Raw genomic sequence first — 121,896 nt, forward strand, 5'->3', positions numbered from 1 at the left:
AACTAGTTGATTAATCTGTGGTTTAAATCAACTAAAGGTTCGCAGTCCCTGTGCTAAGGATAATTGACAAAGGGCCAATTCTAGGGCTTGATGTGTGTTAGATTTTAGAATAAATCCAGACAGAGGGGCCTAATCTACACCAAGCAGTATGAAAATGGTATATACCCTGTTTCTTCGATTCTAAGATGCACTTTTTCCCCCATATAAACATCTCTAAAAATAGGGTGCGTCTTAGAATCAAGGGTGTGTCTTAGGGTTTTTTTTTCCTGTTGGTGGTACTGAATGCGTCTTACTATCGATGGCATCTTACAATCTAAGAAATACAGTAAAAGGCAGGAGCTACACCAAGCAGGATATAGCAGTATGAAAGCAGTACATGGTCTGTGTCCATGGGCTCCAACAGTTGTCAGTGCACTTCAATACCGCTATAAAGCAGTAGTGTGGCTCCTGCCTCTTATATATTGTTTTCATACCGCTTTCATAGTGCTATATCCTGCTTGGCGTAAGTGTCTTTGTGTTAGATTTTAGGATAAAAGCGTTGTACAGACAGGAGGAGTGTATATGTATGTATATGTATATGTTTGTCCCATTCATTCTGATACGTGCTTAACCACCACCTATGTGATTTTCCATGATGGGTAACCAAAAAGGACTTTCATCAGAGGCTGGATATGGAACAGGTGGAGGAGATACTGCCAAAACAAATGGGCCGCTTTGCTCTGGGTACACGCAGAGCAGGAAAGGGGAGGAAAGGGAAGGGGTCAGGGGATCACCGTGTCCTGCAGAACAGGCCCAAGTTCTGCAGCAAAGGCTCAGGTAGAGCAGGGGGAGGAAACTTTTTGGCTGCACACGCTCAGTTACTGATTACCTGGGATAGCTGGTCTATGGCACCACTCTGAGCTGGATTGTGGGGGTGGGAGGGGAAGCAAGATCAGACTAGGGGTGGGCAAAGAAACAGCTGCCTCTTTCCATCCCAGTCCAACGTGGAAAAGCATCAATGCAGCCAAGCTCATAGTCAAAGAGACAGGGCAAAACATCCCTCCCAGAGTTGGAGGAATAGGACTTTAGTGGCCTTCCCCCATCCCATGTGCTAAATCTCAACTTTTGAGTGTTCTTCATTGCAACAGGGAATGACATGTTTGTCTAGCTGAGCACAGTATGCGGCAGCCAGCTGGCACCTAGGACTGCAGTACATAAAGCACTAGTTGGTACCTTTTTTTTTAATGTTACTTTCATTTATTCCAACATTTATATGCCTCCTCTCTATGCAAATAATCAAGGCAATTAACATAGATCCAGACACACTATAAAGTAGCAATAAAAGGCTTCTTCACACAAGCGAAATAAGGCATGCTTGTGACTGGTCAGTCACAGAAGTTTGTGGGTCTTTTCAATGATGTTGGCAATCTCTTGCACCTCTCCTGCACCTTTCACCAATAATTCTGTTTGTTGCGTTTTAAAACACCTGAGATATCTGGATTCTGCTGAAATATCTCAGGATTCCCTACTGCATAGAGGGGAAGCTGTGCTACAAATCACCCACTAGAGGGCACTGTTCTATTCAGGACTATGAGCAGCAAGAGGAGGGGAAGTTTTCTATTATAGACTACATGGTCACCCCTCTCCAGCTGTATAACGCAGCCCATTATGATTGCACAAGAGAAGCAGGAAGTAAAGTCCCAGTAAGGAAACACGATTTCCCCTTAAGCACGAAGCCCTAAAACAGTGGCACAGAACCCCAAGGGCCCAAATCTGAATCTCCTGGAGTCCCAATACAGTCCTCCAGGGTTCCCCAAATGGCCATGTCCCCTTTCCCCTGACCTTGGTGCGGGGTTTTTTTTTTGTTGTTGTTGTTTTTTTGGCTTGTGTGCATCTTTCCCCCATCTTAAAAGTTTGGAAAGCCTCTCCTTAGTTACTTAGGGTGACCATATTTGGGAAACCAAAAAGGAGGACACCTAGTGTGTGTGTGGGGAAGCAGCTTTCTGAGTCCTGCAGAAAGTACGTTATTCCCCCGCCACCTTAAAGAACCCGATTGGAGTGGAGGCGGGAAAAGGATTTCATTCTGCACCACCACCATCCGCTCCAATTGGGGCCTTTTCTATAATGTCCATGAATGACCCACTTTCCCCTTTAAGACCTCAATTGGAGCTCGGGGTGGGGGAATGACGTGCCTCAAGAAAGCATGTCATTCCCTCCTGCCATGCTAATGGCAGCCTTAAAGGGGAAGGTGTGTCATTCCAGGACATTATTGAAAATTATAGAAAATCCCCCCTGACACCATGGAAAGAACAAAAACCAGGACAAATCCGGGGAAATCCTGACAGTTGGTCACCCTATAGTTACTGGCAATAAGACCTTCCAGTTAAGATATGCTGCCACTGGCTGCCTGTTAGCTACCGAGCCACATACAAGGTTATTCTGTTATCCTACAAAGCCCTAAACAGCTTGGGACCAGCATACCTAGCAGACCACCTTCCCTTATATACACACAGGTGACAACTATAATCCTCAGAGGAAGCCCTACTGGCCATTCTAAGATGAACGGAATGCCGCTGTGAAGAACCTCAGCAGCAGAGCCTTCTCTGTGGCGGCACCCACCTTCTGGAAAACCCTCCCTCGTGCAGTTTGGGAGGCGGAAAACGTAAGACCTATGCCTCCTGTATACATACTTTTTCACACAGGCCTTCCCTGGTTTTTAACTTAGCTGGCTTTTATATTGCTTTTTGAAACTTCAAATGTATCTATACTTGTTTTATGGTTTTTAATTGTGCACTGCCCAGAGAGCTTCAGCTGATGGGCAGTATAGAAATGTAATAAATAAATAAATATTTACTGTTGGTCCCACTCCTTTTTCATCTAGCCCCACCTGGTTTTTCCTTTGGCCACGCCCACCCCTGGAAGGCATTCCCTGATTGCTTCTCCAGAATGGAATTCTGTCCTTGGACTGAAAGGGGTTCAAGGTTTGATCCAAAGCAACCAGGTTCAGATTTCAGAAACAATATGTCTCTGGCTATTGTTTAAACAGCAACACTAGAGGACCTATTTTGATTTGAGGACTGGCTACCTTAAGAGGTGATACTCAGCCATTCACCCTGAGGGCCCAGTCAACCACACGTGATGGTTCACCTGTCCATTCCAATCACATAGAAAGGGAATCATAGAATAGTAGAGTTGGAAGGGGCCTCTAAGGCCATCAAGTCCAACCCCTACCCACCCCGCTAAGTGCAGGAATCCACCTTAAAGCATCCCTGACAGATAGCTGTCCAGCTGCCTCTTGAATGCCTCTAGTGTGGGAGAGCCCACAACCTCCCTAGGTCATTGGTTCCATTGTCGTACTGCTCTAACAGTCAGGAAGTTTTTCCTGATGTCCAGCCGGAATCTGGCTTCCTTTAACTTGAGCCCGTTATTCCGTGTCCTGCACTCTGGGAGGATCGAGAAGAGATCCTGTCCTCCTCTGTGTGACAAACTTTCAAGTATTTGAAGAGTGCTATCATGTCTCCCCTCAATCTCCTCTTCTCCAGGCTAAACATGCCCAGTTGTTTCAGTGAGATGGGTTGGGTAGGAGGGTCCTACATTAATAGTAAAAAGAGCAAGGAAGAGAGGGGAACTGGATCCTTTCTCCAATGCCAGTTCCAGATTTGGGGGAGCCCATGGGCAAGAAGCTGTCAGTGAGATCCCTTCTGAGTGGTCCTCCTCCATCTTGACACCCGTCCGTCTCCCTTTACCTCTCCAGCTTTACCTGCTGCAGTTGGTTTCTCCATATCGCAGCTTCATTGCCAGATGTGAGTCAGGAATGGGGCAGGAGAGTGCAAACAGCTGCAGCAACAGATCGATGGGTGATAAATGCAGAAAGGGGAAAGTGGTTCATACACCCCTCTCCCATGTGTTCCTTTTCAAGGTCGTTTCCACCATCCCCAAGACGTATATGTGAATGCGACAGAACATATGTACCTGCCCGGACCCTAAGGTCATCCTCAGGGGTCCTTCTCCGCGAGCCCCTGCCAAAGGAAGTGAGGCAGGTGGCTACCAGGAGGAGGGCCTTCTCCGCTGTGGCACCCCGGCTGTGGAATGAGCTCCCTAAGGAGGTTCGCTTGGCACCTACATTATATGCCTTTAGATGCCAGGTGAAGACCTTTTTATTCTCCCAGCATTTTAACAGTCTATAAATAATTTTTAACTTGGTGTTTTAAATTTATAATTTTGCATTGCTGCTGTTTTTATCTGCTTGAGCTTTTATATTGTATTTTATATTATGGTTTTATACTGTTGTGTTATACTTTGAATGGTTTTAATTTTTGTGAACCGGCCAGAGAGCTCCGTCTATTGGGCAGTATAGAAATGTAATAAATAAATAAATAAATAAATAAATAAATAAATAAATAAACATGTAGAAAAGAAACGATATGGTCTTCATATTTAGCGTTCTTTTCCATCAGAACCATTTGGCCCTTTTCAGCAGTCAGCTTGATCGGTGGTAGAATTTTGTTTTGCATTTCCTTCGGGTCAGTTTCATAGAAATGACATAAGGAGTTTATCAGTTCCCGAACTGGCACTGACAGCAGCACATAAAAGATAAGCTTTGCAAGAGCAGAGGTGCTCAATCAAAGCAGGTTGGCAACTCCACAGGAAGGGCTTGCATTGAACTGAGCAATGGCTGAAGGGCTAGCAACACTGGCTCCGCTGAGTGACCCCAGGGACTCATTTCATCAATTGACACCCTGGGCTGCCAACTGCCTATCCTCATATTGACCCTTCTTGTAACGAGCATCAAGTAATTCTACCTTTGCTTAGGAAGAAATGCATTTTGGAGCTTGTCAAGGTTTTCAGATGCCCCATAGAGGACGATTCTTGTCACACGCTGCCCTTCTGGGATCATGTTTCTGGTGTGTGTTTTTTCTCTTCCCAACAAAGCTTGATTCTTGCCTTGTTCCCTTGGCAGCTAGTGGCTCTCTCTACAGTCTCTTTCCAGCTCATTTTCCAGCCTCTTTTTCTGGTTCACACACGCAGTTGTTTTTCTCGTGCCTTTAAAGCTACGAACGCAGGAAGCCGTCTTACACTTGGTCCCCCTAGACATTATTGCTGACAGTGGCCGGGTTCAGAAAAGAGCAAAGGTGCTTCTTTTTCCTGCTTCCACACCCACCATTTCCCAAATTACCTGCCCTGCAGAGTGGATTGCCTTGTTGTCCGAACCTGGTGTGGTGCGCAGCGTGGGTGGCTTCCACACCACACCACACCCCTTACAACAAACTATGGTTTGTGGGGTGCTCTGGAAGCCACTCCTGCAGCGCACCTCACTGGGTTCAGACAACGCAGCAACGCACTCCGCAGCATGGGTAATGAGCAAAATGGTGGGCATGTGAGCTGCACACACAGATGGGGGAAAGAAGCCATATTGATTTCTTTTGTTTGTTGATCATTTGAACTCAGCTGATGACCGGCAGCGGCTCTCTAGGGTTTCAGAGAGGAATTTTTCCAGCCGTACCTGGACATGCTGGGGATTGAACCGGCAGCTTTCTGCATGCAAAGCACGTGCTCTGCCACTGCTTCCACTTTCTTTCTCAGATTACGACGGGCGCCATTACACAGGCAGCCACATGGTTTGAACTGAATACTTCCTCTCTCTGCATGCTCCATTCACTTTAATGAGATAGTGTCATCTAGTGGTGTAATTATAGAGCAACCCCAAGTTTACACACTGGGAGATCCCACTATTTCCCAGATATTACCATATTATCTGTTGTTGTTTTTAAAAAGTAAGATTACTAGAGGATGGTGCAGGAGATGTCCTTGACACTAACAATGTGGTGTAATGGACCCTCAAACTTCCATGAGGGACCAATCACGAGCTTGCACTAAATTGCTAGTTTAGAGAAGCTCATAAGCAGGCACAAGTACAGCAGCATCCTCCCAACCATGTTCCCCAGCAACTGGTTTATATAGGGTTACTGCCTCTGCTACTGGAAGTAGCCCGTTAGCCATCAAGTCTAACAGCCCTTGATAGCCTTCTCCTCCTGGAATTTATCCAGCCCCCTTTCAAAGCCATCCAAACTGGTGGCCATCACTCCATCTTGTGGTAGCAAATTCCATAGTGCGTGTGCAGAAGCCCTTCCTTTTATCTGTCCTGAATCTCCCACCAATCAATTTCATGGGATGTCCCCATTGGATTCTAGTATTTTGAGAGGAGAAAAAATGTCTCCCTATCCACTCTCTCCCCACCATGTCCTGCTTGTGGGTCCCTGGCTGACAGCTGGTTGGCCACTGCCTGAACAGAGTGCTGGACTAGATGGACCCTCAGTCTGAACCAGCAGGGCCCTTCTTATGTTCTTAAACACACATTTGTCCTATGCTCAGGATTGTGTTGATAGAAACATGTCAGGTGGCATGTGCGTGCATGGTGCGTGTGTGTGTTTTAACTTGAATAGATACAATTGGCTCCCGTGTCTGAGTAATAGTCTCCTGGGGCTGAGCCTTGGATGAGACCTGCCCCATGTCGGGTGTGGTTGGTCACAATGGGAGAGGGTGGCCCTGTAGCATAATGATGGATAGGCACATGGTGACCTCTCTGAGCCAGACCTTCAGATGCACAGCCCCAGCCCAGTATGATGCTGTTTCTGCCAGTGGGCGGTAAGTCAACTATAGCTCAGTGGATTTGGTGGCGGAAGACGTGATAGTCTGGACTTTAAATGTGGGCCATGAGGTGGGAAGAAAGAAAGATGTAATAACATGGATGCCTAGTACTGTGGCTTACTGTTGTTAAAGATGCTCAGGTTGCACCTGAACAGGCTCTATGACAGCCTTCCTCAACCTGGGGCGCTCCAGATGTGTTGGACTGCATCTCCCAGAATGCCCCAGCTGGGGCATTCTGGGAGTTGTAGTCCAACACATCTGGAGCGCCCCAGGTTGAGGAAGGCTGCTCTATGACAAGGGTGCGGAAACTCAGGCCCATAGAATGTAAGCCTATGCGGCAGGGTCTCGCTATTTACTGTTTTACTCTGTACAGCACCATGTACATTGATGGTGCTATATAAATAAATAATAATAATAATAATAATAATAATAACTACCAATCATTTGGTGATTTTCCAGGTTTTGCACTTCCCTCCCCCTCCCCATTCTAAAAGGCTGAAATGACCCTCCCAAAGCTTATTTACGGGAGGTTTGCGCTTTAAGCTAAAATAGGCTGGTATTTTTAGGATTTGGGCTCCATTCCTTTTGCCTTTAGTCCCGCCCCTTTTTGCCTTTGGCCCCACCCACCACTGGAATGCGGCTCCCAAGAGGTGCTCTAAAATTGAATCCGGCCCTTGCGCTGAAAGGATCTCGCCGCCCCTGCTCTAGGGCAGCGTTATCTCCCAACATGCGTGGTAAGGCATGCGCTTGTTTACAGCACAATTCATGGCATGCGCGTGCAGGTTCAGTGAGAGCCCAACAGGTCCAGCCAGCATGGATTGACCATGTGCCCAAAAACATGACCCAGAATCTTTTGCAATGCAAAAGATGGATTCCTGGAGAGAAGTGTTGATTTCTGGACAGACACAATGACCCCGGATATAGAAAGCTTGGAAACCTTTTGGCTTAGAGATGTGGGACTATTTAATTCCTTATAATTCTGAGGGTCAAATTCTCCCATTTTAGCTAACAGATGCAGCCTCAGAGGTCCAAGATATTCATCACCAGTCATCATATTTGCCACAGAGAAGCCACATCATCAAGTTTCTCCTTTCTAAGGGCAGGACCTCAGCCCCGCTAGAAAATGGTTGGTTCGGTATTTCGAAAACATTGACGGGACTGGGCCCTATAAAGCACGAGTCACTGCAAGGCCAGCCCAACCATTAGGAAGACTGAGGCAGAGACCTTAGGCGGCAGATACCGGGGGTTATAGAGTGGCAACAAGGGTGTCAGAGGACAAAGGTGTGCCCCCCAAAACAGGCTGCATTCTGAATTACCAAAAAAAAACACCCCACACCCAAAAAACCCAACCCTGCAGAATGCCACCAAAATTTGGTAGCAAACCACTCCATAGCATGCCATTTTTGGTCATCAAAAAACCTGCTGGTTTAAAAGACCAGAAGATAAACCTTTCTCACCTTGGTCCAAACTCTACAAAGCCAGGAAATTGGAAGCTAAGGCTGATACCTTATCTGACGTGCCCCGTGAACAGTCATGATGTTGTGCAATGTGACAAATTATGCTTGCTTACAACTGACCCTCCATTCACCCATGCATTTTCCTGGATCTTTCAGCCCCAAATCCAGACTGGGTGTGGGTGTGTGCCTGCGACGAGCAGTAGAGTTCTGCTCTTACCATGGTTAGGGCCGTGAACCCTATTGCAGAACATCATTAGTGAAGATTGTTAAACCATGGTTATGTAGCAACCATGGTTAGGGAGAATGCCCTGCACATGACACACTAAGCCACAATGGTTAACAGCCATCGTGGCTTAGCGTGTCATCTGAACAGGGTCTAAATGTCCCTGAAATAATATTTTAAATGCTGAGGGTAGTATAAATTTCCTCACCCCTTTCCAAGTTCTATTGTTTTAATAGCATTGTAGGCCATCTTGGGAATATAAATCTTTTCAATTAAAAACAAAACTAAATATTGGGGGTGGGGCAGAGGGAAGCCATACATCTACTTCGGATACTAGAAATACAAGGTTCTGCCAGGAAATTTAGCTAAGCATGGTTTTTCTTCCCAATTAGTTTCAACTGTACAGAAGTCACATGAACATCACCAGTGACACCTCCGGCTCCAGCCCGGGCAGTGCCACAGGGAGCCCCAAGAACATCCTGTACTCAGCCAGCAGTTTACCTCACACCTTGGACGACTTGCTGGCTAGCTTGTCAGTCCCAGACAAAGTTGCCCGCAAGCCCCCACTCAACCGGCCTCGCCGCAGCAGCAGCCCGAGCGTCCTGGTGGACCTAGACATGAGTGACGGGGAGACGAGTCTCTCGGACAGTGGCTCCGAGTCGCCTGTGTGTGTGGAACTGCCACCACAGCCCTTCATTTACGAGCACACCGTCAGCAGCACCACCGCTCAGGTGAGGCCTACCGCTAGCAGAGGGGCCGCGTCCACACCATTAGGTTACTGTGGCTCAGGGTAGGCCTCACCTTGAGCCAACCCTACTCCAACCACCTCTATGACATAGATGAGGCGGCAACATCTGCGCAAAGCTGTTGCCACCATGTTGGGCAACAGTGAAATTGTGAAAGCAGGTCCCATGATGCAGGTTGGGAATCCGAGGCAGATCTCGGGTCTGGATCAGTTGTAGACTACTGCCTGTCAGGTATAATGGAATGATGCCCCCGACGAGGCTCGCCTGGCACCAACATTGTTATCTTTTCGGCGCCAGGTTAAGACCTTTCTCTTCTCCCAGGCATTTAACAGCGTTGAACAACATATGCTGAGTTTGTTTGTTTTTAACGGACCCCAAAATAGCTGTTTTTATAAGGATACTGTTGTTTTTATGCTTTTTATGTTTTTAAACTTTGTATATTTGTTTTTAATGTTTACTGTTTTTAACTTTGTAAACCACCCAGAGAGCTTTGGCTATGGGGCAGTATATAAATAAATAAATAAGTCTTCAACAAGGCTACAGGCCTTGTTGACTGTAGGTAGATTTATTAGGAATAGTTTTGGAATATCTGTGCACGCAGCTCTGTGTCAGAAGTTCCTACGGGAGTAGCTTGCTCACTCCCTGACTTGGCATTGAAGCTATTAGAGTTCTCTGGGTGGGAACTTCTGACAGACATTCCAAAAACTATTCCTAATAAATCTACCTACAATCAACAAGGCCACCAGCCTTGTTGAAGACTTATACTTGACACTGTCATAGATGACTCTGAGGCTTGCTCTCCGTTAGTGTACCTCCCTCCCCTGCGTCCAACTTTGGCAGTGTTCTTCCTTCCTCCCCACAACAGTAAGGACCCTTTTACACCAGTTCTCCTGAGGCTGCAATTCTGTTGGATAGGCAGACCAAGAGATTCCCCACTGGCTTTCTGCATGGTGCTGGTTCTCTCTCCTCTATAGGTTTCCTGGACTGGCCCACGCAGTGGTGAGCTGATTTCCTTCTATGAGCTGCAGCTTCAGGAGGCCCGGCTAGCTGGTCAAGGCAAGAACATCCACTGGTTTTGCTCACAGACGGAAGAGCACTTGGAGAACCTAAGCCCTGACACCATGTACTTGATCCGCGTGCGAGCTCTGAACGTGGCAGGTTCTGGGAAGTGGAGTGCCCCCTATAAGGTGAGCACCAGTGCTGGCCCTACTATGAGGCAAAATGAGACAAGTGCCTCGGGCATCAGTCTTTTGTGCATCAGGAAAAGGCAGCCAATGTTTAGTGATTAATGCCTTGTTTTTATCATATTTTTGCTGCCAGGGAGAGGGAGAGATGCTTGTGAGAGTTATTATCTTAAGAGCCGAAGTAACTTGGTTGGCCCAGTAGCATGACTTTGGTGATGTGGGGGGGGGGACCTTTTGCTGCCTCTGTCTTAGCCCAGCTCTGGTGAGTGGAGTCCTGGGTGTGGCTGTGCACACACAGCATAGAACTGGGCCTCTGTGAATGACCAAAGGCACACTCATTCCAGAAGTATCATTTACAGCCAAATTCTGTGATGCTCACCTTGGCAGGAGACCAGAGCTGTGGATAAATGCAAAAGGACACAGCAGGGCTGAAGCGAAACATAGCCAAAACTGAACGTTTTTCCAGACTCCCACTTCAATATATTTCAGCCTCTAGAACAGAACAAGTACATGCATGTGAAATACGCATGTACTTTAAGTGCCTATTTTCATGTACCTAGGAAATTATTATTATTATTATTATTATTATTATTATTATTATTATTATTAAATTACAGTTATACCCAACCTTTTTCATCTTGAGAGGAACGCAAGGAGGCTGACTCGATTGTCCTCCTGTCCATTTTACCTCACAACAACCCTCAGCTTCACGGATGAGTGGGAACTAGAACGTGATCTCCCAAGTCCTAGTCCAATACTCTAACCACTACACCACAGTGACCCTCATCTTCAGGTTTATATCATGCTTACACCCATCATAACAGCTTACACTTATATCATGCCTTTTCTTCCCAGGAGCTCATTGCAGCAATAGTGGTTCTCACCCGTCTGCCCATAGTTTATCCTCACAACAACCCAATGAGGATAAACATGTTAAGCTGAAACGTAGTGGCTCTTCACACAAGCGAAATAAGGCACATTCGTGACTGGCCACTCACAAAGTTCGCAGGTCCTTTTGACAACGACATCACCCTCCCACAGGCCTCTCGCACTTCCCCTGGTAATCCTGTTTTAAAAAATAAATATAAAAATCTGGACATCCCATTTCTTCTGAAATGTTGTGGGATTTCCTATCATGTGCAGCCGAAGTTGTGCTACAAAGCACCCACTAGAGGGCACTGTCCCATTCAAGGCTATGAGCACTGAGAGGAGGGGAAGTTTTCAATTATAGACCACATGGTCACCCCTCTCCACCCATGTGATGGGGCCCACTACAATTGTGCAAGGGAAGCAGGAAGCAAAGTCCCAGTAAGAAAACGTGGTTTCCCCTTCATCTAAAGAAGTGGTGAGCTTCATGTCTGAGTCAGGGTTTGAATCCAAGTCCCCACACACACACATAGTCCTAGTCCAATGTTCTAACCCAGAGGTGGGGAACCTCTTTCAGTCTGAAGACTGAATTCAGTTTCAGGGAAGCGTCAGAGTGATGGACGGGGCTGAGGCAAAAGGACTGAGGCCAAAAACAGAAAACTATCCAGCATAATGTGGTTTAAATCTCTTACTGCCAGTGTCAATGCCTAAGGAGAGGCATTTTCAAGCTTTTAGAAAGGGGTGGGGGGAACTGCACGAAAGCCAGCAGGAAACCATCAAAAGATCGGTGGTTGTGGAGAAAGGAGCATGGCCCTCTGGGGATCCCCATAGTGCCGGACTGGGACCCTAGCAGATCCAGATTTGGCCCCAGGGCCTGACGTTCACTATCCCTGTTCTACCTGTTGCCCCTCACAATCTCTCTGGGAACATCAGCTTTGCCAGCTGCACGTCGATGCAACTTTTGCTTCCAACCCTTCCAGATTTGCAATGGAAAATGCCTGCGTAAAAATGCAGAGTGCCCCCGCACCTGATCAGGTCTCTAATCAGTGCTGCTTTGCCCACTGTTACCACCCCGTTACAAACCCTTGCCTTTTGTCTTTGCAGTTTGGTACAATGCCTCCGGTTCCAGGCCTGCCCCTGGATCCATCTCCCGTCACTATCACCGTGCGACGACACAGGAAGCCCCAGAAGAAAACTATCTTTATTCCTGGCCCTTAAGAGGACGTGCAGTACAGCAATAAAGGACAGCAACTCCTGGATCTCTTACTGTTCTCAGACGCCTCGAACTCCCATTTGGTGCCTACTTGGCAAATCTCCTGCATGCAAAGTTCACTTCCAGCTGGGCAAAAAGATCAAAACACCACATATATATGTCACACAGGACAAACACATAGAATCATAGAGTAGCAGAGTTGGAAGGGGCCTACAAGGCCATCGAGTCCAACCCCTGCTCAATGCAGGAATCCACCCTAAAGCATCCCTGACAGATGGCTGTCCAGCTGCCTCTTGAAGGCCTCTAGTGTGGGAGAGCCCACAACCTCCCTAGGCAACTGATTCCATTGTCGTACTGCTCTAACAGTCAGGAAGTTTTTCCTGATGACCAGCTGGAATCTGGCTTCCTTTAACTTGAGCCCGTTATTCCGTGTCCTGCACTCTGGGAGAATCGAGAAGAGATCCTGGCCCTCCTCTGTGTGACAACCTTTTAAGTATTTGAAGAGTGCTATCATGTCTCCCCGCAATCTTCTCTTCTCCAGGCTAAACATGCCCACATACGTGTCTACGACAAGCCCCTGCCTCGAGGAGCTTAGGATGCAATCTTATTGAGTGTGCCCTCACTGCTCAGAAGTGAGGCTTCCAAGAATCCTGTGCCCTGCCAGGCTGAAGCCAACAAGGCAGAAGGAGCAGCGGAGGCAATGATCACCTCCCCATTTTCTATCTTTGGTGATTTTCATTAGACAGGTTTTTGGGCCCATTGAGTGAGGGCACTTCAGAGGGGAGGAGACTGGAGGATATCTCATATCCTGGCCTCTCCAGTCTCCTCCATTCCCCGCCCACTGGAACGCCCCCCTTTCCTCCTCCTCCTCTAATGTCATTTTTCTGACCTCGGAGGGCAGCTGGCATGGTTCGTTTTACACCGGCTGTGTGGGGGAAGGAGAAGGGGTCAGATCTCTGACTCCCCCTTCCAAGGTCAGAGCACTGTCTCTGACCCCAGAGGTTTTTTTCCGAGCAATCGTATGGTCTTTGGGATGTTCTCCCAGGAACCATGGGATGGTTCTCTCGGAGTTTAAATTTTAACAGAGGAGAGACAGCAAAAGGGGGGGGGAGAGCAAGGTTAATAGCTACAGATACTTGAATAAATGAGAGCAAATTTTAACTGCTGTTTTGTTTTTTGTTTTTTTGGAGGCTAGGATTATGAGTTTGCCCTGCCTTGATTAATACAAATGGGTCTATCCCTCTGGTTTTGCTTGAACTGTGCATCCCGGATTAGAATCTGGGATTTGACCAAAGGAATGTTAATATTCTTTTAATGGCCCTGAATGGTCCTGTGAATGAGCCATCAGCCTACAGGGTTTGGGGCCTGAGACCAATAGTTGGCGGATGTGTGAGAGAAAGAGTTTGGCAGCTTGGAAACTGGAGAAATACACACGTGCACACAGAGGGACAGAGGTTGTGTTCATATCAGAGCTCTTTAGCGCTGCTGAGGCATTGCTTTCCCACAATTAGCAGAAAGTGGAATTAAAACAGGTTCCACACAGCACTTAATTTAGTGCTATATTAACCAGCAATGCCCTTCTCCACGGCCAAGATCCTTCTAGAATGTCTGTTCCTAAAGAAGTTCCATTCAACAAAAGTCCTTTCTGATGCTGATTTCAAGTTCAGCCCATTTAATTGCTTCTTTGGTTGGATGGGGGAAGGGTGTGTATGTGTGTGAATCGGTGCTGAATTGCCCCTTAATTGCCCCTTATTTTTAGTCAGCTTTTGCTGTCCCCACCCCCCACTGGGAGAGAGAATAAAAATTACTAACTATAATAATGGTGGAGTCTTTCTCTTCGCCAGTGAGATCACACAAAACTGGGACTACTAACTCTTTCAATGGATTCTTACACGAAGAAGACATCAAGAGCTCCTCACTTTTTTTTCTGACCTCCAGGGGCAGAAAGTTCCACAGAGAAGGGGCCACTACACTAAAGGCTCTTCTCCTGGTGGATTTCAATCGGTCCACGTGGAACCACCAGGAGCATGCCCTCCGACGACCTCAGTGATTGGGCAAGTTGGTAAGGGAGAAGGCGTTCCCTTCAAGGAACTCAGGGTGGCGTGCACTCCTGCCCACCACACAAACATGTCTTTGTCCTCACAACAGCCCTCTAAGGTGGGTTGTTCTGAGAAATAGAGACTGGGGCAAGTTCACCCAATGCGCCTCGTGGCTCTACAGAAACCTGAATACTGGCCTCCTCAGTCAATGCCTGACATTTTATCCACTATATGCCAGCTCATATTTTAAACTTATTTTAAATATCACTCGTTATGACTCTGTATTGTTAGGGCCCACAGCCAAAGCAAATACAAACTAACTGAACTTGTAACAGACCACATTCCTTTTTTTACCTCTCCTGCTACTTCAGCTCAACTCCCATCTTCTCCCTTTGACTGGGTCAGGTTTCAGTTTGCACCTCCTTTCCTTTGGCACTGAGCAAGAATAGGACGAGTTGGTGCCCAGCCAACCTCCCCCAGTCTGGGGCAAAATTGATTCTGCCCCCACCCACCCACCCACTTTGCACCTGAATAACCCTCTAAAAATACGACCCTCAGGGCAGGAAAAGAAAAAAAAAGATCAAGGTCAGACGGGGCAATTGATGCCTTTTCATATGGGCTGACTGAATCAAGAAGGGAAGCTGTTCCATCCTGTGAGGCTCTCCCTCGCAGACATGAGGAATTTGAAGAATTCAGATTAAAAGGGAATCAACCCCACCTCTGGTAATTAGAGAAGGGAGGGGAGATTTTCATGCAGCCCTATCTTACAAGTTTACTCAAAAGTTGAAGCTGACCCAAAGGCAGATTCCATGCCAGTTCCTAGCGTTGAGTCCTTCCGGTCCTTGTAAAGTAATTTTGGTGCTTGCAAAAAAAGTCGAAAACCTCCCCTTCCCGGTAATTAACTTGCGCTGTTAATCTTATCAGGATTTTCGATATGCAAGCCTCCAATGAAATTTCAATTGCGCCAGAAAATGAGTCTTGTGCAGGAAAACTTCCCAGTCCCGCTTGATTGTTCCCCCCATGGGAGATCTGTCTGTCTCCCATCCTGCTGATCTTAATGGTGCTGTGGTAGTCCCGAGGGAAGGACCACAGCTCTGGGTTAGAGCACATCCTTTGCAAGAAGGCCCCAGATTCAAGCCAACGAGGGCAAAGAAAATGCCTTTCTGAAACCCTAGAGATCTGCTCCTAGCCAGGCTGTTGCTAGATGAGGGTTTAGCCCAAGCTGATGCCCGGGCTCACCCCTGTGCATCCAGATGACGCACAGGGGATCCCGGGGTCAGCCCGGGCTAAACCCTCCCTTGACCCAGGATAACCGGCACTGGTTGTGGCCCGGTATTTCCGCAGCCCCGAGCTGAGCCCAGGGCTGCGGAAGGTCTAGCCAGTTGCACGGCTTTTCCCAGCTATGCGGCTTACTCGCAAGTAGCTGGGAGAAGCCGCGCTGTGCCCATCGGGCCGGGGGGGGGGAATCGCGGGGGGTGGGAGATGGGGGCCGGGAGAGAAAGAGCGGACCCGCCGGGAGAGATGGGGGGGGAGAGCGGAGCCAGGGTGGAGAGAGCGTGGCTGGAGGGGGGGAGGAGGGGCATCAGACATGGTGGGTGGGTGATTGGGCGGGCATGGCGGGGGGGGCAATTGGGCAGGGGGGGCATCGGACATGGTGGATGGGGGGGAAGGAGAACGGGCCCAGGGCAGGGAGATCACGGATGGGGGAGGAGATTTTTTTTTTTTAACCCACTTACTTTTCCTGGATCCTGCACTGCTGCCGCCGCCGCTTTAAAAGAAAAAAAATGGCGGCTGCAACGGCTCTCCTCCAGAGCTCGTCGCGTCTCGCGTTTGAATAAGGGCGAGATCTCACATTATTCATAACGCAAAGTCTCCCCTCCTCTCCCCCGGATTTTCCACCAGGTCTAGTAAGGCCCTCAGTCACCCTGTCAGACAGCACGCTAAGCCATGGTGATTAAGCATTTTGAGCTAAATGTTATGGCTTAGCATATCATGTGAACCATTCCTAACCATGGTGGCTACATAACCATGGTTTAAACATGCTCACCTGCCATTTGCTGCAAAAGGTTTAGCTAGGGTGACCATATGAAAAGGAGGACGGGGCTCGTGTATCTTTAACAGTTGTATTCAAAAGGGAATTTCAGCAGGTATCATTTGTATGTCTGCAGCACCTGATGAAATTCAATCTTCATCACAACAGTTAAAGCTGCAGGAGCTACACTAGAGTGACCAGATACAAAAGAAGGCAGGGCTCCTGGAGCTTTAACTGATGTGTGATGAAGAGGGAATTTCACCAGGTGCTGCAGGCATCCAAATGACACCTGCTGAAATTCCCTTTTGAATAAAATTGTTAAAGATACTGGAGCCCTGTCCTCCTTTTCATATGATCACCCCAGGTTAGCGGCCTAACCATGGCTTAATGTGTTGCCTGAACAGGCCCAGTGTCAACAGTACTGAGCTAGATGAATCAAGGCGCCTGCCTGTGTTCTACTACACTGGAGTGCACAACCTCTTCAGTTATTAAGGGTGCAACCCTATGCATGTTTCAACAGAAAAAAAGCCCTACAATGCCCCATGTTGGGCATTGCATCTGGGATAATCTAAGATGGCAGCTGGCTAGCACAGAGTGGAGGAAGCCAAGCACTGACTGGGTTCCCAATCCGAAGCGCTCCTGCCCACTGGGGAAACCTGGCAGGAGAGTGAGGGTTAGCTGCAGTGCGTGTTGCGCTCTGCACGTGCATTTTAGATTACCACACACACACACAAATGTTTGACGTTGGGTTGGACAATACATTTGGGGGTAATCTAAGACAATTGTTAGCTTTTCCGCACCAGGTTAAGGCCTTTCTCTTCTCCCAGGCATTTAACAGCATATAACAACATATACGGAGTGTTGTTTTTAACGGACCCCAGAATAGCTGTTTTTATAAGGATACTGTTGTTTTTATGCTTTTTATGTTTTTTAACTTTGCATATTTGTTTTTAATGTTTACTGTTTTTAACTTTTGGAAACTGCCCACAGAGCTTCAGCTATGGGGCAGTACATCAATGTAATTAATAAGAGCCAGTGTGGTGTAGTGGCTAAAGTGTTGGACTGGGAGTCGGGAGATCTGGGTTCTAGTCCCCACTTGGCCATGGAAACCCACTGGGTGACTTTGGGCCAGTCACAGACTCTCAGCCCAGTCTACCTCACAGGGTTGTTGTTGTGAGGATAAAATGGAGAGGAAGTTTATGTACGCCGCCTTGGGTTCCTTGGAAGAAAAAAGGCAGGATATAAATGCAATAATTATTAAAATAATAATAATAATAATAATAATAATAATAATAATAATAATAATAGAAGATTGGGCAGACTTTCAATCCTAGAAGACCCTGCTAGCATGACCAATGGAAAGGAATGCCAGGAGTTGAAATCCAAAACATCTGGACTACTTTTGGGGCACTCCTGAATTAAAGTGCCAGCCAGCACAGAACCAACCACTGGGTCGGCTCCCGTTCAGAACTGCTACTGTCCATGGGATGGGCACAGTTGAGTCTGGGCCCTTTTAAGCCCATAGACCCTCGGCAGCCACCCAGTCAAGCAGATTAGCGATCCAAGACCTGCTCCTCATCCTAACCTTGTGGCTGAGTAGGGTCTATATAAAACCTTCAGGTATTCCAGGGTCAATTCCCACATTCTTGCAGTCACTAGACCACTGCCCATGGGAAGAGTGAATGTTTACTGGGCCATTGTATGGCACAATAACAAGGGAATATTGTACTGGATTCTTTGGTTTTCTAAAACCTGCTGTTTGCAGCTCCTCTTTCCTATGACTCATCGGTGCGATTTGATGTGTTGCCACGGGATGGTGCCAGGAAACTTTATTCTGCTGTGGCACAAAATGTAAGAGCATCAATGCCACCTCGAGGCCATATTGACCCAAGAATCCTCTATTCTTGGCAATTCACAACCTCTTGAACTGAACTGCCTCACAGGGTTGTTGTGAAAATCAATTAAGGTAAGCTGATGCTAAATCACCCTGAGCATCTCAGATGAAGACTGGGATAGAAATTTGAAAGAGAAACAATATTACTCAAGTATATAAATGAAATATAATCCCAGGCATTTAATGGTATAAGATGGAACAACTATACCTGCTGTTTTTGGACAGTTTTTATTATACTGTTCTTCCTTACTTCCAAAACTCTTAGCTGCCAGGGGGATTCTGGGAGTTGTAGTCCAACACGTCTGGTGGACACCAGGTTGGGGAAGGCTGCCATATGCTATCTTGCCCCTGCTAGAGCTGTCCTTCTGCTGCTTTTGCACATCGGCACATCCCGTTTCCCACAGGAATGACAGACGCCAACCAGGACAGGTGAAATTCAATCGTCTTTTATTTATCAACAAACCCTATTCTATTGTGATGGCAGCTGGTCCCTCAGACCAGCCCCGGGGTCTGAGGAGAGGGGAGGGCACAGTTTTCTCCAAAGAGCCAAAATGGCCTGATAGGCGGCGCTGGATTGAGGGAAATTTTGTGGAAGGGGGAGGCATGAAGGCCTTGTAGCAGGAACTCGTTTGTACCAAATGCAAAGGCCAAGATGGGACGCAAATTCGACAAGACGCAGTGAAGGGCACGACAGGAACAAACATCAGGGACACCGTGGAGAAACATCTGAATCCAAGGGCCTCCCTCCAATCCGATTTCTGTTCTGTGGAGTCTCCCATCCGCGTGAGGTCTTGAACAAATCCTCCGTCTGGGTGACAGCCTTGAGGGAAATCCTGTCAGAAAACGACGTTGCTGACGCCTGCTGGAATAGGCCTTAAAGAGCATCACCATTCATGTCCATATCCATACCAGATATTTCGCCCATCACCGGTGTTCCCTTAGTAGAACAATAGTGTCAGCCACCTTAAGGTCCCTTGTGTGAGTCAGGCCTTGAGGACAGGCAGGTTGTGGCCAACTTGAACACAACTGCGGCCATTCTGGGAACTCAGAAGTCAAGATAGAGAGGCCCAGGACATGAAATGAACGGGAGAAGGGTAGGGCAGGTAATTCCAACCGCAGGGGCCTCCTCTCCTCAGACCCGTAGAAAGTGCTGGTAGCGAAGTAACCGAAAGAACTCGAAGCGCAGGAAATGTGCAAAGAATCAGAAAGCAGAAGTGCAAGTGCCCGTAAAGGAAAGAGGCCTTCGGCCGGCTCGGGGCCGCGGCGGGGGAGGGCCCCAAGCGTTGCGGTACGTGAGCAAGCAGCCATGCCGCTTTCCCATCATGCATCGCAGCAGGGGCAGCTCTCGCTCGTCAGAAGGTGAAAGAATGTGTCTAAAAGAGCAAGGTGCCTGCCAGGGAACGAACCACCCTTTCCCCTTAGAAACACACACACTCGTCTGTCCCTGGGCAGCTGGGTCGGATACAGAGCTCTGTTAGTAAAAATAGCATGCTTTGTTAAGGAGAACGGCCGTGCAGTGGAGTGCGGGGTGCGAGGAGAGGGCCTGCTTGGCTCCAGCTCAATTCTTCTTAGGGGCTGCTGCTGTCTCTGCTGAGTCACTCTGCCTCTCCTCCGTTCCTCGTCGAAGCCTCGTCCCTGGAACAATGTTAATGAACACGGCATTAGGTCACCACCAGCACTGCAGCCAGTGCATAATGATCATGTGAGATTAGGCCTGCTGACTCTTTCTGGCCTGAAGGGAGTTCTCCCGGGCCGGCGCCAGGGTCGTCGTCATTGGGCACCTGACGGGGCCCATGTCTAATTGAGGGGGCAGGTGCCAAAGCCTAGAGCCTCCTGGCCCTCTTGCTTTTCCTCTCGGTGAGATGGGTGAACTATTCCCACTGAATCAAATGCTGAAAAGCACCCAACAGCACAGAGTAAGAATGACCCCCAAGGACAACAGACAAACACAATGTAATATCATGTAAACACAAAAGTCACAAATCAGGAGTGAGAATTACCAATTATAAACAGAACTGAGACTGTTTTCCAGTGAAACTGTACTCATAGGATCATAGAATCATAGAATAGCAGAGTTGGAAGGGGCCTACAAGGCCATCGAGTCCAACCCCCTGCTCAATGCAGGAATCCACCCTAAAGCATCCCTGACAGATGGCTGTCCAGCTGCCTCTTGAATGCCGATAGTGTGGGAGAGCCCATGACCTCCCTAGGCAACTGGTTCCACTGTCGTACTGCTCTAACAGTCATAATAATAGTGAGTTTCTGAAGAAGCTATGGTGAAACAGAAGTAAATCCGGATTCCTGTAACCTTATCTCACTCTTTTGCAGTTTCAATTCAGCGTTTCGTTGCTATAATACATGCAACTGTTGTTAAATATATTAACTCTAAGTATTGTTGCAACCAGTACTTTGTTCTTACCTTGCTGTTTTCCAGTTCCAATTCAGCATTTCATTGTTACAAATATATGCAACTGCTGTTAAATGTCTCAATTCTGTTTATAAGTATTGGTGCAACTAGTAATTCTTACTTCTGATTTGTGAGTTTTGTGTTTACATTATATTATATTGGGCTAGTCAATTTATCCCGCTGTCCTTGGTGGTCATTCATACTCTGTGCAGTTGTGTGCTTTTCAGCATTTGATTCAGTTGGTTACTTGCAACTGCTAACTCTATTTATGTGTCTGAACTATTCCCATGTCTTCTGACTATCTTGTTTCTCTTACCTGAACAGGTGTGTTTGTGGCTCACGTAGCCAAGAGAAAAAATGGCGGCCATATGGAGAGACCCCAGTTCCGAACAGATTTATACATCCCTAGCTGAGTGTTTTGGCCTTCAAGAAGTATTACAATTTATGGCCAGTGGTGCTTGAAGCACCCCCTCAAGCCAGATAACACAAATTTGGGGGGGGGGGGGGAATCACGGTTCCCTACTATCACTTCTCCACTCCCACTGCTGTCCCACAATACTTCCTCTTTCTCCCTGGAGAAGAAAGAAGATGTAAACAACGACCATGTGGCCCATTCGAGGACGGTTTTTATCGCACCGCTTTTCCTGCACACAGCAGGAAATGGCGGCACGTTCCCTTTCCTAAAAAAAAAAAAGGTCAGATTAAAAGGGGTCCATTTTGTGACAGAAAGAAGCCAAGAAGGAGCGAGAGGCGTATGGGAGGTGGACGTCATCGTTTAAAGGACCCACGGAAAACCATTAGTGGGCAGTAGCGTGCGTGGGATAAAACGCTTGTCTGATGAACCCCAAAGTATTTATTTGTTGCTCAAACAGTATTAGAGAATACTGTTGCAATGATGAAACAAGCAAAACACATCATGATTCAATATAATTAGGATGATTAGAATAGAAAGAGTGGCATGCATATTTCTTATTAAAACTAAAGTTCTATTCCTCTCAACCAGCAAAGCAATCATCACTGAGATCCTATATGTTACCTCTCTGGAAGGTAGGGTTGGCAGAGTTTAGGTAATCAGGTTTTTGTTCTCCAAGGATCCTTCTGCTCTGCAAGCCAAGAACTTGCTATTTATAACATTCTACTCAACATTAGCTCCTGTCCCTTCTCTGAAATATACAGAGCTATGCAACTTCACTTAACCAGGAGCTTCAGAGCTAGTCATAGCTCCTTGCCCATAATGTCAGGACAGCCTCTGCCTAATGCAGCCAGGCTTACAGCTAACTTCAGAGGCATTGTTGTGAAGGTCCATCTCCTCATGAGATAAAGAGCATTTTACTTTTAAGAACCAAGCAACTCACCTGTGGCCAGCTCCCTTGTCCCAGATCCAAGAACACATTTTGTACTTAAAGCTAGCTATGCAGAGACAGCATATCACAGGCAGTATGCCTATGTACGCCAGTTGCTGGGGAATGTGGGTGGGAGGGTGCTGTTGTACTGCTTGTGGGTCCCTGGTTGGCCATTGTGTGAACAGAATGCTGGACTAGATGGACCCTTGGTCTGATCCAGCATGGATCATCTTATTCTTATGCTCTCTCTGGGCAGGTTCACAATAATTCAAGCCATAAAAATCTAACATGATAAAATACAATAGAAAAGTTTGCTAACATAGGGTGACCCTATGAAAAGGAGGACAGGGCTCCTGTATCTTTAACAGTTGCATGGAAAAGGAAATTTCAGCAGGTGTCCTTTGTATATATGGAGAACCTGGTGAAATTCCCTCTTCATCCCCACAGTTAAAGCTGCAGGAGCTATACTAGAGTGACCAGATTTAAAAGAGGGCAGGGCACCTGCAGCTTTAACTGTTGTGATGAAGGGGGAATTTCACCAGGTTCCCCATATATACAAATGACACTTGCTGAAATTCCCTTTTCAATACAACTGTTAAAGATACAGGAGCCTGGTCCTCCTTTCCATAGGGTCACCCTAGCTGACACCTGCCCCTTGTTCACCCACTTGCCTCCTGCTTCCCATCTAAATTTTGATTGGAAGAACCTTGAAGCAGGGGGCTTATCTTTTACTTATACTACTCTCTGCAATACACCATGCACAATGATAGGATGATGATGATGATGACAACAACAACAACAACAACAACAACAATAATAATAATAATAATAATAATACCTGTCAATCAGGAATACCTGCGCCCTCCAACAGCCCTGCACAGGCTATTCAGCTACCTGCACCCCTGTACAGTTTTCCTTGCTTTCTGATGTGATGGCCAAGTACTCGGAGCTGTAGGGACAAAGACAGAAATGGAAATGTGTGGGCTCTGACCAGCTTTTCCCACTTCCCCACGCACTAACCAGTCTAGAATCAGAACACGGCAGGTCCCACTACCCTAGCATGGTCCACTGATGATGATACCTGCCCCTGGGCCTCTCGTCAAAGTAATGCAAGTTTGCAGGGTGCTTTCACTTGGGGATGTCAGAGGAAACCATTTGGGGGGTGAAGCCTGTCGGGGTTTCACTGGTTCGGCCTCCCGGACTTCGCTCCGTTTCCCACTAACTGGCCGAACTCGGTCTGCAGCGCGTCCGACCAATTAGAGTATTTTCTGTGTTCTTTTCTTTTCCAAATTGCAGCTGAGTTTTGCACAATTTTGTGTAATTTCTGCAAATCATGCAGGATACAGCCACAATTTGTGCAAATTTCAGCCGTAATTTGCGCAAATAGAGATTCACGCAAATTGCGGCCGGCACCCCCAAGATGCGTGAAAAGTCCACAGGGTTTAGGGAAGACACACGGCTCAGCTTGCAAATGCAATCCGAGTTCACCACGCCACAGAACTCTGTTGAGCCCCCAAAGGACTGGATTTTCAACCTACCACACAACCCCACCAGAAGGGGGATCCACTACTGTAGGAAGCCACCCATCAGAGGACACTTTAGTGAGGGGGAGGTGTCCTCAAACTTGCAGCCACCACTGATCCCGGCTTTCTCGCTGCTCCTTTTCCTGGCTTCTCCACCCGAGTGAGCAGCCACAATGTCCCCACTCCTGTCCCAACCCACGCTTCTTACGCATTCTCTTGAGCTGCCGCCTCCGTCGCCGCAGCGATCTTCTTGTAGCAGTAGATCATCTCAGCCACCAGCCAGATGGTCAAGACAACGATGAGGACATACATCATGATTTCAGAGACGATGGACGCCATGTCCCGGTTAGCTGTAGAAGAGAGGACATGGATGGGGGCGTGCATAAAACACACACACCACGTACACGTGCGCACATCGCCAGCTGGGTTTGATCAGCCACAGTTTTTTTGCTAGGAAGACCTTAGATTTTGAACCATGCAAATATGGCATAGCTAATGTCATGGGGAAATGGGTATTAAATGGCCCACCGCCTGTGGCAAAGCATTTTGTAGTCCATGTTTCTGGAAAAATCCTCAAACCCTTGAGCTCTGGAAGGAGCTGCTAAGAGATCAGCATGTTTATTTGAAGGGGCAGGATCAGGAAGATGTAGCATTTTGGGGAGTTCAGGGTTGCTGACAATGCTTTGGGGATTGGTGCACTGCAGAGTCCTGTGTGCTTGCTTCTACAACCCTGCAATAAGAACATAAGAAGAGCCCTACTAGGTGTAGATGGACTAGATCAGTGGTCTTCAACTGGTCCAGACCCAAGACCCACCTCGGACTCCCAACCTGCAACATGGGACCCACTTTCACAATTGCCCAACATGGCGGCAACAACTTTGCTGCTACCCATCCAGACAGATCTTGTGACCCACTTTTCGGTCGCGACCCACCAGTTGAAGACCACTGGTCTAGACAGACCCTTGGTTTGATCCAGCATGGCTCTTCTTACAACCTTATTCACCAGTGAGGGAGGAAGCAGCAGCCAGGCACCTCTCCACCGTGCCTGGGTCCAGCTCCAGCTGGGAGCCCCCTCCCTCCTGCTATCAACTGTTTCTGCAGAGGCCACCAGTGAGGGAGGAAGCAGCAGCCAGGCACCTCTCCACCGTGCCTGGGTCCAGCTCCAGCTGAGAGCCCCCTCCCTCCTGCTACCAACTATCTCTGGAGAGGCCACCAGTGAGGGAGGAAGCAGCAGCCAGGCACCTCTCCACCGTGCCTGGGTCCAGCTCCAGCTGAGAGCCCCCTCCCTCCTACTGTCAACTGTCTCTGGAGAGGCCACCAGTGAGGGAGGAAGCAGCAGCCAGGCGCCTCTCCACCGTGCCTGGGTCCAGCTCCAGCTGAGAGCCCCCTCCCTCCTGCTATCAACTGTTTCTGCAGAGGCCACCAGTGAGGGAGGAAGCAGCAGCCAGGCACCTCTCCACCGTGCCTGGGTCCAGCTCCAGCTGAGAGCCCCCTCCCTCCTGCTACCAACTGTCTCTGCAGAGGCCACCAGTGAGGGAGGAAGCAGCAGCCAGGCACCTCTCCACCGTGACTGGGTCCAGCTCTAGCTGAGAGCCCCCTCCCTCCTGCTGTCAACTGTAACTGCTGAACTTTGCAAATAAGACTGTAGTGCCTGAATTTGCTTTCCTTTTCCCCCTCCTCCTCTTCCCTCCCAATCCCCTTTCCTTTTGTGTCATGTCTTTTAGATTGTAAGCCTGTGGGCAGGGACTGTCAAGAAATACTTTTGTAAGCCGCCGTGAGAGCCTTTTTTGGCTGAATGGCGGCATAAAAATCTTTAAATAAATAAATAAATAAATAGTGGGTCAAATGCTGCCTCTCTCTGGCCGTGTTCTTTTAAGCACCGTACAGGCAAAATACTTTTCAACTTTTCTCTTTTTTGCTTGTTTAGAAATATTTTTTAGAAAACACAGTTGTAAACAGCCCCAGTTGCAAATCAGTTGTGGGGAGGTTTCTGAGACACATCACCGGTACTCGGCAGTTGGCATAATCCACAGCTTTTGTTGCAAACCTGTAGAACATTTTTTCCCTTCCCAGAGTTTAGCCCTGGAGAGGAAAACATGCACTTGGACGGCAGATGTTGAAGGTACTCCAAACCAACTCCTCTGCTCTGTTATTTTTGCCTTTATCCTAAGGAGGCACTTAATGTTCCCCAAACTGGTCAGGCAGGGTGCTAAGGTTGCAAACCCATTCCTACTTACCTGGGAGTAAACCCCATTGAACTGAATGGGACCTACTTGTGAGCAGACATGTATAGGATTTCACGGTAAGTTCTGCCTATTTGAGGATTTAGAAGGATGTGTAAAACAAAGTAAGCTCTTAAGGATTTAGAAGGACATGTAAGACCAGGTAAGCTCTTTCTTAAGAAAGAAAAACTCTGTGTATCGCTTATTAGGAAGGAAAGGTCAACGTTCATATTTTATTGTTTATTTCCTAATACACTAGGAACCAAAATAGCCTCCAAATATAAATGTGTGCCCTGAATTGTCATCCCCACCAGGTACAATTGACTGGCACTGATTAATCAACTAAAGGTTTAGTTCAGCGGTTCTCAACCTGTGGGTCGGGACCCCTTTGGGGGGTCGAACGACCCTTTTACAAGGGTCGCCTAAGACCATTGGAAAACACATATTTCCGATGGTCTTAGGAAACTGTATTGACTGAACTATGTCATGTATCATCTTTTGTATTATTAAAGCTATTGTTATGTATTATTTTCATTAGCAAACCATCCCATGACAATGGATCGTGTAGAGAAGAACGAAAATAATTTTATGGTTGGGGGTCACCACAACATGAGGAACTGTATTAAAGGGTCGCGGCATTAGGAAGGTTGAGAACCACTGGTTTAGTTGATTAATCTACTGCTTGAATAGATGAATGCTTGGAGTCTTTCGCAAATAACACAAACTTGTGAGCTTGTTGAAGGCATCTTGTTGGCTACAGTGCGAAAGAGGATGCTGGAGGTGGACCTCTGGCCAGATCCAGCAGAAATCTTTTTACGTTTTAAGTTCACCACTGCTCTGCAACCCGCCAACATTCCCCATCCCAGCTCTTTCCCACCCCCACCCCTCCTTTGCTCCAGCCTTGCCCTTACCTTTGGCGACTACATCAAGGTGAATGCTCTTGTTGACCATGATGTTGTGATAGAACTCATTAGCAAAATGAAGCGTGCGGTTGACGCTACAGATGTAGTCGCCCTTGTGTTCATAGGTCACATTAGTAATGAAGATGGAAACGTCCTGCAAGTCCGCGATCTTCTTGGTGCCATTCCATACCACCCGGTCTTCGAAGCGAGGATCCATCACGTTGAGCTTTTCGTAGGCATCATAACGAAGGATCTAGAGGGAAGGTGGAGAGGGCCACATCCCAGGAGAAACATGTGGGTTTTTAAAAAAGCTTTTAAAGAAGTTTTGGAAAGTTGATCAGTTGAGGTGGTCCTGTATTGAGACAACGGGAGGCCACCATCTCAGGAAGCAGGATTTGAGGTGTGACTTGGGGCAGAGTGGGGGACAGCTTCATGGGGAAACAAGCCCAAGCCACTTTGAAAAGAACAGAGAGAGGGAACAGATCCGGTGATGAAGATTTGAGGCCTACAGAGGCAAAGTATAAGAGCCTGGCATTGGCAGGGGGTATCCCAGAAAGGAGTAGTTCCATTTCTCCAGTTAAGTTTTATTTCCCTAGTTAAGTTTCATTTCTCCAGTTAAGTTTAATTTCTTAAAGGTTGAAAGGGTACTTTCTGTTTTGGGGGAAGAGGGTATAAAAAGAAAGGAGAGAGACAAAGAGAGAGAGAGAAAGCAGGAAAAGGGCAGAAAAAGAGGAAAGAGCAGGAAGAAGCAGCCTGAAGAAGTCTAAGTGCAGCTAGAGTTAAGGAATTTGCATTTTTGCAACTATTATTTTCTTTTAATGCCTTTGTAACACTCAGTTCTATTGACTAAATACCTTTACTTATAATTTGGTTGATTTAATATTCTAGTAAACAGTTATGTTAAGCCTAAAGTATCTGGAATGTCAGCCTAAACCCCATGTTATTGAGGAGGAGAAGGAGAAGGAGAAGGGGAGGAAGGGAAGGGAAGGGAAGGGAAGGGAAGGGAAGGGAAGGGAAGGGAAGGGAAGGGAAGGGAAGGGAGGAAGGACTATTGAGATCCTTAAGGAGTTGCTCCTTAAAAAGATCCTTAAGGAGTTGCTCAGGGAGTCCAGGTCATAGAAGGAAGCCTGAGACCAGTCTATGATCCATGCAGTGGCCATCCTTGCACATCAGTCATTTCATAAGTCAGGACCCCCAGAGGGGAGGGACGACATACCTTAAGTGGGTCACACTAGTGACACCCTAACCACTTGCTTTGTTTGTTTTGTTCACCTTAAAAAAAACAGTAACTACAGAAGGAGAGCAAGAGAAGTATCAGATGCAGAGGAGAACCAGAGCTCTTGTGTCTCTGACATAGCATGTAGCAGAGGTGATTTCAGGAGGTGCATCTTTTCCCTACCTCTGCATGAGAAGCTGCACCAGCTGGAATTCCCTCTTCAATACTACTGTTAAAATCACAGGAGCTCTGCTGGCCTCCTTTGCATCTGGAAAGGAACAAAAGGAGAAAAAATGGACAGAGGTAGTGGAAGCTGGTGGCTCTGGGAATCCCTTCCAGGTTTCAGTCAGAATCAGCCAGAACTCCAAAGGAGCTATCTAAGGTGCTGAAACCCACCCCAGTGCAGATTCAGGACCTCGGATACCTCCTTTAGAGTTCTGGCTGGTTCTGACTGAAAACTGTAATGGATTCCCAGCCCCACTGAAATCAGAGCAGCCAGCCTCCACTGCACATGGGCATAAAACAGTATTCACAGAGCAGTTCTGTCCCTCTCTGCTCAGTAATAAGTTCAGTGGGGCTTACCCCCATGTAAGTAGGTATACAATTTCAGCCTTAAACTAGATCCCATTTTGCAGGTTGGGATTAAAGGCCTTCCTCTTGCCCTGACATCGTCTGCTTCTTCCTATTTTACTTTTCTCCATGCGGAGAAAGGGACTTGGAAAAAGTCTCTGTATGGAGAAAGGGACTTGGCAGGCACTCGGGAGAAGCGGCTTCCTGAAGGCTGGGTGAGTCATGCACCAACACTGCGCATCACTGGGCGTCCTGATTGGGATCCGGACAGCACTTGGAACAAGGCAGTCCTTCAAGCAGCGGCCAAGTTGCGGGTCGGCTTCACAGGCCACTCGTCATCCTGATTGGGTGGACAGGGAGTCGGCATGTAGCGTGTGAAGAGAGTCTGCCGGCATTTGGAAGATCTCCTTCAAGCACCAGCCAAGTCCCTTTCTCCGTGCACAGAGAAGCACGGAGAACATAAGAAGAGTTGTGTTCAATCAGACCAAAGGCCTATTTGGTCCAGTGCTCTGCCCCCATGGCGGCTAAATCGCTGCCTCTGGGAAGCCCACAAGCAGGTGCCGAGTGCAACAGTACCCCCCCGCTTGCGTTCCCTAGCCACTGCTGTCGAGAGGTTTACTGCCTCCGATGCCGGAGGTAATATATAGCCATCATGACTAGCCACCATTGATAGCTTTATCCTCCAAGGCTGCTGTAAGGATTTCAAACTAGATAATGCCTGGGAAGCTCTCTGAAAGCTTGTATGCCCCATAGAAATGTCACGTACAATGATAATTATGATAATTGTAATAGGATTGCACGTTAAATCCTTCTCAAGTCTACTGGCACAATTTATGTAAAGTCTAGTCTCTTCCGGCAGGCCTACCCAGATGAATTTTAAACCTAAGAATTTTAAGATGCTGTGATTGTTATTTTAATATTGTATTGGTTTTATATGCCCTTTTAACTAATTTTACGTATTATAGTGTGTTTGGTGTTGTTCCCCGCCTCGATCCAGAGGGAGAGGCGGGTAATAAATAAATTCATTATAATCATCACATTATTATTATTATTATTATTTAAGATTTATTTGCACCATAGCCTGCCGCCCGCCTCTCAACAAAGAGGGCTCCGTTCGCTTTGCCTTTTCCCACTCCTCTCTTGGAGACCTATCCATACAGGTGGCTGTAAAAGAGGTTAATCATTGATGCATTTAGTAAAAATAGTCCCAGGAACAGCTTTCTGGAACACAGAGTACCTGGAAACTGACACAGTCGGCAAGGCCGTTTTAAAGGAATGAAAGTAACGCAATTAATACAGGGAGAATGGGGGGTTTATTTTGTCCAGTGCATCAAAGCGTCTGCTTTAACCGTGGGAGCTGTAAGAAGAGCTCATGCTGTGTGGTGGTCTATTACATATACGGTTTCACTGTTTAGCCAATTTATTAATTTGTTCTAGGATGGACAACCAAGGGCCCCATGTGGCTCTCAGACTAATCTCATTTATTTATTGATTTGCAATATTTATATACCACTCCATATCTAAGCTAGATTCCGGAGCGGTGAACGTAGGAGTAAAACAGTAAAAAGATTTTTAAAAAGATTAAAACAGCATATTAAAATTCTTCAATTTAAAACAGAATACCAATAAAAATGGTGGCTGGTCAGTTGAGGAAGGCTTCCTGGAAAAGCGCTGTTTTCAGGAGGTGCCGGAAGTAGCACAGCGTTGGCGTCTGCCTGACCTCCAGGGGCAGGGAATTCCAAAGAGAAGGTGCCACCACACTAAAGGCCCTTCTGGTGGACTTCAATTCAGCCATAGGTCTATGTGGAAGCACCAGGCGCATGCCCTCTAATGACCAGGCAGGTTGGTAAGGGAGAAAGCACTGTCTCAGGTATCCTGGTCCCAAGTTGTTTAGGCGTAATCATGTGGCCCTTGGCCTAATTTCAAAAACCCTCTGCTAGCAATCATTTCGGACCCCTGGGAAGAGTGATCTGTCCTTGACCCAGCAATCTATCATGCAGGGAGAAAGGAGAGAAGGTGGAAGGGGATCACACACCACACACATACAGAGAAGGCAGTGGCAGAAAAAGAGAAAAGGGTGAGTCCCAGGGTTAATCTGCAGCCCCTGACAGATTGCCCTTGAGGGCACATGGCTCTCACACTGTCATGATTCCCAAGCCCTCCCGCTGGTATGAGACAATAAAGACGTCTGCTGCGTAATCTACAATGCTTTATTCATCAAATAAGCATGGCTTCACACCAGAAGGCAGTGTGAATGCTAGGAGCTATCCTCTAGGGTGACCATATGAAAAGGAGGACAGGGCTCCTGTATCTTTAATAGTTGCATAGAAGAGGGAATTTCAGCAGGTATCATTTGTATATATGGAGAATCTGGTGAAACTCCCTCTTCATCACAGCAGTTAAAGCTGCAGGAGCTATACTAGAGTGACCAGATTTAAAAGAGGGCAGGGCACCTGCAGCTTTAACTGCTGTGATGAAGAGGAAATTTCACCAGGTTCCCCATATATACAAATGATACCTGCTGAAATTCCCTTTTCTATGCAACTATTAAAGGTACAGGAGCCCTGTCCTCCTTTTCATATGGTCACCCTACTATCCTCCAAACCTAATTTGGCTAACAAAGCTAGGCGGATGCCTTCAACTATCGCAGGATTGTTACCTACAATCTAACAAGCACTTTAGCTCAGAGAGGGTCTTTCAAGAAGAGGTTCTTGCTAAAAGACCACCTCCCACCTCCTCTCAACTCCCACCCACCCACCCCGCTTGACCCTGCAGCGGACTCTGGGATCTGTCAACTCCAATGCTCACCCCCACTGACAGAGGCTGAGTTTTCAGGACTGGGGCAGGGGGGAATGATCTCTGAGCCATCTGCATTCTCCACAATAAGCTCATGGGAAGATACATCCTTGACTCCTGAAGAGTCTTGGAGAATCTCCTCCCCTGCTTCTTGTGTTGGCTGGTAAATTCGTGGTTTTTCTTCTTCTGAGACCGACTGCCAGCTCCCAAACCCCTTTCCCCACACTAAAGAGAACAAGCCTAATCCTAACAAGCACTCAGTTAGATGAAAACAATTCCCATGATCAACTGGGGAAGGGCAGCAGACTAAAAAAAATATCCCATCCCACAAAACCTATGTATATGTTTTGCCATAGCTCAGCCATGAGTTGTCTCTCCTTGCCCAAACAACATGACAATTCAAGAGAGCAGTGGGGAAGGAGGGCATAGTATGAATCCGAAGAGCACTAGGCACAGCACTGAAGGGGGGCAGACAATGCCACTCTCACCCATCCGATCTCCCCCACCCCACAAAAAGTTTTTTTTAGACTCTGCAGATGCTAACAACCAAACTGAAGCACAGGGTCTCCTCTCCTGAGGTTTCCTTCCAAGGCCCTGTTGCTGAAATGCTTAAAAGCCTGTTGCCACAAGGGCAGGGTAGTTAATACCCATTTCGCAGATCCAGGTAACCACTGTAGTAGAAGGGCCCACGCAATTGGCCAGGATGAACCTGTGAGGACTCCATGCGTCCCCATGCGTTACCGCTGGGACATATTGAGGGGATCCTGAGTTCCCACCATTTTTAAGATGGACGTGGCTTCTTAATGTTCTACAAGGCACACTTTTTATTCAGCACTGTCATTTTCCTCATGTTCAAACTGAATTGAGTGCTCAGTTAGAACTCATGCACCTACGACTTCTTTAATTAGGTGTCGACAGCTGTGGTGAGAGATAGATAGATAGATAGATAGATAGATAGATAGATAGACAGACAGAGGGTGTGCTGGTAGCAGGTTCTTAATCATAGAAACAGGGGGACATTCTAGCCATCCGGTGAGAAAGGTAAGGCCAATGTTTAGGCATTAGCGCTCCTGCAGAGGACTGGCTCCAGGGCTGTGAGCCAACTGCCACCATGCCCGTGGGTGCTCTGGCCATTACCATGGGCACCCCTGCATCCTATCAGAGTCTGCTTTTGACAGAAACCTGGGTGATTGGTGCTCTTTCCAGATGAATCCCACACTGGTCTTGCGTGGCCAAGATAGGCCAGGCACCCTCACCGCCTCACAGCCTCCCTGCCCCCTCCACACAACCGCTTGTCCCTCCTTCCCCACAGCACACACCTTGACAAACTCCTCCGTCCCTTCCTCCCTGAAGAACCACTCGGTGAAGGCCTCGGCCTCGGTCTCGCTGCGCTTCTTACACGAGATGCACCGGATCTTGAAGTGGTTGCCGGCCTCGGCCTCAGTTTCCGAATCCACCTCCACACAACCACCCTGGCACAATGTCACTGGAAGGCACAAAAGGGAGTAGAGAATAATATATTTATTTATTCATCTATTGCATTTGTATACCGCCCCATAGCCGAGGCTCTTTGGGCGGTTCACATAATTACACCAGAAAGGTGACAAAATCTCCATCCCTGGGTCCAACTTCCGCTCTGGCTGAGGGCAGCCATCTTTTTTCTTTCTTTCCCAAGCAGTCCAAGTACCAGACATCAGATGAGGCCCCTACCTTCTAGTTGCCACCATCCAACAACCTGTTCTCACTTTCCATCTGGCCCCATACCTAACCACCACCCAGAGGGAAAGGGGAGGGTCCTGCTTGTTGGCCACTGTGTGAACAGAGTGCTGGACTAGATGGACCCTTGGTCTGATCCAGCAGGGCTCTTCTGATGTTCTTAAGAGAGCAGAGAATCCAAGGAGCCATGATTGGTGACTGGTCTGATTGAAACCTGGAGTGGATTCACTGCCCCACTGGAATCAGAGCCACCGGCCTCCCTTGGAAGGGACAGACAGGAATCCTGGGAGCTGAGGTCCAAAACATCAGGAGAGGAAAGCGGGTCTACTCTGACTTGCAGCAGATCTCCACAGTCTTAAGCAGAGGCCTTTCCCACTGCTGGCCACCTGAGGGTTTTAATTGGAGGTGGACGCCATCCTCTGCCCCTCCGCTGGCCCACAATTCTGTGGGAAGCCTCGGGTTCCCCCTCTCATCTTCCCACAAGGTGTCAGCCGAGGCCAAGAAGTGCAGCACGGCTCAGTCCTCCAGCGCGAGGACCTGACTAATGCAGCCGCAAAGGGTGTTGCCAGCTCCCACCAGCGCCTCAAGCCTGCCACCACCCCGTCCTTGGAGCTTAGCCTATGATTGGCTGCAGGAGAGGGCCACAGGGCACCACTGCCTTCCCAGAATGCCTCGGGAGGGGTGGAAGAGTGCCCAGTGGGGCAGGATAACTTGGAGAAGGAATGAAGGCAGGAGGAGGGGCTGCTGCCACCCATTTATTATTATTATTATTAATAATAATAATATCCCGCCTTTTCCCCAGAACTGGGCCTCAAGGCGGCTTACAAGATTAAAACATGTACAATTAAAACATATAAACAAAAATTACAAAAGTTAAAGTAGAATTAAGCCTACAGTAAAATTAAAAACAAGTTAAAAAATTTTAAAACTGTAACAGGTTAAAGGGGGGGGGGGGAATCCAATACATTAACACAGATCCAGTATAGTTCCAAAAGCCTGCTGAAACAAAAAGTTTTTTGCCTGCCTCCGAAACTGTAGCGCAGAGGGAGCCAGCCTAGCCTTCATGGGAAGGGAGTTCCAGAGCCTTGGAGCAGCCACCGAGAAGGCCCTCTCCTGCGTACCAATCAGACGTGCCTAGGATGTTGGTGGGACTGAAAGGCCTCCCCAGAAGATCTCAGAGCATGGGCAGGCTCATATGGGAGAATACAGTCTTTCAGATTACCTGGACCCGAGCCGCAGAGGGCTGCTTAATAGGTGATAACCAGCACTTTGACTTGTGCCTGGAAACAGACCAGAAGTAGGGTGACCATATGAAAAGGAGGACAGGGCTCCTGTATCTTTAATAGTTGCATAGAAGAGGGAATTTCAGCAGGTGTCATTTGTATATATAGGGAACCTGGTGAAATTTCCTCTTCATCACAACAGTTAAAGCTGTAGGAGCTATACTAGAGTGACCAGATTTAAAAGAGGGCAGGGCACCTGCAGCTTTAACTGTTGTGATGAAGAGGAAATTTTGCCAGGTTCTCCATATATACAAATGACAGCTGCTGAAATTCCCTTTTCAATACAACTGCTAAAGATTCAGGAGCCCTGTCCTCCTTTTATTATATGGTCACCCTATCCCCCATGTTTCTACATGAAACTGCCAGGGGAAATCATCCAGGAAATTAGCTTGCAGTATTATGGATATGTGGATGTTTTTCACCTGGAAATCTCAAAGAGGCTGTGGACCTCCTGATTAGGTGCTTGGAGGTGGTTTGGGGATTGATGAGGGCAAACAAGCTGAACCTTAATCCAGACAGGATGGAAGTATTTTGGGTGGGAAAATCTGCTGATCTGGATAGAGGAATTCAACTGTCATTGGATGGGGTTGCACTCCCCTTGAAGGACCAAATCCATCCCTTCATTTTTATTTTATTTATTTATTTATTATATTTCTATACCGCCCCATAACCGAAGCTTTCTGGGCTGTTTACAGACACAACATTAAAAAAAATTATATACAAAATTCAAAACCATAAAAATATAAAACAGGCAGCATACAAAGAGACAACATACATCTAAAAACAACGTTGACCTGCCAGCCAGACCTAAAAATAGATCTGAGATCAATTAAAATCTCAGCATATGCTGCTAAATGCCTGGGAAAAGAGAAAAGTCTTGACCTGGCACCAAAAAGATAACAATGTTGATGCCAGGTGAGCCTTGTCAGGGAGATTGTTCCATAATTGGGGGCCACCACTGAAAAGGCCCTCTCCCTTGTTGCTATCTTCCGAGCTTCCCTCAGAGTAGGCAGCCAGAGGAGGACCTTAGATGTTGAGCGTAGTGTACGGGTAGGTTCATGTTGGGAGAGGCGTTCCATCAGGTATTGTGGTCACAAGCCTTGAGGGTCTTTTTGGACTGGTCGTTGACTCTGGAACAGGGAGCGGCAGTCGCCAAGTGTGCATTAACCTTCTTCGGTTGGTACAAGTCGCAGCCATCTCTAGAGAAAGCAGGCATGGCCTTAATTATGCTTGCCCTAGTTACATCCAGACTGGACTACTGCAACGTGCTTTGTGTGCGGCTGCCTTTGAAAATAGCTCAGAAACCAGCTGCTTTTATCATTTGTGATATTAAATTGTATTGTTTTGATATTGGCCGGCGAGACCACACTATGCCAGTCCTTTTACAACTTCATCGGCTGCCAGTCCAGGTCCGGGCCCAATTCAAAGTGCTGGTACTAACATTCAAAGCCCTAAATGGTTTGGGCCAGGTTATCTGAAGGAAGGCCTCCTCCCCTATGTACCTGCCCGGACCTTAAGATCATCCACAGGGGCCCTTCTCTGTGAGCTTCTGCCAAAGGAAGTTAGGCAGGTGGCTACTAGGAGGAGGGCTTTCTCCGCTGTGGCACCCCGGCTGTGGAATGAGCCCTTCAGGGAGGTGCGCCTGGCGCCTACACTGTACTCCTTTCATTGCCAGCTGAAGACCTTTTTATTCTCTCAGTATTTTAACAACTAATTTTAACTTATACTTAAATTTTACTGTTTTAATTCTGTATTTTAATCTTATATCAACTTCTGCTGCGTGGTTTTATCCTGGTTGTGCTTTTTATACTGTATTTTGTATTTGTGTTTTTAGATTGTTGGTTGTTTTATTATGTTCTTCATGGTTTTAATCTTCCTTCATGGTTTTAATTTTTGTTCTTCATGGTTTTAATTTTTGTGAACCGCCCAGAGAGCTTCGGCTATTGGGCGGTATAAAAATGTAGTAAATAAATAAATAAAAATTGCAAGCTGCCTTTGGAGGACTATGGTCTTGAAAAGCAGCTAAGAAATGTATGAATGAATGAATAAATAAATACAAATAAAGTGCACCCCTCTTGCTGAACCTACATGTGTTATTGCTTCATTACATCCAAAGAGATCAACACAGGAGTCATGATTCTTCCCTCCCCGTTTTATCCTCACAACAACCCTGCAAGGCAGATTAGACTGAGAGTGTGTGCCTGGTCCCAAGTCACCCAGTGAAATTCAGGGCTGAGGAGGGATTTGAATTCAAGACACCACAGTCCTAACCCAAGACCCTTAACCACGACACCACACCGGCTCTCTAAGCCATTCTTTCCCATCATTTTAACAGCATTAAATTAGGACATACATTATCTTGATGTCACCCTTAACATCAACCCTGTAAGGTAGACCAGATTTTTTTCAGGCATTTCCCCAGTCATAGCACAGTCTCTTTTTTTACTACTGTATCTCTCATTTCTGGGCATTTTTATCCCTTATTGTCCTGATTTCAACAGTTTTTGCCCCCCCCCTCCCTACTATCTTTTATTTGAGACCTACAGCCCTAGGGCTGACCCCCAAAATCTCCTCACCCTATGAGAGTCCTGCCTCTTACTTGAAAGCTGGGATAAAAGCCACGGAGTCAGAAGCCAACAGAGATCAATTAATGGGCCCTGCATCAGCGAGTGAGACTGAGCGCATGTGGGTGAGAGTGACGGAGTGGGTGGGAGTGTGCGTTTCTGACAGAGAGTTGTCAGCAGAGGAGGGAATGTGCGTGGCAGAAAAAAAATGTGTCAGCACACAAGTGGGAGGGATATCATGTCCCTGCGTCTCCTTCTTCACCCTGCACCATCTCCCATTTTGCATGCATCAGCAAGGACACCCTGCAGGGCTGAAGGACACAGGCACTGCTGAACTCAGCACACGTGCGCATAAGCAGCAATTCCAGAAGCATAACCCACTCTTTTGCAGAGTCTTCAGCACTCATCGAATCATCGAGTTGGAAGGGGCCCATAAGGCCATTGAGTCCAACCCTCTGCTTAATGCAGGAATCCACCTTAAAGCATCCCTGACAGATGGCTGCCCAGCTGCCTCTTGAAGGCCTCTAGCGTGGGAGAACCCACAACCTCCCTGGGTAACAGGTTCCACTGTCATACTGCTCTAACAGTCAGGAAGTTTTTCCTGACCAATTCCACACAAGGACTGCCCTGGCTAAGGACTAGCCTCTCACCTTGATGCCACAAACCCGAGGGCTTCAGGAAAGGCTGGTAGCCCCTTGCCGGGGGCGAGTCAGAACTTTCTGCAGGCAACCAGGCAGGGAAGTTTTGCGAAAGTTGGCTTTTTGAGGGGGTTCAAGTCCCTGCTGTCTCCCTGCATGGAGGATTCAGGCAAGATGTTTTCAGATGGCCCACCTCCTGTTCACAAGTGTCACTGCTGGCCGTTCCCCCTGTATCCAATCTGTACCACCACGGAGAAGGGGGTAGCAAGGCAAGTGGAGGACGCTGCTCTTTCGCCTCGCTCATGACTGCTAACATGTTCAGAAAGAGCAAGTGAAGAACCAAGGATGCACAGGAACACAGGTACCCAGAAATATAAGATGTTTCCTTCTACCAAGTCAGACTATTGTTCACTATAGCTCAATAGAATCTACACTAGGTGGGGAAGTTGTGACACTTTGTAGTTTTTGGCCTTCAACTCCCATCAACCCCAGCCAGCCGTGTCAATGGTGAGGGATGATGGGAGTTATAAGCCAGAACATCTGGAGGACCACAATTTGCCCACTGTTGATCTACACTGGTTCTCTAGCCGGCTGGATATACACCTTTCTGCAGGCAAACAATGTGTTCTACCCATCCCTTGAGTGGGCAGAGGATTCCCTGGTGGGGTGGAGGCTTCAGCAAGTGTCCAACCATGTCAATTCTTGATGCCAACCCTGGTTTGGGCTACCAAGGGGTGACTATGAGGCATGCATGAGCAGGCAAGCAAGGAACTTTTGTGGATTTATTTGCAGGACTTGTTTAGGAATCTGCACCACCACACTTGCAATGTGGGATCCATCACTTTCCGCAGACTCCTGAAAAGCATGCATTTTGGCCAAGCAAACAGGTTTCTAGTCCTCATAGCCTTAAAGAAAAACAAAGAAAACGTGCCAGATTTTTCTTGGCAATCAGAGAGGCTGTAACGAGAGTTTCTTTAGTAAGGCGTCCAAGCATGACCCTCATTGGCCCCTGTTACACCTCTTTCCACCCCAAACTGAAAATTTCTTATCCTCCAACCCTGATCCGTATCATAGACCAGTCTTCCATTGCACACAAGCAACCGGCAGATTCCAGGTTAAGCAAAGATTCCCTCAATTTGTGCAGACTGAAACAATTCAGACATGGGGAAAGCATGCTATGGGACACACACACTTTCCTGTGAATGCAGACACAACTTTCTAGAAAGGCAGGTGGCAGGACTCAATCCCTCCATAGAAGCTGTGCCCTCACTCCCAAAGGTCCTATCTCCTTAAGCTGGGCATTTGGAGATGGGCTTGTGCTCACGAAGCATTAGAACACACATGGACACTTCTCACTAACTGTCTGCAGCATCAGGTAACGACTCAAGACGTTTGAACGATCCCACCCCGATGCATCACCACGGACAGAGGTTTTGCATCACCCACAATGTCAACTCAAAGCACGACACTTCTCCCACGGAAGACATTTCACACATCTGGCAGGCAGGCGCCAAGTGCTGATTCATCAAGGGAAGAAAAAATCAAAAAAAGAACGGGCAGGCGCGAGCCACCCTGAAGATGCAAAGGAAACGCACTCTGCATATGTGTCAGAACACACTTCTTCATCGCTTGTGTCTGTGTCGAGGTTCTAACCCGGGCTTTGAAAACTGCTTAGTTAGGCTGAGATCCTAAATTAATCTCTACGGCCCTCACCCCAGCCCCAAATACTCATTTAGCTCCAACGGAATCACAGACCTGGGTTCGCACGATCGCAGGGTGGTTATCAAGAACCCAGGATCCATATGCTGGTGTGTTTAGCCCCGCCCCCTTTGCCTTCAGCCCCGCCCATTACTGGAAAGTGACCCCTGAGAGCGTCTCAGAAATGGAAACCGGACCTTGAGCTGAAAGAGGTTCCCCACCCCTGGACTAAGGAAAAGAGGCTCCCACAGAAAAGTGGTTTCTTCCACACAGCACCACTTGCCGCTCCCATTAACAGTGAATTCAGTCCATGAGTGCCGATGGGACTGTAGCCAAAACAAGGCCATCGAGAAGCAAGGAGGAGCTATCAGCATGCCCGGAGGAATGCCAAGGTCTGCAAAACACTGCTTCTGAAAGCAAACCAACCAACAGCACTCAATGAGGATGGAGCATATATTTAACGGCCACAGAATACCGATGGGGGGCAAAAGGAAAATGGAGTGAGGTTATGGAACCTGGCTGGCTGGAAGACTGAACAGCAGAACTGCAACATTTTGTATCTGTCCCACCTGTTTCATGATGTGCCTGTTCAGTCAACACACTAAACCATGATGATTTAGTGTTTTGAGCTAAACATTATGGCTTAGCGTGTTGCGTGAACCATGACTTTGTGTGTTGCATGAACCATGTGTGTTGCATTAAACCATGGTTTAAATGTGCTCACTAACCTCTTCCTGCAAAAGGGTTAGCGGCCTAACCGTGGCTTAGCGTGTTGTCTGAACAGGCCGATATTTATCACATCAGAAAGTCCTGCTGTGAGGAAGCATAAGGGATCATGGCCCATCTAAGCCCACCAGGAGAGCAGATGACACCAGAGGTTGATGATAGAAGCCCTCAACGGCTTCCAGCCATTAGCAAACACCCTGGCCTCTCTCATGGCTGAGCGGACACTGGCCATGTGGACTAACTTGTTAGAAGACTATTTTGGGATTTTTAAAAAAAAAATCTGGAAAAGGGAGAGACAGGTATATGGAGAATAAGGGACATTATAGAAGGACAACACGCTAAGCAGCACGATCTGATGCAGATTTACTCAGAGGTTATGTCCCAGTGGATTCACAGGAGCTGACTCTATAGTGCAGCCATGGCCATGCTAGGAGTGATGGAAGTTGCAATCCAACCAGTGGAGGCTGTTGGCTCCGACTGCAGCAGGGCTGTGAATCCAGTCAGGGTTTCAGTCCAAGCCAGCTGGAGCTCCAAAGGAGCTATCCAAGGTGCTGAAGGTGGTGTGGAGGTGGGGTTCAGCACCTTGGATAGCTCCATTCATGCTCTGGCTGGTTCTGGCAAGGGTGTCAAACCTCTTTCAGCCTGAGGGCTGAATTCAATTTTGGAGAAACTCCTAGGGCTGCATTCCGCTCATGCGTGGGGCTGAAGGCAAAATGGGCGAGGCCAAAATACCAGCATATTTGGGCTTCAGGCTCTTTCTGCCAGGAATTACACCTTGGTGGGGAGCATGATAACCTTTGAGAATGGGAACAAACCATGCAAATGCTTGCAAGCCTCCAAACAATTAACAGATGGAGGGAAGGGGTTGGGGCCAGGGGGAAAAGGGGGTGACCTCAGGGGAACCCCAGGGGTGCACAGATTTGGTAAGAGGTTCAACACCCCTAAGCTATGGAGTAGGACAAGGCAAAGGCCTTGGAATATAAATAAAAAGTGCCCGATGGAAGTTTGAACAACACCTTGCCGTCACTTAATTTAACATATCCGATTAGGGATGTTTAGTGAACAACTCCAGAACACCGACTTCTACGCCTCCAAACCTGAGAAGTTGCAAAGTTGGGAGGAGGGAATGGGCTGGGCCAGGCTCCAGCTGCTCCGGGAATGCAGGAGTCTTTGGGGTGGATACCATTTGTCAAGCTTGAGGGATTTCAAGAGACACGGTGTATCTTTCCCGAGAGCTGCTATTTGGCCCCGATCCCATAATCAGCTACGCAGCAGCACTCGAGGAAGAGCCCTGCAAATTTAATGATTAGAAATGGGATGACCATTAGTTTGAAGTAGCATCCACCAACAAGCAATCCCCGAAATGCACAGTGGCTACTATTAGTGTAAGTCAGAGGGAAGGCAACCAGGTACCCTCTCGATGCTTTGGACTACATCTCCCATAACCCCCGACCACCAGCCAAGTTGTCCGGGCCTTCTGGTAGTTGTAGTCCAAAACATTTAGAAAGGTCGGGGGTTATGGGAGATGTAGTCCAGGTTGCCCACCTTGTATAACTTTCTGTTGTTTTCAAATGAGAACATTTCCCCCCTGCAAATACATGCCCAGTTTCCTATATAAGGTCTAGAGCCCCATTATTTCAATATTTAATGAGTTGGAAAATGCTGTTGCTATTGGATGTTGCCCAGGCTGAAGGGCTTCAGCAGTGTAACGTTATATTGCTGTGTACGCTTACTTGGGAGTAAGTCCCACTGAACTTAGCAAGACTTGCATCAGAAGAAAGCAGCATGCCTGCCTTTAGTAGGTGGGCTTAGGTAAACTACCATCTCTCAAAACACAGTTGCTCATCTCATAAGAACATCAGAAGAGCCCCGCTGGATCAAGCTGAGGGTCCATCTAGACCAGCATTCTGTTCACACAGTGGCCAACCAGCTGTCAACCAAGGAGCCACAAACAGGTCACGGTGTAACAGCACCCTCCCACCCATGTTCCCCAGCTACTGGCATATATAGGTTTACTGCCTCTGATACTAGAGAGGTAGCACATAATCATCAGGACTAGTAGCCATTGATAGCCTTCTTCTCCAGGATATCCAACCCCATTTTAAAGCCATCCCAATTAGTGGCCATCATGACATCTTGTGGTAGCGAAATCCATCCGTTGTGTGAAGAAGTCCTTCCTTTTATCTGTCCTGAATTTCCCACCAATCAGCTTCATGGGATGATCCTGGGTACGAGTAGTTTGAGAAAGGGAGAAAAATGCCTCCCTGTCCACATTCTCCACACCATGCATGATCTTGTACACCTCCATCATGTCTCCCCTCAGCCTCCTTTTTTCCAAGCTAAACTATCCCAGCTGTTGTAATCTTCCCTCATAGGGGAGCTGCTTCTGCCCCTTGATCATTTTAGTTGCCCTTTTCTGCACTTTTTCCAGCTCTATAATATCCTTTTTTAGGTGTGGCGACCAGAACTATACATCAATCTGGGCATAATGATATCTGGGCTTATTTAACAGGGTGGCTGATAAGTACTCTGGAGGCTCTACATTATTATATCCTATATGCACTTAGGGATTCTGGAGAAATTCGAGACAGACTAAAATGAAGTTGGATTTCTAAGAATCCGGCCTGCTTCTGCAGGCCACACGGAGTCTGTGGACTTCAGGATTTATTTATTTGGAGTTTTCTGAAATTAAGCAAATTCATTCACAGGAAAATATGCACATTTATGCCTTGCTGGAAAAAATATGCAGGACAACGTATGAACATAAATTGTGTAAATTGTTGTGAACTTTCTTATTTGCATATTTTCCTGCATAACATGGGGGTGATGCATCCGTCCATGAAAGGGCGCCGGAACGAACGACACCGCACACTCCACAAAGTGCATGCAGGACGGATTTTACACAATCCGTACATCCGTATATATGCTACTAATAGTGAACTCATTCTCCAAGTGTGGATTGAATTGAATCTGGCACAGAAAGACCAGGCAGCGAGGCCCATGGTAGCCCTGCAGGGAGCAACCCCATCGGGCTCTCTGGCCTGATCCAGTTTAATGGCTGGTGCACTTTGCCACTGAGAACTTGTCTCTTTTCACCACATTTTCGTGAAGCCCTCATTCTGGACCCAAACAGGGTTATACGAAGTGCTACGGAAGACTCTCTGCACATTAGAGGTTAGCAGCTGAAGGCCCTGGGGTGAAATCCGGCTATCTGAAGAATGCCACCTGGCCCACCCATTGCCAAATTAAGGTCAAATGAGCAGGGGGAGTGGAATCCCTCACATACTAGAAATCACCACTGGTGGAGATGGCCACTAGCAGTATTTAGTGGCTGACCAAGGATGTACAACCACCAGACTCCCCAAAAGCATCCTATCCTACACTAGAGATAAATGGTTTCTTCAACACAGAAAGACGCGTCAGATTCACGTAATGAGCCAGAGAGGGCCATGCCCAGCGCAAACACATAGCTGCCCATCAAAAAGGGATCTCGTTTGTATGTAATCTGCAAAGACCTTGATGCAGTCCAAGCCAAGGTAATTGATTTATTTTATAATGGAATTGTTTTGGAATTAAGGATCAAAAATGCCTTTAAGAAAATCATTCCCAGGGCTTAACACAAGCCAGGGCAGAACCCTGGAACCGATTCAGAATGAAAGTAGAAAAGAGTGCCTCTGTGCATTTACAAAGTACACTCCATAATTACTGAGTAACTACAGCCAGCCCCCCACATCCCTGGGATGGAGAGTTTAGTGGATTTAGATTAGATAAGAGATATATTTCAGCACCAAGTAGCCACTGAGCATTTAAGGCCAGCCAAGGCAGGTGTGTGTGTGTATGCATGTAAGAGGCAGCATCCGTGTGTTAAGATCTCATTACTGCACATAGAAAATGAACAGGTCAGCAAGAAGAGCATTGCAGCCTTCCACAAATAGAGAGAGTACAATGACGTGGGGGCACTTTCACACAAGAAATCCTATCTCTGCGCCTCCTGACATGGTGCATTTGCACAGGGGTACAAGAAAAGCCCTGCTGAATTTTAAGACCCTGGACTTAATGGTTTCCCTGGAAGGGCTTTAAACGGACGCGTGTATTCCTTCCATTACAAAGCACAGAATCATTTACCTCTCCCCACCCACCCTACATTCCCTGCTTTACAAATGCTTCTACATTACTGATATTGTAATGTAGACGGTTTGCCAGCCTTAATAAAAAATGCATGCGTGGTTTTGCTTTTTAAACTCGGTCAAATCAGAGCCTTACCATGACTATAGGTACCCGACCTGAACATACCCGGACACTACAATCAACATCTGGAAGCCTCCTCTGAGGTGGCGACCAGGGAGAGGGCCTTCTCAGTGGTGGCCCCCTGACTATGGAAGGAGCTCCCCACTCAGGCTCACTTGGTGGCAACACTATCATCAAGTCAAGACTGTCCTTTCCTCCCAGGCATTTAAGGGCATATGAAGGGGCATTTGTTCTAGCCATCTAAACAGGTCTAGTATTCTATTGAAACTATTTTTAGTTGTCTACATTGTTTAAACTTTTGTATATTTATATTTTTATGCTGTATTTTATAACCTTATGAATTACTGTAAACCACTCAGAGAGATTCAGCTATCGGGCAGTATAGAAATAATAATAATAATAATAATAATAATAATAACAACAACAACAACAACAACAACAACAACAAAAACAGTAATAATAGAAAGGAAAGGAACCTCTCGTGCAAGCACTGAGTCATTACTGACTCTTGGAGGGACGCTAGCTTTCGCTGACGTTTTCTTGGCAGGCCTTATAGCGGGGTGGTTTGCCGTTGCCTTCCCTGGCCATGATTACCTTTCCCCCAGCTAACTGGGTACTCATTTTACCGACCTCGGGAGGATGGAAGGCTGAGTCGACCCGAGCCGGCTGCCTGAAACCAGCTTCCGCTGGGATCGAACTCAGGCCGTGGGGAGTTTCAGCTGCAGAAACTGCTGCTTTACTGCTCTGCGCCACACAAGGCTAAATGAATAATAATAATAATAATAATAATAATAATAATAATAATAATAATTAATAATAATAATAAATGAATGCCATTTATATGCCCCAACTACAAAATGTTTCCAAAAAATAAGACCAAAAAAAGGGTGTTTCAGGACCAGAGTCACCCCTAATAGGCCCTGGCATGTCCACCTTGGCCCAGGTGCTGATGCCCGTTTGCCACAGTCCTCAGATGCCACTCTTTGTGTGGTCATTTCGTTGCTCCCTGGGCTGCAGGACCCTAAACTAGGGTGACCATATGAAAAGGAGGACAGGTTTCCTGTATCTTTAGCAGTTGTATAGAAAAGGGAATTTCAGTCCTGCCCTCTTTTGTATTTGAACACTTTAGCATAGTTCCTGCAGCTCTATGGTCATCGTACCTAAACATCAGCTCAGGGTTCAGCCCTGGCTGCGATGCATATTTCAGACTGACGACAGAGTTTGCAAGTCAGGCTGCTGCCTTGACCTCTGAGAGCAAGATCACTCTATTTTGCTTTGCTTTGCTTTTCATGGTTTCAGTCTGTTCCAACAAGTAACTCTGCACTTCACTGTTCATGCATTAAAGCTCATTTACAGAGAATTTAAAAATGCTTTTAATCTGGACTTCTTTTGAACTTGCCTCGTGCTAGAGAGAGACTTCAGCATTCATTTCCCCCACGTTTTTCAAGCTGATTTCTGAAATAATGAATTTTAGGAATCTAACATCTAATGAAACACATTTTGAGATTCTGACAAGAGCCCAAACAATCAATACATAGACGTAGAACAAAAGGGGAGAGGCCATCCCCCTACATCACCCACCCATTCAACATTAGAGAGATGCTGTCAGTATGATGAAATATGTAAACCTTGCCAAAGTGCATGGGAAGGGGGAAAACAAGATTCCTTCAAGGCTTTCCAGAACATGAAGAATGTCCATAAGTTTTCTTCCATCCACAAAATGTCTGGTTGTTTGGAGGTAATTTTTACTTACTCCAGGCGAGTTACCATTTCAAAGACTGCCTCAACCAAAAAGATCTAAATGGTAACTCACCTGGGGTGAGTAAAAATCACTTCCAGACAACCAGACAGGAAAGCATTAGAAAAAATTAAAAGGAAGTTGGTACTTCTTCTCTTTTAGTCCATCCACAAATATTTTGCTATGAACCGGCAGGCAGGGTAGGAACATTTGGGAAAGGGAGTAAGCTGTTTGTTATGTTCCTATATGGTGTAGAAAATTGAGTGCTGGATTAGGACTGAGAAGTGCTAATGCTCAGTCATGAAGGGCCCTGAGTGAGTGACTTTACAGAGTTGTTGTGAGAATAAAATGAAGATGGAGGGGAGATTATGCATGCCAACCCTAAGCTCCATGGAGGAAGGGCAGGATAAAAATGAAATACATACATATGTATTATGATACATATTTGGATACATGTTTGGTTGGACTCATGTGGCGCAGAGCGGTAAAGCAGCAGTTTCTGCAGCCAAAACTCTCCCCATGGCCTGAGTTCGATCCCAGCGGAAGCTGGTTCTCAGGCAGCCGGCTCAGGTCGACTCAGCCTCCATCCTCCCGAGGTCGGTAAAATGAGTACCCAGCTAGCTGGAGGAAAGGTAATAACGGCCGGGGAAGGCAACGGCAAACCACCCCGCTATAAGGCCTGCTAAGAAAACGTCAGCGAAAGCTGGCGTCCCTCCAAGAGTCAGTAATGACTCAGTGCTTGCACGAGAGGTTCCTTTCCTTTCCCTTGCATCCATACATATTTGTTTGTATCCATACATATTTGGATACATGTTTGGATACATGTTTGGAATGGTCTGCCAAGGGTGGGTGGCCCAGGTGTTGCTAATCATTGAACTGGTTGTTGTTATGTGTAAACCCTGCACTATGGTTTAACTATGGGTTGTCAACTATGAACAACCCAGTACACATGGGTTCTCTTTCTGGGTTGTTCATGGTTAACAAGCCATACTTAAACCATACTGCAAGGTTCATATGTAATGACAACCCACAATTCAGCAACAAACCACAATTCAGCAACAGACCACAATTCAGCAACAAACCACACTCATGCACAAAACAGAACACTGTAATGCTAAGGGTTTGGCGTGGCCTTGCAATGGGTGGCGAATATGATTTTATTTCTATGGGCTTATAGTTCTTTTTAGTGAAGTGTTTTTTTAAAAAAAAGGTTCGTGCTGTGTCATGTTGTTTATTTGGGTTGTCCTGCTGGTGTAATAGTCTACATTTATTTGATACATTTAAAAAAAAAATAGTTTACACACCCACAACTTGGATTATTTTGTAAGTGGAAAAGCAGGGCAGAAGTGACTTGGTTGTGGGGTTTTTTTAATGTTATATTCCAGTCTTCTTTGCATGGCTGGTTTAGAATCTACCCATTTATTTTTTCATAATATTCCTGGATTGGCAGGAGGGGAGACTACGTAGTCAAGGACGGCTCCTGCTCCACAGGGTCTAATTATTTCGGAAAATCTCAGATGAATGAGAAAACCAACACACAAACACAGGTCGGCTCACAGCACTTGTTACCATACTCAGCAGACCAGGAAGATCTAAGGGCAATTTTTCCCCCTTGTGTACTTTATGAAGTAGGTGTGTCCCTCTCCAAGGAACCTGAGGGAGCTGATGCTGTCCCGGATGATAAGGGAGCGTTTCCAAGCGCCCTTCTTTTCCTCTTCCCCATACCAAATCTAAACCATGAAGGGCTTAATGAGCTGGAAGATCGACGCTCGGAAAGCATTCTTGGGGAGGGAGAACTCATCAGCCGAAGAGGTATCTGGCACAAGAGCAGAGACGGAAAAAGTAGCCCCAGAGGGGACATTCTTAGAGCCAGCTGAAGGAGAAAAGGGAAGATTGCAAACACAAGGCCCACGGAGGTAGGACTGCCTGCATTTGTCCCCCATCTTCCTTTAACCCTCTCCATTCCGCAGGTCCCTGCTATAGAGCGTTAGCAAGAGACACGTTCCTTCGCATTCCAATTCATCCATAGCAAATATTTCTCTCTGTTTTACTGCTTCCAATGTTAAGGTGGTCAAAAGACCCCCTACCAAAAAGACCCCCTTTCTGGGGGAAAAGTATACACCATGTACTCAAGGCTCTGCCACCAGACCCCTTCCTTCCCCATGTTCATTAATAAAGAGTCATCGGAATGCAGTTGGCCAGTTGCTCAAGGTTGCTCTGCACTTTTTACCACCACAGAGAATGCCCCTAATCTGCCTGGTCAAATGTAGCAGTTTCCAAAAACACAGCTTCTAAGGCTTGGATCCCGGATCCAAGTTGCCATCATCCCAGACACTTCGGCGCTTGCTCCTTGTTGTCACGAAATCCACCCCAATAGTCAGCAAAGTCAGCTTCGCCCGCCCTTGCATGGGGGGCTTATCTGGTACTGTAAGTTACATAAACAGGGCATCGTTGTCACAATTTTGTGTATTGTTAGCTGTTAGAAATAGTTTCATTAATGGAAAATGTAGAACTCTGCAATCAACAAGGGATGGGAGGAGGGATGAGCCATGAGCTCATCAGGAGGGACAGGGAATGTCATAAAAGATGTTGGTTGTGGATGATGGGGAGAGAAGCTCAGCTTCAATCCTTCGAGGGTGAGTTTCCTCCTACACGTGTAGTTCAATAAAGAAATGGTCACTGCCTCTGGACTTGTCTGGTTTTCCTGTTCCCTCCCTTCTGGTTGGGTTTTTTACCCTAACACCAACTTTCTAATCTGTTTCTTTCCCCAGCAGATTATGTGCAGCTTTGTCGTCTATATCAGCCTTTCCCCTACCTGGTGGCACCCTCCAGATGTGTCAGACTACAATGACTCCCATCATCCCCAACCAGACATTGAGAGTTGTACTCTGACACATCTGGAGGGTGCCGTGTAAGGGGGGAAATACATGTTTAATTGGACGCAAGTCCAACCGAGTTTAGTGGGACTTACTCCAGCCCCGTGTGAAAACATCTGGCCATATTTGAACTCTGAATTTATCAAGCCCACATTAAATTTCCATTTGCAGTCATTGCCCTTGTAAGCAAATGTAAGCATTGCATTTGCTTACAGTTCACTCCAGACTACTCTGAATTCATCCCCGCTGGGTTGGAATATATAGCGAGGTCCAGCGTAGCTGCTGTTATATCCCCAATCCAGCCTTCCTCAACTTGGGTCTCTCCACATATGTTGGGACTGCAATTCCCATCCTCCCCATCCAGCATGGCACGATGAGAGTTGCAGTCTATCACATCTGAAGGGTGCCGGTTTGGGGAAGGCTGCCCTAGTCCCTCCAGGATTGAAGAGAAACCCCTGAAACTGGATTTAGGGGGGGCCTGGAATGGGCTCCAGGGTCCCTAAAAAACGAAAGCGTCAAAAAGGATCCGGGTGGTGATGGCGGAATGGGCTCTGGGCAGATTGGGATCTATATGCAAACTCTGGGAGAGGAGAAAGAAAACCTGTAGCTGGATTTCAAACATCCCTGAATTATATACCCTGTCCATTAGAGAAACCCACAGAGTAGAATTGGGGGCTTTTTCTTAGGCTGGCTATCCAAAAGTCTCCAAGAAGCCCCTATCTTCCTTGTAGGGCACGGCCCAAAAGGACAACCTAAGCTGTGACTGTAGGGAAGGGAGGATCTTGTACAAGTCCCTAACATGAAGCCCGGGAAGCGGATTGCCCTGGGCTTAGGGTGTGCAGGCCCTGCAGGAGCCAAGAGAAGAGCTGGCCCCGGATGGCGGAGTAAGCTTGGCCTTCCCGCCCCCCCGCCCCATGGGCCATGCTCAATCACCTTCATCGCTGCCCGTGTTTGGTTGGGCTTCTGCAGCACGCCCCCCCCTCCTCCACCTGGGCCGCGCGCTCTATACCTTGACATCCGGCTCGCTCTTCCCCCCCCTCCCCTGCTCCCCCTGCTAGTTTGTCTAACTCACCCAGGGCAAAGCAGAGCAGGAGCGAGAGGGGTCGCGGGGCAGCCATGGCGGGGGGCGTCGGATCCAGGGTCTGGTGGGGGTGGGGGGCTGCTCCCGCCCTTCGGAGCGTCGTCCTGCAGTCAACAGACAGACGATCCTTGGGAGGAATCTTCCCGGGAGCGTATTTATAGCCCGGGGCTTAGCGGCCGCCCAAGAAAACCCAAGCGCGCCTTGGAATGTCCCCGCCGGATGCAGCTGGGGCCGCCTCGGACACTGGATCCCGCCCGACCCCGGAGCGGAGGGCAGCGGCAGGGGGCGCTCCGGCGCTCTTTGCCCCGACGGCTGCCCCTTTCGGCCCGCTGCTGCGACCGGACCCAGCCGGGGAGCGAGAGACCGCGAAGAAGCAGGAGAGGCGGCCGGCTGGAGGAGCCATAAAAGTTGGGGTGGGCCCGGAGCGTGTGGGGGGAAACGGGATCCCTTCCCCTCCTCTTCACCGAGCCAGGGCGAGACGGCTCCGCCTTGCGCCGCCACGGATCCCGCAAGCCTCGCTGGCTGGCGCTGGGCGTCCGGTGCAAACGCGGTCGATCTCCACCCAAAGCGCGCGGCTCTCCCGGCGTGCAGGAGCGGCGCGTCCTGCAGGACTCAAGGCGCCCCGGCGCGGGGCTCGAGGTGCCCACGGCCCTGCCCTTTAGCCAAAGCGGCCGTGGGTAGCCCCGCTGGCGCCAGCTGCATCCGAGGGCTTCCTAAATCCGGATCCTCTTCTGGATTCGCACCGTCCCCGTCTCTCTCTCTTTGCAGAGGGCAAATTCAACGCCGAGACACACGCCCCAAACCCCACCACCAACACCAATCTGGGCGCTCAACACAGCCCCGATTGGCAAAGCGTCTTCGCGGCGCGCGCGAGGAGGAGCTACGCGCCCCCAAGGGCAGGTGCCTGCCCGGGACTCGAGAGGGCCGGATCCATGGCTGGGGCACCGCACGAGGCGTCGGAAGCCCTGCGTCGCGCCGGGCTCGGGACCGAACGATCGCGATCTTCAGCCTCTTTTTTTTTTCCTTTTTTCCCGTTGCCGGGAGGAACCGAGCCGAGGAGAAAAGGGGATCGATTTTAGAAGCGTGTGAGAGCGCGAGCGTGCGGGGCGCGCGCGCGCGCCTGCTGCAGAGGAGAGGGGAGGGATCAGGGCCGGGGTTGGGAGGAGACGCTCTCCGGATGACCCTCCCTCTTACTCGCCCTTCCTTCCCCGACGGGGGCTGCGACGCGGCGATCCGGCCCCCGTTCCTTCTGCCTTAGCCTTCCCCGGCGGCGCGCACCGCTGCGGCAGAGCCTGGTCTGGCCGGGAAAGGCTTTGGGTTGCTGCTGCAGGAGAGGGCGGCTGCGAATGAATCGAAGCGTGCGCCACGCGGAAGGGGAGGGCGCAGCGAAACTTGATGCATTGCAGCAGCATCCAAAGCGGCGGCGGCGGCGGCACGGAGCCGCTGCCGGAGGGGTGGGGGAGCGACGCGCGGGACAAGCCAGGAAGGGCTGGGGGGGGGGCGCGAGGCGGACACGAGCGGCGCGCGCGCCCCGCCCTCCCCTTCTCCAAAATCGGGTGATCGACGCCGGTGGGGTAGGGAATAAGCAACGTGAGGAAGGCGGGGAGGAGGAGGAAGAGTGCAAGGAAGATGAGGCGCGGAGGAGGGATGCGTCACTCTCTGCAGTGGCTGCGGGAGCGGAGCTGATGAGCCCGGCGGCGCGTCCCGAGTCGTGGCCTCTCCCCCGCCCCCAGCGCTTATTCCCAGCTTTCGTCACGCCCACGTTGGTCGCCCGCCGCCTGCGCGCCTCGCTCCCGAACCGCAGAGCCGCCTCGAGTTTTCATGGGGGAGAGAGAGAGGAGGCCCATCAGGTGTTCAGAACGGGGCTGTTAGGAATTCTCGCCACGCGCCAGAATCCTCCCAGTTGTTTGTCGTGGGTGCTGAGCGGCACTTTGCCCGTGGTCAGGAGCACTCGCGGCGTTGGCGTTGAGGCCTCGTGTGTCAAAGTCCTGTAGCTGGGGTTAACCCGTACTGGCCCCGTTCAGAAGACACCTTAAACCAGGGCTTTAACCACAGTGGTTAAGCCAGAAAGTCAAGCGGTGTTCAGAAGACACCTTAAACCATGGTTTTAACCATGGTGAATAAAGCTGTGGTTTAAGGTGTCTTCTGAACACGGCCTGGCTTTCTGGCTTAACCACTGTGGTTAAAGCCCTGGTTTAAGGTGTCTTCTGAATGCAGCCACTGAGGGTAAACTCTTGGCATCTTCCCCCACCCATTATTATTATTATTGTTGTTGTTGTTTCTATACCATCCCACCGCTGAGGCTGAGGCAGTTTGCAAAGATTAAAAACATTAAAATACAATATACAATGTTTAAATACCATTTATGTAAAACAATAGACGTAAAGTCAACAAATATCTAAAAACAACCTTACATCATGTTTGTCGCTGATGCCCCTTCCCCAGCAATGACAGCCTTGGGGTAGTGATAAAAAATTTTGAAGTGGGGATGCTCATGGTTTTGAAGCCCCCATGACCCCGCACCCCACCCCCCAGGAGAGGCAAAAATTTTTTTGCAGTGCTTTATTTTTCCGCGGAAACTACCATTTTGTGCATTCAGTGATCACAATGAACGGATGCCAATTGCAAACAGAATATTAGGTAGTTTCAAAATTGTAATAAAAAAAAATTCAGCTTGTTATCCCTCGCAAGGATGTGAGAGAATAAATATTGATCATTGAAATACATATAGTGCAGGACACAGAATAACGGGCTCAAGTGACAGGAAGCCAGATTCCGGCTGGACATCAGGAAAAACTTCCTGACTGTTAGAGCAGTACAACAATGGAACCAGTTACCTAGGGAGGTTGTGGGCTCTCCCACACTAGAGGCCTTCAAGAGGCAGCTGGACAGCCATCTGTCAGGTAGGCTTTAAGGTGGATTCCTGCATTGAGCAGGGGGTTGGACTCAATGGCCTTCTAGGCCCCTTCCAACTCTACTATTCTATGATTCTCTATATTGTCCCAGTGTGCAATGTAGCTAGTAAGTAGTGACAGGAAATTGAAGCCGTAGTGGGGGAGATTTGAACTCTGTTGAAAGAGATGCGTGATTGTCAGCGTATCATGCACAGTTCTTTGGGTTGCTAAAACTAATTAGTGCAGCCTTCCCCAACCTGGTACCTCCGTCCTGCTGGCTGCAGGATGCTGGGAATTGTAGTCCAGATATCTGTAGGGCACCAGGCTTGGGAAGGCTGCAGAGTGCTGGACTGGACGGACCTTCGGTCTGATCCAGCATGGCGCTTTTTATGTTCTCATGCCAGGCACCGACAGTCGGAAGAGACAGTTTCAGACTGGAATCAGCCTTCCTCAATGCAGCGCCCTCCAAATGTTTTGGACTACAGCTTCCATCAGGCCCAGTCATCAGGGCTAACGGTCAATGATAATCTAGAGGGCACTAGATTGGGAAAGATATAATGGTCTGACCTGGTATCAGGTAGCTTCCAGTATTTAATGCAGGGTAACGAGTGGTGTGAATTTTAATCTGAACATGTGGGTATGAAACCTTCAGATAGCACTTACTCTGTACTAATGAGTGAAGTCTACAGAGGTGTTATGCTGTCTATTCCGCATAAACTCTCTCTTTCCTCTGTTTGTCCTCTGCCTCTCCTGACTGACTCTAATCCCCTGTCTCCCTGCCTCAGGGGATTCTCTGATTTCAGATCTAGGGTCCCTTAGTTTTAATTGGTTGGTGCGGTACGTTTCTGTTATGGTTATTTTCCACGTTTCTGTTGTGGTTATTTTCCCTTGTGTTTTTAACATATTGTTTAATTTGTTTTAGAATTGTATATTTATTCTATTTTATATGTATGATTTTATCTGTACACCGCCCTGAAATCCTTGTGCTATAAACAAAATAAATAAATAAACGATTTATCTTTTATGTTGCTTTAATTCAGATTTTGGTGTTGTTTTTAATCTGTAATTACCACTGAGCACCTTGTTTTGGCGGTCAGGCGGGATATAAATAAAACACATAACAATAACCAAATAGGAGAGGGCTAGCCGTGTTCTTCAGTCGCAGCCAAAACAACAGAGAGTCTTCTTAAAGAGGAACCAATTTATTCCGGTATAAACTTTCATGGATGCTGTCCACTTCATCAGATGCAACTAATGAATAAATATTTCCCTTATTTCAGGTTCCCAAAGCAAGCCGCCTGTCATTCAGTTTTGCAAAGTACACACACACACGCCTGCCTGGGAGTGCGAGGGCAGTTCTGTTTTTCCTCCCGTTCCGCTCTTGTGCGCTTCCGCTCTCCTTTGCCCCATCATGCTTTTGGTGCTCTATTTTGGCTCCATCCGCTTCTTCGGCATGGCTCCTTTGTCCTGTCACCTGGCTCAGAGAAGCCATAGTTGCTGCTGGGAAGGGTGGGAGGTCTTGCGTAAATGATGGTGAAGCCCACAGGGGAAGATGTCACCCTTTGTCAGAGCTGGACCTGGTTTCTGGGCGTTCTGAGGGCCATTGCTCAGCAGTAGCACACCTGTTTTGCATGCAGAAGGTCCCAGATTTAATACCTGCAGTTAAAAAAAGATCAGGTTGTTCCATCCCTCCAACTGTAGCAGCGCTCGGTTTTTTAGGATGGGCCTGAAAGTGGGAGCTGGTACTGGCAGCCCGTTTTGATTGCTGTGCTGTGCATAGAGAAAAGACCAGCCAGTTCTCTGCCAGCCTGCTCACTCGCCCACATGTCATAGAATCATAGAATAGTTGAATTGGAAGGGGCCTCTAAGGCCATCGAGTCCAACCCACTGCTCAATGCAGGAATCCACCCTAAAGCATCCCTGACAGATGGTTGTCCAGCTGCCTCTTGAAGGCCTCTAGTGTGGGAGCGTCCACAACCTCCCTAGGTAACTGATTCCACCGTCGCACTGCTCTAACAGTTAGGAAGTTTTTCCTGATGTCCAGCCGGAATCTGGCTTCCTTTAACTTGAGCCCGTTATTCCGTGTCCTGCACTCTGGGAGGATCGAGAAGAGATCCTGGCCCTCCTCTGTGTGACAACCTTTTAAGTATTTGAAGAGTGCTATCATGTCTCCCCTCAATCTTCTCTTTTCCAGGCTAAACATGCCCAGTTCTTTCAGTCTCTCTTCATAGGACTTTGTTTCTAGGCCTCTGATCATCCTGGTTGCCCTCTTCTGAACACGCTCCAGCTTGTCTGCGTCCTTCTTGAATTGTGGAGCCCAGAACTGGACACAATACTCTAGATGAGGCCTAACCAGGGCCGAATAGAGAGAAACCAGTTCCTCACGTGATTTGGAAGCTATACTTCTATTAATGCAGCCCAAAACAGCATTTGCCTTTCTTGCAGCCATATCGCACTGTTGGCTCATATTCAGCTTGTGATCTACAACAATTCCAAGATCTTTCTCGTTTGTAGTATTGCTACATTCCTGTTCGTTTGCGGCGATCAGGCAAATGCTTAAATACAAGGCTGGTGTATAAGCTCCCCAACATCTCCTCCAAAGGCTAAAATGGGGACAGCCGAAGGTCGATTGTTTATTCACTATTTATTGAAAATATTTTTATCTTGCTTTTCTGCCCCTCCCCCCCCCCCCAAAAGGCACCCAGAGCACTTGGAGAGCTCCTTCAGAGTTCTGACTGAAACTCGACACAGATTCTCTGCCCCACTGACATCGGACCCACCAGCCTCCACTGCAAATGCCTACATGCGCTGTGCCACACAGGTCACAACTGCCCAGGCGTTAAGATTCTCCTACTCACCCCACCTGCCACAGCAGCATATGTTACACATTTGTTTTTCAAATTGAGTGCCCCGCCCTGCAGCTCTGGTTTGAACTCTCCAGACAGCTCATGATAAAGAACCATTAAAAATAAAAAATCAAATGGCAGTGATGGCCTCTGGGCTAGTGTAGATGTCTTTGTGGAATTGGCGAGACAGAAGACCTCCCACATTACATTTTATCTTGTCCTGTATACTTGGAATCTCATCTTCAGTTTTCAGTTATTATTTTGGGACTACATTGAAAAAGGATGCCAGAAGAGTAATGTTATCTATTATCAGATGCTGACTCTAGTGACTTCATATAAATGTATTACATTTCTATACCACCCAGTATCTGAAGCACTCTGGAAAGGGGTACAGAACCTCAGGTTGAGGGGAGAAATTCCTGCCTTCCTGGGATCCAAATCTGGTCCTTGAGGGTTTCCCAGATGGCCCCTCCCCTTTCCCATGGTCCCACCCACGTCTCCCAAACACCCACCATTTAGTGGTTTACCAACTTTTCTGCACTTTCCCCCCATTCTAAAATATTGAAATGCCTCTTCTAAGGCTTTAGTTACTGGCAGTAACAGCCTTAAAGTACAATATGCTGGTATTTTTGATATTTTAGCTGCACCCACTATTTTGAATGTGGCCCCCACAAAACGTTCTGTGCTTTAAAGGGTCTACCTTTTTCCACTGCAAGGATCCATGGAAAAGCATCATCAGAGATTGTTTCAAATTGTCACTGTGATGCCTTGATTTAATGATGGTTTTATTGCTTTCTCTTAATCTTTGTTTCACTGCTCGTTTGGTCCCTCTGACGGGTTTCTGCTTACTGTGTTTTATAGCTCTAGCATTTTTAGTAACTGCATTTGCAAATGTGATTTGTTGCATCGTATATATTTTTGAGCGTGTTTGAATTTTTGCAAAGGACTTTGGCCGTAAGTAATAAATGTTTGACCGACCGACAATAAAACACGCAGAGCAACAGCTGATGAAAAGGAGAAAACAGCAAGCAGTCAATAAAAGCAGATAAAAATGAAAAAGGCCTGGGAAACTAAAAAGATCTTTGCCTGATACAGAAAAGATAAAAGACTCAGTGTTAGGTTGAGTCAAGAGGAGCACCACGAATAAAAAAGGCCTCTGGTGGGCATTTAGCCATCTTTACCTTAGACGGCAGGATCTCCTAGAGCAGCCTTCCTCAACCTGGGGCGCTCCAGATGTGTTGGACTACAACTCCCAGCTGGCTGGGGCATTCTGGGAGATGCAGTCCAACACATCTGGAGCGCCCCAGGTTGAGGAAGGCTGTCCTAGAGCAAATGTATAGATGCAAATTTAGAAATTATTATTAGAATTTCAGTATAAATTTAGCAATTCTCATCATAATGTGGAAGACTCTGACCAGTGACTTGTGTGCTTCCTTTTTTTTTTTTTTTGAGTCTGCTGTTCAAGTGCTGTTGATGGGCAACAGTTATTATTTTTAAACAGGAATCGGACAATCCTTCATATAGAGAACTGTCAAAGAGGACACAGGGCCACCGTATATCTGCGTCACAGCCTGAACAGTGAGATAACTTTGCCTGGCTCTCCTCTCCCTTCATTGCACCTTGTTTGAATCCGCCCCGTTGACTGCCTTGGCTCTGCTCTCAATTAGAGTGCAATCCCATGCATGTTTAGCCAGAAGAAGAATTCCTACAACTCCGAGCATTCCTTAGCCAGAATGGCTGGCTGAGGAATGCTAGGAGTTGTGGGTCTTTTTTTCCTGGCTAAACATGCATAGGGTGACCATATGAAAAGGAGGACAGGGCTCCTGTATCTTTAACCATTGCATAGAAAAGGGAGCCTTTTCTATGCAATGGTCAATTTCAGCAGGTGTCATTTGTATATATGGAGAACCTGGTGAAATTTAAAGCTGCAGGAGCTATACTGCAGTTAAAGCTGCAGGAGCTATACTAGAGTGACCAGATTTAAAAGAGGGCAGGGCACCTGCAGCTTTAACTGTTGTGATGAAGAAGAAATTTCACCAGGTTTAACTGTTGTGATGAAGAAGAAATTTCCCCTTCATCACAGCAGTTAAAGCTGCAGGAGCCCTGCCCTCTTTTGTATCTGATCACTCTAGTATAGCTCCTGCAGCTTTAACTGTTGTGATGAAGAGGACATTTCACCAGGTGCTGCATGCACACAAATGACACCTGCTGAAATTCCCTTTCAATGCAACTGTTAAAGATACAGGAGCCCTGTCCTCCTTTTCATATGGTCGCCCTAAACATGCATAGGATTGCGCCCTTCATGACTGACATGAAAGGGGTGTGTGTGGAAAGCAAACCTGACCAAGAAGAGGAACGCCACCATGTTCCGCTCTTCTGCCTGTGAGGAGGGCTTGCAGAAAGCTACTAAAAATGTACTATTCTGCAGCCAGTGTACGTTTTAAGGGCGCTGCGTACAGTGGCCTGTGGGGAATGCGAAGCCTACGACGCACAACAGAAGCATTTAATTATGTATCTCTTCAAACGTTTCCCTCTTTCATTTTCTGAAGCCAGCCAAAGAAACGAGAAACAGGAGGCGGGGACAGTGGGTCAACCTCCAGAGCTTTGGAGGAGGAAATGAATTGGGGCTTTTTGCTACCCTTGATTTGCCCACATGCCTGGTACTATCTAACCCCAGCAATCCCAATGTTTTCAATGGTTTATTTGGGGGGAATGCTAAACAGGGTGGCCAGATGCAAGAGAGGATTGGGCCCCTACCACACCTTTAAAACCTGCTATAATTCTAAGACACCACTATGAAAGGTGCAAGAGGGAGGCGGCCACTTTAGAATCACCAGGACAGAGAAAATGCATCACCCAAAAAAGCGAACACTGATTTGCATAGTATTTGCAAATGCTAATTTATATCTGTAGATGCAAATGTAGAAATAATCATTTTCATTTAGACAGAAATACAGGATATCTCACCATAGTGCAGAAGACTGACCAGGTGGCCTGTGTGTCTTCCTCAGTCTGCTGTCCAGGTGCTGTTGATGGGAAATTTCCAAGGCTCAGCTCTTCCTTCTGACCTTGGAAGCGGAGTGGACAACCCTTGAAACAAATAGTCTTCTGGCAGCCTCACAAAGAGAGGACCGTCCTCTATAAAAGAGGACACATAGCCACCCTGTGCAAGAGCAATGTGTTCTTTTGCATCTGCCCATCTTGGGGCTAAAGATGAAGTCTGGACAATTACAACCACCCAGAGCTGGGTTTTCCAAACCCACTTTGATCTTCAGCAAAGTTTTTCCAACCTACTCTATCTACCAAGGAGCCCCACACGGCAAGGTTGTTTTTTTTTTTATTAAGGGCAGGGGGGTGTTTTAAGGGACAGGAGAGTGAGTGAGCCCAGCTAGGGTTGAACTCAGCTGCCCAGTTGGCTATGCCCAGTTTGAACCTCCAAAAGCATAGCCACGTTCGTTTATTGCAGCAAAACCAACCAAGAGCGTTGTAGCAGCTTAAAAGGCTTTTATTATGGGATAAAACCCGAGTTCTCTTTATCAGATGCATGAAGCGTTATCCAGATGGCAAGATGGATGGATAGATAAGCAGATGTGCACACACATGTGTACAAGAAGGAAAACGGTAAGAGGTGGGGTCAGTTATAAAATGCAAAATGTACAGTGTGACAGTTCAATTAGAGCTTACTCTTCACGTATCTGATGAAGTGAACTCGCTGTCTGTGAAGGCTTATGCCATAAATGAGTGTGATAAGTCTTCTTTCTTTGTACCCGATTTCAGCGGACTGGGAAAGCTGTGCTCACTCACATCCTCGCTGACATGCTCTGCAGCCTCTTATAGATAATTTAAAATGCATCAGGGTATGCTGGGAAAACAAGATGCCGTCTCTGTAAATGGAGACTAGTGGATTCTCTGGTATCCTTGCTCTTGGAGTCCTGGGATCATAGTTGCTATCTCTGCACTTCTGCCCGGCGTTGTTTTCAGACTCCCTTGTCCTTCTTACCTTGCCTCTTCTCTTGGCATGACCATGTCCAGTGATGAAAGTGTGCAGATCGAGTCTGGTATGGAAGGACCACGCACAAGCGGCAACCTTTAAAAGCTTCCCCAAAAAATACTTTGGGGCTACAGCCTCAGAACGCTGGCCAAGGAAATGGAGCCAGTGCTTAATTATTCTTTCTTTCCAAAAGAGAGGTGACAAAAGAGACCTTCATGGAAGCCCTGCTCCTTAATTCGAAGTAGAATCAGGGCAGGCGTCAGTTCCTCAGTAATGAAGCAATGGGTGCTCTGTACATGCTCAGAGCGAAACATGGATGTGATGATGCTAAATGGGACTTGGTTATAGGAGGTTTAAAGCTACAAGACCCAAAGTACCTCCCCTTTCCCCAATTTACACCATAGCTCTTTCACTCCCAGGGCATGGGTTTGCTCCCTTTCTACAATTCCAGATTGCCTTTCCTAATGCTGGAGCTTGGTTCATTTCCCAGATGAGGGAGGGAAAGTGTGTTGCTTGCTTGCATTTAAATGTATGAAACGTTTTAAAATCACCTACTGTCAATGCTAAGGTTTAAAAACAAAACAAAAACAGCCAGAGCCCCAAGCCATCTCCTTCCCCCTCCAAGAGAACAAGGCTACATTCACACATTCAATCTGTACCATGCAGGCATTTAAAAAGACAGCCTGCACATGACAGGCTTGCCACATTGGGCAGGCTATGTCCAGGGTGGGCAACCTGGTGCCCTCCAGATGTTTTGGATGACAACTCACATCATCTCTGGCCATTGCCATCCCAACTGGGGCTTATGGGACTTGCAATCCAAAACATCTGGAAAGCACCAGGTAGCCTAACCCTGCCTTATGTGGATGGTTCAACAGTTTGGCCATGGTTTCAAATGAGCTGTGTCACCGCCTTGCCACCAGGGGCAGTGTAGCCCCCAAAATCTGAAAAAAAACGCCACAGCCCTTCTGATAGGAAGCCATGCCTCCACTTTCCATTGGTTAAGATAACAGAGGTGGGGCTAGTGGAGAAGTATAAAGCCCTTCTGTCTTGGGTAGAAAGACAAGAGTGATGCAGTTTCTTGCGCAGCGTCGTTCTGGAATCTAGTCCGTATCACCACTCAACCAGGAGACTAAGGAGTGAGCGTGGGCCAGCCTCCAGCCCTCTGCCTAACCTACCTTACAGGACTGTTGTGAGGATAAAATTGGAGGTGTGGGGAGAACCATGTACGCCACCTTAAATTCCTTGGAAGGAAGGCAAGATATAAATATAATAAGTGAGCAATACTGACTTTTGAAGTTATTTATCGGCCGATTTGGGAAAAGGATCTTCCTTATCCTTCACCAGAGACACTTAAGATTCATGTGTGAACCTAACTGCTTTCCCTTCACCGATCTTACTGCCATAGTAATGGATTCTCTTTTTTCCGCGCCCCACACTATCTGCAGCGGTTCAAGCGCAGTCCTCTGTGACTTGGTCACATTGTGGTCATGCGCAATGTCGTTCAGGCTCTGGAGCACGCCACTCTGACCTTGCAGCACTTCAGAGAAAGGGGATATGGATGCAACGCACAAGACGTAAAGTACACATATGCAAACGATGCACTTTTTACAACACGCCCTCCCCATGGATACAACTGAAAGCCAGTCTGCTGTAGTCTTGGGCTGAGACTCGGGAGATCCTGGGCTCTAGTCCCCCACTCGGCCACTGAAGCTCACTGGGTGACTTTGGGCCACTCACTAACTCTCAACCTAACCTAACTCACAGGGTTGTTGTTGTGAAGATAAAATGGAGAGGAGGAGGAGGACCATGTAAGCTGCCTTGGGTTCGTTCCTTGCAAGAGGAAAAACGGCAGGATGTAAATACTATAAATAAATAAAATACAAACGAACGCACCACAAACTCCGATCCACGGTCTTTATTCCGTTCCCTAATAAATAAGCCCCAGCACCTCCGTGGAACCGTGAATCGTTAACACAGGATCGTTAACACTGAACACAGCTACAAAACTGGGGGAAAGCCCCTCCCCCACAACCCCAAACTTGGTGGGGGGGGAATGGGGGGGGTCAGAAACCTGGGCCTCCAGAGCTCTCGGGGACAGAGAACAATGGGCTGGCAGACACACACCCCTCCCCAGGAGGGGGCAGATTTCAATCCCCCTCAGGCAGTATTTGAAGGGCACGCAGGCCCTGACTGGCAGTGAAACCTCACTTTAAAGTGACAGTACAGCTATGGTTTGGGAAGGCGAGGCCCATCCCTTGTCTGGGAGACGGGCATAGGAACAATCAGGCAAAATTGGACTTGTCGTTTGGGACCTTGGCGCCCTCTGCAATGGGAGCAAAACATTAAATAAAACCCAGGAGCTGCCATTGTGCACTTGGATGTATGGAGATCTTCATCTTCCCCCCAAACCTTCATCCATCTCTTTTGCGATAAACAAGAAGCAACGACCGATACCTTCAGAAGCCCAGTACCTTTCGGGCTCAATGACATCACCCCCGCCCTCCTGCACCCCACTGGAAATGCAGGGACCAGGGAAAATGGAAGTGCTTGTGGGTGCGACTTCCAGGAGACAGAAACCCCCAGGTGTTTCCCCAGTTGTGTTGGGGTCCCCCCCTTGCTTGACCATTTCCTACGCCAGCCCCTTTACACAGGCAATGAGCGCAAAACCAAAGTGCCTTAGCCCCGCCCACTGATCCCGGCATGCAACAACGTGGCACTGAGGGCCACACATAGCCTTTGCCCCTTCCGTCGGAGGCAACATCGTTGAGGAGATCCCTTTAATCAAACCATCAGACCACCCAAGGATGGGCAGAAAGGAGCAAGAAGGATGGGGAAGTCAAGGAAGGAACCCACTGGTGGACTCTGGTTTCCCTTCTCCCAACCAGCAGCACGCAAGTTAGAGGGTGGGGGGAGGCGATCCAGGCCCTTCGTGGCCCTCAAATATGGAGGGCAATGTGTCATCGCTGCCCCAGCTGTTGGGTAAAACCTCCATGCAAGAGGCAGAGACAGGCTACAGAGTCCACCCTCTAAATAGCTCCCACAAACAGCAACTGAAAAGAATGAGTCCGCCATCTAAATCAACCCCCCCAAACATCTGGAAAGAAAGGGTTTGCCCTCTAAATCCACCAACCCCCCCCCCCCCATGAACAACAGTTGGAAAGATAAGAGGATGTGGGATAGCAGAAGTTGAAAGCTCTCTGGGGTCCTGTGGGGAATATAAATAGCACTTAAACGGGAAGGGGATAAATTGAAGTCACTGCAGAGACCCTCAGAGAGAGAAAGAGAGAGAGAAAGACAGGAGAAAGATGCTCCAGGCCAAAGGAACCCCGAAGCGGGAAGGGGGGGAGGAATGCATCGCTGTTAGTGGCACTCTTGAAGGTAAGGTCTTGGTGACACACTGGCAAGGAGTGCGGTGTCGTTCCCCCCCACCCCACCCCACCCCACCCCATCCCACCCGCTCCCACGCACACACCCAGAGAGTCTGGGCGCCACTGATCCAGCAGCAGTTTCTGAGACGGGTCCGGAATCTTCTCCCAAAGCCCGGCGACATCCTCAAGAGGGGGGAGTCGTTGCAGGGTCACTCCGGCTCCAAGGGGGGTTCAGCCACCGTGATGCCCTGGTGCAGCTTCTCGAGGGAGATTTTCATCTAGGAGAAAGGAGGCCCATGTTATTCCACTGGGGCAAGAAGGTCATGAGCCGTCGTGACTAGCAGGAAGGACTGGAAGTAGGCAACTAGAAGGGCCAAGGCAGAGTTCAGCAGGCCCTGTGATACCGCCGCTTCCCTCCTGGGGTGTAAACAGCAGCCACAGAGGGAGGAAATTCAATTGGGAAAATGGCACAGCAGGGGAAGGCTTAGAACAGGTGTGGACATGTTGGGGGGCGGCAGGTCTGGGGCCATTTTCCTTATGCTGCGCACTCCACATAGAATCATAGAATAGTAGAGTTGGAAGGGGCCTAAAAGGCCATCGAGTCCAACCCCCTGCTCAATGCAGGAATACACCTTAAAGCATCCCCGACAGATGGTTGTCCAGCTGCCTCTTGAAGGCCTCTAGTGTGGGAGAGCCCACCACTTCCCTAGGCAACTGGTTCCATTGTCATACTGCTCTAACAGTCAGGAAGTTTTTCCTGATGTCCAGCCGGAATCTGGCTTCCTTTAACTTGAGCCCGTTATTCCGTGTCCTGCACTCTGGGAGGATCGAGAAGAGATCCTGGACCTCCTCTGTGTGACAACCTTTTAAGTATTTGAAGAGTGCTCTCATGTCTCCCCTCAATCTTCTTTTCTCCATGCTAAACATGCTAAACATGGTGTGGGTGTGAAGTGGCTGTTCGCTGCCGAAAATCAGCAGCAAACCACTACGGAGTGGCAAGTAAGTTATATTTAGTTTGTTCTCAAACTAAATTTGATCTTTTTTACGGTTTAGTAGAGATTATGGACTGATAAGTAGGTCAACTTTAACTTGAGAACAAGCTTAAGTCTGATCAGTTTATCACTCTGAAGCGATAGAATGATCGTTTCTTTGGCCACCGCTGTGAATTTCGGCAGTGTGGCAGTGGTCAGCGGGGGACATACTGAAGGATGGTGGGGGCTACATGTGTTGCCCATCTCTGCCTTAGAAAACAAACAAACCGGGACTGTGATCCAAATCACTCCTCCCCCTCGCTCCATATCTGTGTATGTGTTTTTTAATTTAGAAGGGAGAGAGCAAACTGGCACGGGTGATCCTATGCACGATCCCCTGTGTCACATCTAATTTGGTCCTAAGCTGTCACGACACTAACACAAATGGGTCAATTGGTACCAGGCACCCAAACTCGGCATCCTAGGACTTCCACCTTTTCTTATTTATTTATTTATTACACTTATATACCGCTCCCATAGCCAGGGCTCTCTGGGCGGTTTTCAGAAATTCTAAAATTGAGGTAAAAACAAGTATACAAAATTTAAAACTCTAAAACACAGAACATACACACATAAAGCATTAAAAACCGATTAAAAACTAAACATGTGGGTAATTAGGATGTGCCGCCATATGCCTGGGCAAAGAGGAAAGTCTTAACTTGGCACCGAAAAGATAGCAGCATTGGTGCCAGGCGAGCCTCATCAGGGAGATCATTCCACAGTCTGGGGGCCACCACCGAAAAGGCCCTATCCCTTGTTGCCACATTACGAGCCTCTCTCGGAGTAGGCACCCGGAGGAGGACCTTAGATATTGAACGTAGTGACCGGGTATATTCACGTCGGGAGAGGCGTTCCGTCAGGTATTGTGGTCCCAAACTGTGTAAGGCTTTATAGGTCAAAACCAGCACCTTGAATTGGGCTCGGAAACATACAGGCAGCCAGTGCAAGCGGACCAGAGCAGGTGTTATATGGTCGAACCTTCTGGTTCCCGAAATCAATCTGGCCACTGCATTTTGCACGAGCTGCAGCTTCCGAACCGTCTTCAAAGGCAGCCCTACGTAGAGCGCATTGCAGTAATCTAACTTGGAGGTTACCAGAGCATGGACAACTGAAGCCAGGTTATCCCTGTCTAGATAGGGGCGACGCTGGGCCACCAACCGGAGTTTCTTTTCTTCTCTTTCCCCAAGCTCAGAAGGAACAGGGAATTCTGAGGGAGGGCGGTGGCGGATGGTGTCAGGCTCCGGATAACAAAAAAAAGTATGCTGTGTCCCTGGAAACTTTTCTCCACTTCACCACTAAATGTTTACATTCTGTCCCCCCATTTGCATTAACTTTTGAAGTGTTCCCTACAGGCATCACCTCGTCTAGAAGCTCCACTGAAGCCTTGAGGATCTGTTTCCACTTCTGCACCTCCACGCTGTGGAACCGCTTCTGCAGCTCCAGGATCTCGGCCCATTCAGACGCTGTCTGGGGTAGTTTTCTGCTAGGGAGAAAAGAGAGCACTCTCGAGCTGGAGTTGGCAGGGAAGTTCTCCTAAGTCACCGTGCTCTCCTGGCAACTACCTGCCTTTTATCTAAAAGATTTTAAAACCGCCTCTCAGGATAAACGATCCTCCCAAAGCACTTTACAAAAGCCATCGAAAACATGAAAGGTCACACAGGAACAACCAGCAGGAAAAAAGTTAAAATAGCACACATAGATCAATAAATCAGATTAAACCACCAGCTAAAAATAGCAGGAGCTAATAAAAACACTAAAATAGAGCCAGCGGATAAAATGATACAGCTCCACAAATCAACCCAAAGCTGACTGGAATGAAAGGGTCTTTAGAGATCTGAAGGCCAACAAGGAAGGAGCCAAATGGATTGCCTTGGAGGAGAATATTCCAGAGTTGCGGGGCTACAACAGAAAAGACCCTGGTATTCACCAGCTAATATAGGGTAGTGAGTAAAGGGTTGGATGGGAACTAAGGTGATCTGAGTTCAAGTTCTCACTCATCCATGGAGCTCACTGGGTGACTTTGGGCCAGTCACTGATTCTCAGCCTAACCTACCTCACAGGGCTGTTGTGAGGATAAAATGGAGAGGAGGACTATGTGAGCCTCTTTGATTTCCTTGCAAGAGTGCGGGGAAAGGCAACATATAAATGTAATAATAAATGAAGAATAGCTCTGCACTTGAACTGGTTACCAACCTATTTCTAGACTCAAATTTAAAGTGCTACTATAGAGCTTTAAAGCCTTAGATGTCCTATGATCAGGTTTTCTGAAGGACCAGGTTTGCCCTACATGAACCTACTGGAGAGTAAGATAGGGTGACCATATGGAAAGGAGGACAAGGCTCCTGTATCTTTAACAGTTGCATAGAAAAGGGAATTTCAGCAGGTGTCCTTTGTATATATGGAGAACCTGGTGAAATTCCCTCTTCATCACAACAGTTAAAGTGCAGGAGCTATACTAGAGTGACCAGATTTAAAAGAGGGCAGGGCACCTGCAGCTTTAACTGTTGTGATGAAGAGGAAATTTCACCAGGTTCTCCATATATATAAAGAACACCTGCTGAAATTCCCTTTTCTATGCAACTGTTAAAGATACAGGAGCCCTGTATCTTTTCATACGGTCACCCTAGAGTAAGATCAACTTTAGAGGCACTGCTCCCAAGCCCCGCTGATATGGAGAGACTCGTTTTTTTTCCCCAAGGGCAGAAAAGCTCTCCGGCGGTAAAAAAATGTATTTTTTCCCTATTTAAATTTTTTTGTTCGTTTCGATTTTTTCTGGGCATTCACCTCATATTGTAAGCCATCTTGGAAAGAACCTTATCTTAAAAGGCAGGACATAAATCTATGAATGAATCACTCATAAAATATATAAACAAATATTAATCTCATTGATACATATGTGTATGTTTGTATGTATAAACAGAGATTAAGGCTGCAAACCTATACACACTTACCTGGGAGTAAGCCCCATTGAATTCAATAGGATTTACTTCTGAGTAGACCTGTATTAGATTACACTGTGAATCAATAGCAACTTAAAAATAATAATCTAAAGGAGGCTGCTCTCCCTTCCACCTCATTTCAAACTGAATGTTGCCAACATGTTTACTTTTGGGGGCCCAAATCCGTGTTTCTCATTTTAAAGATAGGAAAGGAAATATCACATTTTCACTCTTTTTTCAGGTGTGTGTGTGTGTCTGTGTGTGTGTTCTCTCAGTTTCTCACCCATTGGAGAGCGCGTATGCCTGCCAGGATTCAAAGGTTCGGGCTGTGTGCTCCAGAGACCAGAGTCGGTAGAACAACATCATGTTGAGGATGACCAGAATCACCAGGCTGGAGAGAGAGAGAGAGAGAGAGAGAAATAGGTTGGAAAGGGAGGCCACCACTCGGGCCTGGGTTGTACCACTTCAGGCTGCAGGGGGAGGGCTCACGTGGTGAAAGTCCCCTCTATATTTTAAAAAACACTCCCTCCACATACAGCGAACCATAAAAGGAGGTTTTGAGTTTCCAGTATAACACAAACCCTATTTGTTATCCAGTACTGAATTTGAAAATAAAATATAGGTTCTTAAATATGCATAGTGTTTCAGTAGTTGCAAGACTAATTGAAGTGAATGAAGTATGTGGCTGATTAAAGCTAAATTTGCAGTTCAGTACTTCTCAAACTGTATAAGAATTTGAATTCAGAATTATAGCAGTTCAAAAAGAAAAACATTCCCTGAACCCCACTGTACTGGATAATTTTCAGCTGGTCTCCATTTTTCCATTCTTGGTCAAGGTGCTTGAGCGTGTGGTGGCTTTTCAGTTCCAGGGATTTCTAGATGAGATGGATTATCTTGATCCATGTCAGTCTGGATACTGGCCTGGTTACCTTGGTGGACGATCTATGCTGGGAACTGAACGGGGGAGTGTGTGCCTGTTAGTTTCACTGGACCTGGGTCCAGCTCCAGCTGAGAGCCCCCTCCCTCCTGCTACCAACTGTCACTGCAGAGGCCACCAGTGAGGGAGGAAGCAGCAGCCAGGCACCTCTCCACCGTGCCTGGGCCCAGCTCCAGCTGAGAGCCCCCTCCCTCCTGCTGTCAACTGTAACTGCAGAGGCCACCAGAGAGGGAGGAAGCAGCAGCCAGGCACCTCTCCACCGTGCCTGGGTCCAGCTCCAGCTGAGAGCCCCTTCCCTCCTGCTGTCAACTGTAACTGCTGAACTTTGCAACTAAGATTGTAGTGCCTGAATTTGCTTTCCTTTTCCCCCTCCTCCTCCTCCCTCCCAATCCCCTTTCCTTTTGTGTCATGTCTTTTAGATTGTAAGCCTGTGGGCAGGGACTGTCAAGAAATACTTTTGTAAGCCGCCGTGAGAGCCTTTTTTGGCTGAATGGCGGCATAAAAATCCTTAAATAAATAAATAAATAAATATCTCCTTCATCATGAGCTCCCCTGGAATCATATTTAATTGCCCCACCAGGTTTGACCAATCCAGGCAGCCAGGGAAACCTGGGACTTTCTAAATAACTCATGCACTCAATCAATCTATAATTAGAGAGAGCACAGCCTTCCACAGCCTGGTTTTGGACGTCAACCCCCATCATCCCCAGCCACCATGACCAATGGGCAGGCATGCTGGGAGTTGCAGTCCAACACAATTGGAGGGCACCAGGTTGGGGAAGGCTGGTCTGCATCGACAAGAAGCAGCTTTCCAGGTTCTCAGGCAGGGGTCTTCTCCATCACCTGCTACTTGATCCTTTTCATTGGAGATCCCGAGGACCCAACCTGAGACCTTCTGCAGGCCAAGCATGTGTTCTGAAGAAGGGCCCCTCTCCAGAAGCAGCAGCAGCCCTTTCCCAAACAGAAGTCCTGAGTTCAGGCCATGTGATGTCACTCATTCATGTCCAGCTCTAGGAATGCACCGCCCTTTACCGCATCCCCCACCATGAAAGGTCCACGGCACGACTGCCTATTGGAGCTCCCTGCCCTAGCTGGATGGTAAGAACATCTGAGGTCTCCCTGTGAAATAGAAGTAGCATGTTGCTCATCAGAACACTGTGTTTAAAGAAAGGAAACCCAGGAATGGACACAGATGGGAATGAGAATGGGTGGGGACGACAGAGAATGGGTTCATGCCGTTTAGCTTAAGCGGCAGCAAGCCCGTCAGCACTACCACTGAGAGGAAGCTATGCCTGATGCGCTCAGAGACACTCTGTGACGGCCCCTCCAGCTTAGCAGCTCCACACCCCAGTTGTCAAGTGCTGGGAGCAAAATATTGAGAAGACACGGATTGTGTTGTAAATGCAATATGTGAACTTAAACTGAGCTGAAGGACAGGGACATTTAGTCAGAGCACAGCCTTGTGAAATGCACAATTTTTCACCAGTACTGAAATTGTTACTGGATGCAGAATTCAACTGCCTGAGACAGACAGATTCTTTCTTTCTTTCTTTCTTTCTTTCTTTCTTTCTTTCTTTCTTTCTGGATGTTTCTAGCTTTAATAGCTCAGATTGTAAGCTTTCAAAATGTGCAGGCAGTGATGGGTGAAACATCAGACACTGCAGGCATGAGGGCAGAAATGGGCAGAATAAATTCACCCAACCCCAGCCATCAGGGGATGGGACTTTAGCACCCCATGTACCACTTTGTCCCTCACTTTGACTCCGAGGAGTGGATTAAATGAGGCAAAAAACAAGGAGAACTTATGCGGGTTTGTGCAATTCAGCCAGGATCAAAGATTCAGGCTACCTGGCGGCTACAGGATTGCATTTTCTTTCTTTTTTTGCGTTTCTTTTAGTGCAGAGCATGTCACAGCTTTTGAGTATGGGATGACTATTAAGGGAAATGGCAAGCAGAGAGCAGCGGAGGGGGAGAAGTGGAGGGCATCAGGAGCAGAACGAAAACAACAGGCTAAGGGAGAGGGAGGGAGAGGAGATGGTTGTGATGGCAGGGAACGCAATGTCTAATCAAGAAGTTAGAATAAAGCCCGGTAAATACGCTGGTTGAGGCTGGTTTAGAGGGAAAGGAAAAGAGAGGCCGGATGTGATCCTCAAGTGACCAAGGCAAGGAGGGATGGCGTTTAAGTAAAAGGCAGGATCAGTGCAGGATGGGGTTAGGTTAGGGGCAGAGGTCCAAAGGGCAGTGGAGGTGGAAGCATGGTCAGCAGGGAGTGACGGTTTGCATACAATACCTCACACAGATCCTGTGCGGAGGCAGAAGGAGAAGAAGGAAAGAAAGAGACGTGTGAAGCTTTGGTCATGCTTCCAGTCCCCCACGGTCAGCCCCCCACCCTAAATAAGCAAGGCATCCTGTCCAAACTGGCTCCCTTCCCAAACCTTTCTCTACTTTTAAACTACGCAGAGAGCTTTGGCTATGGGGCGGTATATACATGCAATAAATAAATAATTTTTAAAATATGCGAGGTGGCTGAACCCACTCCTGTGCCATCTTAACAGCCGCCGAAAGTAGAGTGGGAGAAGTGGTTTTAGGAACATAAGAAAGACCATGCTGGATCAGATGGTAGGCCTATATCTACTCCAGCACTCTGTTCTCGGTGGCCAACAAGGTGCCCCAATGGAAAACCCATAAGCAGGACATGAGAGCAATAGCCCTCCTGCTCATAAGAACATATGAAGAGCCCTGTTGGCTCAGACTGAGGGTCCGTCTAGTCCAGTAAACAGACAAACCTGGGACTTAGGTCCACCACTCTGACATTTATCTGTATGCCACCCTGAGATCCTAGTGATATAGGGCGGGATCCAAATGTTTTAACATTTAGCAACACATCCTGTCCACACATCCTAGCAAACTCTTTCCACCTGAGACTGAGCTGACTTCCAAGGTGGTGTTGAGGATAGGGAAAAGCCACTGATCAAGATAAGAACATAAGAAGTCCCATGATGGATCAGACAGAGGGTCCTTCTAGTCCAGCACTCTGTTCACACAGTGGCCAACCAGCTGTTGACCAGGGAGCCACAAAGCAGGACATGGTGCAACACAACAGCACCCTCCCACCCAAGTTCCCCAGCAACTGGCATTCAGATCCTGGAAGTAATATACTATGTTCATGACTAGTAGCCATTGATAGCCACTAGGAACAGGAGCTGCCTTAGAATGGGGTCAGACTATTTGGTCATCTAGCCCAGGAGTGGGCAACTCATAGCCCTCCAGGTCTACAGCTCCTAGCAGCCCTAGCCAACATAGCCAATGGTAAGGGATGATGGGAGATGTAGGCCAAAACAACTGGAGGGCCACAAATTGCCCATCCCTGATCTAGTCCCAGTACTGTTCACTTTGACTGGAAGCAGCTCTCTAGAGTCTAGAAAGTCACTTCCCCTGTCTCCTGCTTCCTGATGTGGAAATGCCAGGAACTGAACCTGGGATTCCCTACACGCAGCGCATGTGTCCCGCCACAGAACTATGGATCAGGGCCCATCCCCTTCATGGCACAGCGGATAAAGTGGTGGACAAAATATCACCTGGTGTGTTTCTATACGTCGAGCCGGAAGTGCCCGATTTAGTAAATCTGGGGCAACGGTATGACAACGGCACATTTTAAAATGACAACGGCACGTTTTAATCTCTCACCCCTCTGATAACTTCTAGGATAACTTACCCATGCCCTGGTGCCACAACATTTCAGGTTCCCCTCACATGTACACACACACCCCGCTAGTGACAGCCTACAATGTAAGGCAGACGGCAGGGAAAAAAACACAGAATGGTGCGACATCCGGACAGGGTTATGTTGTCTTAGATGCGATGAGCTGGGTGGGCAGGAAGTCAGTGTGCAGGTCCAGATCGCAGGGGGGGGGGGGGCTTTAATGTATTGATGTATTGGGCAATTTGGCCCTTAGGGTACCATGAGCAGCGCAGGAAGAGGGCTGCATATGGAGATGGTTAAAAAGACAAGGAAGAGGAGCTCAAGCAGCCAACCTGTCTCTTCCCAACCATTGCCCTTTGCTCTCGCCTCTCCACTGCCCACAGGAAACCCTACCAGCCCTGAAAGATGGGGAGAGCATCTTTCCTTCCCAATGCAGGGATGCAGTTTGGCTATTTTAGACTCTGGCCTTATAGGAGATCTTCTTTTTCGATGAAAATGTACGTAACTTCAAGCCAGCCCTGCTGCGTTCAGGGTGGGTGAGTGTGTCCCCCTGCTCATCCTGATGAGTGGGGCCCTGGACTTCTGCCCCAAAAGTCCAACCCCTGATGGTACCACTGCTGCGAAGTGTGAGGTCAGCCAGTCTTGGTTCCTCACGACCCACCCCAGTCCTTCAATGGCCTGAACCCTTCCTTGGCCTCCCAATGCCTCCCCTAGGCTGCAATCCTATGTATGCTTTCCTGTGAGTGAACTCCATTGAACGCAGTGAGACTCATCTCCGAGGAAACATGCATAGGACTGCACAGTCCAACTTGCAGCAGGTCCTAGATCCACTCCAAATGCCCCAACCCCACCTCCCCAGACCGGCAGCTCTCTTACACTAGGCTGATGATGAGGATCACGGTGGAGACAGTCTGGCCTTGCACTTGTTCTGACAGCTGCTCCGAAAGCCGGGAGGTCAGGCTCCCTGCAAGACAAGAGAAAGCCAGCGGGTCAGGGGCTGCTGGAGGCGTCATTCCCCATCAGCCCCGGGAAGCCAACCTCCCCCTCTGCCCCGCAGCACACCCTTTCCCACAGAGGGGGCGTACCTGAGGGCCGAATGGTGCGGGTCGTCCCCTCGCCATCAGTTAACGTGGGGATCGGGGGGTCGACATGGGGGGCTCTCCAGCTCAGGGTACGTTTCCTGCGGCGCAGTCCGGACAAAAGCCCCCGCGGCTCTTTGCTGTGGCAGCTCTCTTCTAGCAGGGCCTTCTCTGCCTGCACCAGCGCCAGCTCTGCAACAGCCAAGAGGGAGATATGGGGCTTGGCTATGGGGGTGGGGAGTTCACACTATATCAGGGTTGCAGAACCTCAGGCCTAGAGGACACACCCGGACCTCCTGGGGTCCCAATCTGGCCCTCCAGCGTTCCCCAAATAGCAACGCCCTTTCCCCTGATCACTGATTGTTTGGCACTTTTCTGGTTTTTGACAGTTTCCCCTGATCACTGATTGTTTGGTGCTTTTCTGGTTTATGTGCCGGTTTCCCCTGATCACTGATTGTTTGGCACTTTTCTGGTTTTTGACAGTTTCCCCGATCACTGATTGTTTGGTGCTTTTCTGGTTTATGTGCCGGTTTCCCCTGATCACTGATTGTTTGGTGCTTTTCTGGTTTATGTGCCGGTTTCCCCTGATCACTGATTGTTTGGCGCTTTTCTGGTTTTTGACAGTTTCCCCGATCACTGATTGTTTGGTGCTTTTCTGGTTTGTGTGCCAGTTCCCCCTGATCACTGATTGTTTGGCGCTTTTCTGGTTTGTGTGCCGGTTCCCCCTGATCACTGATCGTTTGGTGCTTTCCCAGTTTGTGTGCCAGTTCCCCCTCCCCCAATTGTAGAAGGTTAAAATGCCTGTATTAAAGTGTAGTTACCCACAGTAAGAGTTTCAAGCTGAAATATGCTGGTATTTTTGGAACGTTGACCCCTGCCCCTTATGTCTTTGGCCGTGTCCTCTTTGCTTTCGGAATTGCCCATCCCTGGAACGCAGCCCCTGACAGTTTCTCCGAAATGGAATTTGGCCCTCGGGATGAAACATGTTCAACACCCCCTGCCATATATAAACTCTTCTCCTCCTCCAAAACATACACACCCTCATCCCATCCCACACATTTGTACAGATAAATGACTCAGACCCACTGAATCCTTTCACTGGAGGAGTCTATGACACCCACGCATGGCAAGGCAAGGCAAGAGGGAATCCTGGCCTCTGACAGCACTGCTCTGGGGCAGGAGCGCTGTGTGGTGGCTCTGTCCCTTGCTTCACATACCCAAGTGTTGGAAGTAGTCCTCGACACCGCTCCAAGCATTTTTTTCAATGAGCGCCTTGACTAGGTTCCATGGCTGCTTCCGGTACCGGATTTCAGAGGAAACTCTGTAACGGAGACAGATTTCCTCAGGCAGGTCAGGCCAAGACGTCCCTTCCTCCCTCTGCGGAAATGGGTTTTCTCTAAGCAGCACTTTCCCAGAACTTTTGTTCATTACACTGTGCTAATTTTTATGGCATCACAGGATTCTTTGCTGGTTTTACTGCCAGGGACCAGCAGGGTTTACTATTATTATTATTATTTATTTATATAGCACCATTAATGTACATGGTGCTGATCAGAGTAAAACAATAAATAGCAAGACCCTGCCGCATAGGCTTACATTCTAATAAAATCATAATAAAGCAATAAGGAGGGTAAGAGAATACACCAAACAGGCAGTATAAAAGTCAGAACAATTCAAGTTTTAAAAGCTTTAGGAAAAAGAAAAGTTTTTAGTTGAGCTTTAAAAGCTGTGGTTGAACTTGTAGTTCTCAAATGTTCTGGAAGAGCATTCCAGGCGTAAGGGGCAGCAGAAGAAAATGGACGAAGCCGAGCAAGGGAAGTGGAGACCCTTGGGCAGGTGAGAAACATGACATCAGAGGAGCGAAGAGCACGAGCGGGGCAATAGTGTGAGATGAGAGAGGAAAGATAGGAAGGAGCTAGACCATGAAAAGCTTTGTAGGTCAACAGGAGAAGTTTATATTGGATTCTGAAGTAAATTGGAAGCCAATGAAGAGATTTCAGAAGTGGAGTAACATGGTCAGAGCGGCGAGCCAAGAAGATGATCTTAGCAGCAGAGTGGTGAACCAAGAGGAAACTGGAGAGTAAACCAGCCCGCTCCCCCCACCCCCCGTCCGCTTCTTGGCCAGTACAGTGCTGTCTTAAGTTTGGGGTAGGTGGGCGGGAATGCAAGAACCAGTACCTGAGTCGGGCCTTGCTCTTGGCCACTGCTGTGATGCAATATCGATGTGCTGTGTAGAAGTAGTCCTGGTAGGGGATGCCCTGTGTGATCACTTCTGAGTCAACCACACAGCCCCCGGTCTTGGAACTGGCACGGAACAGAGTCTGAGTAGGGAGGAGAGAGAAGGGAGAAGTGTGTGTCCTGTACTTACACATACCACACATCTACACACACACACACACCTACACACGTCATTGCCACCCACTGCTGGCCAATACCATCTGCCAGTATTTACTCTTCTTGTACCCATCAGATTATTTGGTCAACAGTTCCATGGAGAGCAGTTGCTGCAAGGCATGTACGGGTCCAGCCAGCTCCCTACAAAATGATGTGCCCCTCACCGCATCTGCCCCTCATCCACCCCACCCACCCCGTCTCCTTTCCAAGCCTTCCACACCCACACACCTGGGTCTCCACCACAGCCGCCACCTTGGGGCCCAGCGGGTTGTTGATGGGGATGGTGTAGGAGATGACGCGGCTTTGGTGGCATTTGTTGTCTCCAGTCCACGAAGTCAGCGTCACATCTGGGGGGAGTGGAGAGGAAAGGGGGACAATGAGAGGAGGAGGAGGAGGAGGAGGAGGAGGAGGAGGGGTGATGGTGGAGAAACTCCTTGGTTATTGCACTTTGGGGAATATTATTTAAAAAGTTGTCGGTAAATGGCTTTCAAACAAACAAACCGTGCAGCACATGATTTCTAAAGCCGCCTTCCCCAACCACGGGCCCTCTAGATTTGTTGGACTGCAACTCCCATCATCCCCACTCAGCATGCCCATTCAGGATTGGGACTGTGGACATTGCAGTCCAGCACACCTGGGGGACGCCGGGTTGGGAAAAGTTGCTTTAAAGCAGCGGTTCTCAACCTGTGGGTCGGGACCCCTTTGGGGGTCGAACGACCCTTTCACAGGGGTCGCCTAAGACCATTGGAAAACACATATTTCTGATGGTCTTAGGAAACTGTATTGACTGAACTATGTCATGTATCATCTTTTGTATTAAAGCTATTGTTATGTATTATTTTCATTAGCAAACCATCCCATGATAATGGATCGTGTAGAGAAGAACGAAAATAATTTTATGGTTGGGGGTCACCACAACATGAGGAACTGTATTAAAGGGTCGCAGCATTAGGAAGGTTGAGAACCACTGCTTTAAAGTATCGCTACCTGCTCTCTAGTCAAAGGACGCATCCGGTTAGACATTTGAAACGGGCAACTAACCTCACCCTTGCCGAACGCATTTCCACACAGAAGCAAAGCCTCAACCTGCTCCTTGTTCACGCACATGTGACGTTGCACTGCATGCGTCTGTGAAAGCAGCAGCAGCAGCTCCGCCACAAACGGAGGTTTAACCCCTGCAGATGCGTCATTTTTTTTGTCTCCAAGGTCCAGTTCATCCATTCAACCTTTTGGTTAGTACAGAGTTCAGCCGCCAGATTGTTAACTGGTGTATTATTTATTTATTTATTTATTTCTAATTTTGCATTGCTGCTGTTTTTATCTGGTTGAGCTTTTATATTGTATTTTATATTATGGTATGTTATTATTATTATACTGTTAATTATACTATATATAATTATATATAATTATATTATACTGTTAATTATACTATATATAATTATAGTATAATAATTATACAGTATATTATTATACTGTTGTTTTATACTTTGAATGTTTTTAATTTTTGTGAACCGCCCAGAGAGCTCCAGATATTGGGCGGTATGGAAATGTAATAAATAAATAAATAAATAAAATATTTAGCGCCAACAATGTACTTGGTGCTGTACAGAATATATAAATAAAACAGCAATACCCTGCTTAGAGGTTTACAGTCTAAAATCACATTAAAACATATGAAGAGGGGAAGGGGTTACACAAAAACAGAAAGAAGGGAATAATCATAGCAATATGAACAGTAAATCAGGCTAAAATACCAAAAGCTATGGAAAACAGATGAGTTTTCAAACGCATTTTAAAATCTAAGATGGAATTCGTAGTTCGTAGATGCTCTGGGAGAGCATTCCAAGCAAAAGGGGCAGCCAAAGAGAACGGGCAAAGCCGGGCAAGAGAGATAGAAACTCTTCGGTAGGAGAGCAACATAGCATTTGAAGAACGGAAGATATGAGCAGGACGGTAGAGTGAAATGAGAGAGGAGAGATAAGAAGGCGCAAGACCATGAAAAGCTTTAATTGTCAGCAAAAGAAGCTTATATTGAATTCTATATGGAATCAGAAGCCAAAGAAGAGATTTCAGCAAAGGAGAAACACGGTCAAAGCGATGAGCCAAGAAAATAATCTTGGCTGCAGAATGGTGAAGAGAGACCAAAGAGGAAAGATGAACAGAAGGAAGACCAGTCAAGAGAAGATTACAATAGTCCAAACGGGAGATAACCAATGTGTGTACAAGAGTCTTAGCAGAAGATACAGATAAGAATATGCATAACGTTTATGCATATATAACAACAAGCAGAAAGAACTCCACTGAGTCCCAGGAGTGGGCAACTTGTGGCCCACCATATATTTTGACCCACAACTCCCATCAGCCCCAGCTAGCATAGCCAATGTAGGCCAAAACATCTGGAGGACCACAAGTTACCCAGGAAAACACAGAGGGGGAAACTGTTTCACACACACCCTTTTCTGGGCCTTCACATCCCTATCTCCACCTCCTGCATTTCAGTGCTCTCTGACGTCGCTGTTTCCCGCCATGCTCCTCAAATACTTGTAACTCACAAAACAATTCATGCATCTGATGAAGTGGAACATAGTCTACAAAAGCTTACGGCATAATAAATTTATTAGTCTTTAAGGCAGGAGGTTTGCTGAGATCCCATAGACCCTTTCCACCTCCCTGAACCCATTGTAGCTGATACGGAATTCGTCACAGGAATGCGCCAGCCAAAATCACAGTGATTTTGCAGGGAAACGAAATGGATTTTGATCTAAGCTACACAGGCTGATGAGAACCAGCAGTATCCTGGCGTTTTGCAACTGAAGCCCCGGTCTAAACTCTGCTCCAGAGGAGGCTGTGATTTGGGGCGGTGGGGGGCAGGTCCCCCGGTCTCCCTTACCTGTGAACTTGCGCTGGGCCAAAAAGCCATGTATGAACTGGGAGTCGCTGAATAGCATCTGCTGCAGCTTCTCGGCCCCGACGTGATAAACGGCGTTAATGAGTAGCCGGCCTGGGAGATCCGAAAAGAAGGCGTCCACCTCGGCTTGAGAAGAAAGGGGAAGAGCAGGTCGCTGCAGTGCAGGATGTCTAGGTTCGAGTCCAAGACTTGGGAGGGGAGCAGGTTTAGCAGTTGGAGCGGGAAGGGGGCTGCCCTCACCTTCATCCTGCGTGGAGGAGGAGGAGTTGCTCACATCAGTGGGGAGCTCCTCACTGGGAGGGGGGTCCCCCTCCAGGGGGGAGATTGGCGTCCCTCGCGACAAATCGTCCTGGGGGGGTTCTGTCGCTGAGGTCACTGTGTGGCTTGACGAGGCGTCCACTTGGCTGTCAGTATTGTCCTCTGGGTCCTCTGCCAGCTGGAGGGAAGTGAACAGGCAGCATTAGCTTCACCTTTCGGATGGACAGATGTGCCTCTCGTCGGCAAATATCCCCCCAACTATTCCCTAGCTGTAAGAACATCTGGTGAACATTGGAAACCCAGCAGCAGCATTCAACACCCAAACTTGCAGCAGCCAGCATTTGACAGTATCTTGACAGCACGCTAGAGCACAGTAGAAACCAATAGCTGATAGATGGCATGCAATGGAATGCAGGACATTAGAAGTATCGAGCTCTCCCTTTCTTATCCCTCAGCTTCCTTTCCCACTGCTGTTGCTTGAATTGGCACAGTTCCATCCTCTCTCTGCGAACCTTCCCCCTGATCACCCTGCTCTGGTCCCCATCCCAATCTGGATCTCCTCCACCTCTTTCCTTGGAAGTCATCTTCCAGTCCTCTACTCTACCTTTGGGCAACTTGTGGCCCTCCGGATGTTTTGGCCTACAACTTCCATCAACCCTAGTCAGCTTAGCCAATGGTGAGGGATCATGGGAGTTGGAGGCCAAAACGTCTGGAGGACCACTAGTCACCCACCCCTGCTCTACCCCCAGGGGTTTAGGTCTCTGAACAACTGTAAATCTACCATGGATTGTGGAATTCCATATACTGATAGCGAATGTATTCTCTGAGTATCCAAAATGACGCCATCCATGCAAGAGGGCAGTTTGAGCAAGGCCCAAGGTTTGCAGTTGTACATTAAGAAGAAAACCACCCAAAGAGAAGGAACCAAAGCAGCCCAGTGGGATACACAGCATGCTCAGTGGCCACAGAGTGCAGGCCAACAGTTGGAGGGGAAAACAACAGAGAAAAGGTGAAGAGGCAATAAAACGGAGCATCCTGGATCAGGATACCACTGGCTGGCTGGCTGGCTGAAACCTGGAGCATAGAATCATAGAATAGCAGAGTTGGAAAGGTCCTACAAGGCCATCGAGTCCAACCCCCTGTTCAATGCAGGAATCCACCCTAAAGCATCCCCGACAGATGCTTGTCCAGCTACCTCTTGAAGGCCTCTAGTGTGGGAGAGCCCACAACCTCCCTAGGTAACTGATTCCACTGTCACACTGCTCTAGCAAGAGGACTCCACACCGCAACTTTTGTTGCATGTCATATTTCATCTAATAAACAAATTGACAATATACGAACAGAGAGAGAGGTTTGTACCACCTTAAAGACTAACAGTGTTACTGTGGCATTTAATAAAGTGGACTCTAGTTTATGGCACAGTAATTCTGCTCTCTTTAAGGTACAACACTCCTCTTGGTGTTTGCATAACAGACTAAGATAGCTACCCCCTCTGAAAAACACCTGGTAACACATGAGCCATTTTCCTTACAGAGTCTAAAAGCATGTTTACACTACAAACATATATCAGTCTTACACCAGTTTAGCTTTCATGGCTTCACCCAAAGAACACTGGGAATTATAGTTTGTTCAGGGCACTGACCATTCTCTGGTAGAGATCTCTTATTCACTTCCTTTTGCGGGGAAAGAATGAGTACTGCTGCAGTTTAAGATTATGAAACAATACTTCTTTTACTGGGAGTTAACCCCTCTGAACTCAATGGGACTTACTTCTGAGTAGACATGCATAGGATTGCATTGTAATTCTCCCCACCCCACCCAAACAACCTCCTCTTCACATATTCTCAGAATACAGAATCATAAAACCAATTTAGCAAGAAGTGTTTAGATACATCAACTTCACTCTGAGAGCTCTGGGTGTTATTCTTGGACATTTCCCAATTCTGTGAGGCTTAATTGAACCGCAAGAACTACAGATACAGAGAGTCTTCCCCCCCCCCTTTTTTTTTTTGGCTGCTAAAAAAGCAATCTTGCAATGCTAGAAATCTAATAATACTCCAGATCTTCAAAGCTGAATTGAAATTTTTATCTGTTTTGGCAGCAAGAGAAAAATGCTTTTATTAAGTGAGATCAAATCCATCAATCTGAATGAATTTGAACTCCTTTTCTGGAAATCTTGTTATTTAAAATACTGGGGAAACTTCTCACTTTCCTTCACTTGGGCTCTTTTTCACCTTTTCTTGGTTTTGAGGTTGTATATTTTTAGGATACAAACAATAACATAAAGAAATTACATTGTTTGTTATTAAGAAATACGTTTGTTTTTCTTCTTGTGGTTGATTGTAATTGTAATGTCACTTTGTGCGTGTGTCTGTGTGTGTCTGTGTGGATGGATAGGCGGGCGGATGGACAGACAGACAGACAGACAGAGAGCAGATTTCATTTAGAGGGTTTTGTTAAAGGTTTTAATTGCATTTATTTCAGAGTACCTAAAACAGGGGTTCTGGCAGCCCACCAGACGCCCCTGCATCTCTCACAGAGAAAAAGGATTCCTGCATGTAACATTCCAGGAGCAGCAGAACAAAAGTATGCAAAGCTTTTGAACACTGTGTACAGTTCTGGTCACCACACCTAAAAAAAGATATTATAGAGCTAGAAAAAGTGCAGAAAAGGGCAACTAAAATGATTAAGGGTCTAGAGCAGCGGTTCTCAACCTGTGGGTCGGGACCCCTTTGGGGGTCGAATGACCCTTTCACAGGGGTCGCCTAAGACCTTCGGAAAACACATATTTCCGATGGTCTTAGGAAACTGTATTGACTGAACTACGTCATGTATCATCTTTTGTATTATTAAAGCTATTGTTATGAATTATTTTCATTAGCAAACCATCCCATGACAATGGATCGTGTAGAGAAGAACGAAAATAATTTTATGGTTGGGGGTCACCACAACATGAGGAACTGTATTAAAGGGTGGCAGCATTAGGAAGGTTGAGAACCACTGGTCTAGAGCATCTCCCCTACGAGGGAAGGTTACATCAACTGGGATTGTTTAGCTTGGAAAAAAGGAGGCTAAGGGGAGACATGATAGAGGTGTACACTATTATGGATGGTGTGGAGAATGTGGACAGGGAGACATTTTTCTCCCTCTCCCATAATACTAGAACCCGTAGTCATCCCATGAAGCTGATTGGTGGGAGATCCAGGACAAATAAAAGGAAGGACTTCTTCACACAGCGCAGTTAAATTATGGAATTCACTACCACAAGATGTGGTGATGGCCACCAATCTGGATGGCTTCAAAAGGGGGTTGGATAATTCCTGGAGGCAAAGGCTATCAATGGCTACTAGCCCTGAGGGTTGTGTGCTATCTCCAATATCCGAGGCAGTAAGCCTGTGTGCACCAGTTGCTGAGGAACATGGGTGGGAAGGTGCTGTTAATTTCCTGCTTGTTCATCCCTGGCCGATGGCTGGTTGGCCACTGTGTGAACAGAGTGCTGGACTTGATGGACCCTTGGTCGGATCCAGCATTAGGGCTCTTCTTATGTTCTTAAAGCAAGCAAGCCTATGAAATTTAGCCTATTTTGCAGGACCTTGGTATGTATGCGTGGCAGAATCTGGGAGGTGGCCTGCACAGAAGTCAAACCCCTCATCTGAACCCCACTGTCCTCACCGAGGTGGTCCCATCACTGCTGCTGGCCAGCGAGTTGATGCTCTGACTGGCGTCCCTTTTGTCCAGTAGGGGACTGGTGTCCAGCTTGAGGTCCGCGCTGCAGCGGGAAGTCAAGTCGCTCAGATCGATGACGTCCCCAATCTCTTTCGGGCTTCTGTTAGAAATGAGAGCCAGGGCAAAGTGGAGACAAGGAAGAGGAAGGGTGAAAAGAAACCCCCAAACCAGCAAGGCAAATAATAAAAAGGAGGCAGAATTTGGCAGTGCGTCCCATCCCCAATCAACGTAGGGGCAATTCAAGCTACCGGGTGGGCTGAGTCAGCACTCCTGATCCCTGAAGTCTTGACATGCAAGGTGCACGAGAAACGTCAACATTTTCTGGAACACCAGCAAAGCAATGAGCAACCCCGGGATTCCATCTGCTGTCACACGAGGCACTGGTGTACAACCAATCATGCGAGGGACCGCACGGTACAAAGGCTATACTCCAAGATTTTGTAGAGGTGTACAAAATTATGCATGGTCTGGAGAATGTGGATAGGGAGACACTTTTCTCCCTCTCTCAAAAGACTAGGACCCGGGGCCATCCCATGAAGCTGATTGGTGGGAGATTCAGGACAAATAAAAGGAAGGACTTCTTTGCACAGCACATAATTAAACTATGGAGTTTCGCTACCACAAAACGTAGCAATGGCCACCAATTTGGATGGTTTTAAAAGGGGGGTGGATCAATTTCTGGAGGAGAAGGCTATCAATGGCTACTAGCCCTGATGGATATGCGCTACCGACAGTATCCAAAGCAGTAAGCCTGTGTACACCAGTTGCTGGGGAACATGGGTGGGAGGGTGCTGTTGCACCATGTCCTGCTTTGTTGTTCCCTAGCCGACGGCTGGTTGGCCACTGTGTGAACAGAGTGCTGGACTAGATGGACCCTTGGTCTGATCCAGAATGGCACTCCTTATGTAATCTTCTGTGACACTGCAACACCCCAGGGTGCAGCTTTTGGATCATGCCAAAGAGCTTGCATGGGAAAGGGTGGCTCTCATTGCCCCTAACCGCACCCCCTGGCCAAAATTCAGTTGTAATAAAATTGGTTTGGTGCCAGCAAGGTATTAGGGGGTGGTCTGCAGGGCAGTGTGGACTCACCCCAAGCCATTGATCTCATCGACGGGAGAAACGTAATCGTCGTCCTCGCTGGTGAGGCCGAGTTCGGAGCCGTAGCATTGGTGGACAATGTGCCAGAGCTCTCGAGGAGACAAGGGCTGGGGAGGGGCGGAGAAGATGGCATTAGAATAAAGCAGGGATGAAGCACTGCGGTTGAAGAGCTGGGAGGATCAGTGCAAAATCAGTCCAGGTTTGTTTACCCTTGACACAAAGATACACAGAGATACACAGACACCGGGGGTGCAGAACCTCCTTTAGCCCAGGGGTCAAATTCCATTTCAGAGAAGCTTTCGGGAGGCGCAATCTAGTGGTTGGGCTGGGGGACTGAAGGCAAAAGGGTGAAAATACAAAACATGCTGGCATCTTTCAGCTTAAAGCTCTTGCTCCCAGTAACTAAGCCTTAGGAGAGGGATTTTACCCTTTTAGTATGAGGGCGGAGTGGGAGGGGGGGGTCACAAAAGCTGGGAAACCAGTAAACAACTGGTGGATGGAGGACAGGGACCAGTGTCAGGGGAAGATGGTGTGGCCATTTTGGGGATCCTGGGTCTGAGTAGGGTGACCATATGGAAAGGAGTGCTGGTTATGACCTATAAAGCTCTATATGGTTCGGGTCCAGGTTATTTGAAAGAACGTATTCTCCCTTATGAGCCTGCCCGTGCTTTGAGATCTTCTGGAGAAGCCCTTCTTTCAGTACCACCTTCTTCACAGGCACGCTTGGTGGGAACATGGGAGAGGGCCTTCTCGGTGGCTGCTCTGGTGCTCTGGAACTCTCTTCCCGGGGAAGCTAGGCTGGCTCCCTCCTTGATGGGCTTTCGGAAGCAGGCTAAAACTTTTTTGTTCAAGCAGGCCTTTGGAGAATAATCCAGCCCTCCATCTATGTTAATGTCTTATAATTTTGTTGTGTATTTTTTAATTGTTTATGGTTTTGTTTCCTTCCCCCCCCCCCCCCCATGTATATTTTAAACTTTGTAAGGCTGCCTTGAGGCCCAGCATTGGGCAAAAGGCGGGATACAAATAAATATAATAATAATAATAAAAAAGGAGGACGGGGCTCCTGCATCTTCAACAGTTGTATAGAAAAGGGAACCTCAGCAGGTGTCACTGTTATGCATGCAGCACCTGGTGAAATTCCCTCTTCATCACAACAGTTAAAGATACAGGAGCCCAGTCCTCCTTTCCATGTGGTCACCCTAGATCTGAGGTTCCTCATCCCTGACGTACACACACACCACTCTAGAACCCAACATTCCACACCCAACTCCTCTTTCATAGACAGACACAGAAGCCCCAAAGTCAGGTACCCTACTGAAAAATCTTGAAACACAGCCAGGTTTGTACCCACAACCTGAACAGGATTGAGCTACAAGCTAGGTTGCCGCTGCATCTCTTATAGGTCCATTCCTACCTTTTCCAGGAGCGCATTCTGCCAGAGGCGGAAGATCAGCAAGAAGCAACGGTCGCGGGCACCAAACGAGGTGAAGAAATGCTGGGAATGGCAAAGGAGAAGAGAGTGTGAGGCTTTCTCCAAGATATATATTATCCTGATTAGTATTAAGGGCTTCTACCTATAGGTTTTTCTCCCTCTATTTGATTGATAACTGGCAAATAGAGGGAGAAAACGTGGAGGCAGTGACAGACTTTGTATTTCTGGGCGCAAAGATTACTGCAGACACTGACTGCAGCCAGGAAATCAGAAGACGTTTACTTCTTGGGAGGAGAGCAATGACAAATCTTGATAAAATAGTTAAGAGCAGAGACACCACACTGACAACAAAGGTCCGCATAGTTAAAGCAATGGTATTCCCCGTAGTAACCTATGGCTGCGAGAGCTGGACCATAAGGAAAGCTGAGCGAAGGAAGATAGACGCTTTTGAACTGTGGTGCTGGAGGAAAATTCTGAGAGTGCCTTGGACTGCAAGAAGATCAAACCAGTCCATATTCCAAGAAATAAAGCCAGACTGCTCACTTGAGGGAATGGTATTAAAGGCAAAACTGAAGTACTTTGGCCACATAATGAGAAGACAGGATACCCTGGAGAAGAGGCTGATGCTAGGGAAAGTGGAAGGCAAAAGGAAGAGGGGCCGACCAAGGGCAAGATGGATGGATGATATTCTGGAGGTGACAGACTTGACCTTGGGGGAGCTAGGGGTGGCGACAGCCGACAGAAAGCTCTGGCGTGGGCTGGTCCATGAAGTCACGAAGAGTCGGAAACGACTGAACGAATAAACAACAACAACAACAACCTATAGGTTGTCTGTAGGCTGTGATTTCCTGAGAACACAGAACGAACGCACAATTTCCCATGGAATTCAGCTACCTTAAATAAATTTTATTCATGGCTACCCTGAATGGGTTTTAGCCGAACACATATTATCACACATTATTACATAAAAAAATAAAAAAATAAAATGAGCCGAGCTCTACAGCAATTACTCCCATCAGCACACATCTTCTACAGTAAACACATCCTAATTTCTCATTGTACTCTGTATATCTATGGTATATCTATTATTTACAATCATCCACCTGAACGTGTTCCTTCCTAATTTTTGCAGCTCTTACTGCAAAATAGGCCAAATTCAGTAGGGTCGATTTCTCTGGCGTTAGTAGGTAGCCTAATTTTGCTTGGTCTGTTAAATGCACCATAGGGGCCAAATACCTAGCTAAATATTTATTCCTAGGGCTATTGTATAATCTACAGTATAATATATAGTGAACAGAGTGAACCTAAAAATCCAAGCAATTCTTTTTTCTTTCTTTAGAATAACATATAATCTCTTCCCTCCTGTATTGTTTCATATGAATCCTAGCTGAAATCATCCGGTGTGATGGTTTTTTCTTCTTTCTGTTCTCTATTGCTTGTGTTTATGTAGAGAACTACTAAAACGAATAAAAATTAAGTTTTATAAAGGAAGTTCCCAGTCCTCATGGTTCTGAGGATGTGCTTGCTGAAATCCCGCAATCCAAAGATGTATAACTCAAATCAGCAATGGGCAGAGCACTCCTAAGTGGTAAAGGGATGTTAAGTGGCCTTCTCTGTGGCGGCCCCCCAACTGTGGAACAATCTCCCTGACGAGGCCCGCCAGGCGCCGACACTGTCATCTTTTCGGCACCAGGTCAAGACTTTTCTCTTCTCCCAGGCATTTAGCAATATGTAATGAGCCTGGGTCTGTTTTTTGGTTCATCATTTGTAAAATTGTTATAGTGTTTTTAAACATATGTGCATTTTGCATGTTTTTGTGGTTTTTAATTTTTGTATATTGTCTTTAAGTGTTTTTATCTTATGTGAACCGCCCAGAGAGCTTCGGCCATGAGGCGGTATACAAATGCAATAAATAAATAAATAAATAAATAAATAAAATAAGTGGCAATCCGCCACTTCCAAAGCCCTGCCGACTCACCCTGGCCAGGGCTTGAAGTGTGGGAGGCAGGATTTCCCCAGTTTTTAAATTTCTCACACTCAATGCACACGTCTTCCTCCCACTGAAATGTAGTCCATGCTCTGCTAACCCCCAAAATGTTATTTGCATGAAGGGACTGGGCTGCACATAATTAATGGGGCTGCGGGGCCACGCCCCTGACGATGTGTGTGACCACCCCCTGACGATGTGTGGCTCTCCCACGTCCTTCCTCCATTGTGGGACGTTGCACCTCTGGCTGGGACAGCAGATCGGAGTCAGCAAAAGGAGGCGGAGATGCCTGGAAAGATTAAGGCCGCGCCCTCTGCCGAGAGGGATCTCTGCCCAGCAGAGACAGCCCAGACCCTGAAGAACTTTAGTCCGAGGTACAGGTTGGGGTGGGGAGGACGAGGAACTGAGGGAGGAGGGACAACTCAGGAACTCCAGCCTGTAAAAGAGACGGGGGGTGGGGCGGCAAAGCTCATTTGCTCATCTTTGTTCCAAACGTGAGTTTGTTTGGCACAGGGAGAGGCAATTAGCGGCACATTTAGGCTGCGTTCTTGCATGCTGTGCCCCCGTGCTTCAATGTTTGCCAGGGAACAAAGGTAAGCAGAAAACAGAACACTGCGATGTGATTAGGACCAGAACTGCTGAGATAGTATCTCCAAGGTCGCTTCACATGAGCACTCGTGTGCAGCAGCTTCAAAGCGGCCGTTGTATACCAGTAACTTTAGGAAGAACACCGCGACCAGTGGTGTGAAAAGCCAGCCACCACGATCACACGGGAGGAGGAAGTTGCCTAGAACAGGGAGGAGCTGACTTCAGTCTTCACAAGGAAGACTATCCTTCAGTGGCAGAGCAGCTGTGCATGTAGAAGATCTAGGTTCAATCCCCGGCAAAAGCTGCAGGAGCCCTGCCTTCTTTTGTATCTGGTCCAGGTGCTGCATGCATGCAAATGACACCTGCTGAAATTCCCTTTTCTATACAGCTGTTAGACACAGGAGCCCTGTCCTCTTTTCCACAGGGTCACCCTAATTGGACAGACAGACAACCTCCACAGATGGGAGCCCCATGCTAGCCTGCTCTGGAGTGCAGTAGCCCCAGGGGGTCTTTGAAACCAGAAAGTGCCTACAGAAGTAAGTCGAAAGGACTCTCGATTCCTCACCTTATCACTCTCGGTGCAAATCTGAATCGCGTTGGGGATCAGCTTGGCCGTCTTCTCCTTCTTGAGGCATTTCACATCTTTGAGCTGGATGGAGATCTGTTGTGGGAGGGCGACGGAGAGATCAGCGACTATAGGGGAATGGAAAAGCACAGGGCTCTCCTGTATCAGATCCTGGCCTTTGGCCAAGGCAACTCACCGTGGTCTCCCATCGGAAGATGTTGCTGTAAAAGCAGATCCAGTTCTCTGACAGGTAGAGCCGCCCTTGAAGCAAGATGTCACGCTGTAACGCACAGGAGTAATCTGAGGAGAGGGGATACAGCAGGGTCTGAGAGCAAGGAACTGAGCATGGGAAAGAGAGGGGGTATGTGATGGGGGGGGGGACAAAAACAGATGTGTAGGAGGACTACGCCTGTTGTTTAGGGGGCTATAGGCCACAGCTGCTGAGCATTAACCAAGGGCTCATCTACACCAAGCAGGATATTTCACTATGAAAGCAGTATATAAAAGGCAGGAGCCACGCTACTGCTTTATAGTGGCACTGAAGTGCACTGACAAGTGTTGGGGCCCATAACACATCTACACCAAACAGGATATAACACTATGAAAATGGTATAAAAGCAGTATATGGTATGAGTCAATGGGCCTCAACAGTTGTCAGTGCACTTCAATACCGCTATAAAGCAGTAGTGTAGATCCTGTAGTGCACTTCAATACCGCTATAAAGCAGTAGTGTGGCTTCTGCCTTTTATATACCACTTTCATAGTGGAATATCCTGCTTGGAGGAGATGAGCCCCAAGGTTATTAACTTTTTAAAAACATTGTGCATACTTTTTTGAATAACCTATGTCACTTTGATGTCAGGGAGGTTTCCAATGACAGAAAAACGTTTTTTAAAAAAATGGATGCATGTACTAAAATGCCAATAAAACAACAGAATGCAGAGTTCCTTTAAAAACATCCAACATCTCTAAAACGCCTGGGCGAACAAAGCAGTCTGAAGCATGGACCAAATCACAAACAAAAAAGGCACCATCTCACACTATGGTGAGATAAACCGTATTTCTGTTTAAATGATGATCATCCTTTCTAAATTTCCGTGCGTGAATGTAAGTTGGCATATGTAAATTTTATGCAAATTTGGATCCTCCTTTTTTTGGGGGGGGTGTCCATGTCCTCCTTTTGGGTGATTCACACCCTACTGCTGGGTATTCCATATCCATATCCAGCCTCCCACCACCACCACCCTCATCCCGTGTCTCACCCACAAGGAGCCGTTCAGCTTCAGGCAACCCTTTGAAGATCCTGCGGAAATCCTCATTGCGCTGCTTGTAGGTAGGACTCAGCATCTGCCAACGACAAATCAGACTCTTTAGGATGGGAGCTTCACTTGCTGCTAGTCCCGCTGCCCAGAACTCTGCAATTTCTAGAAACCCACTTGCACCTCTAGGCAGAGAAATCAGAACCATGGCACAGGAGGAAAAATAGGGACCTGGTTAGCAGGGCATCCCATGCAATACCTGTAGTCAAATGTTTTAGACTACAACTCCCATAAGCCTCAGCCAGCATGGCCAGTGGTCGTGGAATTACCAGAGTTGTCGTTCAAAACATCTGAATGGCGCCAAGTTGCCTACACCCTAGTATAGGCTACAGTCCTGGCTGAGAATAAGGAGCTGCAGAAAGATTACATTTCTTATCACATTGTTTTTTAATTCGCACCCTTCCTTCAAAAAGTTTAGAACGCCATACATGGATACCTTCTTTTATCCTCACAACAACCCTGTGAGGGAGGTTGGGCCAAGAGAATGTAGCGCACGGTCACCCCAGTGGGAATTTGAACCCAGGTCTTCCCTCATTCTAAGCACTACACCATTTTTGTGAACAGCCCAGGGAGCTTCAGCTATTGGGCGGTATAGAAATGAAATAAATAAATAAATTCTGGTGCTCTACCACAAAGTTATGGGGAGGCGTGTTCAGTGGGGATGGGAGCTGAAACCTCAAAGGGACAGAGGCGGAGTGGGGAAGGTCAAGGGTGCTTCCTGACAGTGCAGTCACCTTGCTTCAAACATAACATTTTATTGGGGGGCTCCGGACAACATCTCCTTTTTGTGTCCCTCCTATGTTTTTCCACTGTTTCTTCCATCTTTCTTCCTTGCCACGGAAAATCCATTAAAGAAGGAAAGGTGCAATAGCTGCAGAACGCCTTCTGACTGGTGGGCTAGGAGCCCCTCTGTCTGGAAGTACCCCAACTGGATATGGGGGCCCTTCACCTTCGGAGGAAATGCACACCGGTTCTAGCACAGCGAGGCTGTCGGAGCTGTTGGAAACAGGGGGTTGGAGAAATGCTGCAAGGCTCCGGGCAGGAGGGGATCCCAGGTGCCAAGCAAGTTAGTGGAAAGTTCGCGGCTCAGGACTGCCTGGAGGAGCATTAAATAAGAGAAAACGAGGAAAGAAAAGCGAGGCGTCGCTTACTCTGTCCAGACGGAGCCAGTGCCAGCTGCCGACGGGCAATCTCGGGTTTTACCAGACGGAGCAGGCTCAGCCCCAAGCCAAGAGGCGAAGGTTTCCAGACGGCACCGGCATGGGCTGTGTTGCGTGGGAAGGGATTGCAGGGCGGTGGGAGGCAGCAGTGTTTTGCACCAGTGCAAGGACCAGGTTGCAGCCAGGGGTGGGGGAGGAGGGAAAGAGAAAGGGGGGCAGCGTGCCAGTACAGCAAAGGCAAAGTGCAGCAAAGGCAAAGTGCAGGATTGGTGCAAGATCAGAACAAGAAGCGGGGACGGGTGTGTGTGTGGAGGGGGGGGGGGGCTTAAAGAACAGGACTGACAAAAGAAGGGGGCGAAGAAGTGAGGCCAGCGAGTGTCCGCGCAGGGAGGGGTTAAACAGCAAGGGCTCAAAGAGGAAGATCAGAAAAAGTGCAGAAGCCAGAGAGGAACGGAGAGGAGACGGAGGCTGGCAGGAGACTGTGGCCGGGGCTGCAGGCAGGGGGAGGGGGGCGGTGTTGGCCAAAGTGCACCAGGAGGGTGGTTTGGGCCTGGAGAAGAGGGTGCAAGGGGAGAAAGGGGGTGCAGAGCAGCAGAGGGCAGTGAAAGGGAGGGGGTGGAAAGTATTTCCCCCGGAGCCCATCAAAGGAGGGAAGAGGCCTCCCCCTGCCCCCACCCCAGGGAGAGCTCCAGTTACACTGCCCAGCCATTGGCTGAGCGAACCTTGGTGTCGCTTACAGGAAACAAAAGGGGGGGAGAGGCGGGTGTCATGCTGCAGTTAACCATATCCTGCCCACATGGGGGGACTCTCTGCCCCATGAAAAGGAAACTAACCAGCCACCAGCACACACCCGGCTGAAGTTCTAAAGAATCCCTGGCCACACAGGATCTTCTTTCAAAATATGTGGGGGGTGGAGGGGAGGAAGAGGAAGTTGGGGACGGAGAAATCTGTGACTAACCTAGCAGTGAGGGAAGGCACTCTACACATGCCCAGAGCCACTGTTGCTCTTATATTCCCATATATCCACAGGTATTATTATATTCCCGTTAAGTCTGCTACTGAAAATACATTCTGTGTCTGAGCCTGGGTAGAGATTAAGGGCCGACATTTCTTAGCACGTGCTTTGCCTGCAGAAAGTCCCAAGTCTGATCCCAGCCTGTAGGGATGGAAAAATACCCGCCTGAAACCCTGAACAGCCCCTGCTAGTCAGTGTCTGCCATATTGAGATAGATTAAATCGCTTCAGTACCCTGTTTCCCCGAAAGTAAGACATCCCCCGAAAATAAGACCTACTTCCAGTTTTGCCTCTCGCTGTAATGTAAGGCATCCCCCCGAAAATAAGACCTTTTTTTTTGTTCAACAATAAATGTGTACCGTATTCTTCTTCATGGAAAAATAAGACATCCCCTGAAAATAAGACCTAGCGCATCTTTGGGAGCAAAAATTAATATAAGACACTGTCTTATTTTCGGGGAAACAGGGTAGAAGGCAGATTCCAGTCTTTATTCTTCCCTTCAAAAATGTTCCCAGGGCGGCTTACCCAAAGTAGGAAAAAGAAAAACAATTGTCCAATACAATATAGATGAAAAATGACTTACAAAACTAAAACAGCATAGGAAAATGTATTTCTCTCCTCGTCCCTGCTGCCATGCCCTCCCCATTCTGCAAGATGCCGAGGCAGGATTTTTATTTTTATTTTAAAACAAACCCCACAGTAGGTCAAAAGCAGATTATAAAAAAAAAAGATAGGAAGGGGAGGGAAAGTAAGTTGGACTATAAAGCTAATCGATAAATAAATCAATTTGATGTAAACCATACATGCTGTGAATGCATTTTTTAAGGCTGTAACATTTTATCAATTAATCAGTTAGACTAGCCAATTTATCTTATTTGATCAGTGAAAAAGACATCCCCAGTGAACTAGGCAACACATTTTTAAAGTTAATTATTTTTAATATAAGCAGTCTGTAAGCTGCCTTGACAATTCACTTGATCGAAAGGTGGGTATAAATCTCCAAAATAAAAATATACATATTTATTTATTTTAAAAACTGCAGATGGCAGGCACCATCTTAGAAGAGCCCCTCATACTTTCACTCTTCATACAGATGGAAGCTTTTTTTCCAAAGTAAAGAGCAGGCACTGGAGGTCTGATCCAGATCGGAACCACAGCAGAAGGCCAGTTCATGGATTTTCCAGACATTTTCCACATTCCGCCCACCCTAGATTCTGCAATCTGTACAAATTTCTGAGCAATTTGTGAAAATTTCTCAGCAATCAGCACATCTTCCTCAGTAATTTGCACAAAAACTGGCCATAACTTGTGCAAATTTGGCCATAATTTGCGCAAATTGCTCCAAAATGTGCGCAAATCACAGAACCTGGGGGTGGAGGTTATGCACACAAAAACAGAGCTCGTGGGAAAGCCCACAGCTCAGCTCACAAATGCAAATCAAGACATCCATGCTGTGGAACGCCATTAAGTCAAAAAAAGATCTGGATTTCTCTTCCTTTCATACTTAGACAATATTTTTCTGCACTTGTGTCTCTATTTAATGAGCCTAGACTGAAAGGGTCTATTCTTGTGTACCCCCGAATGGAAAAACAACAACAATATCAACTTACACTGTACCAGCTCTGCATTTTCTGAAAGAAAAGAAAGAGGGGGAAAGTTAGTACAGCTCACCTGAATAGCATCCAAGATGTGCCAGGCCTTTCATTGAATTCCAGACCTGACAAAGGTCTATTTTTAACACCGAAACCAAAGCTCTTAATTAGGCTGCAACCAGAAAAGGGCTTGTGTGTGTATGTGCGCATGCGTGCGTATAACATTTTAACAATGTACACAAACATAGGGTGACCGTATGAAAAGGAGGACGGGGCTCCTGTATCTTTAACAGTTGAATAGAAAAGGGAATTTCAGCAGGTGTCATTTGTACATATGGAGAACCTGGTGAAATTTCCTCTTCATCACAACAGTTAAAGCTGCAGGCGCTATACTGCAGCTATACTGTGACCAGATTTAAAAGAGGGCAGGGCACCTGCAGCTTTAACTGTTGTGATGAAGAGGAAATTTCACCAGGTGCTGCATGCATACAAATGACACCTGCTGAAATTCCCTTTTCAATACAACCATTAAAGTTACAGGAGCCCTGCCCTCCTTTTCATATGGTCACCCTACACAAACAGCACAAAACATTAGTTGTTGTTGTTGTTGTTATTATTATTATTATTATTATTATTATTATTATTATTATTTATATAGCAGCATCAGTGTACATGGTGCTGTACAGAGTAAAACAATAAAATAGCAAAACCCTGCCGCATAGGCTTACATTCTAATAAAATCATAAGAAAACAATAAGAAGGGGAAGAGAATGCACCAAACAGGCACAGGGTAGAGTAAAACTAACAGTATAAAAGTCAGATCAAAATCAAGTTTTAGAAAAAAGAAAAGTTTTTAGCTGAGCTTTAAAAGCTGTAATTGAACTTGTAGTTCGCAAATGTTCTGGAAGAGCGTTCCAGGCGTAAGGGGCAGCTGAAGAAAATGGACGAAGCCGAGCAAGGGAAGTAGAGACCCTTGGGCGGGTAAGAAACATGGCATCAGAGGAGCGAAGAGCACGAGCGGGGCAATAGTGTGAGATGAGAGAGGAAAGATAGGAAGGAGCTAGACCGTGAAAAGCTTTGTAGGTCAACAGGAGAAGTTTATATTGGATTCTGAGGTGAATTGGAAGCCAATGAAGAGATTTCAGAAGTGGAGTAACATGGTCAGAGCGGCGAGCCAAGAAGGTGATCTTAGCAGCAGAGTGGTGAACAGAAACCAACGAACTGATGTGAGAAGAAGGAAGGCGAGTGAGAAGAAGGTTGCAGTAGTCCAACCGAGAAATAACCAATGCATGAACAAGAGTCTTGGCAGAAGAGACAGACAAAAATGATCGAATCCTGGCAATATTATACAGGAAAAGGGAAGGCAGGTCTGTAGCTCAGGGGTAGAGCACAACATGTTTGCTATGCAAAAGTCCCAGAATTCTATCCCTCCTATTGCCACTTAAAAAAGGATCCGGTAGCAGGCCTGAGACCCTGGAGAGTCCCTGCCAGTAAGAGACAACAAAATTGGGCTTAATTGTTGTGAACCGTCCAGAGAGTCTCAGCTATTGGGCAGTATAGAAACGTGATCGTGATAGATAGATAGATAGATAGATAGATAGATAGATAGATAGATAGGTAAGGGATGCAGAAACTCAGGCCTAGGGGCTTAGTTCCTAGCAATGAGCTTTCAGCAAATTTCAGCAGGGGGTTGGACTCGATGGCCTTGTAGGCCCCTTCCAACTCTGCTATTCTATGATTCTATGCTACCTCTGATGCCTACCTCTGGCTCTTCATACCAGATCTACACTAAGCAGGATATGACAGTTCGAAAACGGTTTGAAAACTGTATATGGAGTGTGTCCTAGGCCCCAACAGTTCTCACTACTGTTATAAACTGTTTTAAAGCAGTAGTGTAGATCCTGCCTCAGTTGCTACTTTAAGACTTGAGCTATGCCTGCCCTGGACCCCTCCCATTTGTCTCTGACCCTACTGGGCCACGACACGGGCAAATTAGGGTTACTGCAAAAACTTTACTTACAAACCAGACTTGGAAACCATGGTTTGAATTGGATTCAAAGTCTGGTTTGGAGACACGGCTCACTCTGCAGCAGATGCTGGGTGCTATAGAGGAGGCAACGCTGGCAGCCCACTGGCTGTTCTCCTCTGCTGGAGGGCAGAGCTGTGTGTTGCAGGCAGCCTGCCCTGCACACCCTAAGCTAGACTGCTGCCCTCAGGTGCGGTGCTGAACGCTGTCAGAGTATGATTCACCTCCCAATCCGGTCATCCCCTGTAGGTGGAATACAAGGAGGCGCCACTTCGTTTTTTCAATTCAGACAGCCAAACGTCTTCAGCTGGCCTTGTCTGAAGGAAAACTAATTATTTTAAAATACATCCTGCCTTTCTCTACAATGCAGAGGCAAAGTAAAACCATATAAGCATAATAAATGCTGTTTTGGGAGCCTTTTCTGTTGAAGAGCAAGGTAGAAATAGTTAAAAGCAATTAAAATGAATGACAAAACAAGAAGTATGTAACTAAAAAAACCAGCTAATTAAAACAATTCAGAGCAGATAGCAAACCAACAAATTCTAAAAGGCCTTAACTAAAATAAAATGCCCCCTAAAACAGAAATGCCTCAAGGGTGCAATCCTATGCAAGTTTAGATAGAAAAAAGCCCTACAGCTCACAGCGTGCCCTAGCCAGCACATTGGGTGTAGTTGTAGGACTTTTTTCTGTCTAACCATGCATAGAATTGCGTCCTAAGTTCCTAAAAGCAGGTGATAAGGGGGTGGGGGGCAACTCTTTCGAGAGGTTGTGCCACGACACAGGCTCTGAACACCAGACCTCACGTCTGCCACCACTTCTTATGGGGCGACACAGGCTCTGAACACGACCGGCCGAGGCTACTCCCTGCTCAAGCCAAGCACCACCACTTGGTACGCCTGAGGCAAGGGATAAAGCCCACCTTCCTCCAAACTATGTGGAGAAAGGGGTTTAAAATGGAGAATGGATTTTAATATATATAATAATGCGCTGTGAGTTATATCTGCTGAGGTGAATGATTGTCAGAGTGGGTGCTGAATGTGTAAACTTGAGATGATAAACGCCAAACAGACACGTGGGATTTTTGTGGTAGTTTTAAAAACAAAACAATCAAAATTTATTTTTAAAAGTTCACAAGCTTTGTTTCAACTAACAACATTTTAAAACCTTTTTGAAACCTTTCATCCAATCCTGTCACCCATTCACATTTGCGCTTTCCTCTTTCTCACACAATCACTCTTGAACTTTCTTTATTATCAGTATTGATTAATATACTTCCACTACGTGCACACCACACTCTAAAGACACCACTCACTACACTGACTCTCAAATTTCCCAGAACTTAAGTCCCATAAACACAGAGAGCACTACAGACTCTAAGAGTCCCTAACAAGTCTCCCTGAAAAGCTTTTCCCTGAAAAGAACTCTCAATCCCCTCCGTCCTTCCCTTATATATGACTCCTCCCCACTCCCAAGGCATTCTAACTCCGCCCACTCAGGCCAACATTCTAAAAACCACAGACTTACAAACCGCAGACATACATTTGGAATTGACTTGTGGGGTGTAACGCCACAGGTTGTTCCATAACCTGGATGCCCTGGTCAAAAAGGCCCTCTCTTTTGTTCCCGTTAACCGAACTGTAAGAAAAGGCCTCAAAAGCTGAGCTGAGCAAAGGTCCCAAACAGGTTCATGTAGGGGAAAAGGCCTTATCTGCAGGCCTTACCTGCTCCCATTTCACCCCACGTCCCAACCCCAACGCCACCCCCGTTGTACCTTGTTATTGCGGATGAAGCTGCGCCCACTGAGAGGGTAGTTGAGCGGGGTGCTGGGTGGTGGGGGCCCTGGTGGAGGGGCCCGCTCCACCGTGTTCTCTGAACCCTTCTCCACCATGCTTTCCAAGGGTGACTCTGGCGGAGGTCGTGGGGGCAGCTGCAGCAGACGCTTCCTCAGTGACGGGGAGCTACTTGGGGTCGTACGTGGCGAGGTGGTGCCAGTGCTAGAGGAAAGCAGAGAAGGAACGATAAGAGCTGAGGCCAAGATCTAATGCCGCCACTCCATGATCGCCCACTCCTAGGGTGACCATATGAAAAGGAGGACAGGGCTCCTGTATCTTTAACAGTTGTCTTGAAAAGGGAATTTCAGCAGGTGTTATTTGTATATATGGATAACCTGGCAAAATTTCCTCTTCATCACAACCGTTAAAGCTGCAGGAGCCCTGCCCTCTTTTAAATCTGGTCACTCTAGTATAGCTCCTGCACCTTTAACTGTTGTGATGAAGAGGGAATTTCACCAGATTCTCCATATATACAAATAACACCTGCTGAAATTCCCTTTTCTATGCAACTGTTAAAGATACAGGAGCCCTGTCCTCCTTTTCATATGGTCACCCTACCCACTCCCCAAAGCCAGGAACAAATGCCCAAGCAAATTTATGAGGGAGAATTAAGAGCTAAGGCTCAGATCTAACTCCGCCATTCCCTGATCGCCCACCCCACAGTCAAGAACAAATGCTCATGCCCCTTTTCCTTCATTCTCCCAATCCTCAGTAGAACTGCCCCATCTTGCTTTCAGCCTCGATGGACTCAATGGCCTTATAGGCCCCTTCCAACTCTACTATTCCATGAATCTATGAATCCAGCACAACCATGCGGCTTCTTCCACAACACTTAGGGCTACCAGATCTGGATCTTGCTTGTATCTTAAAGAGTTGCACAGGATTTATTTATTTATTACATTTATATCCTGCCTCTCTTCCAGGGAGCTCAAGACTGTATATGCGGCTTTCTGTCCCCCATTTTGTCCTCACAACAACCCTGTGTGAAAGATCAGGCTGAGAGAGTATATATGACTGGACCAAAGTCACTCAGTGAGCCTTGTGACTCGAGCGAGGATTTGAACCCGGGTCTTCTTAGTCCTAGCGAACACTCAAAGTGGTGAAAACAGGAATGTGGATGTGTACATATTTCCAATTGCTTGTTAACTTTGTCCTTGCTAGGGGCATTTTAGTATTTTTCAAGTGATATTTTCCCCCTCTAAAAAAAAAATGTATATTTTTATAATTTTAAAAATAATTTTCAATCATTTTAACAAGATTTTTTTCTTTATTTGGCAGATGACACCAGTGGTAAAATAGATGTGGTGAATTATATTTGGCTAGTTGGACTGCAAGTCCCTTAATTGTCCCTTAATGTGATATATGAGAATTGTGATTATTACAATTATTATTGAGGAAGACTGTCTGTGGTCAAATTTGTTATATATCAAATTATCAGTGGGTGTTTATTTGATGTGATGGGATTTGTATATATTTGTCTGTTTTTAATTGTTGTTATAAAACATGTTACATAAACTTGGGAACTTTGTTGTTTTCCATTTTTTTTTAATATTATACATCCTGGTTGTTACATGTTCCTCCACACACTGAGAGAATACGACTGGCCCAAAGTCACCCACTGAGCTTCAAGGCTGAGCGAGGATGTGAACCTGGATCTTAGTCCAAAAAGTCAAGGCTGTGTAGACAGGTGGTCCGAGGAGATCTCCCATCCAGACACTGACCAGCTTAGCTCCAGCAAGGCAGTTTTATCATTTCCCCTCAGACCGTGCCCTAGAAAATGTAGAGTGAGGCAGCCACCTCAGGCGGCAGATGCCGAGGGGCGGTGGGCAGCAGTGTCAGCCCCCCGACCGTTTCTCCTAAGCCCCCCCCCAGCCATTTCCCACTTTCTGAAGGCAGAGCTGTGTGTATATGTGGACTAGCTTGCACCCCCTAAACTAGCCGCCTGCCCTCAGGTGCGGTGGGAGGTCACTATCCTAGGGTGACCATATGAAAAGGAGGACAGGGCTCCTGTATCTTTAACAGTTGTATTGAAAAAGGAATTTCAGCAGGTGTCATTTGTATATATAGAGAACCTGGTGAAATTCCCTCTTCATCACAGCAGTTAAAGCTGCAGGAGCTATACTAGAGTGACCAGATTTAAAAGAGGGCAGGGCACCTGCAGCTTTAACTGTTGTGATGAAGAGGAAATTTCACCAGGTTCCCCATATATACAAATGACACCTGCTGAAATTCCCTTTTCAATACAACTGTTAAAGGTACAGGAGCCCTGTCCTCCTTTTCATATGGTCACCCTACACTGTCCCAATCCCAGTGTTGAGATAAAATTCAACTGCCAGTCCAGTCAGTTTCTGTATGGGGAGGGGTGCCATTTTGTCCTTTGCCCTGGACAACGAAATGTTTTGGGCTGACCCTGCCTGGGACATGAGAAACGCTGCCAGGTTCAGCTTTTCCCCTCACTGCCGGACTATACGGGGAAAACCCATATTCTCCCTTCTGTGGAACTCTTAAAAAGATACAGAAAACCTCTTGGAACCCGGGCCTGGCAACCCTAACAATACCATAGTTGGCTTTTCCATTTCCTGTCTAGCAGAGGCTATTACTAGAGCTGAGGAATGTAAACAGGAAGGCTCCCACTGATGGGGCGAAACGGGATCCTAATCCCAGACTCGGGTCACCTGAGGAAGCGCCGTGGGATTCCAAGGGACAGTGAAAACAGGAGCGGATAGCCAACTGGTGTCAAGATTTGTGGGCAGGCACTCAAACCAGCCATAGTTCCAGTACACAGGGAAGGACTGATGCCATCCCCATGAACCCTGAATGTATGAAATAATGTGCGATAAGGGCTAATTCATACAATCCTTTTTCCTCACCCCAAAAGGAGGGAGAAAGGAAGATGTGTGATTGCCTAAGCCTTCCCAAACCTGCTGCACTGCCAACTGGCTAGGAATGGTAGGAATTGTAGTCCAACACATCTGGAGGGCACCAGGTTGGGGAACCGCCAAAGATGATGCCCTGCTGATGCCAGATTAGATATTAACGCGCCGGGCTAGCGAGCCTTTCACCCCTTTGAGGGACAACACTGCCATCAGAGTTTTTTAATAAGTTGTTACGTTAAGAAATAATAGTTTGGATTTTTGTTTGGTTTTTAAACGGTGCTGCCTGATTAAGCAGGAGGGCCTCTTAAGTTGACCAAAAGGTTTAAAATCTATTTTTAATTGACATTCTGCTTGTTTGCTTGTTTAAAAGCTATTTTTAATTGTCATTCAATTTATTTATTTATTTCATTTCTAATCTGCCCAATGACTAGGGCTCTCTGGTCAGTTTGCAAACAGTTAAAAAAGTAAAATGCCAAAGAACAGTTAAATAGTTAGTTTTAATAATTATGGACATGTGAGTGAAAGGGTAGGGTGTTACGGTGCATTGCCTCATTTAAGGCTAGAATCCTAAACACTTATGAGGGAGTATGCCAAGTCCCATTGGAAACAGTGGGCCTTACTTTTGAGTAAATGAAATTAGGCAAGTAGCCACTACGGAGAGGGCCTTTTCAGTAGTGGCACCCAGTTAGAGAAATTCCACTCTAGACAGATTCACCTGGCACCATCCTGGGGTGGGAGGTGGGTTCACCACCAGGTGAAGATCCCACTCTAATCTATATTTTAGTTCTGCAATTGCTTTGGATTTTGTTTCTTGTTTTTATGTTGCTTTTGATTATATAGTGTTGTGTTTTATTTTGTATTTAAATTGGGTTTTTTATTTGTTTATTTGTAAGCCTCCCAGGGAACTTTATGTTAAGGAGCAGCATACAACTGTCATAAATTAATTAATAAAATAAAATAATTAATTGTGCTGGATTTAATTCTTATTTTTTAAAAAAATATAAAACCTTTTCTTTTATTCTCCTGATCAAAGTGGTTAGAATGGTAAAAGGGTGGGCATTTCCCTACTCATTTAAAGCTTATTACATGAAATGTGGCATAAGGAATTTATGTTTTTAAAGGTTTTCTTTTTAAGATTGTTTTAATCTTTTGTAAACCGCCTAGAGAGCTTCGGCTATGGGGTTGTATAGAAACAGCAACAACTTAATCCATGTAAAGAGAGTGTACTAGAGGGAATAAATTAGTTCAGATCAATTCAAATAGATTAAGAGGGTGTGATCCTATGTGAGTGCCCACTAAGCCATAGATAGCAATAAATAATACTGGATCTGGGAAGTATCACATCCCAAAATACACAAGGATAGGAGGGAAGAGAGCACTGGAAATTATTAATGAGGGCTGGCCAGACTGGTAAATAGCTCTTCACCTGACCACCTATGATCATCACCTCTAGGTATCTGGCTTCTATTTCTTTTTTCCCCACCGGCCATCAGTGTGCTTACAATTATTATTATTAGTATTTATTTATTTATTTATATAGCACCATCAATGTACATGGTGTTGTACAGAGTAAAACAATAAAATAGCAAAACCCTGCCACATAGGCTTACATTCTAACTAAAACTACTATGCTGGGGGAAGTCAGGCAGACAGGGTAGTCAACATTTTTGTGGACTTGTCCAAAAAGTCAGCACAGAGGTTCCAGGGACTGAGTTACTGGTCTTTACCACTTTGGGGGACATACATGGAGTATCCCTGTTTCATTCACACAACAACAACCCTGTAAAGTAGATCGGGTGAACGGATAGCAACTGGGCCAGGATTACCAACTGATCATGGCTGAGTGGGGATTTGAACCTGCGTCTCCCCAGAGCAAATCTAAAATTCCATCCGCTGCTCCATCATGCACATTCACGTACTCACACGTCCCAATCTAGCAGGGAACTTACCGGCCACCCAGGGATCTGCCCTGTGTCCTGGTGCAAACGAGAGCAAGGAAGAAAGAGAGAGGAGGGAAATTCATGAACGTAAGAAATTGGGGAGCAAGAAGAAGAGAAAGAAGAACACTCAAAGAAGACGAGAGAGAGGCGGAAATCTCGGTAGGGCTGTTTCGGATGTTTGCTCCTTGCTGTCTATGTAGATCACATTCTTATTTTGGCCCTCTCTCCCGTTTGTCCTTCCCGGCCAGCCCCTTACAGCAGGTGGTTATGTTACATTGAACAGCTGCAACTGTGTGGGGGTGTGTGTGTGGGGGGGGGGACATACACAGAGACCAGTGTTTATAAAGATCCTTCCCCCATCGCCTTCCCGCTGTACTAAAACCTCTTCAATGAGGGCAGTTCTATCTAGCCCACCTGTCTGTCTGTCTGTCTGTCCCCCACACACACAATCAGCATTGGCTCCTACAGCAACAGTAGATCAGCCGAGTGGCTAAAAAAGGACATGATGCTTCTGACACTAAACAAGAAACAAAATCGAGGCCTTGCCAGGCCTGTTGGCTCTTTGCCCAAAGAGCCAAGGTGTGAACTCTTGGCGTCCACAATACATACGTATCTCGCCAGCCAAGCTCCTTCGCCACACCACTTGGTTCCATGAACTGAGTTTCTCTATTTTTTGGTGTTCTAAAATTGGGCCTTGTCATCAACAGTCGACATATCCTGTCCCAGACCGGTGTCAAGATCTCAAAGTCAGGTTGGCCTAGTTTTCAGGACGTGGGTATCCTTGTTAAAACCTTTAAAATGGTGCCATTGCCACCACCATCAACCGTGACCCAAGATTTCCAGGGACTGATGTAACAAGCCCCTCCTAACACCCGAGGTGGGCTAAAATGTCTTTAGTAGTTCTGAGGTTGCCCGCTCCTCCTGCAACCTCCATATCTGACTAAGCTACGTTCTATGCAGAGTCCACCTAAAATGGGTTTTTAAACCTCAAGCCTGCCTTGAAATCATGAAAATTCTAAATAATGTCGCTTAAGATTTCTGTTTGCTTTCTGTTGTATTGTGAGCCAAATCAGTCATTTCTAAGTGTCCCAGGGGTCCTTCCATTCCAGACAACAGAATCAGGCCCAGTATGGTACTGGGTGGTCTCCACATGGCTGAAAACCCCTGGTAGATCAGCCCAAAGTCCTAAGTCCAGCACTCTGTTTTTCACAGTGGCTAAACAGAGGGTAAACATCTCTATTGACACCTGTGCTTTTTAATGTAATCAATTACTGCACTTTGGGGCGAGAAGCACTGAGGCAAACAAGTTTGCTGATGGCACAAAATTATTCAGGGTGATTAAAACAGAAAGAGACTGGGAAGAGCTCCAAAAAGATCTCGCCAAACAGCAAACAGGCAATAAAATTGCAAGAGTGGTTCTATGTAAGTAAGTGTAATGTGACGCACACTGGGTCAAAAGATCCTACATTCACATAATGTGGTCTGAGCTGGCGCGGACTGACCAGGAAGTGGTTATTGGGGGTCATAGTGCACATTAAAGACATTTGACTCATTGTGCAGCAGCTGTGGAAAAAGGCAAATTCCATGCTAAGGATCATTAGGCAACAACTGAAAATAAAACTGCCGCTATCGTAATACCTTTATACGAATCTATGGTGCGACCACAATTGGAATACTATGTACAGGTCTGGTCACTACACTTCAAAAGGGCTATTTTAGAGTTAGGAAAGGATCAGAAGGATGGGAGCAACTCCCTTATGAGGAAAGGTTATAACATTTAGGGCTATTTAGTTTAGGGGGAAAAGACAAGTAAGGGGAGACCTGATTGAGGTGTATAAAATGATGCATGGTGTGGAGAAAGTGGGTGGAGTGAAGTTTTTATCTGCCTCTCATAATACTACAACCCGGGATCATTCAATGAAGCTGAATGGTGGGAGATTCAGAACAAACAAAAATATAGTCACAGTACACATCTTCTTACAGCGCATTGTTCAGCTTATGGAACACACCTTTTCCTTCCAGAAATAGCCTGTTAGTCGCAGATAAGGCTAAACAATCATCAATACAATCAAATGGTACAGCTATTGGAGATCCAGAGTTCGCACAGGCTATCGAGAACTTGGTACTTTGATTCGAAAAACCAGTTCAAGAATAGGATGACCATGTGAAAAGGAGGACAGGGCTCCTGTATCTTTAACAGTTGTATTGAAAAGGGAATTTCAGCAGGTGTCATTTGTATATATGGGGAACCTGGTGAAATTCCCTCTTCATCACAGCAGTTAAAAGGTGCAGGAGCTATACTAGAGTGACCAGATTTAGAAGAGGGCAGGGCACCTGCAGCTTTAACTGGTGTGATAAAGAGGGAATTTCACTGTTAAAGATACAGGAGCCCTGTCCTCCTTTCCATATGGTCACCCTATTCAAGAAGGAAGCCAAGCAAGGGATTCTGATGTGAATGTTTTCAGAGGCGGAGGCCTTAGCTACACCTACCTCTTAGTCCGCCATGGAGGGGTGAAGATGTCGCGAAGGTTTTATCGCGAGATCCCCCCTCTGTTTGCACGATGACCTCAGATGGAGAGGCGTTGCGCCTGCCATTTTTTTTACAGTTAAAGGGCCAGCAGCGCACTAACACTCATGCACAAAAGGTAAGTTATTTTTTAAAATAATAATTACTTCCCCCGCTCCCCAACCCCAATGGGCACAGTGCTCCTGAGAAGCACTGAGCCCTGTGCACAGGTCTTGGCTCCTCGCGAGGAATCGCGATGAGCCAGGACAAACCGCACCGCCCGGCCGCATGAGACCACAGAAAAACCGGGTCTAAAGGGGAGGGCGGGATCCCGGGGCAAGAGAGGGATGATCCTGGGGATCATCCTGGGATTTTGCCCCATCTAGGGCAAAATCCCCACCTAAGCTTACATGGTGTGAAAAACACTGGATATTCTGAGCGTCATCACGCAGGGGGAAATCACATTTGCTTACCATCAATTGTCTGTCCCTTTTTACTTTCTCTTTTGAAAGAGAAAGTAAACAACTTGCGCACAGCAGGAGATAGTGGCAAGTTTCATCTTTAAAAATAAGTCGGACTTACGGGGGTGGGGTGTTTTTGTCGTGCGAAGAAGGCTAGAAGGGTTGGGAGGCACGCGGGAGGAAGACAACAATGTGAGAGGGAAATCCGTGAGTGCCCAGTAACGAGTGTGCAATAAAACGTTTGTCTGATTGAGCTCTACGTTTACATGGTGTGAAAACCACTGGATGCATCCGTTTAGGATTCTGTTGGGGTTCTCAAGCCATTTTTCCACCTTCATCGTTTAAACACAGAAGGGAAAAATGGGGCTTCTGTCTTCTGCCCAACTGGGAGAAAGAGAAGGGAGCAAAACCACCATCAGCTCTGTTGAGAGACCAGCAGCCTTTCGCTCCTCCTCTCCTTGAACAGTTTTCCATTACGGTTGTTTGTTCTAAGAACTTTGCAACTTTAAGAATTGGTGGCTTTTGGCTTTGGGGTTTTTCCCTTTTGTGTGGCGCCTTTTAGATTGTAAGCTTGAGGGCAGACATTGTCATGCCAGTGATCTTTCTAAGTTGTTCTAGTGGGGCATTCTGGTTTTTTTGTATAACAGCAGGGTGAAAATGCTTATACACACACACACACATTCACATTGTGGTTTCAACCTCTTGTAAATCAAAAGCACTTTCAGTTAAAATGCAGCATTGTTGGGAGCACTCAGGTTTGGTTCACATGTTATTAGTGTCACATGCTTGTTGGTGTCTGGATCTGACCCCACACAGGACATAATAAGGCGTAGCCTGAAGATACATGCCACAGCTACTTTGCTAAAGCGAAGGAGCTTTGAGCCAAAATATGCCTTCTAGCTTGCACATTTCAGCCAAATATAATTTGCCATAGTTGGCGTCTGCATATTCATGAATGTAGCAGATGGCACACTTAGAACGGAAGGACGTGTTGCTCTTCTGCCCCACTACTTACTCGGAATTTGTTAACATCCAGCATGGGAAAAACATGAGTCACTCGTAAAAACACAAACATCCTAGAAGCATACTGAATTTTAGTTTCTTTTCGTTATCCTCGTTTTCAATCTATCGAGACTGTTTCACAGCCTAGCCTACACACACAGCAAAATCAGGTGACACAGACCCCCTAAAGTGGTAAAATAGGCTGAAGTAGATCAACTGGGAGATGGGATGGGGGGAAAGCATGTCTTTTAGTTCTCCTGCCTGCCATAATTCCCAGCATGTAGAAAAGCAGCATGCTAGAACCTTTCCAACATGTTGCTTTTCTACATGCAGGCTAGAACCTTTCTTCTTGATGTGCTAGTTTTATACTTGCTGTTATTCACATAGGACAGCATACCAAAATAATACATACATACGTACATACATACACGCACTCCTCACCTGCAATGTGAAGTGACACAGCCCTCCTTACTACCTTAGGATTCTACCACCTCATTCCGCTGCATGTCTAAAGGGCTCAAGCACCAGAGATGAGCTCCCAGCTGTCTCCCAAGCAAAGGCTGAAGAGGGCACAAGCTCAGTCCCATGGCCACAACCAAGTTGGGTTCCAAATATTGTGTGAATCTTCCATCTCTCAGTGAGCAGGGCAGAATCGAGGCAATAACCAATTTTGTCTAGCTATCCAAGACAGCTAAAATCTCTGGGACACTAATCTCACCTTTCCTTCACAGAGCTCAAAGTAGCATCTCCAGGGATCCCATCCAGGCACTAACAAGGCCCAAACTTGTTTAGCTTTTGGCAAGCTTGCTGTGTACTCTTTTAATTAATTTTATGTATTGAATTTATATTGTATTCTTGTACTAATGTTGTTCCCCACCTTGATCCAGAGGGAGAGGCGGGTAATAAATAAAATTATTATTATTATGCACCTTCAGACCATATCCTGCCTGTGTGGGGTCAGATCCAGACACTGGGAAGCATTATGACACCAACGTGTGAATCAGACCTGAACACAACTGCGAATGCTCAATATTCACATTAAAGTGCTTTCATCTTCCAGGACTTCAAGATTTATTTCTTTGTTTAATGTCCAACCCGTCTTCCTGCCCAAAAATGGCACTCAAGGGAGCTAGCAATACAATACAGGTTAAAATCAAAATCTTAATTAAAACTCTGCCTAAAAATAAATGAATTATAAACACAACAGAGGAAAATGACACCCCATCTTAAATGTACAGTGATTCCTAGCATGGGCAGAAGACACAAACCCCGCCTTTTCCTTCCTTGCATGAACCACCAAGGGGAGAAGATGGCCTGAGAACCCAAAACAGAAACACCTAAAGTTTCTCCACACCATGTGAGCTCAGCCTGTCAAAACATTTCCCGAAGAATCCCTTGCTTGGCTCGCTGCTTGTCCTTGGTTTCTGATTCAAAGAACCACGTTCTGGGCCGCTTGTGGGAGGCCCCATGGCTCTCTGCCAGCTGCACTGTTTGACCCCGCAGCCTCTTCTGCGGAAAGACGATTTGGCCTTTTCTGGAACCCACAGGCCCAGACTCTGGAGGGAAACATCACGTCAGCTTCTGGCCAAAGGCACACTGAAGCCCCACTGAATTAACTCCTTGTTGCCCTTGTACAGCCAAACGGCACAATTCACACTGCAATCAATATTGGATCTTGTTAGTCAATAGTGTAAACAAGACCAGGGCAGCAGAAGACATATATGCATGCCTGATCGCCTCATCTCATCACGGCAAACCCTGCACAGGAACCATATTTAGTATTATTATTATTACATGTATATCCCTTCTTCTTTCTCTCGCAAGGAACCCAACGCAGCTCGCATTGTCCTCCTCCTCCTCTCTGTATTATCCTCACAACCCTGTGAGGTGGGTTAGGGTGAGAGTCACAGATTGGATAAAAGTGAGTTTCATGGCTGAGTGGGAACTAAAACCCAGATCTCCCAAGTCCCAGACCAACACTCTAACTACTACAGAGCTTCAGCTATGGGGTGGTACATAAATGTAATGAATAATAATAATAATAGTAATAATAATAATAATAATAATAATAATAATAATATACAACACTGCCTCTCAGACAAAGTCAGATACAGAGTAAACAGTTTGCACGTATCCTGGGGGGCAGGGCATCCCTTCTACATCTTCCTCCCTAAAGCATAACATAAGAGCCATGCTGGATCAGACCGAGGGCCCACTTAGTCTAGCACTCTGTTCACACAGTGGCCAACCAGCTGTCGATCAGGGGGCAACAAGCAGGACATGAGTGCAACAGCACCTCCCACCCATGTTCCCCAGCAACTGCTTGAGAGCCAGCGTGGTGTAGTGGCTAAAGTGTTGGACTGGGAGTTGGGAGATCCGGGTTCTAGTCCCGACATGGCCATGGAAACCCACTAGGTGACTTTGGGCCCGTCACTCCCAGCGCAGCCAACCTCACATGGTTGTTGTGAGGATAAAATGGAGAGCAGGAGGATTATGTACGCCGCCTGGAGGAAAAAAGATGGGATATAAATGCAATAATAAATAAAAATAAATATATGGGCATTCGGCCTCTGATACTGGAGATAGCATATAGCCATAAGGAGTAGGAGCCACTGACAACCTTCTCCAGGAATTTGTCTAACCGCCTTTTAAACTGGTGGCCCTCTGCATCTTGTGGCAGTAAATTCCATAGTTTGACTATGCGTTGTAGCCTTTCCTTTTATCTGTCTTGAATCTCCCAAGCTTCATGGGATGACCCCACTGGGTTCGAGAATTATGAGAAAGCGAGAAAATGTCTCCCAGTCCACATTCTCCAACACCATACATAATTGTGTGCACTCCTGGTCTACCACCAGGCAGAGCAAGGCTCAGGGAGCAGATGCTAAGGAGCAAAAAGCTGTGATAAGACAGCGCTGTGTACACGGCACGTCCACCTTGCGCCTTCTAAGCCAGCCTGATGCTTTCAGGTTCAGTGGAGGACGCTGACCCGTTGCCAGTGCTGCTGAACTAAGACTGAACCGCCAACCCAGTGTGCTTCTGTACATGGAATTGGGGGATGGGAATATCTTGTCCTTTGCCTCCGGTAGCAAAATATCGTATCAGTCTCAGCTTCGTTATGGACAGAAAATGGGATGCCAACTTTGATGTACAAAAAAAAATCATTAAAAAAGGGGGGAGAGAGAATTGACATGGGATAGTGATAGGCCTGGCCTGAATCTATTTCCCTGGAGACCTGGATCTGTTCCCCCTGAGCCCTGCGTGTCCACTGGTGCTTATGGAAAGTGTTTTCCTCTGCTTAATTCCCATGCAGGGGGGATTTTCAAGGGGGGTTACAGCTGTGGAAGGAAAGGCCAACCCACCTCCCCCCACATGTTGCAATGTCCCCGCTCCCAATTCACTTGCACGCCAGTTAAGCTTGGGGTGCGGTGGGGGGAATAATTTCCATGGCAAGACTGGGCTCAGAATCCAAGGACCTAGCAATGCCCTTGGAAGCGACAGAGAAAGAGCTTTATCCTACCAGCGTTATACTGTGCAATCACTGCGAATTGCATGCAAAGACGTTTTCCACCTTATAATCTGCTTTGATTGTGAAGTACTCCCATGCATCCTGCCTTAGTTGTGCTTCAAAGCAAAAAGATTCGCCGTATTTAGCCCCTACTTGTTGAGCGTATCTTCCTTGCCGCCACGGGGGCGCAGGAGCAGGATTTTAAACAAATGCTTACATCTGCGTAAGCTTTAAAGATAAAGACACCAAAATTGGCACAGTAATAGATATTAGGGAGAGCTTTAAGCATACCAAATTTGAATTGAATTGGGTCATCTGTTGATTTTTTATGATTTTTTTACATTTCCCCCCCTAAACTCACTTCCCGGTATGCAAAGGATCGCTGTCGCCTGGTAGCAAAAACAACTGTGAAAGCTTAGCGCTACGGGGATAATCCGTGGGAAGCAGGTATGTGGGATGAAGCTTAAAGAGTTCAGAGAAGCACCAGCGGCAAACAGTTGAAAGCAGCGGCGTTGTTTGCAGAACTGGACGGAGCACAAAAAGGGTGATGGTGTAGGCTTGGATTGAGAGAGGGAACTGTGCATTCCGCCTTCTTCATCCTCCCATGCCACTCTTTCCCCAACCGGGCACCCTCTAATGTGTTGAACTACATCTCCCATCATTCCCAGTCAGCTGGGAATGATGGGGGGTGTAGTCCAACACATCCGGAGGGCACCCAGTTGGAGAAGGCTGCCCCATGCTCTGTGTGGCTGCAGCCACCGCTTCTAAATGAAATACTAATGGTCTGGAGCTGCTCTCCCTGGGGCTGACCTTGGTGTGGCATTGAGCAACCGCGTCCCCTTGCCTTGTCTCCCATCCACGCACCATGTGGACCTCGAGGTCTGGAGGGAGGAGGCGGTCAGGCTTTCAGCAGACGGAGGCCTTACAGGAAAAGAGGCTTGACAAACAGAGAGCGACAGCTGAGCCCCGGAGGCGGGAGGTTGGAGATTCAGACCGGGTCTGTTGCAAAGCCAGAAAACCACATTCGCAGCACACAACAGATGGTCAGGATGCTACCCAGATGCCACGAGGGGTGGGGGTGGGGGGAGGAGGAGAGAGATGGGGCTTCCTGCAATCCAAATCCACTGCTCATCCCCACACGGTACCCACAGACGTGGAAGGCACAGGGACAAGTGTGACCCCACCGAAGTGCTCAAGACTTTGTCACTGGGAATCTCAACATCCCTGCTGCACTCAGGCCAGCCCTCCGTGTGCAAGCAAGTGACCCCAAGCTGCCACTTGGGTGGCAATATTTTCAGGAGCACCAACAAAGCTGGCTCACGACCCAAGAAATGCGCTCCAATATCTCCTGCAAAAGGATCCTGCAGCACGAGTCGCCAATCATTTCCTGTCGCAGCAACGCAACACAGCAAGGCATCCTGGATTCCAGATTCCAGCTGGACATCAGGAAAATCTTCCTGACTGTTAGAGCAGTGCGACAATGGAATCAGTTACCTAGGGAGGTTGTGGGCTCTCCCACACTAGAGGCCTTCAAGAGGCAGCTGGACAAGCATCTGTCATGGATGCTTTAGGGTGGATTCCTGCATTGAGCAGGGGGTTGGACTCGATGGCCTTGTAGGCCCCTTCCAACTCTGCTATTCTATGATTCTATGATCCTGCGGTACAGAGGCCTGGAGTGAATAAATGCCCCAGGGAGTGAATAAATGCCCCAGGATCCGAGGGATCCTTTTGATACTCTCCCAACTGCGCAAGGCATTTAATCTCAGCAACTCCCTCCCAACCAGAACGTGTAAATACCCCAACCCTGTAAGAGGCCTGATTGTATGGGTCTTTCCTGCGGAATTGGCACTGAACCAGAAGAGGGAGGTGTTGATTCTTTCCAAAAGTTATACATGTTTAGCTTTCTGCCCATGGAGTCATTTAGGGCGCAATCCTATGCATGCTTAGACAGAAAAAAGTCCTACAACATACATAGGATCGTGCGCCCTGAAACATTCTTCCGGCGGCATGGGAACTACTCATGGGGAAGGCTATGTCAAAAAGGCACATGATTCACACCGAGTCACATAGCTGGCAAGATCACCCTCCACTTCACGGCATGGAGGATATTTCAGAAGTTTTAATCCGGAGCCTCTGGAGGTCTCTGGGGCATGAGAGAGGGCAGTAGCCATGAGAGACAGGATGTCGAATGGACCAGATCAGTATTGCACTGCCATTTCCTTTGGGTGGAAATCAGGGCTGCTTCACACATTACAGAAAAGACAAGTCCTCCCCACGGGTCAGCCAGGACTTATCTGTAATGAGATTGTCTCCAGGCTCTCCGATTCGGTCTGCTGTGTGCTGTCAGGCGTACAAAATGACTTTCAGATGGGACGGAAAATACTTTGCATACCTACAGCGAGAATAGAAAAATGTGGGACGCTGTGATGTGGGAAATGAACCTCACGGGCTAAATTCGCCTTCATGCTCAGGGTGACTGAGGTCCCTTGGGCAAGAAATCCTGAATGGCCGCCCTCCTTCAGGGAGTCTACCTTCTCACTGTCATTGTCACCAGCGGCTATCGGTCCTCTTCCTCTTCCTCATGACAGGCAGAGAGCCAGGGAGCAAGTAGGCAGCAGCATCTCCTGCTCCTTCTTCTCACCACCACCCTTGTCTGGGCCAAAGCAAGAGGCAAGGTTGCAATGATGGAAAGGAAAGGTGTTTGTCAGTGGCCGGATGTGTGGGCCCTCAGCAGGCGCCCAACCGTGCCTACTCGTGACGCCAGTCGTGTGGCTCTAACTAATTGACTAGGAAACAACAACCCCCCACCCCACAAACCAGATTAGATACAGACCCTTTGCTGTACTTATCCCCTTCTCTTTACATGTGAAATTTAGCCCACTTGCTGAAGTAAGCTATTGGATCTCTGGATATCCTATTCTCTGCTTGTGACACTGAGTGGTCTGGATCATGCGGATTAACCTGTGGTGAGATTAATGTGTTGAGGAACTTGGTTTGAGACCGAATGTAAGATTTGGTGACCTCAGATGCTGAATAAGAAGAGCCACGCAGGATCACACCAAGAGTCCATCTAGTTCAGCACTTTTTTCACACAGTGGCCAACAAGCTCTCGACCGGGAACTCACAAGCAGGATACGCCCATGTTTCCCAAAAACTGGTTATATGCCTCTGATGTAAAAGGTAGCACATAGCTATCAGGACTAGTAGCCATTGATAGCCTTCTCCTCCAGGAATTTATCCAACTCCCTTTTAAAGCCATCCAAATTGGTGGCCATAATTACATCCTGCGGTCATGAATTCCATAGTTTAACTATGCGCTGCGTGAAGAAGTCCTTCCTTTTCTGTGTCCTGAATCTCCCACTAATCAGCTTCATGGGCTGACCCAGGGTTCTAGTATTTTGAGAGAGGGAGAAAAATGTCTCCCTGTCCACATTCTCCACACCATCCATAATAGTGTACACCTCTATCATGTCTCCCTTTTACCTTCCTTTTTTCCAAGCTAAACAATTCCAGCTGTCATAACCTTCTTGCATTGAGATTCTCCAGCTCCTTGATCATTTCAGTTGCCCCTTTTTTCATGATCCTCATATACTGAAAATCGTGAGACTGGCCTTCAGAATCTTGAAATAATAAGATCGGAACTTTAAAAACCGATTATTTGGCTGTCTGAGCTGTTTAAGCCCCTCCGCAGTCATTTCTTCTACACAAAACGCAATTAACTGCAGGCGCAGAGATTAGACATTTGACAAATACACCCAAGATCTCTGAGGATTTCCCCTTTACTTTCTTGCACTCCACATTTTTATATTCAAATTAAAAGATCCTTACTAAAAGGACAAGAATTGATAACCTCGCAAGCGTGTTGCTTTTACTGAGACACTGACAAATGCCTCCCCAGAGTAGAGAATGGATCTCAGGAGACCCTGACACCAGCCTCCCAAAAGCACATGTGTCTGCTAGCACATGCATTAGTTTACACACACCAGACCAAACTGTCAACAGCGCCCAATGAACATGTTTTTAGCTCCTGATCCACTGCGATCAGATCTTTTTAACAGCTGTCAATCCAAATCCCCCACAATCAGAAACCCTCCCTAGTGGGGGGAGCAACAAGCTTTGCTCTCCCTGCACCTGTAGACTGCCCCAATGTTGATATGGAGAACAGCAGATCAAATACCGTTAAGACAGCGAGAAGCTAAAGAGGATTCTTAAATCACACCCCCCCCTTGCTCATCAAACACACATACACACACACACATGCGCGGAGACACGCGTGCGCGCACACGGAACAAAGGCTTCTCCCGATGATGGCGCTACAAAGACCACGCTGATACCCCGAGTGAACACTCGATGTCACTGAGCGCGGGGGAATGCGCACCTGCAGCGATGGGGTGGGAGATCGGGGCATGGATGGCGGGGGGGGGGGGGGTGCTGGCCTGGCCTGAAACCTCCACCAGCGCAACCAGACTTTTCAAAAGAGCCTGCAAATACACACGCGCTGCCCTTACCAACCCCTCCCGGAGTTTAGGGGAGACAAGTAAAAGGCGTTTCTCCCTCCCTCTCTCTTTTTGCAATAGGATCGGCAGCCCCCCGCCCTCCCCAAAAACCGTTTCCAAGGATACCACACACACGCACACACACCATGCCTGTGTAACCATCCTTCTCTGCCTCTTCTCTTCCATCCATCCATCCATCCATCCCCCATCCTCCCACCGACCCCCCCTTCCGGCAGCTCCTTTGTCCATCCTCCATCCATCCCTCTCTCAGCTGACAAGTGACCAGCCCGAATCTTCACGCGCAGGACAGCTGGAGGCAGAGCAAAGCCCCGCGGGCGATCGCCAAAGGCTGATGCCTCCGATGTCCTTTTCCCAGCCCGGCTTAACAGCCTTGGGACTCCCCCCCCCCCCCTCTCTCGCTCGCTCCGAATCGCGCCACGCTTCCAGCTAGCGAGCAAACAAGAGCCCTCCTTTCCGGGCGCAAATCTTCCCCCACATCTCCATCTCCGCTTCCAACCCAGCCGGTATCACTCCCCCCCTCCCCCAGCCCTATCCGGCCCCCTACCACCATCACCCCACCCCCCCACCGCGCCATGCCTTCCTCCTCCCCGCGCAGCGCTCTCCTTACTCGAACATAGCCCGACGCGGAGCAAGCGAGGCGGGCGGCTCCCCCCTCCCCGCCCGGCCGGGATGGAGAGGCGAGCGCTGGTCCCGGCCGGCGGCCCTGGTGCCGCGCGGAGGAAGAGGAAGGAGCGACAGGCCCCGCTTCCCTCCCTCCCTCCCTCCTGCCTGCCCGCCCGCCCGGCTCCCTCCTCCTTCCTCCGCGGCGGCCGCCCCTTTTGTTGAACGCACCCCCCCCTCCCCACCCGGCGGCTCCACCAGCGCGCAGCGCAGCAGCGGAGAAACCGAGCCGGAGAGGAGGGGCTAGAGCACAATGGAGAGGGGGGGCGCACTGCGAACCAAGCTCCTAGGACTCCTGGGTTCCTTCCATCCCCTCCCCGCCCCCGTAAAGAAAAGGGGAGGGGAGGAAAGGAAAGGCCTAGTAGATTGGGATGCCAGCCTGGATTCCCATGGGGTTCATAAGAAAGTGGATTTAGGAAGACGTCGGGTTCCCGGTTTAAGCCCCAGGGAAACTAGGGATCCGGGGAGTGGGGGGAAGGAAGTGGATTGGGGACTAGGGACGGAGCCTGGGCTCCTGGGTCCCTTCCATAATGCCCAGGTTTGGGGACGGGGGTAAGGAAGGATCAAGCAAGACAGGGAAGGAGGGATGACCTTGAGGGGGTCAAAGAGACAAAAGCGTGCGTTTTCAAAGGAATCAGAATTCCAGGCACAGCTCAGGAGAAAGACGGGTCCATTTTTATTTTTAAATGGTTGGAACCGGAGAGGAATCGAATTTGGACGTGGCAGGGAGAGGGATTGCTGTTTAAAAAAAAGAAAAAAGATTCGTTTGACTCTTTGCTTTTTCAAAATGAGATTTTTTAATATTCTATCTGAATTTGTCTTCTGTTATATCGCCCAAGTAAGGTTGCTGCTGTTTTACTGGTCGGGCAGGGAGACACTGAGAGAGCGGGATGTAAAAATATTGGGGTGTATCCAGACTTAGACATGCTTAGAGTAGACCCATTGATTTCATTGGGTCTACTCTGTACATGGCAAAGTATGGATCCAACCCCGGGCATTTGGAAAGTTAATACTTATCATTAAAGATTCACCAGCAAGGCTTAAGATTTAGTTATTGTTAACAGATGCATTTCAAAAGCAACATTGACTCTAGCTAGAAAATCCTCACAGTCCATCAAAATCAAAGAAATGTTCTCCAGCAATTCCTAAGTGCTGGGAACAAACTCACCTCCATTGCTGGGATGGATGGGAACCGGACTATATTTTAACTCCTTATGCTGCAGTTCTAGACATACTGCAATCCGATGCATGTTTACTCAGAAGTAAATCACATGGGGTTCAGTTGTGATCTGCCCAGAGAACATCAGTTATGGGGCAGTATAGAAATATAATAAATGAAATGAAATGGTGCTTATACCCAGGAAAGTGTGTTTAGGATGTTTTATTTGTTAAAAAAATGTTTAAAAATGTAGGGTATTGATGATGGTAGTCAATGTATTCCTAAGTTGTCTTATTGTTTATTAATGTTTTATTTGTTAAAAATCTATAAAAATAATAATAATTTTTTAAAAAAATGTGTGTTGAGGATTGCAGCAGTACCTGAGAGTAAGCCCCATTGAATCAAGGATTTCTGAGTAGATATGGATAGGATTGCACCGTAAGTCTCCATAGAACACTGTAACTAAGTAGGAGTAAGTGGAAATAAATTCCCTTATTTATCCCAGTCGATTCCACTCTCCTTCCTACATCTCCCCAATGGCAGATTTAATTGTAAACTCCAGAGGGCTGGGACTTGTCCTCTAAAGTGCCATGCAAATTTGTGGTTCTGTATAAATAAATACATCAATAACACATTTCAGCATTCAGGATCAACCTTTCCAAAACAAACTTTTGAAGATGTCTCTCTCTCTCTCTCTCTCTCTTTTTTTGTTATTCTCATTCTCATTCTCTCTCTCTCTCTCTGAAAACTTAAAAGGGAATTTGGACATTCCACAACGGCATTGTTTCTTTAAAAGGTCATGGTTTCATAACTGCCTCCCTTTCAGTCTAGATGATATCTTGTATGGGCCTGCAACCCTGATCAAAAAATATTCCTGCAAGCAGATGCTGACATAACACCACTGCAATCACGAAATACAGCCAAGTTTTGCAACAGGTACTGGATCAGTGGTTGGTGTGCAACTCCCTAAGCAGTTATGTGTTGTGTCTAATTAGTGGTGGATTTTCCGAAATATGCACAGGCACACATACACACACATTTTCTGACTCGTTTCATGATGGCAGACAGCCTTTCCAAATTTTGGAATTTCTAAAATCTGCAATAAATGTAGAATTGTTACTCATTTGTTGCCAAGCCATCCAGACAGCTGGCCTTAAGTTCTTTGTGGGGAGATCACATTAACCCACATTTCAGTGGCAGAGTGTGGCTCATTGTTGAACCCGTGGGTTATTTGTTGAACCATGGGTTAGCAGTTTGTCTGAACCCAGGACATTTCCTGCAGGGAACCATGGGTTCTCAAGGTGGCTTGTTTAAGAAAAATAAGCCACACTGTAGGGTTAACAAGCCACCCTCTGGCCTGTTCAGACATCATGCTAAGCCATAATAGTTAAGCATTTTGAGCTAAGTATGGTGGCTTAGTGTGTTGTGGTGGCGGTGGAGAAAAATACAACAATGGTAGTTACAGAACCACCCCAGGTAACCATCCTCCTGCAGCAGGGTTAAGGGGTCCCGGGGTGATTTGCCATTACATGTGGTGGGCTCCCTGGTGGTTAAAACAGGTTCCAGGGGGTTTACAGGCTGCAACCATAGAGATGGTGGCCTAGAGTGTCCTGCATATCCAGTGATGCTCTAGGTACCACAGACTTTTTCTATGGTTTCCATTGCTATGTGATGGACGGAGCGCATTCACACTGCCGAGGGCGCCAAGATGTGCAGCTGAACCATACGGAAAATTGCCAGGTAATTACAGAGGGGGTATGGGAATTACATGGTGCCATGTGGTTGCTGGTCATGTGATGGGCTCACTTGCAGTAGTTTGCATAGTTACTGTAACCACCACCCCTCCTTGCACATGTGAATAGGGCCCTGGACATTTTCCACAGGGCTGATTTGCACAATGACAGGTTGATTAATGAGCCACAGTGACAAAACACCTAGAATAGAACCCATGGCCTGTTGTAGAGTTTCTGGGTGATTTGTTAACCAACCAACTAACTTCCCAGGGTTCAGCCATCATAACAACCTGAGTGGTTAACAAGCCACCATGGTTTATTAACCACCCTTGGGTTATGCAAACCAGGTCACTGAGGAGCTGACATGATAGCCCACCGTGGGTTATTTAACCCTTAATAAGGGTGGTTACTTAATCCGCAATAAGGCTATGGCTATTTTGAATATGCAACCCCCTATTCATGTGAACCTGGCAAGTGTCAGCTATGCGAGTGTTAAACAATGGTCTGTTTCAGGGTTGTGCGAGGGTTGTTTAACCCCCACATAACCCACACTTGCTGGGTTCGCATGACACAACACTGAGTAGGGTTGCATATGGAATCTGGGGCCAAAGGCTCCACAGTTCATTGTGGGTTGTGTCATCTGAACTTGAGCATTATGGGGAATATGATTCAGCAAGTAACATTGTCCCTTATTGGACTCAAAGGTGCCTGTAACATTGTCAGGGTTCTGGGCACAATTTAAAGTGCTTCTTTTTGCCTGTAAAACTGAAAATGGTTTGAGGCCGGGCTATTTAAAGGGCCAGCTTCTCCCACTGCATGCTTGATCAGAGGCCTCACTCTCCGTCCCTTTGGTTTTGGAAGCTCAGTTGCCTCTTGGTCTTGGGAAACCCATTTGGCTTCCACTCTTTTACCCTTCAAGGCCAGCATTCCCCAACCTGGTGTCCTCCAAATGTGATGAACTACAACTCCCATCATCCTCAGCCACTCGTTGGGAAGGCTGCGCAAATTGTAAAGACAGGCCTATTTTGCCAGACATTGATTATCATCATCATCATCATCATCATCATCAACATCATCTATTACATTTCTATACCGCCCAAGAGTCAAAGCTGTCTGGGTGGTTTACAGATATTAAAAACAATTAAAAATTACAGTATACAAAGTTTTAAATAACATTTACATAAAAAAACCAAGCAGACAGTACACAGAGACAACATATATTTAAAAACAATTTTAAGCAATCAACAATAGAATAAATCCAGGCCCTGAATAACTCCTATCCCACGCTGCCAAATGCCTGAGAAAAGAGAAAGGTCTTCAACAATGTTGGTGCCAGGCAGACCTCACTGGGGAGATTATCCCATAATTTGAGGAGCCACCTTGGAGAAGGCCCTGTCTCTTCTTGCTGCCTTCCAAGCCTCCCTTGGAGGAGGCACCCTGTGGAGGGCCTTAGATCCTGAATGCAGTGTAGTTCATAGTTCATGTTAGCAGAGGTGCTCAGTTGGGTACTGTGGTCCTGAGCACCTTGAATTGGGCTTAGAAACATGCAGGCAGCTAATGCAAGCTTGATTGAGATTAGAAGTGAACAATGTCCTATGGTCCTGGGGCGTCATTCCCCCTCCAGACCCCATGAATGCCCACAACCCTACCAAGTTTCCCCACAACATTTTTGGGGTGCAGCAGCAATTAAAAAATAATGGTCAGTGATTTTGCTTGAAAATAAAAGTGGAGTGCACCCTGTTTAGAAACAAAATTGCACCTGGGAGGCTTCAAGCGAAATCATCACTTTCTTGCCACCAGAGCAGGAAATTTGGGATGGGGATGAGCAGTGACAGCTGCAAAAAAAAAAAGAAAAAGTCAGGGAGGGTACTGGTTAGGGTGACCATATGCAAAGGAGGACAGGGCTCCTGTATCTTTAACAGTAATGTAGAAAAGGGAATTTCAGCAGGTGTCAATTGAAGAGGGTGAAATTCCCTCTTCATCACAACAGTTAAAGCTGCAGAAGCCCTGCCCTCTTTTGTATCTGGTCATTGCACTATAGCTAGTGTAGCTTTAACTGTTGTGATGAAGAGGGAATTTCACCCTCTTCAATTGACACCTGCTGAAATTCCCTTTTCTACATTACTGTTAAAGATACAGGAGCCCTGTCCTCCTTTTCATATGGTCACCCTAGTACTGGTGGCCCACGAGTGTCCCCCACCCTGGTGGAGATGCTTTTCCTCCATGCTGTAATGAATAGTGTTCGTCTGGCTCCCACTTTTGAGCTCTGTGACATCTGTGGGCAGACTTCACTCTTGTAGGATCTCTTTGTGTGTTTGTTTTTACTAGAACCCCAAAGTCGACTAACCAAAGGCAGGTGAAAAATAGGGGTGGGGTGAGAAGGCACCTGTTGCAAAATGCTGGCTACGGAAGTGGAGGCAATTACCTACTGAAACTCATGAGCCATAAACTGGTGCGTGACCTACATGTACAAATCTACATCTGAGTCACTCTAGGCCAGGGATTCAAACACAGCACTACAACTGGCTAACAGAGCTGCACAGAATCCTGGTGAAAAACAACTCCTTTACCAGCAAGGAACTCTGAGGCCCGGAGATAAAATGACTGACACAAGGTCAGCCGTGGCAGGGAATTCCTTGTAGTTTATACGTGCATTTATACTTTCTGTTCAAGAGTTGAAAACCCTTGCCAATCTACTGCAAATTACCCGCAAATCGCTACTGGGGTAGTTTATGTTTTTACTGTATAATTAGGGTGAGCATATGAAAAGGAGGACAGGGTTCCGGTATCTTTAACAGTTGTATTGAAAAGGGAATTTCAGCAGGTGTCATTGGTAAGCATGCAGCACCTGGTGAAATTCCCTCTTCCCCGCCCACTTTTGTATCTGGTCGCTCTAGTATAGCTCCTGCAGCTTTAACTGTTGTGATGAAGGAATTTCACCAGGTGCTGTAAGCATACCAATGACACCCACTGAAATTCCATTTCCTACAGAACTGTTAAAGAGACAGGAGCCTGATCCTCCTTTCCATAGGGTCACCCTATGTATAATGTACTGAACACACTTTAAGCCCCTTTGGGGGTCGTTGAAGCTGACAGGTGGGGTAGAAATTTATTACAACAATAAATTTACATTTATTGATGTATGCTGCCTTGTGAGAGCCTCTGCCCTGAAAGGAGACCAAGAAATGTTTTAAATAAATTAAATTTAAATAGAAATTGCTAAATGAAATAAATAGAAATGAGAGACAGGAAAAAAATTCAAATTGTTTGGGTGTTTTTTTGTTTTTTAAAAAAGTATTATATTTTTACATGCTGTGTGGCGGAGTGGTAAGCAGCAGTTACTGCAGCCGAAACTCTCCCCACGGCCTGAGTTCGATCCCAACAGAAGCTGGTTCTCAGGCAGCTGGCTCAGGTCGACTCAGCCTTCCATCCTTCCAAGGTCGGTAAAATGAGTACCCAGCTAGCTGGGGGAAAGGTAGCTGTGACTGGGGAAGGCAATGGCAAACCACCCCGCTCCAAAGTCTGCCAAGAAAACGTCAGCGAAAGCAGGCGTCCCTCTAGGAGTCAGCAATGACTCAAGTGCTTGCACGAGAGGTTCCTTTCCTTTCCTTTGCTCATATACCTTGTTTGTTTTCATAATAATAATAATAATAATAATAATAATAATAATAATAATAATAATAATTCTTACCTGCCTCTCCATCCTGATCGAGGTGGGGAAGAACTATAAGTATAAAATACCAGCAGAGCAAACCACTGCACACTTTCATGTGAATATTTTTTTTCTTGGAACTGCAGAGGAGGGGAAGTGTTCACTGGAATCCTTTTTGTCTTGATTGTTCAGGATAGTACTGTACAATTTTGGAGCAACTACATGGTTGCATCCCCTTAAAAATACACAGAAGGAAAAAAAATTAAAATAAATTTTAAAAAAATACACAGAAGAAGAAGGAGGAGGAGGAGGAGGCCGAAAGAGGGTATAGATTAGTATAAAGCTTGCGTATACTAATTTATTTGTATAATGTACATTTAGAAATAATTACAATAAATTAAATAGGGATCCAGTACATCTCTCCGCAGTGGGTAAGAGTGACCTCAGTGTCTGCTCTTTAGGTGCAACTTCAAAGTACTGTATTTTATTGCTTTACTATACTTTATTTTATGGGGTGGCAAATAAATGATGTAAAGATGGAAATGTTGGGATTTATTGATAACCTTTTACAGCACCATGTACATTGATGGTGCTATATAAATAAATAATAATAATAATAATTTTAAGAAGTACTGAACATAGGCTACTTGGAAGCATAGGTTCCTGCAGTACTTTGCATCAATAGCTCTCTAAGGCTGTAGCTAGACTTAAGGTTTATCCCAGGATCAACCCGAGTTCATCCCTGCCTGAGCGCTGGATGCCCTGTGTGGCATTTAGATGAACAGGTTTGACCCCAGGACAACCCTGGGATAAACCTTAGGTCTAGCTACGGCCAAAATGGTTCCCCACAATAGAGATATTAAAAGATGCAGGAGCCCTGTCCTCCTTTTCATATGGCTACCCTAGTACTTGGAAGTACATATTAATGGCAAACTAATCGAAGCACAAAAGTTATGTACTCAATTGATCGGTTGGTTTAAAGGCCAACAAGCAAAGGTTTACTTGCACATCTACTTGCCAGAACTGTCTTCAAATGAAAGTATCCTGAATGGAAACTATCTGGCATATTAAAGACATAACCTGAGGTAGCGTATTGTTGGGTCCTTTTGCAGTTTTACTTGTGCGTCTTGAAGGTTATGAGCAGCAATGCATCAATGACTGGAAAATATGCTAAGGACAGCAAAAAAAATATAAATTCCCTCTAAGGGGAAATCCGTAAATGTTCCCTTGATAATTGAATGACCTAATAAGATATGGCACACAGCAAAATTGCTTAAGCTAACAAACCTTGTTCATGCAAGAGCAAACCCATTGAGAAGTGACAGATTTTTATTGGCTGGGGAGGAGGTTTGTAAGATAATGGATA

At 47.2% G+C, this 121,896-nt stretch overlaps 3 protein-coding genes across 5 annotated transcripts; 1 reads left to right on the forward strand and 2 right to left on the reverse strand.

Annotated features, from left to right (window-relative positions):
* Positions 1–8,720: 8,720 nt before the first annotated feature.
* On the forward strand, positions 8,721–12,350 carry FNDC8 (fibronectin type III domain containing 8). The gene is made up of 3 exons (XM_063140624.1): positions 8,721–9,038; positions 10,028–10,240; positions 12,209–12,350. Exons 1-3 carry the CDS (start codon positions 8,721–8,723, stop codon positions 12,320–12,322), a joined length of 645 nt encoding a protein of 214 aa, XP_062996694.1. The 3' UTR covers positions 12,323–12,350.
* Positions 12,351–18,712: 6,362 nt separating this feature from the next.
* SCN1B (sodium voltage-gated channel beta subunit 1) lies at positions 18,713–50,287 on the reverse strand. The gene is made up of 6 exons (XM_063140765.1): positions 49,821–50,287; positions 32,581–32,747; positions 26,689–26,932; positions 23,764–23,905; positions 22,871–22,981; positions 18,713–19,917 (listed from the first exon to the last, which is right to left on the reverse strand). Exons 1-5 carry the CDS (start codon positions 49,864–49,866, stop codon positions 22,915–22,917), a joined length of 666 nt encoding a protein of 221 aa, XP_062996835.1. The 5' UTR covers positions 49,867–50,287; the 3' UTR covers positions 18,713–19,917; positions 22,871–22,914.
* A 12,735-nt stretch (positions 50,288–63,022) lies between these two features.
* GRAMD1A (GRAM domain containing 1A) lies at positions 63,023–113,945 on the reverse strand. 3 transcript variants are annotated; one of them, XM_063139959.1, is made up of 19 exons: positions 113,934–113,945; positions 96,459–96,681; positions 92,680–92,700; positions 88,839–88,923; positions 87,773–87,876; positions 87,577–87,672; positions 84,419–84,499; positions 82,996–83,111; positions 81,853–82,006; positions 78,163–78,358; positions 77,905–78,048; positions 75,243–75,361; positions 74,799–74,941; positions 73,838–73,941; positions 72,627–72,812; positions 72,418–72,505; positions 67,185–67,292; positions 65,322–65,442; positions 63,023–63,209 (listed from the first exon to the last, which is right to left on the reverse strand). In XM_063139959.1, exons 1-19 carry the CDS (start codon positions 113,939–113,941, stop codon positions 63,141–63,143), a joined length of 2,166 nt encoding a protein of 721 aa, XP_062996029.1. In that variant the 5' UTR covers positions 113,942–113,945; the 3' UTR covers positions 63,023–63,140. The 3 variants fall into 3 exon arrangements, with proteins under 3 accessions (XP_062996029.1, XP_062996028.1, XP_062996030.1); XM_063139958.1 differs by having other exon boundaries at positions 65,322–65,445; XM_063139960.1 differs by lacking the exons at positions 92,680–92,700; positions 96,459–96,681; positions 113,934–113,945 and adding an exon at positions 90,047–90,691 and having other exon boundaries at positions 65,322–65,445.
* Between the last annotated feature and the right edge of the window lie 7,951 nt (positions 113,946–121,896).

This window comes from Elgaria multicarinata, chromosome 13 (genome assembly GCF_023053635.1).
Source record: "Elgaria multicarinata webbii isolate HBS135686 ecotype San Diego chromosome 13, rElgMul1.1.pri, whole genome shotgun sequence".
Taxonomy (NCBI): Eukaryota; Metazoa; Chordata; class Lepidosauria; order Squamata; family Anguidae; genus Elgaria; species Elgaria multicarinata.

Excerpts from the sequence above, each read along its gene's own strand:
- FNDC8 (XM_063140624.1), top strand. The coding sequence starts at position 8,721 with ATGAACATCACCAGTGACACCTCCGGCTCCAGCCCGGGCAGTGCCACA. Across the intron at positions 9,039-10,027 it reads TCAGCAGCACCACCGCTCAG|GTTTCCTGGACTGGCCCACG; the intron begins GTGAGGCCTACC and ends TCTCCTCTATAG. Across the intron at positions 10,241-12,208 it reads AGTGGAGTGCCCCCTATAAG|TTTGGTACAATGCCTCCGGT; the intron begins GTGAGCACCAGT and ends TTGTCTTTGCAG.
- SCN1B (XM_063140765.1), bottom strand. The coding sequence starts at position 49,866 with ATGGCTGCCCCGCGACCCCTCTCGCTCCTGCTCTGCTTTGCCCTGG. Across the intron at positions 32,748-49,820 it reads CCTGCTCTGCTTTGCCCTGG|TGACATTGTGCCAGGGTGGT; the intron begins GTGAGTTAGACA and ends TGTGCCTTCCAG. Across the intron at positions 26,933-32,580 it reads GGACGGAGGAGTTTGTCAAG|ATCCTTCGTTATGATGCCTA; the intron begins GTGTGTGCTGTG and ends CCTTCCCTCTAG.
- GRAMD1A (XM_063139958.1), bottom strand. Across the intron at positions 92,701-96,458 it reads GCTTCATCCGCAATAACAAG|AAAATGCAGAGCTGGTACAG; the intron begins GTACAACGGGGG and ends CTTTTCTTTCAG. Across the intron at positions 63,210-65,321 it reads CAGTGGAGCTTCTAGACGAG|ATGAAAATCTCCCTCGAGAA; the intron begins GTGATGCCTGTA and ends CCTTTCTCCTAG.